This window comes from Schistocerca gregaria, chromosome 3, assembly GCF_023897955.1.
Source record: "Schistocerca gregaria isolate iqSchGreg1 chromosome 3, iqSchGreg1.2, whole genome shotgun sequence".
NCBI lineage: Eukaryota > Metazoa > Arthropoda > Insecta > Orthoptera > Acrididae > Schistocerca > Schistocerca gregaria.
In genome coordinates, this window is record NC_064922.1 from 604,615,404 (window position 1) to 604,759,582 (window position 144,179).

At 39.1% G+C, this 144,179-nt stretch overlaps 2 protein-coding genes, 1 non-coding gene and 1 pseudogene across 3 annotated transcripts; 2 read left to right on the forward strand and 2 right to left on the reverse strand.

The window, feature by feature from the left end:
• Nucleotides 1-36,691: 36,691 nt before the first annotated feature.
• Nucleotides 36,692-86,752, forward strand: LOC126353902 (signal recognition particle receptor subunit beta-like). Its single transcript, XM_050003126.1, has 5 exons — nucleotides 36,692-37,113; nucleotides 37,244-37,410; nucleotides 61,084-61,223; nucleotides 79,679-79,810; nucleotides 86,455-86,752. The coding sequence occupies exons 1-5, from the start codon at nucleotides 36,996-36,998 to the stop codon at nucleotides 86,666-86,668; spliced, it is 771 nt and encodes a 256-aa protein (XP_049859083.1). The 5' UTR covers nucleotides 36,692-36,995; the 3' UTR covers nucleotides 86,669-86,752.
• Nucleotides 40,726-40,800, reverse strand: Trnat-ugu (transfer RNA threonine (anticodon UGU)). The gene has a single exon. It is a non-coding gene; the product is annotated as a tRNA-Thr (tRNA).
• A 2,950-nt stretch (nucleotides 86,753-89,702) lies between the features above and the next one.
• Nucleotides 89,703-89,820, reverse strand: LOC126356736 (5S ribosomal RNA; annotated as a pseudogene).
• A 2,814-nt stretch (nucleotides 89,821-92,634) lies between these two features.
• Nucleotides 92,635-98,225, forward strand: LOC126353903 (pyridoxine/pyridoxamine 5'-phosphate oxidase-like). Its single transcript, XM_050003127.1, has 7 exons — nucleotides 92,635-93,240; nucleotides 93,315-93,471; nucleotides 93,563-93,662; nucleotides 93,754-93,807; nucleotides 95,890-96,095; nucleotides 96,226-96,398; nucleotides 96,598-98,225. The coding sequence occupies exons 1-6, from the start codon at nucleotides 93,138-93,140 to the stop codon at nucleotides 96,389-96,391; spliced, it is 786 nt and encodes a 261-aa protein (XP_049859084.1). The 5' UTR covers nucleotides 92,635-93,137; the 3' UTR covers nucleotides 96,392-96,398; nucleotides 96,598-98,225.
• The last annotated feature ends 45,954 nt before the right edge of the window (nucleotides 98,226-144,179 follow it).

Below are 144,179 nucleotides of genomic sequence, written 5' to 3' on the forward strand. Positions count from 1 at the left end.
AGTTGGATGTCGCATCAGAAGGTGAATTTCCTCTTTTTCCTCCTCCTCCATTCTCATTAACATATAGTTATGCTAATTACCTCCCCGCCCTCCCCCTACTGCATCCCTTAACATATTGTTTTGCTAATTGGCTTATGACCCCTGCAGATAATCCATCCTTCTAAGAAGCCCCCTCTCCTTCCTCCATCCCTCTCGGAAATTCTCAACAGTCCCCCGCCCCCTCACTGATAAAAGCACACTTTTGATATCAAATTAATTGACTAATTAATTAAATTAATCAATTAGTTGCCCCAACCCATCCTGGGATATCCGCCAGCCCTCCCCTCCTCTCCCCCCTCCCTCCTTCCTTTTCCCTCCCCCATATGGAAATTGGCAGGGAAAAGACTGAGTCTTTGATGAGCTGCTGGAGAAGAAGGACATAGAGTAGTTTATTTTTTTATTTTGTTTAGTACCCTGTTGTAAATTGACAAGAAATCTCCAAGTTCTCCCCTTACCTCCCCCACTTTCCCATTGTTGCAAAATTTCGCGTGTTTGCTCACCTTGACATGCAGCCATCGGCTGAGTTAGTGCCCAGTGTCATCACCAGAGGACATCCCCCCCCCCCCCCCCAATCTCAACTCTCGGCTCCTCCTTCCCCACCCCTACCAGAAAAAAATTGAGAGGAGAAACATTCAGTCTGTGCTGTACAGAAAGGAAGGATCTACTGACACGCATTTCAAATCAATGTCAATAAAATATTGATGCATATTCCTGATTTCATCAGTCTGCAAGAAACAGGGATACCCCAATTGGATAGAGTTCATGTCTGAACCCCTCATTCACACTTCCCGGGTACTTGTTTCGACTCAGGTCTTTCAGTGCTCTGTCAAACTCTTCACGCAGTATCGTGTCTCCCATTTCATCTTCATCTACATCCTCTTCCATTTCCATAATATTGTCCTCAAGTACATCGCCCTTGTATAGACCCTCTATATACTCCTTCCACCCTTCTGCTTTCCCTTCTTTGCTTAGAACTGGGTTTCCATCTGAGCTCTTGATATTCATACAAGTGGTTCTCTTTTCTCCAAAGGTCTCTTTAATTTTCCTGTAGGCAGTATCTATCTTACCCCTAGTGAGATAAGCCTCTACATCCTTACATTTGTCCTCTAGCCACCCTGCTTAGCCATTTTGCACTTCCTGTCATTCTCATTTTTGAGACGTTTGTATTCCTTTATGCCTGCTTCATTTACTGCGTTTTTATATTTTCTCCTTTCATCAATTAAATTCAATATTTCTTTTGTTACCCAAGGATTTCTACTAGCCCTCGTCTTTTTACGTACTTGATCCTCTGCCGCCTTCACTACTTCATCCCTTAGAGCTACCCATTCTTCCTCTACTGTATTTCTTTCCCCCATTCCTGTCAATTGTTCCCTTATACTCTCCCTGAAACTCTGTACAACCTCTGTTTTAGTCAGTTTATCCAGGTCCCGTCTCCTTAAATTCCTACCTTTTTGCAGTTTCTTCAGTTTTAATCTACAGTTTATAAGAAATAGATTGTGGTCAGAGTCCACAATTTAAAACCTGGTTCCTAAATTTCTGTCTTACCATTATATAATCTATCTGATACCCAATCTCCAGGATTCTTCCATGTATACAACCGTCCACTAAACATATTTGGCCAAAAAAAGTTCCAATTACAATCGTGAAGCACATGCTATCTGCAGTCCGCCACGTCGCTTCGAGTGCCATCTAGCTCTGGGCTTGCGATCGCAACACACGGCACCACGGAGAAACAACTGTGCCACACACATTGACTGCATTGTCAGTTCAGCACTTATCTCCAGGTATTTCCACACCTGCTGTGCCAGGCGTTTGGGGCAGGAGAGAGTACCACCATGGCAACTCTGCCACCAACCAATAAATGTACATGAGGGGGAGTAATTGTCCAACAAAAAACCTTGCCATATTGAATCTTCTCACGCAATACACACATCCGCATCTGTCGTCTCTCTACCAGCATACTGGCTACTTTACTTTCCAGCCCTCCCGAGGGCGTCACAAGGACTGCCACTGGGACTTGTCCCCATGGCTGTGGGCAAGAGCCAACTAGCCAGTAGCCAGAAGCTTTCCTTTGTAACGGCCAGTCACGCGAAGCTAAGCCGTCACGTCTGGTCGGCCGCTGGCCACAGACATTGCAAGACAAGCAGCAGTGGCTTGGACGTATACAGTAGTTTAAACTAATTTCACCTCAACATAGACCCCATCCCCAGTTTAAAAAATCCACTTTGCCCAATTCGATATGGGTATGTTACTGATCATACACCTCGAATTTCTCATGCGAAATGAGGATTTCCCACTTTCATATGAGTTATTTTCGAACACGAAGAAATCGGGGCATACACGCGTTTTCACATCACTAAAGTATCGTTAATAGTAGTGAAAATCGTGTAACAATATGGCTATACTTCATCTAAGTATTCTCTCATCCGGTAAAAAATATGTTTAAACAGCTTAATATCTATTACTTCCTGCATCACGGGACTGGAATATTAGACTCACTTTTGCCTCATGACAAATACCTAAAAGTTTGCTTTACCTCTGTCATTGAATGTCAATTGGAACTCTCTTAAAGTAACCAAATGCATCCTCGCATATGAAGTCTCTTAAAGCGGAAACACGGAGAAGTTGTAACTACTTATCACATTATAAATTCGGTAATATAGCTGAATTTATTACGATGGTCATCTCTCCCTATGCAGATGGGAGATTGAAATTTTGTCAAAAGATCTCCCTGCAACGAAAAAACGCTAGATTACTGCTCCCACTCCTGAATCATATCAAGGGTACTCTAGCCCTCATTTCTATCTGCCTGGCAGCACATATTGGTGTCAACTTAATAGGCTAATTAATTAAACTGAATATGCTTGGTGAGGAATTTTTTCCTGCTGTCAGATTACATTCACCATGTAGCCCAAATGAGGATTCAAGGGGCGCATATGACGTTCTTTTCAAGGAACACTGCTGGGAACTGTCGTTTGAAGCTGGCCGCAGAAGGATTCTACTGCCACAAACAAACATTTCGCATAAGGATCATGAAGATAAAATATGATGAATTAGTGCTCATAAGGAGGCATAAAGGCAGTCTTTTTCTCTCGCCCTATTTGTTAGTGGAGTAGGAAAGGGAATGACTAGCAGTGGTACAGGGTACCCTCCGCCACACACCGTACGATGGCTTGCCAAGTAAGCATATAGATGTAAACGTGAATTTAGTCTCCCTATTAGGACGTCACTCCATCCTTTTGTAGGTACACAAACCTCACGGAGAATACTGTCTCTTATTTATCAAGAAATCAAAAGATATAACTTCTACTGCTGATTGTCTCTTGGTAAAAATCTTCCTCTTAGCTCCTAATTTTCTGATTGCAGTCACTTCGCGAGACGGATGGGAGAGATTGTAATATGTTTGCCCATAACACTTCGAAGAAGCTAAATAGAGCTCATCTCTTAACTCTTCTTTCATCAGAGTATCGCTTACCTGCCATAGCCGGCCGGAGTGACCGAGTGGTTCTAGGCGCTACAGTCCGGAACCGCGCGTCCGCTACGGTCGCAGGTTCGAATCCTGTGTGTGATGTCCTTAGGTTTAAGTAGTTCTAGGGGACTGATGACCTCAGAAGTTAAGTCCCATAGTGCTCAGAGCCATTCAAACCATTTTTTGAACCTGCCATAATCTCAGGTATCTTCCAGTCTTCGATATGCAACATTTGAATCCCATAATTCAGTAAGTAAGATATGTCCCCTGCCAAGTCACAGACCCCTGACAATACTCTCGAAATCCTACCACATTCCAACAGCACTATTCCATTAGTTAGAAGGCTGTCTAGTCCTCTACTCATCATTGACTAGGTGGAGAGCTATCACAACGAGAAAAATAGCACACTAATGTACCGGAGGAGATTCACAGCCATGCAGAGTATATGTGGACTCCATGAACAAATTCAGAATCACAACAGCTACAATTCATTGATGTCGAATGTCAGGCTATAAATATCACCGTGTACCTGTCGTGATCTCTTTTATCGTATTCCTGTGATTACTACGTTATAAGTACGATTGTAATGGTGTCAGAGACTTCGAGATACTTTAGTGACAGCACAATCTCTCTCTCTCCCTCTCTGTCTCCTCATTATTTTGCCACATGGGGTAGCCACGCAGTCTGAGGTGCCTTGCCACAGTTCGCTCAGCTTCCCCCGTCGGAGGTTCGAGTCCTCCCTCGAGCATGGGTATGTATGTTGTTCTTTGCGTAAGTTAGTTTAAGTTAGATTAAGTAGAGTGTAAAGCCTAGGAACCGATGACTTCCGCTGTTTGTTCCCATAGGAACTTCACACAAATTCCAAATTTCCTCGTTATTTTTATCGCATCGAAAAGAATAAAAAAACTACAGTCCATAAAGTCTTCATCTACCTCACCTTGTAGAGAAATCGATATCATGGTATCCCTCTCTTCCCATACATATCGGAAACAAATCTCTTCTGCATGTTGACATCGACCATATGTGGTGATCCTATTAAATACACACATATTCTTCCACTGGATCAGTGATCGAAGTTGCTTGCAAACGCCTGTGTAAAGTTTTGTCGCCTATACTGTAGAAGGACCATATCCCACAAACCATCAATCACAAGAGAGCGTTCCTGTGTTGTAGTTCATAAGCAGTTTGATACATTGCTTTTCTTTTGTAACATATCCAAGCAGTGTGTGACTACAACTTTGTACACCACCACACGTATTGTTTTTCCACCATGACTCTGAAATCTGTGTCAAGTGCTAAAACGACATTAACACATTTCGACCCATCAGCTCTCGCAGAAAACTGGACATTACATGGTGTAAGTTAACATGCTCCCACAACACACAGGATATATGAACTAAAAGACAGGGGTAATGTTTCTTACTGACAAACGTGTGGAAGACATCGCAACATATAGAAACTGAAAGAGTTTGCAGCATTGTGGAGCGACTTCAAACAGCTCTCTAAAGGTGATGACTTCTACATTTAAATTCATGTTCCACAGTAATGGGATACCAGATATCTGCCGGCCGCGGTCGTCTAGCTGTTCTAGGCGCGCAGTCCGGAACCGCGCGACTGCTACAGTCGCAGGTTCCAATCCTGCCTCGGGCATGGATGTGTGTGATGTCCTTAGGTTAGTTACGTTTAAGTAGTTCTACGTTCTAGAGGACTGATGACCACAGATATTAAGTCCCATAGTGCTCAGAGCCATTTGAACCATTTTTTTGAACCAGATATCTTGGTGTTCCATTCTCGAAGAGACCAAGAGCATAAATTCCTCATATTGGTGGGGGCATTACGTATCCAGGTATATGATCACTGTTTCGATAGCCTAGGTGGTGGTCATCATGAATGCTAGATCTCTGGACACTGCATCATTCAGTTTCATGGCTTACAATGCATAATCACATGTGGACCAAGTGGTATTCTGCAGGACTTAGCCCATACAGCATGGATAGTATGGACTACCAGTTGTCAATTGCATGGGTGGAAGAATGGAATGATTTTCATACATCAGGACAGGCATTTATGTATCCTCATTCAGCCACATTTTTGTTGAATTTACCTCAATTTTACGTATTTTCCATCAATTTTCGTAATTTTACCAGGTTTCCCATAATTTAAACGCTTTTTACCTAATTGCTTGAGTTCCAAACCCTCACTCTTGGCGACTTGTCACACCAACAAAACGTCTCATCATGTCGATGTCGTGATACTATCAGCCAATGAGATTGCAGAATGACTCTCAATTACTGTATCATTGCCAAACCACCACCTCTATTACTTTGCGAGTGCTACATACTTTTGGACACATCGCAAACCCTGCAACACTGCATACACCACATGGCACAAATAATGTTTCTTAGTTAAGGAAATAGCCATCATCAGAGAGGAGGTGCCGAAAAGCTTTATAAATTCGATAAAATTTTATACGATTTGCCATCTCGCTCTATGTAGATGGGAGTCACAAAGTATTCTCACATGCGTAGGATACAGCTGGAGATTCAAAGATCTAGCTCTATTTCGAAAAGAGCTACCCCTTTTTTGAACCTATTGGCTAAGGACCCAGAGCAAAACTCTAGATGGCCTCTCTCCAGGCATCTCATAACTCTTCCTCTGTGTTTAACCAACTCTCCCTGCAACATTTCCTCTGATTTAATTTGTAACTGATGGTACTATACTCACTACATTCGACATCTTGAGAAAGAACAGAATGAGCTAAGTTCCATGTATTCAATACATTGTGGTATTTTGCTTTCACAAAGAGTACAACACATGTTCCAAATCTCTGCTGACTGACACATGTGATATAGACCAGTATCCTCATACCAATACTGTAACTGCAATTCTATGATGACTGTTCCATACCAATCTGACTTACATCACCCATCCAATTACACACAATCTCTCTTGATGCTTGATTGCTGAGGAGTTTAGCACTTCTTATTGGTGTACAGTATATATGAGTATGATATATTGGAGATTACTGTCATGAAATAACACACGATTAAGGAGAAGAAGAAGAAACGTATGGTCTATGCATAATAGCACTACAGATGTAAGGTGTCTGAAACGTTTTACGTAGATCACTTCTGCTATCACTTCTGTAGAATGTTGTAGTGTTTGTATTCCATACCAATAAGCTACAGGGAAGAGAGAAATGATCATAGAACACAAACACACACTCCTAGGGTCACAAAGTTCTGCAGTTAAGAATGCTGTAATGTTAAAGCAGATTGGTTTCCGATATATTAGTAGCGTGCAATGAAACGCCATTAATACTTCGGTGCAGGAAATATGTTTCCAACACATGACATACATTCACCTTGCAAGTTTTCTATTCCACCCACTATGATGAGAAACTTTAAGAAGATAAAAGTACTACCTTCTACACCAAAGGAAAAAAAATATAGATTCTTTGTGATCCATGCACTTTATAGCTTTCTGGGGGCATACAACGCCCGCTTTTCACATCCGATTACAGTTTAGAAATTATGTTATACTCCTATAACATGGTCGTCAGCAATGGGAAAATGCATGAAACAACGACATCTTATGAGGAAATAGACAAACACATAGCAGCAGTGTTTGCCATGTGAAATTACGCGCCTTGCTGCTCTAACTCTGTGACAAGAATACAGTGTCTTCCACAGACATCTATCAAGAAAATCTATACACAGGGATTGCAGTATCTCACAAACCCTTGTCACTAACTTACAATCACTGCACTTATGAAACTGAGGACTCGATTTATTTCCAAGATGTAGCAGGGGAATGGAGTACTTCGCATACATCTTTCTGCATCCAGAGCAGCCTGTCGAAGTAGATTTTCTACCAGTTCGGTGGACATGATTCATCTCACATGCGTTGGAAGCCCTCTGCTGACTGTGGTATGGGAGGTTTTCTGTTAACAATCCAGATGTACTGCTCTAAGTCACACACTGAACTCACAATTGTATACGAGTTGAATGCAGGTTATACCACACAACTTATATACCCTGAGAGAACAACGGAAAAAAGGTAAAATTTGTGATAAATGACCTGCTGCAAAATATTCCTCTCCCTGGAAAGCATCATCAGTCTACCATTAAATCATACCTCGTTACAATTCCTCTCAACCGATTGCTCCATCTACTTTCTGTCATCCTTTAAAGCAGATTCATCTCAGTTTAGAGGCAGATGGTTCTCTTGTCCAGAAGAGCATCAAAGACAGCAGTCAACTTATATGTAGCCCTATTACCCCAATAGACATACAGCACAACGTTGTTAAAAACGATGCAGCAACTTTTCTGTAAGGTATTTGTTAGCTGTGACCACAAGGTTGTAATTGGTAGAGAGTACAGAAAAGCTCTTTGTAAATACTGTTTGTTAGAGTTGACAACACGTAAACAGGATCAAACATGCGGTCCATTCTGCAGCTGTATTCTGCAGCCCCCAACCTCGTAATACAATGCTCTTTAGCTAAGAACACTTTAGAAAAATCTACAAGGTGGCTGCTCATAACTTTAGGGTCACACATGAGCTTTTGTTACGACATACATGAACTTATTGCTCGCCATTTGGTGGTCATCCACGTTAAACATTCTGTTCCTGTCATCTTACCGCTGTCCACGAGAGTGACCGTTTCCCTTTGCTTCCATGTAAACTTTTTCTCATATTCCTCTCGTTGCCACATACTTGTAACGACGTACAAGAATTTTCCTGCACCAAGGAGACAAGTAAGTATTCCCTCATTCTCCCTTAACTTCCCCTCACTTTGGCATATTTTTCCTCAATTCATACATAATTTCCGACAATTTTCATAATTTTACTGATTTAATGTGACTTCTGCTCATGCGTTCATGATGTCGCTTCTCGCCATATGTTCTAAAATTGCTTGTAAATGGAGTAAACTTTTCAACATCTATAGCAACTGTACTAATTTTCTGTATGTGTTTGTGCCAGTATCAGTTTCACATGGCGGCCCCCTTGGCACAGGGTAGGTTCCAGATAGGATCAGGATAGAGCTGGTAGGTGTTTCCACCACACTTCACGTCAGGTATAGGAGTTGAGGGTGGAGTGGATCCACTACGACTTATGGTCGCGATAGGGTTTGAAGGTGGTTATGGCCAGGAATAGAGTTTAGAGGTGGATTCACCATGTGTTATGGTTGGGATAATGTTCGAGTGTGGATCCACCACGAGCTATTAACCAGATATGATTCAGAGGTAGAGCAACCATGCTTTACAGCTGAGACTGGAGTTCGAAGATGAAGGCACTTGCTATGTGTCTGGGACAATGACAGTTTCGAAGTGTGGTCTGGCGGCCCCGACATGAAACTGATACGGGCACGCACACACACACACACACACACACACACACACACACACACACACAGAAACATAGTGCAGATGTGCTAGGTGTTGTGTGGTGTTTCAAAAGTCTAATCAGGAAACATCGCGTTTCTTTACCGCTTGAGCGACGCCAGGTAAGAAATGTTATTATGCATATTTATGTACTTGTAGTATGTTAAGTGGAGACTTGTTATTTAAAAAGATTTTGTGGCAGCACGATGATCCAGTGGGTACACCAGACGCGGCGGACGACGAGTGCTAACCACTATTGCATCGTAGTCGACGGCCGGCGGCTGGAAGAACCGTTGAAACATCATGCTTACCATTATTAAAATATGTTTTATGTTTTTTTAATAAAAGGAAAAGGAGTTCAAAGTTGAATCTGGAAGGATAAAGTTTGTAATTGAATGTCAATTGGTTATCAATTGTTAAATAAACTTCGAGCTGGAAGTTGGAACAGTCAGTTGACTCTGTTGTTACGACAGGCATCGTAAATATTACTTGTGTGTGGGATTTGCAAGTTTTATTAAAATTCAGACTTCTTGAAGAGGTTCTGGCAGCGTTTTGTCGAGGGTGTGGAAGATGTTCAATGGTTGACTGGTTTGAAGTTTTATTGCTGAGAGATCGACAAATATTGATATTTTCAAAATAATCGATACTGTGAAGTGTATAAGGTTTCTGTTTTGAAACTTTATCCGCGACTGTGGTCTGGAGGATCGGTTATAAAATGAAATATTTCGATGAATGGGAACAGGATTGATTCTTTAGTGACATTAATTAATTATTTAAGGAAAAATCAGGAGAATTTCAATTTATTCTGGCCAAAATATCAAGGAGTGTCAGACCGCACAACGAATATATAGAAACTCTGTGACTTTGTTGAACTGCAAAAACATTTTTTACGATAAAACTTGTCTACAACAGGGACTCGTGAATTTTGCTGCGTCTATCCTTATCTTCTATGTTGAATCTGCTACAGCTTAATGTTTTTCTTTATGAATTTTTCAAGTAACTGGATAAAGAACTTATAATTTGATATGCGGCGGACCGTCGATATTGGGTAGACGGCTAGGCTGTTGTGAAGCCTGTTGGTTTGCAGATTGCCTTTCTTTCCCCTGCTGCAGACATCGTTGCTGAGTTGCTACGACAGGATCGGCGGTTCAGCGCAGTTGGCAACTGTATTAAATTTACAAACAATTTTAGAATATGTGGCGGGAAGTGACGTCATGATCACATGAACAGAAGTGTCATAAGATCGGTAAAATTAATAAAATTGTCGGCAAATATGTATAAATTGACGGAAAATATGCCAAAATGTGGGGAAGTTCATGGGGAAAGAAGTGACATAAGATTGGTAAAATTAATAAAATTGTCGGCAAATATGTATAAATTGACGGATAATACGCCAAAATGTGGGGAAATTCATGAGGAATGAGGGAGTACTTACATGTCTGCTCGATGCTGGAAAATCTTTGTACATGGGTACGAGTACGCGACAGCAAGTGCAATATGAGAAAAATGTTACATGTAAGCATAGGGAACCAGGATGGCGATAAGATAGCTGGAACAGAATGTTAAAGGAGGATGACCACCATATGTAGACTGATTTATGTGTGTCTATATGTAGCCCTACTACAGTCCAGAGTTGCAACTGAAGATGGGAGCTTCAAGGAAAATGAAGGCGCTCTCAACGATCATGGGTTAGCACACTGGACTCGCATTCGGGAGGACGACGGTTCAATCCCGTCTCCGGCCTTCCTGATTGAGGTTTTCCGTGATTTCCCAAAATCGCTTCAGGCAAATTCCGGGATGGTTCCTTTGAAAGCGCACGGCCGATTTCCTTTCCCATCCTTCCCTCACCCGAGCTTGCGCTCCGTCTCTAATGACCTCGTTGTCGACGGGACGTTAAACACTAAGATCCTCCTCCTCCTCAACGATCATGAAGCTTTGATGGTAAGGACTACGTAAAATTCTCATCGCCGCCATACAGAGAAAACTGTAAATATCCAGTTCCAGGGTGCTGTAATCGGCTCCAAAGAGAACTTCTGGAATAATTAGTCCCTATTTCACCAGAAGAGGAAACAATGACGTAAGCTGTTGGGCATTCATTGTAGTGGAGTGATGAGTGTTTCTGGGCGGTGTGCTCAGGTCGCCAGCTCAAAAGCAACTGAGCAATTATTTGTAACGAAGCCTCTGAACTCAAAATAATTTAAAGCATTGTGTGCTAGGACAGGACTTTGTAATTAATGTATTTTGCTTTCCTAAATGAAAATTATTTTGAGCTGAACAGGACGATTTACTGGAAAGAAATGATATAAATAATTCAAACTTTGACATGTTATCTCCCTCCTATTGTGGTACTTCGTTTTCTGTTCTGTGGAATACTATGGAAGCCTCTCTGTTCAAAAATTGTGTCTTTATTGTTTTTGTTTATGCCTTGTGTAAGTGTTTTTGGCTGTTTGCCCATACTGCTACATAAGTGCAGCATTCTTAGAAGTATAATAAAGCATCATGTTTAGACACTGAAGCGCCAGAGAAACTGGTATAGGCATGCATATTCAAATACAGAGATATGTAAACAGGCAGAATACGGCGCTGCGATCGAGACTGCCTATATAAGACAACAATTGTCTGGCACAGTGGTTAGATTGGTTACTGCTGCTACAAAGACAGGTTATTAAGATTTAAGCGAGCTTGAACGTGGATGTTATAGTCAGTGCACGAGCGATGACACACAGCATCTCCAATGTAGCGATGAAGTCGGGATCTTCCTGTACGACCATATCAAGAGTGTTGTACCGTGAATATCAGGAATTGGGCAAAACATCGAATCTCCGACAATTCTGTGGCCGGAAAAAGATCCTGCATGAATGGGATCAACAACAACTGAAGAGAATCGTTCAACATGAGAGAAGTGCAACCATTCCAGAAATTGCGACAGGTTTCAATGCTGTGCTATCAACAAGTGTCAGTGTGTGAACCATTCAACGAAAAATCATCGACATGGGCTTTCAGAGCCGAAGGCCCACTCGTATACTCTTGAAGACTGCACAACACAAAGCTTTACGCCTTGCCTTGGCCCATCAACACTGACACTGGACTGTTGATGACTGGAAATATGTTGCCTGGTCAGACAAGACTCGTTTCAAATTGTATCGAGTGGATGGACGTGTACGGGTATGAAGACAACCTCATGAATCCATGGACCCTGCGTGTCAGCAGGAAACTGTTCAAGCTTGTGGAGGCTCTGTAATGTTGTGAGGCGTCTGCAGTTGGAGTGATATGGGAAACTGATAGTCTAAATATGGCTCTGACAGGTGACACATATATAAGCATCCTATCTGATCACCTCCATCCACTCATGTCAATTGTGCATTCAGACAGACTTGGGCAATTCCAGCAGGACAACATGACATATCAAACGTCCAGAATCGCTGCAGAGTGGTTCCAGGAACACTCTTCTGAGTTATACTCTTCCACTGGCCACCAAACTCCCCAGACATGAGCATTATTGAGCATATCTGGGATGCCTTGCAACGTGCTGTTCAGGAGAGATCTCCACCTCGTCGTACTCTTAAGGATTTATGGACAGCCCTACAGGATTCACGGTGTCAGTTCCCTCCAGCACTATTTCAGATATTATTTGAAACCATGACACGTTGTGTTGCGGCACTTCTCCGTGCTCGCAGGGCCCTACATTGTATTAGGCAGGTGTACCAATTTCTTTGGATCTTCAGTGTACTTGCTACCATGTGTTTAGTTCACAACAACAATACTCACTAAGGGTAACTCAGTAGTGGACTGAGCAATGGCATGTACTTCTCAAAGTAATGTAAAATATATATTTTATTTCTTGATATCTGAAGTGATGTGTTAGTTACGATGATTTATATTGTCACTCAGTCTCATAGAGACACATACTACAAATGTGATAATGTATCTCTGTCGACAGGACAATTGATATTGAATCTGTAAAAAGATTATTCACACTTCTGGGTACTACATATGATGTATATTGACAACAAAGATTGATGAACGAGGTGACAAAATGAATTTCAGGTAAGACAAAATCCCTGTCATTACTAGAGTCAAAGGGGCACATTTTTAAGGTGAGAGTCAGATTAAAGACAGACAGCACTGAAAGGAATTAGAGCAGAACAAGACTGTAGTACAACAGACTTAAGAAAAATAAAATAAAATTAATTCGTTTCATCACAACATTACAGTGTTGAAAAACAAGATAGGTGGCTTCTTGTATGCATAGTGGATGTGCAAAATTCTGAAGTGGTAGACGTTTAAATAAAAGCATTCTTTAGTGTCAAAAGTGTTTCCACTGAGCCTACTGCCCTGACACCACAACTCACTCGTCCTCCTGTGTGCAACTGCACCCTTCATACCTTTCAGACAAGAAGAAACACTAAGTACTCTGTGGAGATTTCTATGCAAATTTCTTAACAGATACAGAAGCAAAAACTAAACGTAAGCATTATTTGGCTGTTTAAATCCGATTTCAGTGGTATATTTCCCGTCTCGTCTGCAGCAAGATAGTGGGACCCAGATTGTGTCATTTTTATAAGTTCAAACAAATTTCGGAATTGCAGCCAGTCGTCGTCTAATGCAGCCTACGATATTTGTACTGGGCGCCTGCCAGTCGTCTTTAGGTAAACCATCGAAGACTGTCGGAGACTTGCTTCATTCTGCAATATATAGTGTGCTGCGAGTACCCCACGAATGCGTCAAAATCAATGTGACAGATGAATCACACTTCTCGGAGTCAGCGTCGTTGCTTTTGGAATCACAGAACTCAGCTGTCCTCTTCGTTACCGCCCTCCGCGGCCGTTGGCGCACTTGTCGCCTTCGATTAGAACAAGTCGTGGAAATGATGGGCTTCCATGTACCGCCCAACTGGTAACCACTATCATGATTCATCAAATTTCCGCCAGGCATATTTCCACGGATTCTTTAATAATGGAATCCCAAAACGATGCTGTGGTCAGAACCATAGTTCTATCATACTCCATTGAACATCCAGGAAATACAGTTTTCGGAGACAGTGAACTTGCTTCATTGCAAATGTCAAATGCAAGGTTAATGTGCAATCTAGCCTTGTTTCACAGTGCTTGTGGTCTGTCCTATGTAAGCCATACCACATTAACATGATATTTTTGAATTCTGGCTTTCCGCAATAACACGTCGTTCTTCACTGATCCCAAAAGGTCTGCAGTCTTAGATGGTGGACAGAAGATCACTCTCACTTGAAACTTAACGAGAATTCTTGCTATTTGAAGCAAAATCTTGCCCACGAAAGAAAGATAAACTAAAGATTTTGCCAGTGTGTTCTCCTTTTTTCACTTCCTGACTCTTGGTTTCAACTGACAGTGCCCTGTTATTCTGACAGGTAGAACATCCATTTTTTCTGAACTCTATCTTTAGGAGGGTGATCTCTTTACGGAAATTATCTAGATCTGAGAAAGTGTGAACTCTATGTATGAGTATTTTAAGTACGCTCATCGTTTGTGATGGGTGATGACAACTTGATGCTTGCAGATACAAATCAGTGTGAGTTGCATACAATAAACGGAATGCCCCAGAGAGCTATCATTCTTATGTCGAACCAAGACATCCAAGAAAGGCAGCCAACAGTGTTACTCTACTTCTGTAGTGAACAGAATGTTGTTATGAATGGAGTTGAGGTGTAGAAACTCAACCAACTTATCTTCTCTGTGAGACGACACTATGAAAGGATAATCTAAATCTCTCCTAAATACAGCTGGTTTAAGGGCAGCTGATTCAAACCCGATCTCCTCAAAATTCGCCATAAAAAAGTTGCTATCAAGAGAGACGGAGGGCTGCTCATGGCGACGCCATCGATCTGTTCAAAATAATTTTGGTTGAACATAAAATAGGTTGAGAATAGAGCATCCTGAAATAATGCAATTACGTCCATCTGGAAGTGTTTTGTCAATAAGTGCCTAAGAAACTGTGAGAGGACCTTTATAAAAAGTGATACCACATCACAGCTAACTAAATGGTCAGAACTGCTTCGATGGAGAATACTCAGTCTATTGATAAAATCAGCTGAGTTACAGATGTACTGTGAGCATTTGCCCACCAATGGCTTTGGCAGAGAAGCGAGATTTTGGATGAATCATATGTTGGAGCTCAAATGTTGGTCACTTATCCTTATCAATTTTTGGAACACAATCATGTGGTCTTACAGTCCTGATGCAGGTGCGAGTGCCGGGGCTAGCAGTGTATTTAACACTAAATTCTTCTAGAATCTACATATGCAAATGATGCTCTAAGCCACCCCCCCCCTATTGTAACTCCGACTTTTGCTGTTGCACATGGATTAAAAAGATACGCTAACTGACTGTAATCGACCCTGCAAGTGGAGTAGAAAAGAGTTTGGCACCTGCAATAATTTCATTTGATAAATAAGTTAAATAAAGGAAGGTTTCATTAACATAATGAGAAATGATAGGGTTGTTCTACCGATTAACAGAATGAAAGTTCTGTCCAAAATAACAATATGATTTATTAAGACTAAACACAAAACAATAAACAAAAACACATGAAACATTTACAATACATCAAACTGGATCAAATTGGATACTCAAATAAATGCTGTGAAGGTGAAGTTGTCCATAAACTAGATTATGACGTTTATAACGAAGTGGTATGTGGAGCCAATCCCTTGCAACTCAAATCTTAAGAGAAAAACACTCAACCAACCCAACATTAATTGCTGCTACAGTAGTGAGAACTCAGATAATGAACACCCAAGACAGAACAAAGTTAGAAAAAGACGAACAGGCGCACTCTGCTGAACTCTGATTATCACAGTGCAAATTCCCTAATCTGTCGGTGCTGCGGACATACATTACCAAGCTGTCTTCTTAACTGCAAGGACACGATCTGGCGTACCGGAAGCGATGGCTGGTTGCTTCGGCGCCCCGTCGTGGTGATGATAATGTCGCGAGTATAGCCCGAAACAAATTGTCCTGGCCTGGTTATTCCAGACTAAAGACTTCCTATCAATACAAATGCGCCTCTGAGGGAGACGAAGAAGGCTCGCCACACAATCACTGACGGTACAGTGATTGATTTTAACAAGCTAAGTCACACAGTAACTCCGATACAGTCAACTTTAGCCAAAACTGCCCAAGACAGACAACGTAGGCCGCTTGTACGCAGAACGCTCAATTGCCAACTGTACTCGAAATGAAACTTCCTGGCAGATTAAAACTGTGTGCCCGACCGAGACTCGAACTTGGGCATACAGTTTTAATCTGCCAGGAAGTTTCATATCAGTGCACACTCCGCTGCAGAGTGAAAATCTCATTCTGTACTCGAAATGTTACGTTGAAGTCGAAACTTCAGCAACTTCGTTAAACAGTTACAATCAAATAAAAGTATATTAGACAGCCAATGGAAGGTAGGCTGTCCAGAGCAGCGAGAGCTCAGTCTCGTAACCTACTCCGAGCGAAAGGCGAGAGCCGGCTACTGGAAGAGCACCCGTACAAGCTGAACACAGAACATTCCAGCCCCCACGACAGTGGCCGTGGTTAAACGTTCCAATCAGCAACTCGAAAACCGGCGGAAAATTCCACTCCATTGCCAAAGCACTACCATTCCACCAATGGAGATTCTTGGCGCCAATTTCTGCGCTGATTTTGCTACGTCACGGAGCTATGCCCTGAGCAAGCCAAACATAGTTACGACTTTGCAGAAAACGCGAGATTTGTCCGCCAAGACTGCCTGGGTACACAAGTTATTCCCACGCCTCGCTGGTAGCCCGCCAGAAAGTGTTTTCGCTAAGTTTCTGCGAAGTAACGGAATCTCTAGCCCAGCCGCTCCTTCAGGTCCTTGCGGGCTCGTCTCCGCCGCTATTATGTCAATGTCGGCGTCGACTCCCTCATACCCGTCAGCTTAACCCTTTCAAGATCAGCAGACCTGTGTGGGAAGTCCGCATGTGAAGGAATAGCAACTTTTCACCGCATGCAATTAGAGAGGAAGATCGAATTACTCAAAGACAGAAAGATGAGAGGGGGCTTCTGCCACCTCTCACAGGTTCATATAAAATAGGTGGTACAGGATGAGATATGCGTAGAAAGAGTTAATTATGTTAAATTCAGTTTATTCCATGTTGGAAGCTTGCTTTCCTATAATGTTATTGAAAACTCCCATTACAAAATGTGAGACATGTACACCTAACGAAATTAATATCTCCTGTAAGAGGAAGAGGGAAACTTATGTAAAGGCCAGAATAAGTCAATACCTGACATTACATGTAGATGACCAAAAAACTGTAACATTTTAAGGTCATTAAAATGATAAGAACTATTACATTACAATAGAAATTAATAATGCAGATAATAAGATTAAAACAATGTGGGAAATTGTCAAACAGAAGTGAGGTCCGCCAGTCCATGAACAAGACATTATAGGAATGAAATTGAATGACATTGTTATGAGTGATAAATCACAACCTGTGAGTACTTTCAATAACTACTTCATGAATTTAGCAGCAAAAATAAGATTCGAAGATTCAGTTGACAAAGTAAGAGCAAATGTTAAAAATATTTTCACAAAACATTATGTAACTCAGAGGAACACCATAACCCTTCGCTGAAATTAGCAGAATTCTAAAAAATAAAAGGTCATATAATGTTGACAGAATTTCAGAGAGAATTCTGAATTTCCTTAGTATGATATGTAAAGCATCACTGACACAATGAACTTTTCGAGACAGGTTAAAATACGCAACTGCATAAGAAAGGTAACAAGAAAGACTTAAACAATTATCATCAAATTTCCTTACTGAAGAATTTTTTTAATAAAATGTTCAAAACAGTGTTGTACTCAAGAGTGGTCTCACCCATAAGTAGAAACATAACCACAAGATATTTGGTCCAGATGTACGAATTTTTGAAATGGAATAACTATGGTGTATCTGTGAGCATGTAGTTAGTTAAAGCTAATCCACATGCTATATTATGTCTGAGCAAATGCCTGTGTATGTCACATCTGCACAGACAAATCACAGCATATAGAGTGGTGTTGGGAACCACTATGATTTTCTTCCCTGACATCTTGTAGTAGTTTGTTTTTTATCTTTGTTTTCTCATGTAATTATCACTGAATAAATAGTTTCGATCATATGTGATCCTGTAACAAGAGTATGTATGAATTCAATTCATTACTAAGTCAACTTTATATCCTCTTAAATGACTGATTAGGGTCAATATCCAGTAACTGGAGATCCTTGCAATGTGGTTTGTGGAACGCATTTGAGTATTTCCTGTGTTTGGTGACTGAAATTAATGTCCAAAGAGTACACTGCTGAATTTGTTGAAATATGGATGAGTCATGAATGTTTATGAAAATTAAGTGTGAAGGATAGAGCAAGCAGGACAAGATAAAAGTTACTTATAATTCTGAAAGTCTGTTCTAAAAGGCTATAAGCTATAACAGGTTGCAAGGAGGGAAATGAAGATCTCCAGACACTCAGAAACAAAGGGAAAGATACGTCCTTGTCCACTCATACAATTTATCATGGTATGTAGAGTTCCAGACACATCTACAAATGTAAAAATTTTCGCTACAACTTGTCACAACAGATACATAGGATAACTGAGGTACTTTGCTTGTCTTCATGAATCCCTCCTTCAGAAAAGTTTATGTAGCTTTGTTATTATTTCACTTTGTTGGCCACTTCAGTCAAAAATTCTAATTTCTTCCTTTTGCTAGGAATCATAATGTTGTTATCAGCTGCTCACATAGTGAAATTGCTTTCCTCATACAAGTATGTTGTAGTTGCATGTGAGTAGTAGCAGGCATCAATAGAGATTTGTACAACTCTATATCTATTGGCAAATAACTTCGTCAGTCATTGGGTTCACACTGTAAGTTCAGAAGTATATCTGTCAGAGACAGCAAAGGACTAGAAGGAGTGCGGGAATGGTTAATGCCTCGAAAAGATATTGGAAGATGAATGCTACCAAAAGCAAACCAAGTGTGATGGAATGTGGTTGAATTAAATTAGATGATACTTAGGGAATTAGATTGGGAAATGAGACACTAAAAGTAATAAAGGAATGTCATATTTGGCCAGTAAAATAACTGATGATGGCTGAAACAGAGAGGATATAAAATGCAAACTGGCAATAGCAAATGTTCCTGAAAACCAGGAACTAGTTAATATTTGATACAAATTTAAATGTAAGGAAGCCCTTCTGAAGGTATGCATCTGGAGTGTTTAATTATGTCCATTTGTTTTCTGATTTCTTTAAAATTAAATTATTTAAATTCGTCAGAAGATATTCAGTGACACGCATTGTCATATACTGCATATGATGAAATACAAAGACAATGAGAAAGATTATAATGTTGAAAAAACATACTATTTGGAAATATGTAAGTTATTTAGCTTATCTCTTCAGTGGAGTCTTCTTAGACTTCCTTTTAATTGGCTATTTCATGTCTGCTTGGTTGATTCCTACTTTACAAGGAAATATCTGTTTTTTTCAAATAATGCATTAAATTTTGCTATGAAATGCCTTGGAGCTTTATTCATGCTCATCATTTATTGCTTCACTTAGGATACCACAGGGCATCACACAAGTAATAAATTTATACACTTTTTTAAGCTAAATATCTGCCTGCCTACACTTTAGCAGTCATTGCCCCTGCTAAGCATTGAAAAGTAGGCTACTTATAGAACAAAACCCATTAACACATGTCAGAAAAATAGGTAAAGGTGACTAGTGATGCAAATCTCACAGCAGAAAGATTACAAAATATCAGTCTATACATGCAGAGAATGTTATATTTGGTTAACACTTTACTTTACAAATGTTTTCAAATTATCATAAAATTATAGATATAACAACAATATTAATAACTTTGGAATGTCTTTTTAAAAATCTGGGAAAATTTGTTTATCACAGTTGTTTTGTATTTTAATTTTCAGTGTGAAATAATTTCTTATTACACATGTTTATAAATGAATGTAATGAAAACTATATTTCACTATTTGTTTACTCATAAATAAATAGCCATTGTTTTATAATCTATAAGGAACGATAGTGCATTAGCTAGTATATTTATTTGAATGTATCATTACATAAATTAAAGAAACGATGTATCATTGCCCAGTTCCATTACAACAGCCCTCCAAGAATTTTGTTAGAATGAAGTGTGAGCAACATTATGATATTAATATAATGGAAATGCCCAAAGTTTAATTTTGGCAAACACATAAAAAAATGATTTCTCTGCCAAATTAGTTTCAGAAAGTAATGTTCTTAATATCTGTATGTACTCAGAATGAAATAACATTTAGCTGACAAAAAATACATAAATGTTGAAATAATAAAGTGTGTGTAACATTTGGACCTTGAAAGAAAACTGATTTGTATGATATTGTTCTAACTTTGGAATCAAACACTTTCAAAATTGTTATTTCTTGCCATGAAATGATTCTATTAATATTTATCAACCTCGCAGTAGATAGTACAATCTTTGGTCTACAATATATGAATGTTTAAGACAAAAGAATTAACGACATTAGCTGCCGGTGGGCATTGATTTATATCAATGGAGAAAGTTGAAAATTTGTGCTGACTTTAAAACTGGGGTCTCCAGCTTACTAGGCATATGCACTGACCACTGGTCAGTCCAGTTTCATGTTTGATTGTCAAATAATTAATTTACATATCCCAGATAGCTGTGTATGTTAAAGTATTGCTTCCAGGATGGGTTGGTGTGCTGGCCCTGGATCGAATCCACATAACAGATTGACAACCAGCCTGGATGTGGTTTCCCACATAGCTCAAGGTGAATCCTGGGCTGGTGCGCAAGTCTTGACTCAAGTTCATGATTCACAAAAATTTAGAAAACTTTCGCTCATTTTCACATGAATAACACTACACACTGTTAATTGGTGTACACAGATTCCATCCGAGACGGTAAGTGTGATGGAATCTGGCCATCCCTTAAATTAAGTACACTAAATCAGCTCATAACCATTCTGACCCTGTGCCAATAAGGGACAAAGATACAAGAAAAAGAAGAAGAGCATCAAAGTATTCATTCAAACTATAGTGTTTTTTGGCATAGATCATGCACCTTCTCTCGATATTTCACCAATTCCATGGACTGTATTTCCATATTTAGATGACTTACTGACCACTGCTGAAAAACTGTCCCATGTCATGGAGAGTCGACAGCTTAGCATGTCTGTGTTTTACTTATTGTGTATGTTAATAACTATGGATATCACACCTGCTGCTGAATGTTTCATGATGTTTCTTCACATTCATGAGACAGCTAAAGAGAATTTTCTGAAAATTATGATCACTCCTTGAAATGTAAGGATGGTCTTGCTTTTTTTGGACTAGTAGTTCTTTTTTGTGACATCTACAGTAACACCATAATAACTGGCCATATTTAAAATACTATTAGCACTTAAAGATAAGTTCTCAGATGTTTCAGTCTTCTCAGAATGACAGTTCATCACAGATATGTGGGGTGTGTTCTTGCCAAATTAGTTTAGTGTCCACCATGAAATCCCAAGTTTCACAGGCCATACATAGTTCAGGTATCCTGTGTCGCTAAGCCCACATACCAATTTTTGCGTTTTTTCTTCATTGATTTTCAATTTGTTTCTAAGAAACCATTTCGTTGTCACATAAAAGAAATAAAATCTACTTGTTCTTGAGCCTTTCTGGCATTCATGCCTTTCAAGTACAAAGTTGCAAATGTGAGGGCTTAAATCATTTACAAAAACTGGGAACAGTAGAGGAATCATTGCTGATCGCTGTGGCACGATGTATTCCATCTTCCATTCACTTGATAGTGCTCCTTGCACTGATAAAATCTGCATTTTGTTTTCCAAACAAGATTTGAGGGTTTCCAGAACAGTTTCTTGAACTCCGCATACACTGCTTAGGAGGATGTTGTGAGGAATGTAGTCAAACACCTTACTAATGTCACAATGTGTCAGCGCAAAATAGTCTTTCCCCTCAGAACTGTGCTTTATGCTGGTAACCAGATCTAGTGCTGTTGTTTCTGTATCTGTCTTATCACAAACCATTCTGTGCATTTATATGGAACTCACTAACTTCAAAGTAATTGGAGAAATTGCTTTGTAGCAGTTTCAGTGACTTCAGCTAAGAGATAGGGCTGAAGCTTGCTACCACGCTTGGGTCACCGTTTTTATAAACTGGTACTGTCTGTACAAGTTTTAGAAAGTCCAGAAGTACACCAGCAGAGAAACACTTTTTAATTATCGTACTTAATATTTCAGCAATTTCATTGATAATTTTCCTGAAGCCATTAGGGAACAGCCCTGTATATGCTGACAGTCAGAAGGCTTATAGAACTTTACAGTCTCTGTTAATTCATGTTTTTATAGTTTCCTCCTGTTCATCATGACACTTATAAACGAAAGATAACAATTAAATAAATTCTGCTGGTGCTATTTTAACGACTATAAATGATGAGTACGACAGCAGAAGTACATTTAAAAATGCCCTTTATTATTGTAAAACACTCACTGGTGACGATGGTCCAGCAATTAAATAAAATATAAGTTGAATAACAAGGAAACAATAGATTTTTACTTCACGTAATTAGCTATGAACAACAAGATAGTTCGCGAGATATTCACTTCTAAGTGCGTACTACGTGGTCACTGCAGAAACCATGGGAATCTTACAAGTGCACAAGTCGGCACTACGAAATATTTCCTGCGACCATGCGCAAACTGCTCCACTCTCCCAGTCTCTCCCGCGACTTTCCATCTCTCCTCCTCATGCAGCATCTCTCGTGTCTTGTTTGGAATGGTCACTGTGATTGGCTAGAGCACTCCTGCCCTGTCTCCAAGACAAGGCACACTCACAAACATAAAGAAACACAATCGAAATACTGGATTTACATTTAAATAACTTGAAATTAAATAAATATTCCTATGGCTGGACCATAAACACGTTCTAACACACTTTATGAAATACATAAACAAAATAAATAAACATATATCAAAGGAATAGAACAGAAGTAAGCTAGTAGCCTAATGTCTGTGCTTTTTAAAACACAGTAAATAATTGACCAATTTGTTCATGAATAGTATACATCGGATATGAACAAAAACATAGACAAATAAATATATTGATAAGCATGCTGCTACCATTTATTGTGTAATTGTGAGGCCCTTATGGCCTGCTGCAATTAATAGTAATTCGCCACTTTGACATCCAATAGCTCATGTACTATTCAAGTTACATGCCAGTAATTCATACTAATTTAGGTTTACACTAGCAGCTTTCTAAAGACATGTCGATTGGCAAAATCGGATGAACCGTTTAGATATTGGAAATTCGTTGTTAGGTGTTACTTGTGTAATTTACAGTGAGATACTAAACTTTAAACTAATAAAGATATTGAAAATCTCATTACGCCATCAGAAGCGTCATGCAAAAAATGATAATGTACATTTTTATTTTTGTAGTCTCATGATTCCTCTGGTTATTATTAATTTCTACATAAGCTGTGTATTGTATGCCAGTATGGATTCACAAAGTCTGCCATTTTTGTCACGCCATGGCATACAAATCTCCTTCATCAAATCAAATTCCATTTCGCGACACAGCCTTAACATGGAATTCCCAGCCATGTTGTTGGTCTGGACCATGCGCAGGGGCTATCCCTCTTGCTCCAGCTAATGTACGGCGCCACATGGTCGGTGACAAGCCCTAGCGGTCACGCCAGCTCTGAACTTAGATATTTTCATGGCGCCACAACTCGCCTGTTACCTCACACACCTCCACTTATCAACATTCTGGCTTGTAAGAATGTTCAAAAGTAGCACCCTTCAGTTCATACAAGTATATCTAAAACATTTTTCAAAGAACAGAAATAAATTATTAGAACGTGAGACCAATAGTTTTTACAAGATTTTCGTAGTGGCGTGAGAGCAGCATGAATTTCGAAATAAACTTAAATTAACACAAATTATCAACGTAAATGCATATTAAATAAATGCCTGCATTTCAGTTATGTATAAACAAGCTTGCATTTAGAAATAAACTTAAACTAACACAAATTATGAACGAAACGACATATTAAACAAATGCCTGCATTTCAGTTATGCATAAATACTTTAAGGACAAGAAATAAAATTTTTAATTGCACTTTTATGTATGTGCGATTTTGTAAGCACTTCTTGTAACCACTCACTCAGCGCTAAGGCTCCTTCATGCACTAATTTTTTCCATCGCACTGCACACGTTCACACCGATTTTAGCACGAAGTATTACTTAACACACATCATTCTTTAGACTAAGTGCGTCACAGAAATCGTGTCTGCCTCTGAAATCCGACTTCCCTGTTTATCGTGAAAAATTTGTCTGCAACAAAAACCAAAAGTAGAAAACCCTCAACAAACCGTTTCCCAAAACCAACCATAATCCTCGATAAAGATTTCCTCCAGTGGAAAACGATACTTTAGGAACAAAGTCACAAGGCAAACAACTGAATCAGAGTAAGCTCAAATTCCAATACGTTCTATTAAATAACTTTAATCAATCATTCCTACCTCCATACACCAGAAATTGCGTGCACATACCATTACAATTTTAATACCCTTCAAATTCACCGCTATATTCTTTGCTACACTCTTATACAAAGCATAAATCAATACATATTTTACATAAATCCATGAGGTCACTGACCTCCAAGCACCCACAGTGCCTAAACTTCTCCCTTTTTGCACACGTCCAGTGTCCCAATAAACTAACAAACTACTAATGAATCACCAAATAAACATATAAATTATCCCTCCAAAAATACTACCACTAATTACAGATTAGAATAGCTTTTCAGTTCTGCCCTTTCTCTATATACCCTTAGCAATTTTAAACTTCTCCCGTTTTCACATATGCGGCAGCAACGACCATAACGTTCTACCATACCAACGCAAATCAGTCTCACTAAAATCACACTCCTCATTCATCTACCAATTCGTATGAACTTCATTACACAAACTATGCCCATCCACACTATTTATTTTAACCCTATCTAAATTTTCTGTTAGTTCTTCAACACATTTTGCCGATTCACTACCCACAGCATGCACAACTTTACTGTTTTTCCTGTGCAAAATATCGACACTTGCAGCTTCAACAAAACTACAGATCAATTCACTGTTAAACACTATCTTCCTGAAATAATATATCGATACCTAAGCGACTACAACCAATATTCATCTCAGAAACCTTATCTGCTGATACACCATTAAAATCACTACATAAATTTATATCAGAAACCTTACTTTCCTCCGTCGACAAATTAACTTCACATGAAACGTAAACAACTTTATCCTCCGCCGCTACATTACACAATTTACTCCTTGAATAATTCTAGTGTCTGATACCACTCGTCGGCTTTGACCAATGACGCCATATGTAAGGCAAAGATGCTGCAATGGACAATCTGTGGATGGAACGGATCATACTAGTAAACAAACGAATGTAGCATGCCATTTAACACGACTATTATTTTCACGCATTTAAACAGTTGAAGATGACAGAAATAAATAAGATCATGAGAGCAATTACAAGTGCATATATTATATTATATTTTCCACACGTACTGCAAAAACGATGTAAATAATGAGCTGTCGAATAGCTGTAATCGGTAACTAGAAGCAGCCTATGTAAGAGGTAATTTCTACTTAACGATTTCAATATTATTGTTTGTTGCATAAAAATCTTATAACATATCAGAAACGTCCTTAAAAAACGATCTTGTTTGTGAACTACAGAATACGACTAGACTTTCAAAAAATGAAAATCTTTACACACATTTCTGCACACTCAAAGAAATAAAACGCAAAAACGACCAAATCTTGCATTCGATACTACACGAAAGTTACACCAGCTATAGTAGCTCCTAATAACACCCAGTAAAATCGACACAAAAGCAGTGCCAGTAAAAATTAGAGAAGTGTAGCAGAAACATCGAAAAGGAAAACTTAACAGTGGCTACATAAAAAGAAACTTACTGCGTACGAAATTTCAAAGGAGTCAAGGATCGAGACTGACAAGAACGAAATAAGGACATAACAAGAAATAATAATGTTAGAAACTCAAACTGTAACAAAAGAAGCAAAATCCAGAATAACAAACAAAAAAATAATAAGAAACAGAAACTGCCAGGCACGAATGAGGTACCACTCAAATCAGTTCTTTCCTATCACCCATCCTCAATCAGATGCAAAATTTTAAAATAATAAAAAAATGAAACCATGAGTCAATCACATAAACCCACTGGCAAAGACACAGCATTACCCCTTCGCTCACCATTCTAACCAGAAAATATTAAAACGACAGTAAAACCTCCCTCAAGAGAAACCAAAAAAGTAGCACTCACATGATACAGTAACATAAAAAAATTCAACGTAAAACAAGAGAATAGTATCAGCTGCACCAACACCTAACTAACAAAACGAGGCTTGTACATTCTGATGACTGCTTTCATAAACGGAAGAGATGAACAATAACCTTTAGGAATACGCATCCTCCAACAGCATTCATCTAAATGGCCTTGCAACACTGAAAACCTTCCCTTTCCCCACCTGACAACAGATTTTACAGCCCCCCTCCCCTACAATAACCCTCGATAGTATTAGTACATGCCCCCGCCTGATAATCTTTTTCCTGAATATTGTGATTCACAACAAAATGATGATAACCCCTTTCACTTATCCCCTGTATGAATCAAACCCATCCAACATGACTACAGAATCTTATTCCACATATTCTTCTATTAAAGATATCAAGACTTCCTTTGTCCGATTTGGTACAACCCTAAATACAACATCAGCACAATCTCCTCCAGAAACTACTACTCGAAAACCCAAATCCCAACACTCTCATGGCCCCTTTCGTACTTTCTCTTTCCAAAATGTAACTCATCAACTAAAACCCCTGCACCCCCCCCCCCCCCCCTTGACCCCCTATACTTTATAAATTCCCTGCAGACTTCTTTTACAAAACAAGAAAAAGTCGACTACAGTGCCACACGAAACCCCTTCTTCATATATGACAGATTTGCAAGAATACTCATAGCAAAAATAGTAGGTAAGCATGACAATTACTTCTAAATTCAGCCTCGATCTTTCGAACCACGTCCCCCTGCATATGGATCTCCACATGTTATTTTTTCTGCACCCCCACATGTATTCGTCGGAAGTTCGTGATAACGCAACCTCCGTGAAAACAATATAATTTCCACAGACACTGCACTTGCGAAATTCAACAATGGCGCCCAATGAGTGCAAAAATTTTATAGTTGATTTACAGTCACTCATTTTCTGAAGCAGAATTTTCGCATTCAAAACAACTGACTCATCCATAACGAACAGTGTGAGGAACCAAGACCTTATAAATCACGACTACTTTCGTTAACAAAAGAAGCTGAAGAGAAATTACGAGATGAAAACAAAACAATCTACATCGAATTTTTAATATCTGCACATAATGAGCAAATCCAGGGAAATCATTTAATGTTCATCGACAGCAATCTGGAGGCACAAACAAAATAATATCACACATTATGTCATTGCTCAAAGTCGACGGGTGGTATCGGACACTAGAATTGACCTCTGCTACCTTGTCATACAATTTTGACACTTCCAGACTTGCTACAATCCGCTGTGATCGGACAAAAATCAGCACACATTGCCATTTCTAAACACTTTTGATCCAGATGAACTCCCTATCCTACTTTATACATTCTCACATTCATATTCTGACAAATATTTTAGATCCACACATTCACAATAAGTTTTGTTTCTCCTTCATTGGTGACTAGAAACGCGTAAATTCCTTCCTCTGAAGTATCAATACCAGTAGCTTGTACATTATTACATATATTACCATTTCTCTTTCCCTTTAACCAGAAATCATCTACCTCCGCCGATACATTTTTAAATTTAACTGCTGGCGAGACCAGTATGAAGCCTCCCTTAGTAACATTGACCCTTTCTGCCGAAACACAATCAACCTCACTTGCAGCTGGCGAGATCAAAGCTACGCTGCCTTTACTAACATCGACGCTTTTCGCCGTCTAACAAATACTTCCTTACTGCAATTGCTGCTATCTGCTAATACCTCTTCAGAACTTTACACACAATTTGCTTTCGCAAAATTCATCTCCTCTTTAACTTCTTTTTGAATCACTGAACCTTTCCATTCATCACCATTCACACACTCATTCATTTCACACCCATAACTTACATCATTCTCCACAAATTTGTTCACATTACTTTTACTTAAATCTCTCACAAATCTATGCTTCTGCCGTACACCCTTCTTTTATTGAAAGAGCCACCTACATAGCCTTCGTCCTTAACATACTCCATATTACACATTTGTTGCTTTTATTCAAACCTATCCTATTAATGTTTTAAAAGAATCCATAGAGAATCGTTTATCTGATAATCTTGTTAACAGAGGCAAGGGCTACCTTTTAAGTAAGACTTGGAACCTGGTGTTATCAGACAATAAAAAACAATGGTGTGTGTTTCGATCTTCAGAATAATTTTTAATTTTTGATAGAGATATCTCGATTTCGCCTGTTTCCACCACTGGCGACGCGGTATGTTTACTTGCGCTAGAGGGCAGTTATGGCACCTTCTCGCGCACGCATTGAGGGCCTTCTGAGGCCTATATAGAGGCCGCCGCTTGCGCTGGGAAGGTACTGGTTGACCTTCCACTGCCTTACCGGATCTAGACCCCCTCCCTTCATGACCACCAACCCTTCCCTGACGCCATTAGTAAGGCCAATCACTTTGCCTCCACCTGAGAAGAATATTATCAATTATTACGCCGGGAAAGCCTTCATAACCATAACAGAATAATTAATTGCTAAATCATAGGGATCGCACAGCGTTCGCGCTGTGGGAGGGAATAAGCGCAAGGCAGCGCTCCAAGCGGCAGCCCTGCGAACTCATTGACTTTCAATGGCGATCAGCTGATCGTACATGCCCAGCATGCGAGCTCACATAGTCGCCACACGTTCATTAATTCTCTCTCCTTGGTGGTCACTTTACCAAAGTGTAAATCACCACAAAACGGAGTTTTTGATTTTAAGAGCAGCATCACAGAGAATATTCCATTTGGATGAAAAAATTTTCACAGTTGACATTTGAAGAGTGGTATACTGAGGCAACAGTTATATTAATATCTAGTAACTCCAAAGTAATCGACTCTAAATCTATATTCACACAGAAGCCTTTTATATCAGCTTATTGACACTAAGTTTTCTGTTGGCTTATGTAGATACACCACCAAAGGAGGCAGTTGTGCAGTAGTAGTAGCACTCAGTTTCTTGTACTGATAACCAGTGTTCACCTCTACACAGCACATTTGGCTTCACTTCTATAAAAAATGATAAGATACCAAGTTTAATTCTAAGATATTGTTCATTAGCACTGTTTATAACTGTGGGAGTGACATTTTGAGCTCTGTGTGATAATTTTATACTTAGTTGCTGTAGGTCATTATTTGCCGCTGAAGAGCACATTTCAGAAGAATACAAGTCGTCTCCAGAATAAAAAAAAACGCGTTATCACAATACACTTGGGCCAAATAATGTTATCTATTACTTTATCTGTTAGCTGAAAGTCAACAATATCCTTCGAGCAGTTATTCAGCAGCTTGGCATCAAGCTTTTTGGCTGTAAAGTTGTCGCATTAGGAAAAGTATTTTGCACAAAGTTAATGAAAAATAATAATAATTTGCCTGTACAGATGCCCAAATGGAGACTTACACATTTTCCTGCAGTAACTAGACAGTGCACTCAGCAAACTTAAAGCTAACAAGAAAAAACTAATAGTAAGTGGTGACATCAACATAAATTTACAGGAAAACTCAAAAAAACCAAATCTCATGATTATTCTTTCAACGTATTATATACAGGCCACTATAGTCTCTCCCACTAGACCTACGAAAACTACTTATGCTGCTATTGAACAAATATTCATAAATGCAGGAAAAACGACTTCAAGGCTGGAACCATAAAAACAGGATTTAGTAATCATAATGGGCAGTATATTGTTTTGCATACACTACAGATACCTAAAACCTCAATACAAACAGAATTTGTCAAAGAAGAACGAAAATTCTGAGTGAATAGAATATTGACATCTTTAGACAACTGTTAGCTAACGAAACATGGAATGCAGTATATTAGTGGTGGATACATATGGGGAGGGCTCAAGGCGCCCCCCTCCCACCTTAAGGGACCACCAGCATTACCAATCTCGCCGCCTCCACCAGTCAGCCAGCACGCTATTCTTTCGTTTCTTTCGACAGTCGTCTCGACTGAATCGAGTTATCGAGTAGTTATACTTTCCTATGCAGCACACGTATCCGTGTCATCGTATTTTACGAGGATGAATCAAATAAAAACCTTAAATCTGTACTAAGAAATTGAAATTTCGCGCCGTTATCCTGTAAGTTGGTAAGCGTGCTACAAACAGCGTGCAGAATGGCCTGCAAGTGGCAGCATAGTGTAGATGCACATATGCCGTCGCAGTATCATTATAAAGATGGCCGCCCCACTTGCGACTTACACCAGGGAAGAAAAGCGTTTTATTATTCTGTTTTTGCGTAGTGAAGGTGTGAAACCTGTTGAAATTCATCGACGAATGAAGGTTCAATACGGTGATACATGTTTGTCACAGCAGCAAGTCTATGAATGGAGTAGGAAGTTCGCAAATGGTGTGACTTCAGTGGAAGATGCTCCTCATCCAGGTTAGGTACACCGAGTTGTGATTCCACAGAACATTGCAGCAGTCGAAGCCATAGTGAAGGAAAACCGACATGTGACACTGAATGACATTGCAGCATGTTTACAGTTTCGCCATGAGTCAGCACATCACATTGTGCATGATGTGCTCCAGTTTCACAAAGTTTCTGCAAGATGGGTGCCACGGCAGCTGACTCCTGAAATAAGAGAACGATGTGTTAATGCTTGTGATGAACTTCTTTGGCGCTTTGAACGAGAAGGTGATGGCTTCCTTGTAAGAATCGTTACTGGGGACAAAACCTGGGTTCACTTCCACCAACCAGAAATGAAGATAGCGAGCAAGGAATGGCGCCATTCCCCATCACCTAAAACTGAACAAGTTTAGAACAGAACCATCAGCAGGGGGTTATGCTGACTCTCTTTTGGGACGTCATTTTCGAGCATTACATGCGTAGAGGGACCACTATCATCAGTGAATCATACACAGATCCCCTAAAAAATCATCTGCGACCTGCAATCAAATCAAATCAACGTGCATTGCTGTCAGCAGGTGTCTTTTTGTAACATGACAATGCAAGGCCCCACACATCCCATACAACAGTTGCAACAATCGCAGACCTGCATTTTGAGTGTCTTCCTCATCCACCATACTCACCAGACCTTGTCACAAGTGATTTCTATATGTTTGGACCACTCAAAGATGCAATGGGAGGAAAGAAGTTCGTCCTGATGAAGAGGTACGTCTTGCAGTGCATGAGTGGTTGCACGGACTACCAATTGAACTTTTTTCTAAAGGAAATTATGCACTTTGTAAGCACTGGGGGACATGCATTGAGTGTGAAAGAGATTATGTTGAAAAAGATGTATACAGCTTTGTACCACTTCTGCACAGTAAATAATGTTTTAAAAAATATTTAAGTTTTTCATTTGATTCACCCTCATATATGTTTCTGTCTGGCACATAGATAGGTAACAGATACCTACGAGAAAAGTCTAATCCGTTCCAGAGATCTCTATACGTTATTCTGTCCAGCATTTGTTGGAGAAAAGTTGTGAATATTCTTCTATTTTGTGACTAAAAAGACACTAATGGGAGACATTCTTCAATACAAGCAAACGAACATAAACGCCTTTAACTATCATGACCCTGTTGTGCAAGCGTTGTCTCTTTGTCCTAGATCTGACTATCCTACTTTGCACACACTGTACAAAATATTTGCTTGTCTACCTGCATCTATTGCTACAGTAGAAAGAAGTTTTTCAAGATTGCGGCATACAAAGACAGCTGAGGTAGACAATGAAGGAGGATCGACTTAATGGCTTAGCTCTGTTGAACACTCGCCCTGACATTGAATGTCCTATTGATGATGTAATTAACCAGTTTGCCAGGAAGAATAGGCACATAGAATTAATCATTTAAGGAAGAGTACCACAACTGAAACTTTTTTATATAATAAGATGGCATTGTCCTATATATATGTATAATCAGTTTAAGTAAAACCTTCTTAAACTTTGCATGTGACTTGATTATTTTTTACTATGGTAAAAGTAAAGGTAGCTCAGGTTCCTTAGTGCCCCATCCATGAGGTTTTTCTGTATCCTCCACTGAGTGTATGAGTGTGGAACTACATGTGAAAACTAACAGATTTATGGAAATATTTAGCAACTACTATGAAACTGCACTCCCAATAAAAAAAACATAGACTGGACTCTAATAATAGAAACAAATGTTGGGTAATGACTGGAATAAAGATTTCAAGCAAGAAAAATAGAAAACTATATGATATGAGGTAGATGATGAGTTTCAGGCTTTTTAAAGAAAATACAAGAAAATACTTAAAAATGAAGACATTCAGTCTACTGGAAACAAAACTAAAGGCATATGGACAGTTGTGAAACAACAGACAGGTAATGTCACTACCAGAAATGTCAATATCATGCTGGCAAATACTTTCAACAGCAAATTTACAAACATAAGTGGCCAACTAATCAGTAAGATTACTCCAAGTAACCAAAATACAACAGCATTACCATTTAAGGTCAAGAGCTCTACTTCCGTATTCTATCTGTAACCAATGAATGAAGAAGAAATCCTGACCATCATAAAAAGATTACAAACGAAAAAGTCCTCAGGAGTAGATAGCATGCCTGATAAAATCATAAAAAGATGTAGCTAGTTAACTCATTGTAAAACCACTAACATTTTTATGCAAAGTTGACTGGCATCAGGAACTTCCCTTCTTGTCTAAAAAGTGAAACATATCTACAAGAAAGGAAACACAGCAGAAGCTGACAATTACAGGCCAGTTGCCATATTGTCTGGCTTCTCAAAAATTTTAGAGAAGGTCTTCCACAAAAGTCTTTATGAGAAAAATATCAAATCATATCCACAGCACAACATGGGATTAGGAAGAAGCCCAACCAACAGTGCTGTCTAGAAATTCCTAAGCGAAATTTACCAGCAAGTGGACAGTGGTGAATACATCACTGGTGTATGCCTTGACTTGTGGATGGAAACTCACAGTGGAAATATAACACACTGACAGCAACAAAATCACAAACCATTTCTCAGTTTACCAAGACATGAAATATGGTGTTCCCCAAGGATCGGCACTGGGACCAGTGGTGTTCCTCCAAAATGTAAATAACTTACAAAAAAACATGCAGTGTCAAAATGCTTACCAGCTAGTTGATGACACAAGCTTTATCATTACTGCCCAATCAGAAAACCTACTACAAAAAACATAACAAAGACAACAGATATCATAGCACAATGGTTCACATACGATAAATTAATCAGAAATGAAGTAAAAACCGTAGCAATAAACTTCCATAATGCTAATGAAAAGGTCTTACAAACTATAAATATCCAGTTTCAAACAAAGCTGTAAATCGAGTTGACCTGACAAAGTTTCTTGGGCTCTATATCCAGGGGGATTTCACGTGGGAACTCATACTGATAATCTCAAGTGAACACATCCTGGTATGTGATGACGATCCTTGAAAGCTGGTGTAGCAAAGTCTGCCTAAAACGTGTATGCTAGGCAAGCATCCAGTCATTCCTGAAGTATGGAATCATTTTCTGGGCAGCTTCTCCAAACACTATCAAGTTATTTATAATCCCGAAAAGAATTATAAGAATCATAGAAAGTGTCAAAAACAGAAAATATTACAAGCCAATCTTCAGAAAATTGCAAATCCTCTCACTTCCATGCCTTCACATCTATGGAACCATAGTATTAATACAGCAGTATGCGACTGAAAATCCCACAATCTTCTTCAAAAATGAAAATGTACAAACTCACAACAGAAGGCAAAAAAATGGATCTCTAAATGCGCCATACAAAAACTAAGCTCTGCCAAAGTGGAGTTTGCAGCATGGAAAAAAGATATTCTGGAAACCACCTAGTACCATACAATCAATAAACAACATGTGAGGGTTCAAAGCTGCAGTAAATATGTATTTAATTGATCACTGCCTTCAATAGTCTGAAAGAGTATTTTGATAAATTATAATGTGCCAAAGTGAATAATAAAGTACCTTGCATATCCACTGAAATGATAACAATATTGTAACCGCTGAACAAATACAAATAATGTACCAACAATAACTAGTGTAACCATAAGAGATTAATGATATTAAAAGGATAGGAAATATATTGTATTAAATGATGTCCACCATATAATGTACATTCTATGTACCAACAAGGTCTCACGGGCAAATAAATAAATTTTCAGCAGTTGTGCCACTTAGGACTCCACTCACATACAGCTATGCCTATTTTCACAAAATAGGATTCCTTTCCATCTCCTGTACCAACTACTGTTTTGATTCTGCTTTAAAGTTTGCATTTTCAAATGCAGTATTATTACTGGGTAGTGTGCCTACATTCTCTGTGATATTGTTAAATGAACATAACATCATTTGACTGTATTGTTGTTTGTTGAATTAGGACTGAGGTTGCAGCCTTCATTCCTTTTTACAAGTGATTGAGGTTATGTCATTAACGTATATATTGCAGGACATCAAGCTAAAAATTGGCCATAAATTAAGAAAAAAATGTTGGCTCCCGCAAATTTCCAGGTGTCATATCACTACCTTGTAAAAAGATTAGTTTTTCCACCTTCATGTCCTGCATTATACGTTAATGACAAAACTTCAGTCACGTGAAATGGCATAAAAGGCCGAAACCTAGGTCTTAATTAGATAAACAACAATACAGTCAAATGGTGGTGTTCTCATTTAAAGATCATTGTATGACTGCAGCATCACAAACTGTTCAGTTCCCTCTCACACTTAATAGTGCACTTTTGAAAAACGATCAAATGTGTGTACATTAAATTGCATTAGATTTACTTTTATTCTAATTGATCCATAGCGAGGTGGTCCTCCAGGGTGTGGAACATCTTAGAAAAACAGTAATAGTGATAAATATGTAGAACTGAAACAAATAAGCTAATTTACCTTCCACAGCTCCCAAGTGGAATGATCATCATTTTTTAATGAACACTATGTGAAAGAACCATTTTACAAACACTCATTTACTAAGATCTCATTAATGTACTAAAATAATGATTTTTTATTTATAAGCTAATAAACATATAATAGAACTACTACAGTACTTATTTGCATTGGATACATTAGTGCACTGAAATGGTGCAGAAGTTAGATTTTACTTATGCAGGAGTTGGCCACCAATAAATCATTTAGGCTTCTCTTAAACTGATTTTCATTAGTTGTTAAGCTTCTTATAGCTGCTGGCAAGTTATTGAAAATGTGTGTTCTTGAATAATGCACACCTTTTTGCACAAGAGTAAGTGAGTTTAAATCCTTGTGAAGATTATTCTTATTTCTAGTATTGATTCCATGAATTGAGGTGTTGGTTTGAAAAAGTGAGATATTTTTAATAATAAATTTCATTGAGAAATAAATATGCTGGGAAGCAGTAGTTAGTATCCCTAGTTCCCTAAAAAGCCATCTGCCAGATGTTCTTGAGTTCACACCACATATAACTCTCATTGCATGTTTTTGTGCCCGGAAAACTTTAGGTTGGCTTGATGAATTACACCAAAAAATAATCCCACATGACACTAAGGAATGAAAGTAAGCGTAGTATGCCAGTAGTTTCATTTTTATATCACCTATGTCTGACACAATTCGCATTGCAAATAGAGATTGTTAAACCACTTCAGCACTTCTGTGGTGTGATCCTCCTAGTTGAATTTGTTATGAAGCTGTAATCCCAAGAATTTAACACTGTCCACTTCTTCTATCTGCTTGTCATGGTATGTTAGTCATATACTAGTGGGACACTCCTTGTAAGTTCTGAACGTCATGTAGTGTTTTGTTTTCAAAGTTTAGTGACAAAGAATTAGCTAAGAACCAATTATTAATGTCCAAAAATATTTTACTAGCCGATCTTTCTTATACAACACTTCAGTTGCTATTTATTGCAATGTTTGTATCATCGGCAAACAACAGGAACTTCGTATCTGGTAATGTTACTGATGAAAGGTCATCGATATACACAGGAGAAAGTGAAGGACCTATGATGGAACCTAGTGGAACCCATATGCAATTAGTTCCCAGTTAGATGATGCGTGATAGCTTAATGCATGTCTCTTTCCTAAGGGACCAAACTGATGAGATAATTGGTCGCTAGACTAACACACTACTTAAACTAACCTACGCTTTGGCCAACACACATACCATGACCGAAAGGGGGCTCGAACCCCGGCAGGAGGGGCCGCGCAATTCGTGGCATGGTGCCTCTAACCGCGTCTCACTTTTGAAAGCATACTAAGTATTTGGTACCGTATTTACTTAACACGTGTATATTATAGAATAATACTGTATGAAAATTCTTCTTAAATAATCATTATGTTACTTTAGTCACCAAGCTACATGTATAGCCTTCGCTGTTCGCTCGTTACACGTCCACAGTCCACACAGACCAGTGACCAGTGCATACGGATCAAGAAAAGTCAGAGATAGAACACCGCATTGTAGTGCATGACACAGATGTGCATGTTTCTGGTGTATGAAAAACTTTGAACTTGTATGAGAATGTTTATGAAAAAACTATATTAAATCCAATGCTTCTGTATTTTGTTATACACAACCTCATTGTCGAATTCATACGGAAACCCATATAAGTGAAACAAATTTCAACCACAAACGCATTAACATGCTCCTTGCTGTTGTTTATTTCCACTGAGTCTGTAGATCACACACTTGTTCCAGTCATACTTTGCGTGCTGTTGTCTGCTGCTTCTGTACGTAAATTAGCGTTCGCGAGATGGAACACGATACAGCTAGTAAAGCAGAACCACAACCAGGACCGTCATTAGTAAAAGTAAAAGACTCTCAGTTAATTGGGATTGTAATTGCTGTCCTCGTCATATTTATTACTTTGGGTAAGTGGAAGTACTTTAATTTAGAACAAATTCTGAATATTAGATGCTGTCAGTCGTGTATTAAAATGTTGTGAGCAGAGGAACATAAACTTTGATAAAAGACCATACATTCGTGTTTTATCCCAATTAGTGTTACTTGCCATATGGAGAAGGCAAAGGAGTGCCAGAAGAGGTATACTGCTTGTTGGACTGAGTGATTCCGGCAAGACCCTAATATTTTCAAGGCTTTTGCACTCTAAATACGTGTTAACACATACGTCTATAAAAGAAAATATTGAAGATCTGGTGCTGAACAACGTGAGTAATCTGTCAACATTATTTTATCTTTCACAGTTGAGCTGAAATAGTCTAAGTTAAGTGATTGGAGTAGGAAAGTCAACTGCATTTAAATTGTAGTCTGAGAGACGAGAAAACAATGACAGAAGGGTTAAAAGGTTTTGCACACGGATTTTTACTGATGTTATGCCACTGTACACTAGTCGTGAAGGTAACATATTAATAGTTTGGTGAGGGCTACCATATGTAATTGAAATTTAGCAATATTAGTGGCCAACACATATACATTCCACCATTACTCATAAACTTTTGTGGTTTCAATCTCTGCATTAAATATACACCACCAAGGATCAAATTGTACTTCAAATGTCTTACCAAATATTGTGTGTTTGGTTGTACGTATGGACAGTTCAGATGCTGTGTACGTCATATTCCAGAAGGAAAATGCAGGGATTAATCTTTTGAAAAGGACACAGCTGATTTCCTCCTTAATCTGAATGTGCAGTTCCTCCCCAATCACCAATGATAGCCATAATTTTCCATTCTAGAAGGCATTTAATACAGTTCAACACTGTCACTTAGTGAACAAAATACGAGAATGTACAGTCTCAGACCAGACCAGTCTTGTGACTGGATTCACAACTTCCAACAAATACATCTCAACTTCTAAAGTCGTAAGACGTTAAGGTCATTTTGGTAATACGTCAAGGGAGTGTTACCAAGGTCACAACAGTTCACTACATGTATGTAAATCATCTGAACAAAGTGATATGCTCTGTGAGCCTGTTTGCTGATATGCTGTTGTGTGCAGGAAAGTACCTATTCCAGGAATGTGCTGTGGAAGATCTCCTAAAGGATGACCCTTGTTGCACATGAATGTCACATATATGGGACATAAATGTGCCAAAGATGCATTAATATTCAGTTGTGCTGTTGATGAAAAATTATAAAGTGTGTAATAGTATCCATCTGGTGTCACCTGGAGTGCAACTGTCGCATAAAACTAGTTGCATGAAAATTAGGTGTCAGGTTGAGATTCGTTGCATGAATTCCAAGGAAGTATAACTTATCCACAAAAGAAGTTTTCTATCATTTCATTATATGTTTATCTGGGCAACAATTACTTTATTTATTTTCTGATACATTTTGGCCATTAGCCACCTTCAAAAGGACGTGACACAAATTTATGTAAAGTGTCTCATCAGTGTTGTTGTTACATCTCAAGTGCAAAATAATGAAACTTAGTGCAAGATTTTGCACTTAAACCTCATCATAAGTATATGTAACACATTGCACATAAAACCAGCGTCAACTTACAATTAAAACTAACCACATTGACAAGATACTTTCTATCAATCCATTTCATCTCCCTTTGAAGATGACTAGTAGCCAAAACAAAACTTGACATCATCATCATTTAAGACTGATTATGCTTTTCAGTGTCAGTCTGGATCATAGTCCCCCTTATAAAATTCCTCCATGATCCCCTATTCAGTGCTAACATTGGTGTGTCTTCTGATGTTAAGCCTGTTGCTTCAAAATCATTCTTAACCAAATCGAGGTACCTTCTCTTTGGTCTACCCCGACTCCTACTATCCTCTACTGCTGAACCCATGAGGCTCTTGGGTAACGTTGTTTCTCCCATGCGTGTAACATGACCCCACCATCTAAGCCTGTTCGCCCTGACTACTACATCTATATAGTTCATTCCCAGTTTTTCTTTGATTTCCTCATTGTGGACATGCTCCTGCCATTGTTCCCATCTACTAGTACCTGCAATCATCCTAGCTACTTTCATATCCATAACCTCAACCTTATTGATAAAGTAACCTGAATCCACCCAGCTTTCGCTCCCATACAACAAAGTTGGTCGAAAGATTGATCGGTGCACAGGTAACTAGTCTTGGTACTGACTTCCTTCTTGCAGAAGAGATTAGATCGTAGCTGAGCTCTCATTGCATTAGCTTTGCTACACCTTGCTTCCAGTTCTTTCACGATATTTCCATCATGTGAGAATATGCATCCTAAGTACTTGGAATTGTCCACCTGTTCTAACTTTGTTCCTCATATTTGGCACTCAATCCGTTTATATTTCTTTCCCACTGACATTACCTTTGTTTTGGAGATGCCAATCTTCATACTATAGTCCTTACATTTCTGATCTAGCTCTGAAATATTACTTTGCAAACTTTCAATCAAATCTGTCATCACAACTAAGTCATCTGCATATGCGAGACTGCTTATTTTGTGTTCATGTATCTTAATCTCACCCAGCCAGTCTTTTGTTTTCAACATATGATCCATAAATAATATGAACAACAGTGGACATAGGCTGCAGTCTTGTTTTACCCCTGAAACTACTCTGAACCATGAACTCAATTTACCGTCAACTCTAATTGCTGCCTGACTATCTATGTAAAGAGCTTTAGTTGCTTGCAAAAGTTTCCCTCCTATTCTATAATCTTGTAGAACAGACAATAACTTCCTCCTAGGAACCTGGTCATATGCCTTTTCTAGATCTATAAAGCATAGATACAATTCCCTGTTCCGTTATTTGCCGTAAGCTAAAGATCTGGTCCTGACAACCTCTGAGTCCTAAACCCACACTGATTTTCATCCAATTTGTCCTCAACTAATACTCGACTTTCCTTTCAACAATCCCTGACAAGATTTTACCCACAATGCTGATTAAAGAGATACCCCTGTAGTTGTTACAATCTTTTCTGTTTCCATGTTTAAAGATTGGTGTGATTACTGCTTTTGTCCAGTCTGATGGAACCTGTCCCGACTCCCACGCCATTTCAATTATCCTGTATAGCCATTTAAGACATGACATTCCACTGTATTTGATGAGTTCTTACTTAATCTCATCTACCCCAGCCACTTTATCACACTGCAATCTATTGACAATTTTCTCCACTTCCTCAAATGTGATCCTGTTTCCATCATCATTCCTATCCCATTGCACATCGAAATTTGAAACGTTACTGATCATATTTTCACCTACATTGAGCAACTCTTCAAAATATTCCCTCCATTTGCCCACGGCATCAGCAGGATTCACCAGCGGTTTTCCTGACCTGTCCAAAATACTTGTCATTTCCTTCTTACCTCCCTTTCGAAGACTGCTAATTACACTACAGAATGGTTTTCCAGCAGCTTGACCCAAAGTCTCCAACCTGTTTCCAAAGTCTTCCCAAGATTTCTTCTTGGATGCTGCAATTATCTGTTTCGCTTTGTTTCTTTCTTCAACATAACTCTCTCTTTACAATGAAATGAACACCCTTAGCTGCTTACAGGCATTGACATACGTCAATGGGCACAGACGAAAATGTGTGCCCCAACCGGGACTCGAACCCGGAATCTCCTGCTCACATGGCAGACGCTCTATCCATCTGAGCCACCGAGGGCACAGAGGATGGTATCCCGACTGTCAGGACCACTTACTTGGACACTCACACATTGCCCGTGGTTCATGAACTAGGACATGACAACAGGAACCCACTCCATGAACCACAAAAAAAAAAAAAATAAATAAATAAAATGTTTGTGGTCTACACAGGTACAGAACTAAATTATGTGAGGACTAATATGACTGATGTAAATAAATTTTGCATTCGTTGGATATATTTACATCAAAATTTGCAAAACATTTACTTGACCAGTTCTTGGGTATTGGTTATTTATCCGAGACCCTTACAAGGTAGGATTAACAGAGGATCTAAAGAAGTGGTATGTTTTTGTCACATGTTTTGTTTAGTAAGTGTAGCAGCATTGTGGAAATGCTCGCCAAACTTATCCTGCAGGTACTATAATGCATTATGTTGAAATTTTGAAAATATGCACTCCAAGACCGTGACTGTGGTGGAAAAATCGGTGATATTAGAGTTCAAGAAGAGTCTTACTGACAGTTGTTCACATGAACCATTTGTGAGTGGATGAAAAATGGAGAAGAAGATAGTGCTTCTGAGAGTATGTACACTCTGCCGCACACTGTAATATAAGTAGCAGAGGGAGATGTAGATGCATTAATTGAACTGTTCATATATGCTTATTAAAATCTGGCAATATTTACAAAAAGAAACAATTTTTATTGATATGCTGCTTGTTTTTTCCTTTGCTAACTGATTTTCAACTTCTTGGCTGTCATCGGGTGACAGCTGACTGTCACAACCACATTATTTTGATGACAGAAATACTTGTTCACATAAAAGTTAATACATTCAAAACTGAAAAATTGGTCTCAAACACTGATTTGACCTACATATAGTAATAATAAAATTCATTTTTATCATTATAATTATCTAGGTCTTTCATGTGTGTATAAAATAAGCTCAGTTTAACAGAGGGGAAAGAAATTGAATTTGATCATTTAAAACTAATCTGGAAATATGTGTCATACAAGCATGCCAGTTTATTTACAAACGTGTGATTTCCTTCCTTTCTTAGTTATATAAAGAACACTGTCTAGTACACCACGTGAATAGTTTTCCACAAGAAAATGCCAACAAAGTTTGAATGTGCTTTTTTCCCTACAGCTTCTCTAATGTTCAAAAGACTTGAAAGGCCACAGGTCTTCTAATTTGAAATTTATTTTCTGTTTTCAAGTATTCTATGTATTATTGATGTCACAGTTAATAAGAAGTAAATGATAAACAATACAGCACAGTAATAAAGATAACATTTAAAGCTTACACATGTACATACAGAGTATAAGTTAAATTTTAGTGTCTTATTTTGCACAATCTATGTATTCCTCTATGGTATAAAATGCCTTTTTTTAAGCCACTTTACGGAACATTCCTGGGCTGAGAGGAATGCTTGATACGAATCATATTTGACCACCAACGTAATGTTAATGGTCTCTGTAATGTCACTTTGTGGTACATATATTCACAGTATTGTTGTTAGTTGCCAAAGCCAATGAATTTGATACAAAAAAAACCTTGTTATGGTGACATATTATGGTGACATATTGATCTGTAGCCCAACCTGTTTGAAAAACTCACCGATAACATCCCGTTAAAGTCGCTATATTGTTTACAGTGTTGGTTACATGTTTCCTATGTTACTGGTCAGACCCGATGTCTCATATAGAACATTTCTCTAATCCACATTCCTGAAGGTTGTGAAGGAGATACACAGTGCATTGAACAGTATAACTTGCTGGTATGCACAGTTAGCAGAAGTCTTACTTAGTATGGAAAATAGCTAGTCAGTCTTGCATGTATTATAATGAAACAACTTCCTCAATTTGTGACACTCAGTGTTTTCTTTTGTGTATAGTTGGCCACTCAATATAAATAATATGGGGCCTGTAATGACACTGAGTTTCTTGAATAGTGGCCTTCAGGCTATCTGCTTTACATCCGACTGCCTTTCTCTGACACACACAAGCTCTTTTTGCCCTGGATGAACTGCCCCCAAGGAGTATGTAGTAAGTTATGTTGCTATGACAGAATGCGTAATAGGGGCTAAGCACCATGTTTTCACTTTCACATACTCTAAATTTGTATAACAAATATGACTCTCTCACTCTATAGCACACACAGTGTCTGTGTGATGGTTTAATGTTAATTTAGAATGCAAGTATACACCCAGCAGTTTAACAGACACAAGTCAGTATAAGAGTAATATGAAGATTATTTTTTCACTTTCATTCTGATTTGCGCCTAATTCTTTATCTTTAAATAAAGTACTGGGAATTCTGAGATTGGTTTTTCTTTATTAATGTAGTTATTCTGTCATTTCCAGTTGCATTGAATGTGTAAGGATTTAATTGCAGATTTGATGGCATTATACTAGACAGGTTGTTCGCATAGAATAGGCCTGCGATAATTTCTTGCCTGTTGTAAGACATGAGTAAAAGGAGTCTTATGCCCAGTCATGCTTTTACATTGATGATGTGGCTGTTATTGGGATACCTATCAGTTTCAGCTCATTTCAAACTTTTCTCTCAACTTTTTTGGCTTAGTTAATTATGGTCTTCTTTTAGGGTTTGGCCTCCGCTTTTCTAAATTTCACAGGAATGTGGGCCTTTGAGGAACGACACCCGACATGGTGCATAATGTATCCACCGAGCACTCATTATTGTAGCCCAATGACAGTGCAGGGACCAGAATGCTGATTCCTGAACTGTGACCACCTCATGTAAGTTGAGAGTAAATGCTTGTCCAATATGGGACACGGGGACTTCGGGCAATGGCTACTAGTCTTGTAGCTGAGGTCATGCCAAGATGGCCGTATCAACAGATATAGAACAAGATTTTAAAGCAGAGGCTTACAATCCCATGGCATTGCCTTCTTTTGCCACACCATCTACATCTACATCAATACCCTGAGAAATATCATGAAGTAGATGGCAGAGAGTACATCAGATTCTATCATTATTAGAGTTTCTTCCCCTTCCATTCATGAGCACGATAAGAATGATTATTTGAATGCCTCTGTGTGTGCTGCAATTATTCTAATCTTGTTCTCAAGAGCAATATGTGGGGTTTGTAGTATATTCCTAGAGCCATCACTTAAATCCAGTTCTTGAAAGTTTGTTAGTAGACTTTCTTGGGATAGCATATGTGTATCTTGAAGAATTTGCACATTCACTTTTTTCAGCATCACTGTGCTGCTCTTCTCTCTATACAATTGCTATCTGCTGTTAGCCCCATTTCGTACGAGTCTCACACACTATAGCAATGTTCTGGAATGATTCGCATGAGTGACTTGTAAGCAATCTCCTTTGTAGACTGATTGCACTTCCCTAGTATTCTACCAATAAACTGAAGTTTAGCATCTGCTTTACCCATAACAGAGCCTATATGTGAACATTCCATTTCATATCCGTGCAAAGTATTACACCCAGGTATTTGTATGAGTTTACTAACTCACGCTGTGATTCACTGATATTGTAATTGTAGGATACTATTCTTTTTCATTTTGTGAAATGCACAGTTTTACATTTCTGAACATTTAAAGCAAGTTGACAGTTTTTGCATCAGTTTGAAATTGTATCAAGATCTGACTGAATATTTATGCATCTCCTTAAAAACCTGAGGTTACTGTTAATATTGTCCACAAGGTAATTAATATACGACTTGAGCAGGAAGGGTCCCAACACGCTGCCCTCGGCACAGCTGAAGTTACTTCTACATCAGATGACAACTTCCATCCAAGATAACATGCTGCATCGTCCCTGCCAAAAAGTCAATAATCCATTCACGAATTGCAGTTGATTCCCGTCCATTCAAAATTGCAGTTGATTCCATGGTGATAAAAGTAAACATAGATGTATTACTGAGTCAAACGCTCTTCGGAAATTAAGAAATACGTCTACTGCACCTACCTGCCTACCCTGATCCAAAGCTTTCAATGTTTGACATTGGGTTTCACATGATCTACATCTACATGACTACTCTGCAATTCACATTTAAGTGCTTGGCAGAGGGTTCATCTAACCACAATCATACTATCTCTCTGCTGTTCCACTCCCGAACAGCGCGCGGGAAAATTGAACACCTAAACCTTTCTGTTCGAGCTCTGATTTCTCTTATTTTATTTTGATGATCATTCCTACCTATGTAGGTTGGGCTCAACAAAATATTTTCGCATTCGGAAGAGAAAGTTGGTGACTGAAATTTCGTAAAAAGGTCTCGCCGCGACGAAAAATGTCTTTGCTGTAATGACTTCCATCCCAACTCGCGTATCATGTCTGCCACACTCTCTCCCCTATTACGTGATAATACAAAACGAGCTGCCCTTTTTTGCACCCTTTCGATGTCCTCCGTCAATCCCACCTGGTTAGGATCCCACACCGCGCAGCAATATTCTAACAGAGGACGAACGAGAGTAGTGTAAGTTGTCTCTTTAGTGGACTTCTTGCATCTTCTAAGTGTGCTGCCAATGAAACGCAACCTTTGGCTCGCCTTCCCCACAATATTATCTATGTGGTCCTTCCAACTGAAGTTGTTCGTAATTTTAATACCCAGGTACTTAGTTGAATTGACAGCCTTGAGAATTGTACTATTTATCGAGTAATCAAATTCCAACGGATTTCTTTTGGAACTCATGTGGATCATCTCACACTTTTCGTTATTTAGCGTCAACTGCCACCTGCCACACCATACAGCAATCTTTTCTAAATCGCTTTGCAACTGATACTGGTCTTTGGGTGACCTTACTAGACGGTAAATTACAGCATCATCTGCGAACAATCTAAGAGAACTGCTCAGATTGTCACCCAGGTCATTTATATAGATCGGGAACAGCAGAGGTCCCAGGACGCTTCCCTGGGGAACACCTGATATCACTTCAGTTTTACTCTATGATTTGCCGTATATTACTACGAACTGCGACCTTCCTGACAGGAAATCACGAATCCAGTCACACAACTGAGATGATACCCCATAGGTCTGCAGCTTGATTAGAAGCCGCTTGTGAGGAACGGTGTCAAAAGCTTTCCGGAAATCTAGAAATACGGAATCAACTTGAGATCCCCTGTCGATAGCGGCCATTACTTCGTGCGAATAAAGAGCTAGCTGCGTTGCACAAGAGCAATGTTTTCTGAAGTCATGCTGATTATGTGTCAATAGATCGTTCCCTTCGAGGTGATTCATAATGTTTGAATACAGTATATGCTCCAAACCCCTACTGCAAACCGACGTCAATGATATAGGTCTGTAGTTAGATGGATTACTCCTACTACTCTTCTTAAACACTGGTGCGACCTGCGCAATTTTCCAATCTGTAGGTACAGATCTATCGGTGAGCGAGCAGTTGTATATGAGTGCTAAGTAGGGAGCTATAGTATCAGCGTAATCTGAAAGGAACCTAATCGGTATACAATCTGGACCTGAAGACTAACCCGTATCAAGCGATTTGAGTTGCTTCGCAACCCCTAAGGTATCTACTTCTAAGAAACTCATGCTAGCAGATGTTCGTGTTTCAGATTCTGGAATATTCCATTCGTCTTCCCTGGTGAAGGAATTTCGGAAAACTGCATTCAATAACTCCGCTTTAGCGGCACAGTCGTCGGTAACAATACCATCGGCACTGCGCAGCGAAGGTATTGACTGTGTCTTGCCGCTTTTGTACTTTACATACGACCACAATTTCTTCGGATTTTCTACCAAATTTCGAGACAATGTTTCATTGTGGAACCTATTAAAGGCATCTCGCATCGAAGTACGTGCCAAATTTCGCGCGTCTGTAAATTTTAGCCGATCTTCGGGATTTCGCGTTCTTCTGAACTTCGCATGCTTTTTCCATTGCCTCTGCAACGGCGTTCGGACCTTTTTTGTGTACCACGGGGGATCCGTTCCATCTCTTACCAATTTATGAGGTATGAATCTCTCAATTGCTGTTGATACTGTATCTTTGAATTTGAGCCACATCTCGTCTACATTTGCTTAGTCAGTTCGGAAGGAATGGAGATTGTCTTTTAGGAAGGCTTCTAGTGACACTTTATCCGCTTTTTTAAATAAAATTATTTTGCATTTGTTTCTGATGGATTTGGAAGAAACTGTATTTAACCTAGCTACAACGACCTTGTGATAACTAATCCCTGTATCAGTCATGATGCTCTCTATCAGCTCTGTATTGTTTGTGGCTAAGAGGGCAAGTGTGTTTTCGCAACCATTTACAATTCATGTTTTTGGAATCTATGCAGGTTGGCATGGGGGAGGTCATTCTGTTTGATCTCAGTATATGGTCTAAGATTCTACAACAAATCAGTGGCAAAGGTATTGGATGATAGATCATTTGTACTACCCTTCTTGTAGATGGGTGTTACTCGCGGCTTCTTCCAGCTACTGGGCACAGTCTTTCTTTTAAGGGATCTATGATAGATTACAGTTAAAAGGGTGTCTAACTGAGCAGCAAATTCAATGTAGAATCTGATATTGATTCCGTCAGGCCCTGCGGCTTTGTTTAGTTTTAATGATTTCAAATGTTTCTCAATACCACTGACATTAATGCTGATCTCATTCATCTTTTCAATAGTACAAGAAATAAATTGGGGCAAATCTCTTGGTTTTTCTTTTGCAAGGGAACATTTTAAAACACAGCTTTTGCTTTGCTACCCTCAATTTAAATTCGTCTCATTGGGCAGGCACTGGACACTCACTTTTTTGCCACTAACGACCTTTAAATATGACCAATATTTCTTTGGGCCTTGTGAAAGATTATATGACAGTATTATGCAATGGTAGTCAAGGCTTTGCTCGCTGCTCTCTTTGATAGATAGCCAAGTCTGTTCATTCAGCATCTCTCTATCTATAGTCCTGTACTTCGTTTTGCACATATTATGCAGTAACCTCTGTTTCTTAATAAATTTCCTTGCCATGACTGTATACCATGGAGGGTCCCTCTCATTATGAACCATTCTGCTGGGTACATATATATATATATATATATATATATATATATATATATATATATATATATATATATATATATATATATATATATATAGTGCATGGTCCACCATGCTTTTAAAGAACCATATTTCTTCTACATGCTCTTCCTTTGCTGAAAGTTTAAAAGTTTCTCATTGAAATATGACACTATTGATGTTTTATCTAGCATGCATCATTTGCTCCAAAGTGTGCCACAATCTGCAGGTGTTTACAGCCTGTTCCCTCAGCGGATTCCAGAATAGTCCCTTCAGCATGTTGAATGAAACCCTAGGCATACACACTGAGCACACCCGTGTCCTTTCTTGTCCCTTGCTGCCATTTTCCTAAGGGGTACTATCATTCACCATACAGTTGAACTGCAGATGATTAATAGAACCCTACCCTTTTGCATTTGTCTCCTTTTGAAGTCAGACTAAACAGGTCTCCTCAAGACAAGTGAAGTGAGTCTCACAGGGTAAGTTTCAGTGAAAGACAGCATCTCTAACTTGTTGGTTAAGGGGTCGGTGAAACACACTCGGTGCTCTCTTGTCCCCATTGACAGTGTATAGGACACCTAGATCTGCCATTGAAATACCACTCGCAGTCAAGTGGACGGGTAATGACAGGTCCCCTACTGTCTGCAGAGGAGACTGGATCCACAGGAGAGGATAGTACTTGAGGTACCTTGGGTACCGGTACCACAGGTTCAGGACTCTCTGGAGGTTTTCTAGGACATTGATTTGCAGTAGCTACCAACCATTTGACAGTAGTCGGGGCGATTTCCAGCTGCGTATGAATATCAGCCAACTCATCCTGTGTTAGAGAATGGCATTCACAGTGGGGCTGCACTTTGGCTAGTGCAGTGTATTACAGAACAGTAAACAAATAGCTTTAAGCTAAGCCTCCTTATCATCTTTTGTGTCTGTTAAGCTAAGAAACTAGTATTTCTCTGTAAAAACTGAAGCAAATACACAAAATGAGGTTTCTATCAAGGCAACAGAATCTTTGTTAAAAATTACTAATTTCCTAAATCTTTTTGAGGTTAATTTTAGTTGTAAACAAACTCAAAAATGGAGTTAATCTATCGGAAAGGTATATAATATAGACTCCTCTTTAAGGAAAAACGAGATGTAACACACTATGTTAGTTAGAATACCAGCTACAGTAACTAAATCACAAACATTGATTTGCTACAAATTAGATTATGCACGGCAAGTAACTGAAATAAAAAAAAAGTAAGTTTATTTGCATTCGTATGCAACGAAATTTGGGTTGATCTATTCTTTCGCAGTAACGGTGAATCACAAATGCTGATTTGCTATGAAATAAGTTATTCAGAAACACCCCCACCTGTAATTTAAAAACAAGAGTGTTTTGTAAGTGTCCAAAAATTCTAAAAATAACACATTTCTCAAATAATTATGCAATGAAATTATAGAATGATGGCTTTGAATAAGGGTAGGCCTATTGTTCTCTAAAAAAAACATAGGGTGAAAAGCAAGGCAAAATGTAGCTGTACAATGCGACCAGTTCTTGGTATGCTCCAAAATTCATGGAAGACCTTTTGCATGACAAAACCACTTTCTTTCATTGATGATACTAAGAATGGCTTTGGAGTAGTCACTGCAATAGAGAAAATGAGAAATGAATCTCTATTGATCAAAATTTTGAATGCTAACCAACCACAGAGAGACTTCAGGCCCGTGAAAGGCTCTGGGATACAAGACATCATCTTCCATCAGGACCTTATGCTACAAGCAGTAAACTGCACACTAACCAAGAATGGCACAGAATAAATTTCGTTCATCACATTTAGAGGAGACGTAAGGATAATAGGGTGGACACGGGAGCTTTCATACTAGTCATCAGTAGAAATGTTTTACCTGAGAAAGTTAAAATCATGGTTTATAGGTGTGACGTCATACCCTATTTTCTGCTTCCTATGAGATGTTTTCGATGTGATCAAGATGCTAAGAGAAAGTTGAACAACTCCACTCAATCAGTACAATGTCACACTTTGCAAACATTGTGTCAAAATCCACCTTTAGCCCAATGGAATGGTCCCAAACAGCTGCTACTGGCCCTGGCCACATCTCAGTGCATATTTTTCCAGTCAGAGGAAGGAGACATCAGTTGTCTCAATACACTGATGGTAACCACTCCATCAGCACACCCGTTGGTGCCTCATGTCCCTCTGCTATTAGCAGGGAAGAGGACACATGTCAAAGAACTGATCAGCCGTCTACCACCAACCAGTAGCTGAAAGGTCGTAGAAAAGACCAGTCCTCTTCTGTCTCAGAAGTCAAGACAGGAAAATTCTTGCAGAAACTGAAACCTGATAAGCACAAGAAGGAGAAATTGAATAGAAAACTGATATCTGTTGCTTCAGTTGATCTGGTCCCATGTCCCTCATGAGAATGAGCCTATGAATACTGGTAAAGAATTGCACATTCAGGCGAAGCATGACTCAACAGCAAACAAATTTGTACTCCCATTTCCCGTGTACCACTTTCTCAGATCCAAATGAGATGTTCCTTCAATGAAATTGGTGGAATTGTTACAGCTACCATTGACACTTGGCTGAACTCTCTCAACTAATTGCTACTTACTCCACAGTTGACATGGCACACCAGAAGCCAAAATTTTTAGAAATTCAACTCTGTGCTGTTAAAAATTACAACCCCATCTGTAAAATTCACATTAGCACTGACATGGAATCTGGAGGATACTCTCTCTTCTACATCCTGACATTTACACTGAGCGGGTGACACTAAACACTGAATTACAAGTTATGTCCACTTGTCAGGTAGGGTAACAGTAAGTAATATCTATCTATCTATTCACCTCTTCCCTCCCCCCCCCCCCCCCCCCCAAAAAAACCACAATTCCCCCAGATAAATCTATACCATATCACGAGCTGCTGGACAGTCCTCTGTGTGGCAAAAATAACATCTAGCGAGGTCGAAGTAATACAAAATTTATTTTAGAACACAGTCTGTTTGCTTATTACTACAGCTGTAACACATTTCAGTATGGCCCATATAAAATACTCCACCATATACAGGATGATTCAAAAGTGATGTTTCATAGGACAATGTCTACACTGGTGATTCAGTAGTCTTGGCCCATAGGACACAGTCATATTCAGGGATATGACAGGAACAGTCATTTGAAGCAAAAAAGGTATAGTAAATGTGGGCTCTAAAATGCATACCTTACGACCTATGGGCACCTGCTCAGTAGAAGAGACATTTCACTGTTGCTGCCTGTCAAACATTTATATCACTGGCCAAGTGATCCAAAATTTTAATTGCAGCATTGTGAATCCCTTTTTGTGCTAAAGACAACCCTTATGTGGCGTAATGAATGTCATTGTTCCATTTGGTATTGTAAAAATGTACATCCCCCCCCATGAACCATGGACCTTCCCATTGGTGGGGAGGCTTGCGTGCCTCAGCAATACAGATAGCCGTACCGTAGGTGCAACCACAACGGAGGGGTATCTGTTGAGAGGCCAAACAAATGTGTGGTTCCTGAAGAGGGGCAGCAGCCTTTTCAGTAGTTGCAAGGGCAACAGTCTGGATGATTGACGGATCGGGCCTTGCAACAATAACCAAAATGGCTTTGCTGTGCTGATACTGCGAACGGCTGAAAGCAAGGGGAAACTATGGCCGTAATTTTTCCCGAGGGCATGCAGCTTTACTGTATGATTAAATGATGATGGTGTCCCCTTGGGTAAAATATTCTGGAGGTAAAATAGTCCCCCATTCGGATCTCTGGGGGGGGGGACTACTCAAGAGGATGTCGTTATCAGGAGAAAGAAAACTGGCATTCTACGGATCGGAGCGTGGAATGTCAGATCCCTTAATCGGGCAGGTAGGTTAGAAAATTTAAAAAGGGAAATGGATAGGTTAAACTTAGATATAGTGAGAATTAGTGAAGTTCGGTGGCAGGAGGAACAAGACTTCTGGTCAGGTGACTACAGGGTTATAAACACAAAATCAAATAGGGGTAATGCAGGAGTCGGTTTAATAATGAATAGGAAAATAGGAATGCGGGTAAGCTACCACAAACAGCATAGTGAACACATTATTGTGGCCAAGATAGATACGAAGCCCACACCTACTACAGTAGTACAAGTTTATATGCCAACTAGCTCTGCAGATGACAAAGAAATTGAAGAAATGTATGATGAAATAAAAGAAATTATTCAGATAGTGAAGGGAGACAAAAATTTAATAGTCATGGGTGACTGCAATTAGAGTGTAGGAAAAGGGAGAAAAGGAAACATAGTAGGTGAATATGGATTGGAGTAAGAAATGAAAGAAGATGCCGCCTGGTAGAATTTTGCACAGAGCACAACTTTATCATAGCTAACACTTGGTTTAAGAACTATGAAAGAAGGTTGTATACATGGAAGAACCCTGGAGATACTAAAAGGTATCAGATAGATTATATAATGGTAAGACAGAGATTTAGGAACCAGGTTTTAAATTGGAAGACATTTCCAGGGGCAGACTCTGGACTCTGACCACAATCTATTGGTTATGACCTGTAGATTAAAACTGAAGAAACTGCAAAAATGTGAGAAATTAAGGAGATGGGACCTGGATAAACTGAAAGAACAAGAGGTTGTACAGAGTTTCAGGGAGAGCATAAGGGAACAATTGACAGGAGTGGGGGAAAGAAATACAGTAGAAGAAGAATGGGTAGTTTTGAGGGATGAAGTAGTGAAGGCAGCAGAGGATCAAGTAGGTAAAAAGATGAGGGCTAGTAAAAATCCTTGGGTAGCAGAAGAAATATTGAATTTAATTGATAAAAGGAGAAAATATAAAAACGCAGTAAATGAAGCAGGCAAAAAGGAATACAAACGTCTCAAAAATGAGATCGACAGGAAGTGCAAAATGGCTAAGCAGGGATGGCTAGATGACAAATGTAAGGATGTAGAGGCTTATCTCACTAGGTGTAAGATAGATACTGCCTACAGGAAAATTAAAGAGACCTTTGGAGAAAAGAGAGCCACTTGTACGAACATCAAGAGCTCAGATGGAAACCCAGTTCTAAGCAAAGAAGGGAAAACAGAAAGGTGGACAGAGTATATAGAGGGTCTATACAAGGGCGATGCACTTGAGGACAATATTATGGAAATGGAAGAGGATGTAGATGAAGATGAAATGGGAGATACGATACTGCGTGAAGAGTTTGACAGAGCACTGAAAGACCTGAGTCGAAACGAGGCCCCCGGAGTAGACAACATTCCATTCGAACTACTGACTGCCTAGGGAGAGCCAGTCCTGACAAAACTGTACCATCTGGTGAGCAAGATGTTTGAAACAGGCGAAATACCCTCAGACTTCAAGAAGAATATAATAATTCCAATCCCAAAGAAAGCAGGTGTTGACAGATGTGAAAATTACCTAACTATCAGTTTAATAAGCCACAGCTGCAAAATACTAACACGAATTCTTTAGAGGAATCGAAACACTAGTAGAAGCCGACCTCGGGGAAGATCAGTTTGGATTCCGTAGAAACACTGGAACACGTGAGGCAATATTGACCCTACGACTTATCTTAGAAGAACGATTAAGGAAAGGCAAACCTACATTTCTAGCATTTGTAGACTTACAGAAAGCTTTTGACAATGTTGACTGGAATACTTTTTTTCAAATTCTGAAGGTGGCAGGGGTAAAATACAGGGAGCGAAAGGCTATTTACAATTTGTACAGAAAACAGATGGCAGTTATAAGAGTCGAGGGACATGAAAGGGAAGCAGTGGTCAGGAAGGGAGTGAGACAGGGTTGTAGCCTCTCCCCATTGTTATTCAAACTGTATATTGAGCAAGCAGTAAAGGAAACAAAAGAAAAATTCGGAGTAGGTATCAAAATCCACGGAGAAGAAATAAAAACTTTGAGGTTCGCCGATGACCTTGTAATTCTGTCAGAGACAGCAAAGGACTTGGAAGAGCAGTTGAATGGAATGGACAGTGTCTTGAAAGGAGGATATAAGATGAACATCAACAAAAGCAAAACGAGGATAATGGAATTTAGTTGAATTAAGTCGGGTGATGCTGAGGGAATTAGATTAGGAAATGAGACACCCAAAGTAGTAAAGGAGTTTTGCTATTTGGGGAGCAAAATAACTGATGATGGACGAAGTAGAGAGGATATAAAATGTAGACTGGCAATGGCAAGGAAAGCGTTTCTGAAGAAGAGAAATTTGTTAACATCGAGTATAGATTTAAGTGTCAGGAAGTCGTTTCTGAAAGTATTTCTATGGAGTGTAGCCATGTATGGAAGTGAAACATGGACGATAAATAATTTGGACAAGAAGAGAATAGAAGCTTTCGAAATGTGGTGCTACAGAAGAATGCTGAAGATTATATGGGTAGATCACATAACTAATGAGGAAGTATTGAATAGGATTGGGGAGAAGAGGAGTTTGTGGCACAACTTGACCACAAGAAGGGATCGGTTGGTAGGACATGTTCTGAGGCATCAAGGGATCACCAATTTGGTATTGGAGGGCAGCGTGGAGGGTAAAAATCGTATAGGGAGACCAAGAGATGAGTACACTAAGCAGATTCAGAAGGCTGTAGGTTGCAGTAGGTACTGGGAGATGAAGAAGCTTGCACAAGATAGAGTAGCATGGAGAGCTGCATCAAACCAGTCTCAGGACAGAAGACCACAACAACAACAATTATGTACATCATTGTTCCTCTACAACTGCAGTTTATTATTTACAACAAATTTCATGAGGCATAAATATACTGTGAACCAGTACTCAGAATGTCCAAGTCTGTAAACAGATGTCTACAAGATGACTGCGGGTGAGCACAACATATCATTCTTACAGAATGTTTTTCAGTAATGAAGACTTTATTTTTTGTAGATGAGTTACTCTGCAACGTTATTACATATGACATTATTGAATGAAAATATGCAAAAATGTCAGATTAGTGATTTCTCTCTCCCCCAAAATTTACAATGATTCTAAGTGCAAATGTGGTAGAATTAGGTTGTTTTAGAAATTCCAAAATGTACTTTCTCCAGTTTAAATTCTCATCAATGTGAGCACCTAAAATTTTTGAAGTTTCCTTGGTGTAGTACCCTTAGATGTGCAGAACAGAATATGTTGTGTCTTTTTAAAATTGAGAGTCAGGCCGTTCGCAGAAAACTAGTCAATGACACTGTTAAGAACATTGTTTACCATTTTTTCTGTTCCTGAATATATGCCTGGATTGATTACAATACTACTGTCATGTGCAAAAAGAACTAATTTTACTTATTTCATAGTAGACAGAAGGTCATTTACATGTATGAGGAAGAATGGCAGACCCAATATTGAGCTTTGAGGGACTCCACATTTGATTTCTCTCCATTCCGAGGAATTTCTTGTGATTACATTGGTTGAATTACTAAGTACAACTTTCTGCAATCTTTTGATTAGGTACGATATTATCCATTAGTTAGCTATATCATCAATTTCATAAAAGCTCTTTTAATCTAGAAGGGGCTATTATGGTTCACAGAATCAAAGGCCTTAGATAGCTCACAGAAAGTACCAACTGGTACTATTTTGTTACTTAATGCTTGTAAAATTTCAGAATTGAGTGTGTAAATGGTTTTTCAGTACAGCAACTCTTCTGAAATCCAAACTGTGGATATTGCTGAGGATATTGTTGTTGTTTGGCTGGGATGCTGTTGTAGAATACATAACCTTATCAAAAATTTTGGAAAATGTCGGTAGTGAAACAGGTCATTCATTATTGATGTCTCTTTTTATCACCGTTCTTATAAGGGGGGGATTAACAATGGCATATTTCAATGTGTCTGGAAAAATTCCTTGTCCAAGTTATGCATAACATATTTCAGATAAAACAGAGCTTATTATGTGGGTGCAAATTTTTAATACTTAATTGGAAACACCATCAAATACATATGAGCTTTTATTTTTGAAGGAATAAATAATTTTCTTATTTTCAAAGGGAGAAGTTGGTGATACATTCATTCAATAAGATTTTATATCAGCTGCATTTTTCAACATAGTACTGTGCTTTTTCTCATGAACTTTTTGCCCCTATATTTTCTAATATATTTAAGGTATTTTCTAATATATTTAAGGAATGATTATTAAATGCATTTGCTACCTGTGGCTCATCATTTATAGCCTTCCCATGTAAGTCAATAGTGATGTTTTCCTGTTCTTCAGCCAGTTGTCATGTCTCTTGTTTCACTATATTCCATATAACCTTAAATCTGTTGTCTGATTTACTAGTATGTGACATAATGCATGTGTTGCTTGATTTTTAATGACTTTTCTTAGTAATTTTAGTAGTTTTTGTAGTGTGCGATAGCTGCATGATCTCTACTTGTTCTTACCAACTGATACAATTCCATTTTCCTTTCACATAATTCAATCCATCTTTTACATGGCTAATTGATGTCTTTTCTGGTTAGTTATGCAGAAGCTATTTTCAAATAAAGATATGAATTTATCATGGAATAGATAAAACTCTACATTAGCATTTGTTTTGTTATTAACTTCATACCAGGTTATTTCTTGTAAACTATTCTTAAAAACATTTGTATATAATGATTCATTATTCTGAGTGATTTCCCCTGAGAAGTATCTATACTGTAAAGCACTATCTCATTTACCCTAACTTTGCATCATGATCAGAGGTAGCATTTGTTACTTGATATACACTTGCATCCTTTCTTGGAGGAACATCAGAGAAAACATCTGTGAGAGCATACACCCAATTGTTCAATTGTGGACTAAACTCCACATATCTGCAGCTATCCACTGCCAACAGCAGTTCCGGGCACCGCCCTCATGGGCAGCAATCTGTACTGATCCTGTGGTCATTCTCGAATGTTTCATGGCATGCAGTAACAATCACTCTAATTTACTAACCCAGAAATGCATGGTAAATTTAAACTACTTACCTCCTCCATGCTGAAGGCTTCAAATAATACAATTTTTCATTTAGTGAATGGGAATTCCACAGTGCTTGTTCAGTGTCAAGACACAGTCCCTGGACCTGATATGTCTACAGTCAAATGCCTAAACACCATCAGGTTTTTTAGAAGTATTTGGTGGCAAGGGGAGTTTACCTCTTAGTGGTGGGAGGATGTTATTATTTCTGTTCTGAAACCAGAGAAATTTTGACTAATTGCTGACCAATCTCTCCAACAATGTACTGTGTAGATTATTTGAAGGAAGGTGCTTGGAAGTCAGAGGATGTTTATCACAATTTCAAAGTGAGGTTTTGGTCACAGTGCTCCACCACAGACCAATTGATTCACCTTAAATTTGCAGTGTGCGAAGCTTTCACACATTGTCAACACCTGATTGCTGTGTTCTTTGACCTGCAGAGGGCTTTTGATACTACATGGCACCATCACATCCTGTCTATACTTCAAGACTGGGGCTTCCAGAGCTGCTTAACCATTTTTATTCTGAATTTTCTATTTTGGGTCCAGGTAGGTTCAATCCTGAGCAGGCAATATGTACAGAAAGCTGGGGTCTCTGAGGGATCAGTTCTGAACACTCTCTTGGCGATCGCAGTCATTGGTACTGTAATTGTAGTTGTCCCCATGGCCTCACTAAACAGGACTGCCCCTGCATATTGTGGAGTGTGGGACTGTGAATGGTTCATGAATTATAAAATTAATATTCCAACAGCTGTTAGTTGTATAGCTTTTTATTTAGGCTACCAATTGCAACTCGCCAATAGTCACTTTCAGGCTCTGTAGCATGAATGACAAAAAGCATCCAGTTGTATGTTATATAACAGGGAACCAATACTTGCACATTGTTTCTGTAGAAGACTTCACAAGCCATCTGTGCTATTCACACGCATTAACACATGCTTATCTGACTGCGCACTAGCTCCTGTGGACATTTTGCTCTTGTCATTTCCTGATTGCGTGGAAGTCTTGATTGCTTGCCTTCCATGCAGATGGTGCACAATTCTGGTGTCTTCATATCTTCAGTTTTCATTCCTTCCACATATTTTGGAAGCACCTTTAAATGTGTAATTAAAGGGTCCTAATCTTTGATGCCGCATTTGCAGTGTCTCAGTAAGAGATTCTGTACAGGGGTCTGTGGTGAATTTCAAAGTGTACATTTTTGTCTTATTTTTCTTACCTCTAGAACTATCTTTCCATTGATATAGCTGACAACATTCATCTCAGCGGACTGTGTTGCCTTTGAAACAGATCCAGTTTTTGCAACATTAATCACTACTGGTCTGTCAAACATTTGTACTTTATCAGTGTCTTTTTACATCATTCATAGAGTGTTTGCTCTCACCAGAGTCCCAGTACCATGAAACTGATTCATTAAATGCACCAATTGAAAAACTACATGCATCTAAACTCACAGAAACCCCTTGAGATTCAAAGTTACTGAATTTACAGAGCCTTTCTTGTTTTTGTTTACTTTTGTGTCCAAATTCATGACAGGTAAGTTATTTAAAACTAAACTGTTTCCCTCCACCTGAACTGTGCTTCTCACTTTCACTGACATTTGCAAATTTGTTTTTTTTTCTTTTCAATGAGTTTTTCCCACAACTGAAACTCTTTCTGTATGTAATAAACACTGTAGTCTGTCCCAAGTGTACTGTAGGTTTCTTCTTAGAGTCCACATGTTTACAATACTTTTGTGACTTATGAGCCTATAGTGGATCAATGTGTGGAGTGCAGAAACCCATCACAGGAAACAGCATTCAACTAACTTTCGAGTGTTCGCTCTTCTTCTAGCATTAGCACACATTCTCGCACACAACCACACTGACACTTAAATGCACTTTGGGTGTCTTTGTGTGTGTGTGTTTCAGATGTTGCTAGGAAAAGAGCTAGTGCTCAAAAGCTAGTGTGAATGCTGTTTTCTGTTATGTATTTGTGTGTTCTGTGCATTGATCCACTGTAGGTGACTGGTTGCATTTCCTTTATTTTATGTATTGCTCCATCCAAGAATTTCCATTAATGTTAACTTCTGATTTTCTGTAGACAGCTTCTTGATTGCAGGTACAATGGTGTTGTATCCTCATTGTGACATCGTTAGTAAAAGATTTCACACAGCATTACTTTCTTAAACCGTAGCACCTATTGACTGAAGATCACATATAAACTTCTCAAATTGTAAGAAGTGCTCACTCGGTTTACTTTTTGCTGGACTGAATTTCAATTGCAGTAACTGCTTACATAGAAGTAACTATCTGGTGATGTTTTCTCTTTCAAATGTGTCACAGTAGTATTTCTACTTTTAAAATGCACTGTTAAAGTATTTTATGTATTTCAAATGTTTTGTAAGTTGTTTGTCATTCTCAATTTATTCCTTTGCCATGTCACTGTCCAGAAACTTTACTCTTGTTCTTTGTGTTTTTCTGCAGTGATGACCAACAAATCTAATTTCTGTAGCATACCTCACATTTGAAATTCTGTTTCCGTAATTGTTTCCATCAAAAAGTGGAAATATATTTTCTTTCACATTCTTCTGACTGCTGTCATTCCAAGCTGATGACTCAGAAATACAAAGTTTCTTCCATTTTATACTGTTTTGTAGCATTGTCCCTATGTATTTGAAATGAAGTGTAGGATTCAGAAATTTACCACTATATGACCATTATTTTGCATTTATCCATTTTTAAAGATAGCTGTCATTCAGTATGTAAAGTAAATATATTAAAAACAAAGATTCCAAGACTTACCAAGCGGGAAAGTGCCGGTAGACAGGCACAATAAAAACACACACACACACACACACACACACACACACACACACACACACACACACACACACAAAATTTTGAGCTTTCGCAACCGGCGGCTGCTTCGTCAGGAAAGAGGGAAGGAAAAGGAAAGATGAAAGGATGTGGGTTTTAAGGGAGAGGGTAAGGAGTCATTCCAATCCCGGGAGCGGAAAGACTTACCTTAGGGGGAAAAAAGGATAGGTATAGACTCGCGCGCGCGCACTCACATATATATCCATCCATACATACAGAGACACAAGCAGACATATTTAAAGGCAAAGAGTTTGGGCAGAGATGTCAGTCGAGGCGGAAGTGTGGAGGCAAAGATGATGTTGAATGACAGGTGAGGTATGAGTGGCGGCAACTTGAAATTAGTGGAAATTGAGGCCTGGTGGATAACGAGAAGAGAGGATATATTGAAGGGCAAGTTCCCATCTCCGGAGTTCGGATAGGTTGGTATTGGTGGGAAGTATCCAGATAACCCGGACGGTGTAACACTGTGCCAAGATGTGCTGGCCGTGCACCAAGGCATGTTTAGCCACAGGGCGATCCTCATTACCAACAGACAATGCCTGCCTGTGTCCATTCATGTGAATGGACAGTATGTAAAGTAGAATTACTGTAGAGGTTATTATCTATGTTCATACTATAACTCAATTGTGATGTTTCCCTGTAGATGACATAACCATCAGTGAATGTTCGTAGTATGCTGCAGATCCTGTCTGATAAAGTGTTGGTGTGTTGAATATAGTAGTGTTCCTATACACTTCTTCTAGGCATTTTGGATGTTAAATTTATTTCTGTTGAACATTTGTTGTCTAGTATAATATTTTAAATTCTATCAGTCCAACATTCTTCCAATTAATCGCTTACTTCAGAAGAACCATTGTGCAATTTTATCTTGATTAGCATTCAGCAAGGTGAACAGTGTTGTACACCTTTTAGAAATCAGGAAAAACAGTATCTAACAAACATTTTCCATCCACCAATCGTGCCTAGATCCATGAATATCATTTTGAATCCTTGAAAAGCAATTTTATTATGACTAAATGTGGTATTTATTTACACACTGCTTTATAAAGAAATATTTGGTTTGTAAAAAATAGGTGTCAGTTACACATTTCACTATATTTTTATGTTATTCTTTGCTTCGCTTCAGTGTATAATTTTATTTAATATTGTCCTTAATAAAATTAAAACATTCAACTTTCAATAACATTTTATTTGTACTTGAAGATTTAATTAAAATGTATTACGTGGAAAACTTTTTATGGAGCTGCAGTGGAGTTACAATGTAGTCAGCAGGGACAATGTAGCAGTATAATTGTATGTGGATTTGTGTGTGTTCTCTCAGTTAGTTCTGGAGGAGGACATCTTCCAAATGCTAAACAACATTTTCAGTCTTGCATGTGGTCTTGTCGAATACTCTGATACCGTAGCTATATGGTAAAATGTCACCCTCCTTTCTTCCATTATTTAAAAATGTTGCTGTGATTGATTAGTTTTCAGAAATAAGCAAATATTTATTATGTCACCTTTGTTTTGCAGAGCTCTCTAAGAATTGTCGATATTCCTGGGCATGAAAGACTCAGGGCAAAATTCTTTGAACAGTATAAACCAATAGCAAGGGGAATTGTCTTTGTCATTGATTCTGTGACATTCCAGAAAGACATTAGAGATGTTGCTGAGTAAGTAATAACACACATTCATATTATACTGGTAAATTTGACACAGCCTTTAAGTATTAACTACAAATTGACTTGTAATTGCACGTTTTTCCAGTTGAAAGTGAATGCTGATTTATTTTTCAGTTCCCCCCCCCCCCCCCCCCCCCCAGAATTTACTTGTTATCGTTTCACAGGCTATATATATATATTTTTTTTTATGAGAGTTGTTCCTCCTATAATTGGCATTTCATTGAACTACTAATGTACTTATAGTTGCAGTGTGTGTAATGAAACTTTATTGAATATTAATCAACATAATAATATTACAATGTTGTGAAGTGTACCAGAGGGTTCTGTTGGCCAATTGGACAGCTATATGCAACATTTATGTAATTGACAGAGAAGGAAATGTATTGCTATTGCTTAGCCATACATTCTCAGGGTTGCATACATTCTGTCATCTCACTGAGGTGTGATGGAGGTATATCTCTGTGAACATGTACTGTAACGTGTCTATGGAAGTAGATGCTGCTTAATGAAGATCACTAACACATGCTAGTGCAGTAATGTTCAAACCTATAGTAGCCAATTAGAATGCCAGTTGCAGAAGAAATTTTCATCACCAGTACAAGGCAAACCAGAATTTGTGCATTAACCCTCAAACTTCTTCAAAGTGTTACATGAAGTAAGAGTATCTAACACTGTCAGTGATGCTCCATCTGTCAGATCAGGACATTGACTTTATTATCTTCCTTGATGTTGCTTTAGAGCTGTGGGTCGTGTTGTGGTATCATGTCTCATTGTCTCCCTTCTCTTACCGCCACTACTGCCAGCACAAAAATCAACACTAAAATTCCACATGCCCACATCAGAGGCACCTAGATTCAGCACTTACCATGCAACATTCCCAGATAGTGAAAGGAAAGTGCCAACACAAGGATGGTAAGGAATGCTTTATAATTAGGCAGTTGAATCTACTACATGTGATCTCCTAGCCAACAGTGGCATGTGGCTTGATCTTTATGCAAGACCAAATAATTGATTCCTTCATTACCCATTTATTAGGCATCAGATTTTTCTGTAAATTAGATATTGATGTGGGAGAGTACTTGTTTAATATTCTGTCAGGTACGGTGTTTAACATGGTAAGATCAGGGTATTGTATCACAATGATCACAGATATCATTCATGTGCTTCTTTTAGAATGTATTGCAAAATAATTTATAAGCATTTTTGTTGAAGTACTTTTAGTTGTATTCTGTTTACATCTGAAAACTATCAGGCAACCTTTTACAACAGAATACTGATGGTTTTTCAGTCACTGCATATTTATTGAACTCAACTGGTGAATACAAATAGCAGTTGTGAATGCTTAAGAAATGTCAAGAAACTATAGAAGAGCTACAACAAGAGAGAAGTCACTTATTTTGATACCTCTCTATCATTTTTGGATAACAAGTTTGTTTTTAGAACAGCCATAGGAGAAACTTTCACTATGCAGCAGCTTGGCTTTTGGCACTTAATTCAAAAATATTTCCTCATTCTTTTGTGTCCTCATGAAAGTATGACACCTTCTGCTTTTGATACCCTTTCCATTATTTCTTGTTCTTCTTCCTCCTCGTCCTCCTCCTTCTACTTTAATGTATAACTTTTTATTCTCTGAAGTAGATCCACGTGAATTCCTGAAGTAATTTAATCTGAGAACTGAAGCATATGATAATTATTTCATGAAATTTATTTTGGCAACCATAAGACACTTTAATGTTGATTCAAATAATTTGTGACCACAGCAAAAATTTAAAAAAGAAAGCCATGGGCTAGCCTTGCACATTTTTTAAAAATGCCAGCTCTGCATTTTGATTGGCACCTTCCATTTAAGAAGAATGCAGTGTACCAAAGCACAATCCGTTTGGAAGCTATAAACTGATCTGTGAACATTTCTCTTTATTTGTTGTTGTGAACTCGAACAGAATCTTGCACAGCTTGTATTTGTTATCATAAGAAAAGAATGTTATTTCCTTCATATCTCTCCTGTCCTGCCAGTACTGGTAAATCAGTTATATGTACAGGGTGTCTCATTAATCCTGACCACCCTAAATAACTGTTTGTCCAAATGCAGATTACAAAATGTTTCAAGCAAATGTTCTTTAGCTGTCAGGGGGACATCAGTCAGCATGATTGTCTTCATTGCAGCTTTGTTTTTTTACAAAGATATGAACAGCAGTATGACTTTTTTTAAACGACACCCTGTATTTTTTATTCAGTAATTCATTTCCTCCCCTAAACACCTATTCACAAATGTATCACAGTGTATCATTAACTGAAACACAACATTATTAATTACACAACACAACATTGACTTCGAATCCAGAATCACAAACTCTTCCACTTTCTGGAGTTGCAGAAAACAAATGAAAACCAAGTAAAAACATAACACAAAATTTACTTTGACTCTCCTCTTCTGCACCATTGCCCAGGAGTAGAACATTCAAAGGTGCTCAAAGTGGTGACCCTGGGCACCGATACACTGGTGCACCCATTGAATGGAAGAATTATTTATTGCTTCCAGTGTTGCCTGCTGAAGAGAATTACAAGCAAACACGATACTTTCCTGTGTGTCCTCTAGAGTTGTTGAAATATCGCGATAGACAGTGTCTTTAATTCATCCCCAAAGTAAAAACCCCAGATGATTTAAATCAGGAGACCTAGCAGGCCAAGTAACTGTTCCTCCTCGACCAATCCATCTGGCAGGATACCTATGGTTCAAAACACTATGTGCACGCAAGGCATTATGTGCTGGGCACCCATCATGTTGATAAAACATAAGCATTCTGGTTCTTAGCAGCACTTCATCCAGAAGAGGTGGAAGAATTCATCGGAGGAAGTTGGCATACACTGTACCTTTTAGACTACCATTGATGAAATAAGGGCCAATAATTGTAGTTCCAAGCATCCAACAGCAGACGTTTACTCTCCATTGACACTGATGTTCCACCTGTCCAAGCCATCGTGGGTTGTCGCTGAACCAATAATGCATGTTCCTTGTATTTGCCTGTCCTTTGTTGGAGAAGGAACATTCATCAGTAAATAGAACATTGGAGAAGTAGTTTGGGCTGGCAAGGATTTGCTGCTGTGCCCACTGACAAAACTGTACACGATTCTGGAAATTATTCCCGTGCAATTGTTGATGTAGGTGTACATGGTAAGGATGGAACTGGTGACATGCAAGTCCCCTTTTTGGTGCCTTCCATCTTCTGTCACCTATGATACTAATTTTCAATTTTTCATAAGAACCATGTACCAAGCACAATGAACGGTGAAAAAGTAAAAAGGAATGGTTCCCAAAAAAGAGCAACCACCAGTGAACTGATTACCAAGTGTGAACGATTTTGTCCATCTCTACAATGGAGGCAATCATGCTGATTGGTGTCCCCTTGTCGGCTAAAGATCATTTGCTTCAAACATTTTGTAATTTGCATCTGGACAAACAGTTATTTAGGGTGCTCAAGATAAATGTGACACCCTGTATATTTACATTCTGTACTGGCTGATAATTAGGTTCTCCTAAGCGAAGAATAATTGCTGAGAGTTTCTTGCAGTTGGTTGCCATCTGCCATATTTTTCCTAATTGAACAAGCAAAATATTTGTGAATTATAAGTGGATATTTAGGGCTTGCCTATTCGGCATACATTTTGCTTAAATAGCTTATTGTAGCATGCTCTCCTGATGCCTGCACCCACTATTCAGGCTGGTTGTGCATTTACAGAATTTCTTTTACTGTTCAAAATACACTCCACTGTAGCATATAAATTAACTTCTGATTCTGCTACAAGAATTAATATACTTAATGATAAGAAATGATAAATCCTGTATGTGAACACAGATTTATTGACAGTTACATCAGCCAAATTTGAACTTGATGACTGCCTACAACAAACTTCACTGAAAGTACTACATGATTCACAGTTCTAGTAGCTTTTATTTTTACATGTAATAAAAGCATAATTGTGGTGCTCCTTGCATATTGTTTGGAGGCCTTGTAGATATAACTCAGCAGCCACCCGAAACTATGGTGCATTGCCCATTGTCTAGTGTACTTGTAGCTCACCCAGTTGGTTGCATAATGTCCCCTTTCCAGGAGCCTCTGAATCACATGCAAAATCACAAGTACCATTCTTCTACCATACTTAAATGCTGGTATATTACATCAAGCCACACTTGATTAGGTTGGACTTCAGTTATTTATTATATTTGGCTTTCAACACCATCCCAGAATCAACTAGTACATAGATATTAATGCCATATTTTCTTTTGGTTTACTGGGATTATGTATTTTTCACTTAATCATTCCATCTCCCAGTCTACTGTAACCTTTTTTTGTACTGTGTATGATTTGCCAGGAGACAGTATGGCAGACTAATACTGTTAAGAGACTAAAAGAAAAAAAAAACCTGTTTCTACTTTTCAGAACTGGTTGTTTGTTCATCAGGGAGAAAATGGGGATATGTTTCAGAAGGTTGGGAAGATGAAGCTGATCACCAAGATCCCCAGATGATAGAGACCTATCTGATGTGAGGACAAAAGGAGACAAAGATGAAAGAGGAGGCATGAGAGGGACATTTAGAAACTTGTTCACAAAGTCCAAGGAAAAATTAATTTGAAACAATGTGATTTTTTATTCATCTGTTCTGATTATCTGGATAACCAATTTTGTGAATTTTTGATTGATAACAATGTTCCACCCTGACTATCATTGGTTGGATTAAAAGACACTGCCTGAAAAAAAAAAATAAAAAAAAAATATATATATATATATAAACTGTCCCGGAAGTCATACCTGATGGCTCCTGATACCATGGTGCCAGGGGTAACACTGCCGTGCCTCTCCAAAACATTAGAAGAATGGGACCCCTCTCCAAGTCACTGCCATAATCACTGACGATGATCATCAGTTGTGATGTCCTCCTGTGGATCCAGGGGTTAGAATAGGCCTGAGGTATTCCTGCCTGTCGTAAGAGGCGACTAAAGGAGTCTCTCATGTTTCAGCCTTTGTGATGGTCCACTGTCGGGTTTCACCTCCATCTTTCTAAATTTTCCCGAAGAACGAGCCAATTGGGGAAGGGCACCTTACATGGTGCAGTGTGTCCATTGTGCATTGAGATATCTTTCTCATCATCGCTCATGATGACCTGTGTGGTAGTTAGATTAGATTAGCACTTGTTCCATAGATCATGAATACGACACTTCATAATGATGTGGAACATGTCAGGTTAATAAAAGATGTCTATAAAAGATATTACATGACACTTTTTTTTTTACGGGGGTTGGGAAATTACCCACTTACTATATCCAAAAATTCATCTAATGAGTAGGAGTTAAGAAATTCTTTTAATTTCCTTTTAAATGCTACATTGCTATCTGTCAGACTTTTGATGGTATTGGGTAAGTGACCAAGGCTTTTGTGGCAGCATAATTTACCCCTTTCTGAGCCAAAGTTAGATTTAACCTTGAGTAGTGAAGATCATCCTTTCTCCTTCTGTTGTAGCCATGTACACTGCTATAATTTTTGGATTCATTCGGGTTGTTAATAACAAATTTCATAAATGAATATATGTATTGTGAGGCTACAGTGAAGATCTCTAGCTCTTTAAATAAGTGTCTGCAGGATGATCTTGGATGAGCTCCAGCAATTGATCTGATTACGTGCTTTTGTGCAATGAACACTCCTTTACTCAATGATGAGTTACCCCAGAATATGATGCCATACGAAAGCAGAGAATGAAAATAGGCGTGGTAAGCTAATTTAATGAGATGTATATCACCAAAATTTGCAATGACCGTAATAGCATAAGTAGCTGAACTCAAACGTTTCAGCAGATCTTCAGCGTGTTTTTTCCAGTTCAACTGCTCATCAACGCATACACCTAGAAATCATGAATTTCTGATCAAAGTCTATATGTTTTAATGGTGTCATTCCATTTACTGTGTGGAACTGTATATACTGTGTTTTATCAAAGTTTTCCATTTGCAGAGAACCACTTAATGATTTTTCTGAAAAACATTGTTTACAATTTCATCAGTTAATTCTTGTCTGTTGGGTGTGATAGCTATACTTGTATCATTGGCAAAAAGTACCAGCTTTGTATCTTTGTGAATATAGAATGTCAAGTCATTAATATATATTAAGAACAGCACCCCATTCTTGACTGTTCCCCAGTTTGAGAAATCACCAGTTTTTTTTTTGCGTATTATGTGAACTGCTTATTTCAACTTTCTGCACTCTTCTAGTTAGGTATGATTTAAACTGTTTGAGACAGTCAAAAGCCTTCGAGAGATCACAAAAAATCCCAATGGGTGACTTCTGGTTACTCAGAGCATTTAATATTTCATTAGTGAAAGTATATATAGCATTTTCTGTTGGAAAAACCTTTCTGGAAACCAAAATGACATTTTGTTAAAACTTCATTTTTGTGAAGGTGTGAAACTACTCGACAATACATTGCTTTTTCAAGAATTTTGGATAAGGCAGTCAGAAAAGAGATTGGGCGGTAGTTGTTGACATCAGATGTATTCCCTTTTTTATGCAGTGGTTTAAGAATGGCATACTTCAGTCTGTCTGGGAAAATACCCTGCTTCAGAGAGCTATTACATATGTGGCTAAGAATCCCATTTATCTCTTGGGAACAAGCTTTTATTATTGTGCTTGCAATGCCATCAATTCCATGAGAGATTTTATTTTTGAGAGAGATTATCATCTTCCTAATTTCAGAAGGAGAGGTGGGTGGAATTTCAAATGTATCAAATTGTGTGAGTAAGGCCTCTTCCATTAACTGCCTTGCTGAACATGTAGATCCTATTTTCTCTACAACATTTAAAAAATGATTATTCAAAATGTTTTCGACTTGTGGCTTGTTGTTAGTCAAGTTTCCATTCACTTTGATGGTAATGCCGTCATGCTGTGCTCTTGGTTGCCCTGTCTCCCTTGTAATACTATTCCAAATTGTTTTGATTTTGTTATCAGAGGTATTAATCTCAGACATGATGCACATGCTTCTGGACTTTTTAATAACCTTTCTTAATGTAGCACAGTAGTTTTTATAATATTTGGCTGTTTCTGGGCCATTACTCTTTCTTGTTGTTCGTTACTGCTCCCTTTTGTGGTTACAACATCTTTTTATACCTCTAGTAAGCCAAGGTTTTTTGCATGGTTTATTATAATTGGCTTTAACTACTTTCTTGGGGAACAGTTTTCAAATTCTCTTATAAGTGTATGATTAAATAAGTTATATTTTAAATTAGCATCGAGTTCCTTGTATACCTCATCCCAGTCTAACTGCTGAAGATTTTCCCTGAAATTTCTAATTGTTGAGTCATTAATTGAATGCACAACTTTTGAGGGTAGTTTTGAATTACTGAATAGAGCTATGTCAATACTGTAACTAGCTGTTGCACCATGACCAGGAAGACCATTCTCAACAGGACAAGAATTTATGTTTTTAAACTTATCTTGGTCTATAAAAGTGTTATCTATCAATGTGCTGCTGTCCTTTACTACCCAAGTAGGAAAATTAATGACAGATGTCAAATTGAAAGAACCGAGCAAGACTTCCAGGTCATACTTCCTATTACACTCTTTCAGTGAATCATCATCATCATCATTTAAGACCGATTATGCCTTTCAGCGTTCTGTCTGGAGCATAGCCCCCCTTATAAAATTCCTCCATGGTCCCCTATTCAGTGCTAACATTGGTGCCTCTTCTGATGTTAAACCTATTACTTCAAAATCATTCTTAACCGAATCCAGGTACCTTCTCCTTGGTCTGCCCCGACTCCTCCTACCCTCTACTGCTGAATCAATGAGTCTCTTGGGTAACCTTGCTTCTCCCATGCGTGTAACATGACCCCACCATCTAAGCCTGTTTGCCCTGACTGCTACATCTATAGAGTTCACTCGCAGTTTTTTTTTTAATTTCCTCATTGTGGGCACCCTCCTGCCATTGTTCCTATCTACTAGTACCTGCAATCATCCTAGTTACTTTCATATCCGTAACCTCAACCTTGTTGATAAGGTAACCTGAATCCACCCAGCTTTCACTCCCATACAACAAAGTTGGTCGAAAGATTGAACGGTGCACAGATAACTTAGTCTTGGTACTGACTTCCTTCTTGCAGAAGAGAGTAGATCGTAGCTGAGCGCTCACTGCATTAGCTTTGCTACACCTCGCTTCCAGTTCTTTCACTACGTTGCCATCCTGTGAGAATATGCATTCTAAGTACTTGAAACCATCCACCTGTTCTAACTTTGTTCCTCATATTTGGCACTCAATCCGTTCATATTTCTTTCCCACTGACATTACTTTCGTTTTGGAGATGCTAATCTTCATACCATAGTCCTTACATTTCTGATCTAGCTCTGAAATATTACTTTGCAAACTTTCAATCGAATCTGCCATCACAACTAAGTCATCCGCATATGCAAGACTGCTTATTTTGTGTTCACATACCTTAATCTCACCCAGCCAGTCTATTGTAACATTGAAGTCCCCACAAATAATAATTTGTTCTCCCTATCTGACAGATGGCACAACAAGGCATCCAAGTTTTCCAGGAATAAATGAAAGTTTCCTGAAGGGGACCTATATACTGTTACAATTATAAAAGAGCCCTCCTTCAGTTTAAGTTGACAGGCACATGCTTCTATATGTTGCTGTAGACAAAACTTTTTTGTATCTAAGCTTTTTACACAGTGATAACTTTTGACATATATGGCAACTCTTCCTCTCACCTTATTCTCTCTACTCATATGTGCAGCTAGTTTATAACCACTATTTACCTTTTCCATATCAGACACAATGTGATGCTCAGACTGGTATAGTATATCTATTACATTATCTGATTCAATGTCATCTAAACAAACCAGGAACTCATCTACTTTATTCTTCAATCCCGAAATATTTCGGTGAAAAATGGTAACATTATTATTTACTTTACTGTTATGAGAATCTTGCGAGTTTTGGACCTCTTTAGCACCTACCTGCCTGAACTTCTCATTGGACACTGATATTAGTCTAAAAAGTACATCCATGAGTACTAGTGTCCCCCCCCCCCCCCCCCCCTTATGGATTTTGCCACTTCCCCATCTTCCTGTCAGTGCCCCGTCATCAGGCCCAAGGATGCCTGCAAAACTTTCACATCTGCTGTCAACGTTGAAACTCCCCCATATGGTAACATCAATGTGATGATTGAGCAGGTGACTACAACAATTGTTTTTGTGTCGGAAAACACGATCCCTCGCTCTTTAGGATGTCCTCTGCGAAAGGCAATCCCTTGGTGATTGCCACAAGTCACTGAAGCAGTTAAGGAGCAAGCGAGCTGTACAGCACCATAAATGGCACCCTTCCCTGGAGCACGTCACAGACTTTAAACGGCTCTGTGTCTGCGTTTTGCCAACTTATCAAATGACGGAAGTAGGAGTGTTGGGAGAGATATGTCTTGACCATTGGTTGCCATATGTCACCTTCCTAAGTCTGGGCAAAGATCAAACGTGTTTTCCGGTACCACACTCTAACAGGTGTTCCCGGTGTTAACATAAATGGCATGTTATCTACTGACACAAACGCGATTGTGGAGCACTCTGATGAGCACTATTCTCGAGCCTCTGCATCAGAGAATTACCTTCCCGCCTTTCATACTCTCAAACAGCGGCTGGAAGGAAAAGTCCTCTCTTGTTCACTACACGCCACAGTGAATCCTATAACACCCCACTTACAGAGTGGGAGCTCCTCAGTGCCTTTTCACATTGCCCCAACACAACTCCTGGGCCAGATCGGATCCAGTCAGATGACTAAACATCTCTCATCTGAGTACAAGCGACATCTCCTTGTCATCGTCAACCAAATCTGGTGTGATGGAATCTTTGCGCTGCAATGGCGGGAGAGCACCATCAGTCCGGTGCTCAAACCTGGTAGAAATCCACTTGGTATGGATATCTGTCGGCCCATCAGCCTCACCAACATTCTTTGTAAGCTGCTGTAATGTATGGTGTGTCAGCAGTTGGGTTGGGTCCTGGAGTCACGTGGTCTGCTGGCTCAGTGTCAGTGCGGCTTCCGCCAGTGTCACTCTTCCACTGATAATCTTGTGTCCCTTGAGTCTGCCATCCGAACGGACTTTTCCAGACACCAACACCTGGTTGCCGTCTTTTTGATTTACGAAAAGCGTATGACATGACCTGACGACATCATATCCTTGCCACATTATACGAGTGGGATCTCTGAGGCCCGCTCCCAATTTTTATCCAAAATTTCCTGTCGCTTCATACCTACCATGTCCAAGTTGGTGCCTCCCATAGTTCCGCCCATATCCAAGAGAATGGGATCCCACAGGGCTTTGTATTGAATGTCTCTCTATTATTAGTGGCCATTAATGGTCTATCAACAGCTATAGAGCTGTCCGTCTCACCTTCTCTATATGCAGACGACTTCTGCACTTCGTACAGCTGCACCAGTACTGGTGTTGCTGAGCGGGGCCTACAGGGAGCCATCCACAAGGTGCAGTCATGGGCTCTAGCCCACGGTTTCCAGTTTTTGGCCGCAAGGTCGTGTGTTATGCACTTCTGTCGGCATCGTACTGTTCATCCGGAACCAGAACTTTACCTTAATAATGATCCACTCACTGTAATGGAGACATATCGCTTCTTAGGACTTGTTTTTTTTATGTCTGATTGACTTGACTTCCTCATCTTCATCAGCTTAAGCGTAAGTGCTGGCAGCACCTCAATGCCCTCTGCTGCCTGAGCAACACCAACTGGGGTGCAGATTGCTCTATGCTGGTGCAGCTCTACAGAGCCCTTGTTCAATCCCGCCTTGACTATGGGAGTCAGGTTTGTGGTTCGGCGGTGCCCTCAGCATTGCGTTTACTCTACTCAGTGCACCACTGTGGTGTTTGCCTAGCGACAGGAGCTTTTAGGACGAGTCTGGTGACCAGCGTCATTGTGGAGGCTGGAGTCCCTCCATTGCAGGTTAGGCGTGCACAACTGCTGGCCGGTTATGTTGCACATGTTTGTAGTTCTCCTGCGCATCCAAATCACTGTCTCCTTTTCCCACCCATGGTGGTTCATTTCCCGCATCGGTGGCCCTGGTCAGGGCTTCCAATTGCAGGTCATGTTCGATCCCTTCATTCCGAACAGGAGTCCTTGCCTTTACCACATATACTTGAGGTCCATTTACGCACACTTCCAAGTTGTACTACTGGCCTGCAGCTTCACCTGGACCATTCACGTGGTCCTAAGGACTCAAGTTAACCCTGCAAATCTCCACTGTCACTTCCTCTCAGTTCTTGACATGTCCGAGGACATGAAGTGGATTACACCGACGGCTCGATGGCTGATGCTCACGTCGGCTTCGTGTATGACCATGGAGGACATATTGAACAGTGTTCCTTGCCCAATGGCTGTAGTGTTTTCACTGCCAAGCTGGTGGCTATATCTCGTGCTCTTGAGCACATCTGGTCATGCCCTGGGGAGTCATTTCTTCTGTGTATTGACTCCTTGAGCAGCTTACAAGCTATCGACCAGTGCTACCCTCATCATCCTTTGGTAGCAAATATCCAGGAGTCCATCTATGCCCTGGAACAGTTCATTCATTCTGTGGTGTTTGTCTGGAGCACAGGTCACACCGGAATCATAGGCAATGTACTTGCCAACAGGCTGGCCAAACAGGCTATGCAGAGACAGCTTATGGAGATCGGCTTCTCTGCAACTGACCTGCATTCAGTACTCCGCTGCAAGGTTTTGCAGCTTTAGGAGATGAAATGGCGTAACCTCAGTACGCACAACAAACTGCGTGCCATTAACGAGATTACGAATGTGTGGCAGTTCTCCATGCAGGCCTCTCGCGAGGACTCTGTGATTGTCACTTCTTCTTCCGTGTGTTTTTGCTAATAGTGTTCCATAGATTTCGTGTTTGTTTTGAATACAGTCAGAGAGAGACCCTTTAGTCAGCCACAGTGCCAGTAGTGCTAGTGTTTGTTTTGAATACAGTCCAGAGACAGGTAGTGCTATTTTCATTGTTTTCTACAAGAGGTGTCTAGTACCCACAGTTTAGTCAACTATCAGCCACATTTAACGAATTAGCAGTCTAGTTAAAAGTTGATTAACTCTCTACGGTAAATTGATTTCTTAGGATGGATAGGACGTGTGACTGCTGTGTGCAGATGCAGGAAGAGCTGGCCACTGTTTGCGAACAGCTGAACGTGTTTGAGGCCTCGGTCAGCCGTCTTCAGGCTGCTGCCTCGGAGTGTAGCGGCAGTGGGGAGTCTGGTGCGTCACATGGTACACTCCATGTGTTACGTGCTTCACTCATGGTCCCTGCTGTCGAGACATCGTCGCGGGTACCGGGCACGGTTGGGCCACCCTCTCCCCAAGTGTAGTGGCGGGTTCAGCGACGTTCGCGGCACACAAGGTGAAGGGTCAATGTGGAGGCTGGCCGTGTAGCATCGCCCGCTCTGCCTGAGAGTGGACATGTGGCCGCTCCTTCAGCAAGGTCCAAGCAGGCACACGGGGGAGAGGTTTATTAGTGATTGGGAGCTCCAACATTAGGCAGGTGATGGAGCGCCTTAGGGAAATAGCGGAAAGGTCGGGGAAGAAGGCCAGTGTTCACTATGTCTGCTTGCCGGGGGAACTCATCTGAGATGTGGAGGAGGCCCTGCCGGTGGCGATAGAGAGCACTGGGTGCACCCGATTGCAAATTGTTGCTCATGTCGGCACCAATGACTCCTGCCGCCTGGGTTCAGAGGTCATCCTCAGTTCATACGGGCAGTTGGCGGAGTTGGTGAAGGTGGAAAGCCTCGCTCGCGGGGTGCTTTATCTGAAAACTACCTTGAGCAGTTAAACAGAGAACCGACATGTGGTGATAACATATTAGACCTTCTGGTGAAAAACAGACCCGAACTATTTGAAACAGTTAACGCAGACACCAGGGAATCAGCGATCATAAAGCGGATACTGCATCGATGATTTCAGCCGTAAATAGAAATATTAAAAAAGGTAGGAAGATTTTTCTGTTTAGCAAAAGTGACAAAAAGCAGATTTCAGAGTACCTGATGGCTCAACACAAAAGTTTTGTCTCAAGTACAGATAGTGTTGAGGATCAGTGGACAAAGTTCAAAACCACCGTACAATATGCGTTAGATGAGTATGTGCCAAGCAAGATCGTAAGAGATGGAAAAGAGCCACCGTGGTACAACAACCGAGTTAGAAAACTGCTGCAGAAGCAAAGGGAACTTCACAGCAAACATAAACATAGCCAAAGCCTTGAAGACAAACAAAAATTACGCGAAGTGAAATGTAGTGTGAGGAGGGCTATGCGAGAGGTGTTCAATGAATTTGAAAGTAAAGTTCTATGCGCTGACTTGGCAGAAAATCCTAAGAAATTTTGATCTTATGTCAAAGCGGTTGTTGTTGTTGTTGTTGTTGTTGTCTTCTGTCTTGCGACTGGTTTGATGCAGCTCTCCATGCTACTATATCCAGTGCAAGCTTCTTCATCTCCCAGTACCTACTGCAACCTACATCCTTCTGAATCTGCTTAGTGTATTCATCTCTTGGTCTCCCTCTACGATTTTTACCCTCCACGCTGCCCTCCAATACTAAATTGGTGATCCCTTGATGCCTCAGAACATGTCCTACCAACCGATCCCTTCTTCTGGTCACGTTGTGCCACAAACTTATCTTCTCCCCAATCCTATTCAATACTTCCTCATTAGTTATGTGATCTACCCATCTAATCTTCAGCATTCTTCTGGATAACCACATTTCGAAAGCTTTTATCCTCTTCTTGTCCAAATTATTTATCGTCCATGTTTCACTTCCATACATGGCTACACTCTATAGAAATACTTTCAGAAACGACTTCCTGACACTTAAATCTATACTCAATGTTAACAAATTTCTCTTCTTCAGAAATGCTTTCCTTGCCATTGCCAGTCTACATTTTATATCCTCTCTACTTCGACCATCATCAGTTATTTTGCTTCCCAAATAGCAAAACTCCTTTTCTACTTTGGGTGTCTCATTTCCTAATCTAATTCCCTCAGCATCACCCGACTTAATTCAACTACATTCCATTATCCTCGTTTTGTTTTTGTTGATGTTCATCTTATATCCTCCTTTCAAGACACTGTCCATTGCTGACACGGACAGAATTACAATGTCATTGGCGAACCTCAACGTTTTTATTTCTTCTTCATGGACTTTAATACCTACTCCGAATTTTTTTTTTGTTTCCTTTACTGCTTGCTCAATATACATACTGAATACCATCAGGGAGAGGCTACAACCCTGTCTCACTCCCTTCCCAACCGCTGCTTCCCTTTCATGCCGCTCGACTCTTATAACTGCCATCTGGTTTCTGTACAAATTGTAAATAGCCTTTCGCTCCCTGTATTTTACCCCTGCCACCTTTAGAATTTGAAAGAGAGTATTCCAGTCAACATTGTCAAAAGCTTTCTGGAAGTCTACAAATGCTAGAAATGTAGGTTTGCCTTTCTTTAATCTTTCTTCTAGGATAAGTCGTAGGGTCAGTATTGCCTCACGTGTTCCAACGTTTCAACGGAATCCAAATTGATCTTCCCCGAGGTCAGCTTCTACTAGTTTTTCCATTCGTCTGTAAAGAATTCACATTATTTTTTTGCAACTGTGACTTATTAAACTGATAGTTTGGTAATTTTCACATCTGTCAACACCTGCTTTCCTTGGGATTGGAATTATTATATTCTTCTTGAAGTCTGAGAGTATTTCGCCTGTTTCATACATCTTGCTCACCAGATGGTACAGTTTCGTCAGGACTGGCTCTCCCAAGGCCGTCAGTAGTTCCAATGGAATGTTGTCTACTCCGGGGGCCTTGTTTCGACTTAAGTCTTTCAGTGCTCTGTCAAACTCTTCACGCAGTATCGTATCTCCCATTTTATCTTCATCTACATCCTCTTCCATTTCCATAATATTGTGATGAAGTACGTCGCCCTTGTATGTCAAAGCGGTAGGTGGATAAAAACAAAATGTCCAGACACTCTGTGACCAAAATGGAACTGAAACAGAGGATGACAGACTAAAGGCCAAAATACTTAATGTCTTTTTCCAAAGCCGTTTCACAGAGGAAGGCTGCACTGAAGTTCCTTCTCTAGATTGTCGCACAGATGACAAAATGGTAGATATTGAAATAGATGACAGAGGGATAGAGAAACTATTAAAATCGGTCAAAAGAGGAAAGGCCGCTGGACCTGATGGGATACGAGTTCGGTTTTACACAGAGTATGCAAAGGAACTTGCCCCCATTCTTGCAGCGGTGTACTGTAGGTCTCTAGAAGAGTGTAGCGTTCCAAAGGATTGGAAAAGGGCACAGGTCATCCCCGTTTTTCAAGAAGGGACGTCGAACAGATCTGCAGAACTGTAGACCAATATCTCTAACATCGATCAGTTGTAGGATTTTGGAACACGTATTATGTTCGAGTATAATGACTTTTCTGGAGACTAGAAGTCTATTCTGTAGGAATCAGCATGGGTTTCAAAAAAGACGATCTTGTGAAACCCAGCTCACGCTATTCGTCCACGAGACTCAGAGGGCCATAGACACGGGTTCCCAGGTAGATGCTGTGTTTCTTGACTTCCGCAAGGCGTTCGATACAGTTCCTCACAGTTGTTAAATGAACAAAGTAAGAGCATATGGACTATCAGACCAATTGTGTGATTGGATTGAAGAGGTCCGAGATAACAGAACCCAGCATGTCATTCTCAATGGAGAGAAGTCTTCCGAAGTAAGAGTGATTTCAGGTGTGCCGCAGGGGAGTGTCGTAGGACCGTTGCTATTCACAATATACATAAATGACCTTGTGGATGACATCGGAAGTTCACTGACGCTTTTTGCGGATGATGCTGTGGTATATAGAGAGGATGTAACAATGGAAAATTGTACTGAAATGCAGGAGGATCTGCAACGAATTGACGCATGGTGCAGTGAATGGCAATTGAATCTCAATGTAGACAAGTGTAATGTGCTGCGAATACATAGAAAGAAAGATCCCTTATCATTTAGCTACAATATAGCACGTCAGTAACTGGAAGCAGTTAATTCCATAAATTATTTGGGAGTACTTATTAGGAGTGATTTAAAATGGAATGATCATATAAAGATGATCGTTGGTAAAGCAGATGCCAGACTGAGATTCATTCTAAGAATCCTAAGGAAATGCAATCCGAAAACAAAGGAAGTAGGTTACAGTACGCTTGTTCGCCCACTGCTTGAATACTGCTCAGCAGTGTGGGATCCATACCAGATAGGGTTGATAGAAGAGATAGAGAAGATCCAACGGAGAGCAGTGTGCTTAATTACATGATAGTTTAGTAATCGCGAAAGCGTTACGGAGATGATAGATAAACTCCAGTGGAAGACTCTGCAGGAGAGACGCTCAGTAGCTCGGTACGGGCTTTTGTTGAAGTTCCGAAAACATACCTTCACCGAGGAGTCAAGCAGTATATTGCTCCCTCCTAGGCAAAGAGACCATGAGGATAAAATCAGAGAGATTAGATCCCACACAGAGGCTTATCGACAGTCCTTCTTTCCACGAACAATAAGAGACTGGAATTGAAGGGAGAACCGATAGAGGTACTCAAGGTACCCTCTGCCACACACCGTCAGGTGGCTTGCGGAGTATAGATGTAGATGTAGATGTACTGGCTCCGCATTGGCCACGCTTGGGTTACACACGGCTACTTCCTGCACCGTGATGACCCACCTCAATGTCGGTGTGGCGCCTTGCTGACAGGGACCCATATCTTGGTGAGCTGTCCTTCTTTGGTTGCCCTGCGATGGACTCTTCAGTTATTGGACTCGTTGCCATTAATTTTAGGCTGACAACGCCTCATCAGCTAATTAAGTTTTATGTTTTATACACAACGGTGGGTTTTATCATTCTATATAAGTTTTAGCGCATGTCCTTTGTCCCTTTGTGTTCTCCACTCTAAAGCTTTCAGGGTGGATGTTTTAATGTGTCACGGAGCGGCTGGCTTTTCCTTTTTATTCTTGTGGTCGGCCAGCCACGGTCATCTGCTCTCTTGTTTTTACCCCTTCTACCTGTTTCTTGCCTCTCTCTGTGGTTTTCTTTTCCTGTTTTGTCTCTGGTAGTGTTGGTTGTCCTTTTGTCGTTCTTCTGGTTCTTCCTTCTTCTGTCATTGTGCTGTAGGTCTCCTTTCTTTTCTTCTTCCCTTTGGGTAATTATTTTACTGCCGGGAACAAGGTTCCGATGACCTTGCAGTTTGCGCCCCCCCCCCCCCCCCCCTTTCCTTCTCTTTTAAACCAACTGACCAAACCATCAGTTGTGATGTAGAACTGTGATTCATATCCAAAAACACAGTAACACTATTCACCACCAGTCATAGCTTCCCAGCCATAGCACCACTCCAAATGATGCAGTCATCTGCTAGTCTCTAACCAGTGGTGCAAGCTGATACAGGCTGTTGCAAGGAGTTCATTTCTTGTTCACAGATGGCAGGTGAAAATGTGTAGAAGTTACAGTGTGCATGGTGCACAATATGGCAATCATCCCTTGTGGTGATCAGATGTGCTCGACCCCAACACTGAGGAGCATGCTTGCCCTAACATTCCCATAGAGTTCAACATAAGCCACTGTCACACCTAAAAGCCCCAAAATTCTGGATGTTTCATGATATTACTAGTTGACCAAATGGAGACTGATAATGAGGCCACTTTCAGACTCTGTCAGATGCAGAAAATGCTGTCACATATGAGTATGTGGCATTTCCATGTTCTTCAGTTTACAGTCAACACCTAATCCTATCACGCTGCTTGTGTACCCTACCAGGTCGGGTAACAACACTGAACATGAGCAACACTGATGCACTCTAGCAGTTGTGGAATTACAACTGTAGTGATTTACGTAGCTGCTGATAGTGTACATATATGAAGTTACATTGACATCTGACCATGTCTTCTGGGTGCTTCACTCTGTTTTTTCAGCAGTTTCTTAATTTTATTTCATGATCATGACTACTGTTCAGTTTAGGCTGTGTTCCGTTTTTTCAGGTGAGTGTAGTATAATTTGTGAAATGGACATACTTGGGTTACAATTTGAACGTTCATCACACATTGTTCCACGAGTTGGCCAGAATCTAGAATTAAAATGTGACACCAAGTGTTTCCTGAATAACAGTGATGTAAAATAACAAAATAAAAATGACTACACACCCAAAACTGTGGAGTAGTGATCATCACAAAATAAAAGGAGTTTTTTGTTCAACCAATGTTAGCCTGTACAACATACTGTTATCATTCGAAAAATTTATATTGGCTATGGTTTCTGTTGCAACAAAAATATTTTATCAACTAAATGGTTAAAAGATCTGCTTAGCATGTCTGCGAATGATATTCTGTGCATAAACATTATGTATTAATAGTATGTTTTGTTTCAGATACTTGTACACCTTGTTGTCCGAACCGAGTATCAAATCAAATGTAACACCATTCCTAGTGTTGTGTAACAAACAAGATCAAACAATGGCCAAAGGGAGCAAAGTAATTCAAGCATTGCTGGAGAAAGAAATGTGAGTACTTTATCATTTTACCAATCTTCACTGCTGTATCACCTGTGTTAGAATGACTTGCATCCCTGAAATATGTGCAAAAAATTCTCGAGTAGTGCATCAGTACCACAGATGTGAAAAGTCACCAGTCTCTGAAAAGTACACCTTGTGTATGAAGCATATTAGTATGACTTATTTTGTAGCTTTTGTGGAGTGTCCCTCTGAAAAAATTATTTTCTGCCCTACTTATTAATAGAGTGTCTGCAGGTATTGGTTTTGCAAGTGATGATCATATATGAACTTAGCATGCTATGTTTGTTCGTGAGATACAGAAGCAGCAAGTGTTAACACTGTGTTCCTGGGCATTCAAAGAGTATTGATATATTTTGCTAAACTTGACTAGTTAATAAAATAAGAGAATACTGAAAGACGTTATGGCAAATATAGGTCAGTATGTTGTTATAAATGGGGAGAAATTGTCAGATGTGAAAGTAACTTCGGGCGCACCGCAAAGAATTGTTGTAGAACCATTACAGTTTATGATTTTTTTTTATTTGTATGTAGAATAGCTTCATGGGACTGTTTATGGACAATGATGATCTGTGTGGGGAAGTCACAACTGCAGGGAAGTTCCAGGGAAATGCAGAGAGACCTGAAGAGAATTGATGTTTGGTGTATTGAGTGACAGCTGATCATCAACATAAACAAATATAATGTATTTCACATAAATATGCAGAAGAACTATTATTGTTTCACTCTGCCTTTAGTGACCAATTGCAAATATATAGTGGTGTGCATATTGAGTAATTTGAAGTTGAATGGCCATATAAGACCAGTCGTAGGGAAAAGGGAGATCTCTGGCTAAAATTCTTGGAAGGGTTGTAAAGGAATGTAATTTATCCCTTTTGTTTGACACTCTTTTTTATTGTGCCTATCTGCAAATAGCATCTGCACTTTATGGTAAAGAGCATAATATTGTAAGAGTACACATTGCAAGATATGTTAAGCAGTGTTTTACCTACCACTGTGATCAAATTGGAACAACTTGATATTATACAGAGGCTACCTGACTGTTGTACTTTCTGTGCACCATTTGTGAATTGGAAGGACAAAGAAATGGTATGTGATGTATCTACATTACATGCCGTAAGTGGCTTGTGGAATATAAAAGCAAAGTAGCTGTTCATGCTAAAGATCAGCTTTAGTATCTTGATGAATTTGTCTTACAGATAGGAAACATCAGGAAGCAATGTCAAAAAGATTTCATCTCGTTCATGCAGACTGCTCCTCCCAAAGCATTATTTCCTCTGATAGTTGCAAATTTATTATAATTTATGCCCAAAAAAGTAAAGATTTTGTAATAATAATAATAATAATAACAATAAGTCTTCATACAGAGGAGGAAAAATTAGGAAAAGTTATGATATCATGAGTGAAGTAAAAATTTTGGATATGATACTGACAAAAAATGTATGACAGGGATCATGATCCCTTCTGCCTTTCTAGTGTTAATTGGTCTGTTGACCACGAGAAGCAATGAAACACACAAACACTAAAAATAATATAGTCCTATGGCATGACTGGCTGGCAGTCTCTTGAGGGATGTACTCCACCACTAATCTGGCAGTTGAAACACTTAAGTAATTTTATGGTGACCAGAATTAATTCTTCACCTGGGAAGTGAAGAGGCAAGGATATTGTCTGCCCAGTCTTATACTGTTGATCAACACAATTGAAGTAGTGTGTCTTTTTCCAAAAAGAATAGGCGAAAATTATGTACACATGAAGGTTTTAGTATAGACAATATGTGGTTTTAGTATAGATAATATCTGTGGTTTTAGTGTAGACAATATCTGTGGTTCTTCTTGAGAGAGGGGGTGGGAGGTGTATTTGCTGTGGTCCAAGGCACGTTTTACTGCCTGAACTTTTGTCTAGGTCTGTTGGAACACACACTAAAGATATGGAGACAACTGATTGATTATCCCACAATTTATTTATTTATATAGCATCTGTATTATCACATTCATGATATTGGACTTGTCAAGGTACAGAACAGTACAAAATATTACATATTTGCATCATGTACAAAATCTTATCATTGGTATCAACACAGCTTTATAAAAGAAACATTATTCTGCTTAATAAGATTATAAAATTATACACGTACATACAGATAAAATAATAGCCAGCGAAACACCTTTGTTGATGTTACTAAAACTATTAAATACCAATACTTTAGTTAACTAGGCATAGTTATATATGGCACAAAAGTTAGGTGCATAATTAGATTCATACATGGATAAAAGAAGTTTGGTATTATCTAGGAATGGTTTGATAATTATGAATTTTTGTTTAGAGAGATATGAAGCAGAGCTACAGATTTGAACAAAATTCCAGGTATTCATTAATGCTGTAGAAGCTGTTGTTCATTAGTAGGGTTTTTAGCTCTTTTTTGAATGTATTAATGTTTGGTATTTTCTTTTGATGCTATCTGGCAATGTATTGTATAGACTTTTTGGTTTGTAAAGAGCAGTGTCTTGATATATTGATTTTATGTGCACTTCCCTGTTCCTTGTTTGATAATAGTGGATCTCACTATTCAAAGACGAAACCTGGTGGTTTTTAATGAAGCAGATATTTTCAAATATGGATATAGATAGTAAGGTCAATGATTTTTAATTCCTTGAAGATACTTCTACATAATGTTCTGTAATCAACATCACTTATTAATCTTACAGCTTTCTTTTGGAGTTGAAAGACTGCTTTGCAAAAGAGGTATTTCCCAAGAACACTATACCATACTTCAGTAGACTATGCATCTGTCCATAATAAGCACGTAACACTGTTTCGGTATTGCAACAATCTTCAAGCATTATTAATATGTAACAGTATTTGCTTAATTTTTTGTTAAGCATTTCTACATGTTTTTTCCCATCTTAGATGATCAGCCACCCGTAATCCTAAAAGTTTTATGTGATTCTTTTTCTGAATTTGGCTATTTGATAATGTGAATTTTGCATTGGTCCTATTTCTGTTCCTTAAAAGGTTGAAGTTCATCCACACAGTTTTCTTGTCATTGACAACTAGACAGTTATCTTTAAACCATTTTTATGCCACTTCTGCTGTTTTGTCAATTTTTTGCTGCATCTCATAATCATTTTTCCCTTTTATAATGAAGCTGATATTATCAGCAATGTAGTATCAGCTGTTGAAAACTGTTGTGGTAGGTCATTAATAAAAATCAAGAATAAAAACAATCCCAAAATTGAGCCCTGGGGCACCCCATAATTAACTCTTTTTATATTCAGAATGGTACAACTTACCATCTCGAGAAATTTGTTCTCTTTGTTTGCTATCAGTTAAATATAACTTGAACCACTCGTAAGAAACACCATGGACACCATAATTATATAGTTTTAACAGCGATAGATTATTATTTATAAGATCAAACGCTTTGAAACATCAGTAGCTTTGTAAACAAGTTTAGGAAATTGGAGAGAGCCATTTGTGTATATTTGCCTTTTCTGAAACTAGTCTGTGCATTTACAAGAATTTTCTTTTTGTTTAGGAAGTTTAGCAATCTGTCATACATTATTCTTTCAATTATTTTTGAAAATACAGATCATGATGATAGTGGTCTGAAATTTTTAATGTCTAACTTGTCACCACTTTTATAAACTGGTATTACTGTTGACTGCTTAAGTTTATTTGGAAACACACTAGTCAAAGAAATCATTGATTATATCCACAAGTTGAGGACGACATTATCAGTACTGTATTTAATAATTTTGTCACAGATACCAATAATTTCCACAGGTCAATTTACTCTTTAGTTTGCTGATAGCCGTTTGTGCTTCTTTTGGTGTTGCAGGATATAGGTACAGTGCCCTTTCTTTTATTGGAGCTATTACCTTTGTCTTTGGATTACATTTAGTGGTGACCAGGTTTTGGGGTACATTAATATAATGATTCTTAAATATATTAGCTATTAGAAGTGGATCATCAACAATTTTATTTTTTGTGTTTTATGGTGATTTTATTACTTGAGTTTTCATGTTTGCCTGTATGATTGTTAATAACTTTCCACATAGATTTCATTTTGTTGTTACCCTTTCTGATAGATGAATCATTGTACTTCTTTTTGCAGCAACTATAGCTTCCCTGTGCTTTTTCCTGTAACACTTTACATATGGTTTTAAAGTGGTATTTTGCTTTGCTCACTTATATAGCATTCTAAATCTTTCTGATGACTCTTTGATTTCACTTGTTGTCCATGAATTTGATTATTTACTTTTTTTTGTTTATTTTCATTCTCTTCAGATTAAATGAAATATCATAGCAGTATTTATAATTTGACAAGAAATTGTTGAATTTTATGCCTACAGAAGTATTGGTTTCTATGTTCCAGATTACATTTTTTTTTAAACATGCTGTCATATTAATTAACCCTCTCTCAGTATAGCTTCTGTTGTCACTTTTCTCATAAGATTCCTCTAAAGTCAATTTAATCACATGACGACCAGAGAAATCTGTATTCAATGTCTCAGAGTTAAAGCCACATCTTGATTTGTCAATGGATATTTGGTCTATAGTACTTTCACTTTTGCTGCTGTTTCTGGTGGCATGTTTCAACATACGTGTCCACATTGTATGTTTTTAGTAGAGTAACCAGTTTCTGCCCGCCCCCCTCCCCTTTTTTTTACAGTTGTCCTTGAAATTAACATTCAAATCCCCAAGCACAAATAATGTAATTTGACTGACTATTTAGATAGTTCAGAAGATTTTCCAAATTTTCAGAGAACGACTCAAAATTGCCTGATGGGGATATATATGCAATTATAATTTTACTATCTGTTGGTTCACATAAACAATATTCAAAATCTTTTTCAATATAGCCAACATATTTAAACCTAATTTCCTTTGATTTAATACCTGTTCTTACATTTATTTATCTTCCACACACTCTGTATGTGTATGTTTCCCTGTAAAAGCTGCTGATCAACTGGAAGTCTGAAATCCCAACTGCACATTTTTGTATTTCTTGCAGCTAGTGTTCAGTTACACACAAGATTGATATCTCCTTTAGTGGAGATATTTTCTGCCTGGTGCTTTGTCGTGATCTGTTGTTTTTAACTTCTGTCCACTCTGGTACAGCTTTCTCCTGCCTTCTTACATGGTGATATTGTCTTCTGTTCTGCTTCCCTGCCATTTGTTCATTCCACTGAAGGCATATTTACTGTTAACTTTTTGGTTTCTTCGTCTGTTATTTCCTCATACTGTGGTGATACTGTCTTGTGTGTTGCTTCCTTGTCAATCGTTCGTTCCATAGTTTGCATAGTTACTGTTAATTTCTTTTGTCTTCTGTTATTTTCCCATATTGTAAGCATATAGTTTTGGTGATTGACTGATCTGTCTGTTACAAGCAGTTAACAGAGATCAGTGGCAGGGTGGTGGACTGAATCATGGCTGAATAATGAAGGTTCCTGCAAAGTTTTTCTTTTCCTTTCAGCCCTCCTTAAAAACATATTAACATCCAATATCTTAGCATGACTGTACTGGGCAACATCATCAAGAACATGTTCATTTTGTATATTCTGTGAGTACTGTACACAGAATCACTTTAGTGTTAGTAGTTTTTGTGTGTAGCATGTTCACAGTGTGTTGGTAATCCTTGATATCTGATTCTACATCATTTGTTCCAGCCATAAGAATAACACAGTCAAATTTACTTAAGTCCTTTACATTCTCTTAAATGTTATTAACAACATATTTCAATTGTGCATTTGTCTTGACAACAGATGTCGCAAAATATCTTGGAGGAAGTGTCTGATGTAATAAACTCAGTGTTGTCCATGACTATCAGATAGAAATAAAATCTTGTGTCTTGTATCTGCACGCTTTCCATTACTTAAAACTTTTTTGTAGCTGTCGTTATTTATTTTACAGCAGTCACTAAACTACTACTTGACGTAACAAGAGCACTTTGTTTACTTTTGGAGTTTTCGTAATTTACAGTAGATAACACATCACAGCTGCCATTGTGCACTAAATTTATGCTGCTTTTCCACATTTTTGATTTTTGACACTCTGTGAACTGTTTATACACATAGCTTTCGTCAACTTGTCCAAAAAGTCGAGTTTTCTTTCATCATTTCCTGCTTCAGCATCAACTCATGTTCTTCTAATGTAAGTTTACTAATACCCACTTTCAGTTCACAGGTCATAATTTAGAAACACGGTCATTTAGTATCGGTATTTCATGTTTCAAATTGTACCCCCACTTTCCTTTTACCAGCAGAACTGGCGCTTTTTTGACGAGATACACGATAAACTTTTACACTGGCCGCCATCTTAACTAAATGTGTAAAAAACGGAATACAATTCACATTCAGCTTTCTGAAACATTTCACGCAAAAAATACATCAGACGTGTCTGTAGCCTTTGAGGATGGTACCAGCTTGAGGAGACAGAGCGTAAAGCGAGAAAGGCCCTGGAGTCTAACCCCCCCCCCCCCCTCCCCGCAAAAAATGAATAATTTAATTACTGTAATCAGATGTGCGACTTCTTTTCCTTCAGCCCTTTCAAAAATGTATATGTTGCACCAGAGTAATTCATAATTTTGTTTAGAGAATTTTTTTAAGGCTTCGTATGTCTTTCGCTTACAGGAATTTATTACGACAGACCAAATCGAGCCAGTTGGAAAGCATCAACAGTGCAGAAACCACCACACATTTCTTAGGCAAGAAAGGAAAAGATTTCGAGTTTGCACATTTGCATCCCCAGAGAGTTGAGTTTGCAGAATCAAGTGCTTGTGATAAAGATACTTACAAGCCAGCCGAATTAAATGAATTGAAGACATGGCTGCAAAAGATTGCGTGATAATGATGATGGTTTTGTATTTTGAGGAAGTCTTTTTCTGTTTGTGAAATGTTACGTCATTAAACAATTGTAATAAACCTGTAACTGTGTTATTTATTTTTGTCGTGTCATTAGAGATTAAGTTAAATAAAGATATTTCCGATGCAATACTTTCCCCGCATGCTGTTCTGTTTATAACCGAAGCATGGATTCTTTGGTTAGCAACGAAATAAATAACACTGTTTTTCCGATCACTCTCAAGAATATTGAGAAAGGGTGATTAATTATTAACAGTTCATCTCTAAACTGTGTTGTCTGTAATGAAAAACTTTTTGATGAGTGGGTAATGACAAATTGTTGCTTGCCGAGCTGAGCAGTCGTTTGTGCTTCGTGTGGCAGCCGGCACCGATATCAAGTTTTTTGTTGTGTAATCTACTGGATATTTTACCTACAAGTAGTTAGCAACAAGTGTCAAAGCAGATTTCTCTCAGCGGCTATTTTTAAAATGGAAACTAATGATGAAATCCTAGTCAATACCGGCCAAGGGTCAGCTATCACTTTGCATACGATTCACAACATCGAGACTGTCATGGTGCACCCTCCTTCAACAGTGTTAATTACAAATAGGCATCAACTGGGTACCATCAAAGTGAGCTCTCAAGATCGCTGTCCCCAAAATGATCAGATGGAGATGGCATTCATCAAGTTCAGCTGTATTGTCACAGTGTCTGACAAACACCACTCAGCGTCAAAAGGCAAGACACCAATCACCATCACCCCAACAGGGAGCAGCTCCTGACACAAATGTTCTGAAGAAGGCAAAGCAAGTGAAAAGCACAATAGTAATGTTGAAGGGGATGTAGATATGGTAGATACTGATAATGTTGCATACACTGTGGAAGTTCTGGGAGTAGACAGTAACTTGAGTGTAAATATGGGAGACAGGAATTGCAATGAACAGCCTGCTTTCCAAAAGCCTGTTTGTCATAAAAACTTGGACAATTCAGTGACCACAACGGTACCTCCTACAGGAAATAGCATGTTTCCTACTTACAACAAATATGCTAGTTAATATAATACATATTAATCGACAGGCATGGGTCCCTACGTCATCTTTGTAGAGGGAGAAAATGGTAATGTAGGAAAGTTACATCCGATGGCTCTTAGAAGAATGTTGTTTACAGAAATGGTTGTGGTTGCTTGATGTTTTTCGGCTGAAGAATATGGAGGCTTGTATTTCAGATTTTCTAACAAAGAGAAGTGGAGTTATCCGTGATGTTGATATTGCATTATCCCATCAAGACATCCTTGCAGAAATAAAGTCGGAATTTTTAATAACCGACATACCAAGGTTCACAAAGAAAGTAATAGAAAATGGAAAGTTGAAAGTACTTCCCACACTGAAATGTGTTGTAACATTTAAATCTCAACAACTTCCCCAGTATGTATATTTCAGCAGAATGCGATTCTCTGTTGCACCGTATGTCAAATCAGTTCTGCAATGTCACAATTGCCTTAGATATTTTCATTTAATTTTGCAATGTTGTAGTAGTGCCTGCTGTGCCAAATGCATGGGAGTCCATGAGACCTCACAGTGCTCACATGCTGGAGAGCCCAGGTGTTTAAATTGCAACATAAACCACCTCGCTACTGATCTGTTGCCCAATTTATCAGCAACACATGGAAGCAAAGCACAGCGAAGCCTATGGCGCTTCTTAAACAACTGCCATCTCGTCACCGCTGGTGTTTCTACAACACGAGAGCTCTCTCCTAGTGACTGGCCTAAAATATGCAAGAAACCAAAAGGTTTGAACATGACAGACAAAAAGGCTACAACAGGGATCTAAGTATGCAGTTATGTCTGTTCCAGCTCCCATGTCCTACAAAAATAAACCATTTACTTGCAGTCCATACAAGCAGCGTTATTCTGATATGTTATATGAATTTCAGGGTCCACAGAACTCAATACAAAACAATCCATATCCTCCCACTCGTCTCACATCATCTTATACAAGTCAAGAAACTGCTATTAACAGCCTTTGTGCTTTAATAATGCAGATCTTTCTTTCTCATAAAAATGAAACAGACGTGGTAATGACATAGGCTGTTTTACATAATGCTGTTGAAGTCTTCTGCAAATCTGACAATAGCTTTTAAAGTACTCCAGTGAAATGCACAGTTAGTCAGCAATCTCGAACAGAGAAAGTCTTTATCGGGAGCTTGGCAACAACCATATACCGGTAGCTTGTATTGCAAAACTTTGTTTCAGCCAACCCAACAAATACAGTTCAAAGGATACGCTGTTCTCAGAAATGACAGTGATGATGGAAAATGAGGAGGAGTTGGCAGTTTGATTAGAGAGGCTGTTAGGTTTTAAAAAAAAGTTGGACATCACTATTAGGACAACAGAATGCCAGGTAGTTACTGCTGTAATTTACACTCCTAACAGCGCATTCAGCATCGTCACTATTTACAAACCACCTAAGTGTAAAATACAAGATCTTTCACTGGATCAGATTGTAGCCCAGCTTCAAATGCCATTTCTCCTTTGTGCAGACTTCAACACACACCACTCGCCATGGTGTTGTGAAATAGATGACGCGGATGGCAGAGTGTTAGTTACACTTTTTGAAAAGTTCAATTTGATTCTTCTAAATGATGGTTCTCTTACTATGATATATAACCCAAACAGACGACCATCAGCCGTTGATTTGACATTGTGCTCTGTTGACTTCAACCATGTAACGTAGTGGATGGTCAATCGAGACCCTCTTGGCTCAGATCATTTCCCTCTGAAATCACAATAGACTTACCTATAAATACAGTAGAAATTATCTACCCAAACAAAGCCCAGCACTCTGTCTTCAGGCCACAAGTGGCCCATCGGGACCAACTGACCGCTGTGTCATCCTCAGCTAAGGATGCAGATAGGAGGAGCATGTGGTCAGCACACCGCTCTCCCGGTCGTTACGATGGTTCTCTTTGACCGGAGTTGCCACTATTCAGTCGAGTGGCTCCTCAATTGGCATCACGAGGCTGAATGCACCCCAAAAAATGGCAATAGCGCATGGCAGCCAGGATGGTCACCCATTTAAGTGCCGGTCATGCCCGACAGTGCTTAACTTCGGTGATCTGATGAGAACCGGTGTATCTACTGTGGCAAGGCCATTGCCATCTACCCAAATAGCAGATTGGCAATAAAGTATGCTGACTGGCCACAGTACACTGCAACAGTCCAGGTTAAGTTTCAGTCTTTTAACAATTTGTTAGCTCAGAAAGAGGCTTACCAACAGCTAATTTCAATTATTGAAGACGCTACAACAATTTCCATTCCAAGAAAAAAGTGTTGAAGCAACAGCCCCCAGTCTGGTGGACATCAGAGTGCTCTACAGCCCACGCACAGTGCAAAATTGCGTACAGTAACTTCTGTAAACAACAAAATGTAGAAAGCTTCATTCCATATTGGAAATGAGTAGTGAAAGTTTGAAGTTGGATAAAAGACTTTGTAAAAAGAATAGCTGGTAAAATTTCTGTGAATCTGTAAATAGCAATGTTAGTATCACCGATGTTCGGAAGAAATTAAGATTTTTCAAAAACAAAAACTCCACTATGCATCAGCCATTAAGTGACGCATGGCTTGAAGACTTTGCGAATTTAATCTCACCAGCTTCCGCAGCCGAGCTGCAATATTGTCCCCCAGAGCAACAGGATTACAATCATCTGCTTGTGGTACCGTTCTCGTATGAAGAACTATTGAATGGCATTAAAAAGAGCGTACTTCCATATCTGGTAAGGACGGTATACACTATCAGATGATAGAAAATCTCCCAGACATAGCACTCAGAAAACTGTTACAGATATTTAATCAAATATGGGTGACTGACATGTTAATAGAAGATTGGACGATTCAAGTAGCGATACCCATACTGAAACCACATACGGATGAAGAGCAGGCCAAATCATACAGACCTATTTCTCTTTCTTTCTGTATTGGCAAAACTTGAGAACACCTGGAAAAAAAAAAAATCGTGTGGAATGGTGGTTGAAATCAAATCAGACCCTGTCATCAAGTCAGTATGGGTTTAGAAAAGGCAAGGGAATAGTAGATAATTTAAATACCTTAACCTTAGAGATATCTGATGCAACAACAAGAAAAGATAATGTTAACAGCTATATTACTGCATATAGGTAGAGTGTATGATAATGTTCTAATACTTGTGTTGCTACGGAAGTTGGAAACCATTGGAATCCCGTCACAACTGATTTATGGAATCAGCACTTTCCTCACTGAAAGGCACATATGGGTTCGGTTCCAAAATAAATTAATTGGACCACGTAGGCTTACAACAAGTCTTCCACAAGAAGCTATCCTCAGCCCCCTACTCTTTGCACTATATACTAACGAGCTGGCAAGAATTATCCCTTTGCCAGTTAAAATCCTCCAGTATGCTGATGATATTTGTTTGTATGTGTTGACCAAAGGAATGGATCAGGCTGTGTGTGAGCTATCAAAGGCAACGGGCAGACATAGCTGTGGGTTACAGATCTCGGCAGAAAAATCGGTACTTGTTCCTTTCACGAACCAAACTATGCCAGGCTGCTTGAATAGTGTAAGACTTTCTGGTCATAAAATACCACTAAAATCCCAGGTGAGGTTTCTTGGTGTTCTCTTCGATTCCAGAATGAGTTGGATACCTCATACTCAAACTGTTGTCAATGCGCGTGAAAAAGCATTGAACCTTATCAGATCAGTGACAAGAGTATGATGTGTGTGGGGGGAGGGGGCGGCTCACCCCAATACTCTGTTCACCCTCTACTGCACAGTCTTATCACACTGCTACTAACAAGTACCTAGCACTAATGGATAAACTGCAGTACAGAAGCTTACGCATCTGCCTTGTAGCTATGAATTCCACTCCCACCAACGCCCTTCTCCTGGAAGCATCAGAAATGCCTCTACAAATTTGCAGAACAGTGATGTGTGGTCATTATGTCTTACAGTGGATGGCAGATACTAAACATTCACTGATAAAGTGTGAAATGCTCTCTCAAATTGGAAATAACAGAAATGTCAGGAAACAGCAGTTTTATATCTACAAGCGGTACAAAGACTGGAAATACCTCCGAAGGAAGGTATATCGAAGTGAGGTTCTTCCAATGTTCCTACATGACTATCACAGCTTTTATCACAATATTCCTGTAACATACGTGGACTATCCCAACAAAGGAAAAGGATATGGGCAGTTTTCACCTACATCTCACCTTCCCGGAAGGTGGGCAGGATATCTTAAACTACATACAGATGGCTCAAAAAAATGGGGACTGAAAATCATACCGGATGTGCTTTCTTCTGTCCAGAATCTGCAGAAGAAAGGAAGTTTCAACTACCAGGTGATGCTTCCATATTTCTTGCTGAAACTTTCGCTATTATAGAGGCTATCAAATATGCAAGATCTCTCAAAATACCCAAGGCAGTAATAATCATCGACTCTCAAAGCGTTTTGAAATCCATTAGTTCCAGGAATTGGGACAAAATAACTAGTAAATACACGCTCAACGTACGGGATCATTATGACAAAGCTAAGAAGACTGGCCAAATTATAGAATTTGTATGGGTCAAATCACATTTCGGCATTCTATACAATGACAAAGCAGATCAACTAGCGAGAGATGGGATTAACAGTGGAAGGATCGGACATTAAAATCCCATACACACAATAAAACAACAAGCGATTCTCTCATGGCAGGAAGAATGGAATGAAAGCCAACAAACAAGAGGTAAAAGTTATGCACGTATACAGACATTCATACCAAGGCACACACAGTTTGCAAACTTCAAACAATCAAGGAAACTTATAACGTCCATTGTGAGAATGCGTCTCAATCGTGGATCTTTCCATGCCCACTTATATATAACCGGCGTATCGGAGACATCCTACTGTCAATTTGAAGAGGAAACAATTGGTGATGTCGATCACATTTATTTCAGTGTAGACGCTGTGAGAAAGTCAGAGTAAATGTTTTAAGACTTGGGACAGCCAACCACTTTGCACGATCCCAATTCTCGGAGACAGAACCAGGAGTACATACGATGCCGTATCCCCGTTTCTAGCGAAAGAAGACATAAAAATCTAAAACGAATTGAACTTAACTAAAGAACTTATTTAACAAATAAATTTTTAGCAGTCAACTGTGTTTTGTAATCTGATTACAATAATTTTGATCTGAAAACATATGAATGTATGCTAAAGAAAAATGTTACCTTGTTATGTGTGTCAGTACATTTATTTGCGATGGCTAAAAATTTGTATGCTAGAAGCCAATAAAAAGGGAAAAAAATAACAGAAGCATCTTTGGCTTAAAAGTCGACTGATATCAACTCGCCATGCGTTGTTGGCTGTACAGTGTACACACACTGCTACAGTTTGAGATTAAGGACTAGTCAGCAGTGTTGGAAAGCTGTGATTATTTGGCGGCGGTATAATGTGTGATGATATTTGTTGTCCGAAAATATTGCTCTCCTAAAATTTTCGAGAAGATCATTATGGCTCTCATTGGTGGTGATGGCAGTACTCTCACTGTGAACATAAGTGGTAAGTTACCTGCTTTACTCGACGTGAAATATACATATTGTATTTTAGTTTTTAACCGACAAAGTTGTGTTTAGGGATGAGAAAAAAATACAAGGATAAATCAGATGTCTTCACAGAAAGTGATATCACGGACAAGAATCCGTATAGCCTTTTTAAAATTTGGTTTGACGAGGCGTGCAACAATCCTCAAATATTTGAAGCGAATGCCATGTGCTTAGCAACTGCAAGTAGGTAAGGTGGTGGTTTAGAATTACTGGAGAAAATTCGTCGCTCATAAATGACTCGAGAACGTTTTTGAGGCAAAAAGAAACAACTGTTACAGATCAGGGATGCCGTCGTGCCGTTATGTTCTCCTCAAAGGTTATGGAACTGATGGCTTTAAATTCTATACGAATTATGAAAGCAGAAAAGGAAAAGAACTAGTGGGTATATTTGGAAATTGCATTGAAGTAATTGCTGTCAATAGGATATAAAATAATGTGACACTACTGAGACTAAATTTTCTGTTCATAGGCTGAAAATCCCGTAGCTGCTTTAAATTTCTACTGGGCACCTTTAGTTAGACAGGTAAGGTCACATCATTCATGTGGTATACACGTTGAAAGTTTGTTGTCACCGATTGTAAGAGCCTTAGTATGTAGATTTTGTTGTTCCTCTGTTTATTATCGAGAAAAGATCAGGGTAGTTTGACCAAGCTCTTACTTGTGTGTTAAAAATAATTCCACTTATTTGAATTTCTGTTCCTGTTTCTTCAGGACAGAGCAATTGCAATGTACATTTTATTAGTTGTATTGTTGTAGTTGCTTTGTTTGGAATCTGAAACACCCTCATTTCCAGGTACTGGATATGTTGGAGAAAAAAAATACTGCCTGCTGAAATTATAACCTATACACTCAGTGCTTAATTTTTTAAATTCCATTAAACTTATTAAGAACTGTCATGAAGTGAAAAGCACTGGTTTTTTTTTTTTTTTTTTTGCATGTACATGTTGTGTAAGCCGTATGACAATTCATGCATTTGTTAGGTGCTTCATCTTTTTGTCATTCTCATCTGAAAAACACACAAAATGGCACTCTGAACTTCTCCTAAATCCAATGTAACTGCAAGGTGTACAGATGCTTCTGCCATTTTTTTCCCCAACATTTGAGGCTTTAATGAAACAAATTGGTTACACATGTATCATTCAAAGTGTTTTCCATCTCTGGCCACTACTTTCTCCCACATTTCAGGCATTGTATGAATCCCGCGTCGAAAAAATTGTTTAATCTTTTGAAGCGATCCACAAATCAATCTAATTTGTGACTTCTTCATGAGATCAGAAGTGTTGGTCAGCCAGGCCATGCACCATTGATCTAAATAGGTGATATTCAGAGGGAGCAATGCCTGGAGAATATGGGGGATGGTGTAGGACTTTCCATTTTAACATTTCCAAGTTTGGCTGTGGCTGTGGCTAAGCCATGTCTCCGCAATATCCTTTCTTTCAGGAGTGCTAGTTCTGCATGTTTCGCAGGAGAGCTTCTGTAAAGTTTGGAAGGTAGGAGACGGATACTGGCAGAAGTAAAGCTGTGAGTACCGGTCGTGAGTCGTGCTTCGGTAGCTCAGTTGATAGAGCACTTGCCCGCGAAAGGCAAAGGTCCCGAGTTCGAGTCTCGGTCGGGCACACAGTTTTAATCTGCCAGGAAGTTTCACGTTTTGACCTGTTTGGCAACATGTGGTTGAGCGTTGTTGTGCTGAAAAATCACTTTATTGTGCCTCTTGCTATATGGCGTCCGTTTGTCTCTTAATGTTCTGCTCAAATGCATTAATTGCGTTCAATAATGAGCACCTGTGATTGTTTCACTTTGTTATAACACCTCACAGTACACGATGCTGAGCTGGTCACACCAAAAGCAGAGCATGATCTTGGAGCTGTGAATATTCGGCTAGGCCGTCGACATGGAAGCATGGCTGTGATATCTCCATGATTTTTTTGTGTTTAGGGTTATCGTAATGAACCCATTTTCCGTACCCGGTCACAATGCAAAGCTGAAACGCCTTCCGTTTTTGCCTCTGAAGCAACTGTTCACAAACTCTGTTCGGCGTCTCTTGGTTTCAGCTCACAAGTTCCTTTCTGAACTATGCCCATGGCCTTGAGACGTTTTGAAATGGCTTCCTGTGTCTCTCCCACTAATGGTGCCAATTCTTCTTGAGTTTGACGCGAGTCTTCACTCAGCAATGTCTCCAATTGTGCGTCTTCGAGAACATTAAATCTTCCACCACTATGCCTGTATACGGCGTTAAAATCACCGTTCTTGAAGCGTTGAAACCAGTCACGACACGTTCTTTCACTAATAGCATCCTTACCATATGTACACGTGAGCATTTGATACGACTCAGCCGCAGTTTTCTTCATATTGAAACAAAACATTAAAACCTCCCACAAGAATTAGGCTCGTAAAATGACATTTTCAATCAAGAATAACTTTGTAATGCAGACACAAATCGACTAATGTTTGAATGAGGTTACGTTGACTGAGGTCCAAGCAAGAGAGGGAGAGAGAGAGATCATAATTGGGATAAAGTGTGCCACTTCTACGTTAAGGTTAAAAATTAATTATCACTAAAAATGTTTGGAAAGGTAGTTAAATTTTATCATCATCTTGCCTCAAGGTCCGAATTGAGGGTGTTGTTGAGAAACTCTCAGAACAAGAATCTGATGAATACTTCCATTCAAGGCCAGTTGATAGCCAAATTGGAGCCTGTATCAGCCATCAGAGCACTGTTATTTCAGGCAGAGAGGAACTTATTGAAGCGGGCCATAAGATTCGAGAGGAATACGTCAGTCCTGGGAAAGAAATTCCTCGTCCAAATGAATGGTAGGTTCAATTTTAGAGAAATGACCTAATATGAATTTGTTTAGAAAATAGTAATAACATTCTAATACAAATCACTCAGCATTAATAACATTCTAATACAAATCACTCAGCTAAATTTGTGATTGTGTAGGGGAGGCTTCATTGTGAAACCAACTACTTTTGAATTTTGGCAAGGACAAAGTGATAGAGTTCATGATCGTATTAGATTCAGACGGCTAGAAGAGAATGAAACATCAGATGAAATTCTTATTCATAAAGGAAGAGATGGATGGGTGTATGAAAGACTGGCACCATGAATTGGCAGTAAGTAATAATTCAATATAGGAATATTATATTTATCGTATTGCAATTTAAAATGTCATTTTTGTTATGAATTTGAGAAAACAATTGAATTTGTAAATTTGAATCATTTAAGGTATTAAAATTTTGTTTCTTTGCCTCTTACATGTTTGAAGGCGGTTCAGCTTAATGCAGTGTGGTGCTTTTTCTGTTTATTTTACAGATGTTACGAAGCTGTCTTCCTCAGAGCGTGAACATTGTTATGACTATAATAGGAACCTATTACTTCAGTATTTTTCAACTTTCTTGGGGACCTGTAGTTGAGTGAAGCTGATTTTTTATTTTCTTGTACGTTGTTATGCTCTTCATGTGGAGTTGGGAACAAGAGACTTTATGAGCAATATTAGTATGCTGTGCTTGTCTGAGATCAATAGGAAGAAGATAGGTTCTTACTGTGAAAACCTAATATATATACTAGTGGTATCTTGTAAGCCCAGACAAAATCGTTTGAACACACAAATTATTCAAATATCAGGAACCTTCTTTAATATAGTAAATAATGGTATAGGTAAAATGGGACTTGGGTTTCAGAACACAAATAAAATGTATTATGCCTTGTCTGATACCTTAAAGAACAGTAATATTTCCACGTAGATCAAAATATGCATTATAAATAATTATTCAGTCAGTAATAACACATGTAATGAAACCTGGACTTTGGAAGTAAGGGGCGAAAGTGAGAGAGAAAGGATCACTAGATATCCCAGAACAAAATACTAAATAAATGTTTTTGAACAGGGATTTACCCTGCAATCTGAATCTGAACGAAACTAGAATGAAACCTGACACTGCAACAGCTATGAAAACTGGAAGTATTGGCCATGTAATGAGATAGCAAGAAGACAAGTTTAATCTGGATTGCGGTAGAAGAATCCCTAGAGGGGCCACCAGAATGTCTGGGAATGGGACTTCTAGATTAAATGGAAAGTACCTACATTTTTGGAAAATTGCTAATTGATGTGTATATTACATAAATGGACAGATTTGGCAAAAATTACTGAACCAACACCAGATGCCACTCACGTGGCATGTAACTTCTCTGCAATTACTAAGAACAGAACCCATGTATCACATCTACTTCTATACTCTGCAGAACAGTGTGAAGTGCATGACAAAGGATATGACTCACTGTACCATTTATTAGGACTTTTTCCCATTCCATTCACTTGTGGAGCAAGGGAGGAATGAGTGCTTGAATGCCTTTTAGGTTGGTGTAATTATTCTAATCTTGTCCTTGTGGTCCCTGTGGAAGTGATACAAAGGGGTTTCCAGTATATAATTAGAATCATCATTTAAAGCTGGTTCTTGAAACTTTGTAAGTAGGTTTTTGTAGGGTAGTTTACATCGTATATTCAGGAGTCTGTCAGTTCAGTTTCTCAGCAACTCTGTGACACACTCCCACAGGTCAAACAAACCTGAGACGTTCACACTGCCCTTCTTTGTATATGTTCAGTATCCCCTGTTAATCTTATTGGGGTATAGGTCCCACACACTTGAGTACTATTCTAGGATGGATCACATGAGTGGTTGGTAAGCAGCCTCCTGTATAGGCGGGTGTCATTTCCCTAACATTCTGCCAATAAACTGAAGTCTGCCACCTGCTTTATGTACAATTGAGCCCTTGTGATTGTTCCATTTCATATCCCTACAAAGTGTTACACCCAGGTATTGGTACGAGATAATAGAGTCCAACTGTGAATTGTTGATGATATAGTCACAGGACGCTTTTTTTATTAAGTGCACAGTTATACATCTCTGAACAATTAAAACAAGTTACCAATCTTCACATGACTTTGAAATCTTATTGAAATCTGAATGAATGTTTGCCCAGCTTCTTTCAAATAGTGCTTCATTATGCAAAACTACATCATCTGTGGAAAGTCTTAAGTTACTTTCAATATTGCCCAAAGTGTCATTAATATAAAAAATAAACAGTAAGGACGTCAGTGTATTTCCTTGGGACACATCCGAAATCACTTCTACATCTGTCAGGGATTCTCCATCCAAGATAACTTGCCATGTCCTCCATAGCAAAAAATTCTCTTCCACAAATTTCACTTGAAACCGCATATGATAGTATTTTTGATAATAAGTGCTTAGACAAATGCTTTACAGAAACTGAAAAATGCTGAATTTTTGTGACAACCGTGATCCAGGCATATGAGAAGAGTGCAATTGAGTTTCACAAAACCAGTGTTTTTAGAACCTGTACTGGTTGGCATGGAGGAGGTCATTCTGTTCAAGATACCTCCTTACATTTGAGCTAAGAATATGTGCCAAGCTTCTACAACAAATTGTCAGTTTTATTGGATGGTTGTTTGGTGGATCACTTCTGCTTCAGCTACAAATTCAAAATAGAATCTGATAGGGATCCATCAAGCCCTGAAGCTTTGTTCAGTTTTGACAATTTCAGCTGTTCTCAATGCCACTGACACTAACATCTATTTTACTCATTTTTCTAGTGGTATGGGGATTAATTTGGGGCCATACTCGTGGGTGTTTCTTTGTAAAGGAATGTTCGAAAACTGTGTTATGCAAATTTTCTTTTGCTTTGCTACCCTCTGTTTCATTTCTTGTCTCATCAGTGCGTGTCCGCCCCGACAGCTGAGTGGTCAGTGCAACGGAATACTGTACAAAGGGGCCCGGGTTCGTTCCCGGCTGGGTCGGAGGTTTTCTCTGCTCGGGGATGGGTGTTGTGTTGTCATCATCATCTCCACCGACACACAAGTTGCCGAAGTGTCCTCAACTAAAACGACTTGCACCAGGTGACCAGTCTACCTGACAGTAGGCCCTAGCCACACGACATTCCATCAGTGAGTGACTGAATTCAAACCTTGTTGCCACTAACAGCCTTTACATATGACCTTGATTTCTTTGGGTTTTATGATTGGACATTTAATAAAATTCTGTTGTGGTAGTCACTGAAGGCTTCACATGTTGCTTTTTCGACAGCCAAACTCATTTTATTAAGCATCAGCCCTATACTTCTACACCTACTATGCAGTCGTCTTTGTTTCATTAGAAATTTATTTACAGTGGCTGTATGCCATGGTGAGTTCTTCCCATCATGAACTTTTCTATCAGGTATATTTCCGTCCAGTGCATGGTTAATTATTCTTTTAAATTTTCCACAGTTCCTCTAGATACTCTTGTCATAAGCAGAAAGTTTCAAATTCTTCATTATGATGTGACACTACTGGCTTCTTTATCTAGTTTACTGAAAATATAGATCTTTTTACTTGTTTGAGTTACTGTCAGTACTACGGTAATCATTTTTGCTAAAACTGCATAACCGTCACTGATAGCAGTTTCAGTGTGGACAACCTCAATGAGGCCAGGTCTAATTTGTTGCTGTTGGATACAAAATGTTTCCATCATGAGTGGGATTCTGAACTATCTATTCCAGATCATTTTCAGAGCTTGTGTTTAGTAACGTTTCACAGAATGTCTTGTAACATCCACTGCCAATAAAATTGTGATCATCTCAATTGACTGGATGATTAAAAGAGTCCCCCAGTGGTTACAATGTGATTGGGGAACTTCTGTACAAGCAAACTAACATTTGCTCTTTAGCTTTTTGTTTCTTGAGGAGATGAGTCTGGTTCTTGATAGAAGGATCCAATTACAGTTTTATGCCCACCTGTCATGCTGAGTGTTGCCCAGAAAGTCTCTCATGCAGCTTCTTGTTTTATCTCGGTGGATTTGAGTTTCTTGTTTAAAGTGATAATATACCACCTTACTTTGTACTGGCTTTTAAGCTAGCATTCCAATTCTATGGAATTGTCTGTTCTTAATATGACATAACATTAAAATTGTGTTTGGGCAACTGTCAGTAATAACAAGTCATTAAAATTTTGGGGGAAAATAAACTGAAATATCGTAAGTACAAAAATATTTTCTTTTGTGAGATTAATCTTCTGAAACATTAGTCTGTAGTGTGGCAGTTAACTATATTGTGCGGTCCTTGTGTGACTTACAAAATCACTTATGTATACAAAGTATTTATACAGCCCAACAAATGGTCAAGGTAATAAAAACTACTGTTGGACATAAAGAGGCGTAGAGTAACAGAAAGGCACAGTGAAAAAGACTGCCAAATATAAAATTTCAGACAGTCCTTCTTCCAAAATATTCCATGTCAGGAGGATTCTGCCCAAATGTGTAATATTTTAGCAGTCTTGTTCAGTGTGTATGTTTGGGACTCAACACCTTCTGTATGTGACAAGTAGCAGTCTATACTTTCCATATTGTTATTCCAACCTGGACTTTCCATTGTTTGGTATACTGTATGAACAAGATTACAGAACACACATTGGAAAAAAAGACCCTTCTTACTATCAGTCAACATTCCTTTAAATGTTTGTTGTTGTCTCATTCTTGTGACTGACTTAGTTAACATATCACAAAGCATCTGCTCTGTCAGGATTTGTTCCACTAAACTTGATTTGAGTCTGTCTTTTCTTTAGTAAAATGATGCCTGGTACCAAAATGGTTTGTTCTGCCATTGTAGTCACTTGTTTCGGATCAGTCAGCTGTACCTTTGTTACCACAATAAAGTTTAATGGGGTCACTTTCAGGGCATTGAGAGATTTCCTTTTTTTAACCCGTCTACCCAGAGTGTGTCTTGACATGTCAAGACCAGGGCCATTTATTCAGCTTCAGTAATTGATAAAGTTATTGTGAGTTGTTTCTTACTGCTCTAGGAAATTGCTGCTCCTTGTGGTTTAAACAGAAAACCAGTGACTGACTTCCTGTCTTCTTTGTCTCCTGTCCAGTATACATTGATATGCCCTGTGACATTTTGGTTCTCTTACCTAGAAAATTTCAGGTTCAGTCCTGAGTCCCTTTAAAGTACTTCATGATTCTGCATGCAAGTGAGGCATACCTGAATTATTGTTGAAGTGACTTACAACTGCATTTACATACAGAAGGTTAGTCTCGATCCCAACTGAGCGTGCATTAAATTGCCTATAACTTCTCTTTAGGGAATATTTTTCATTACTTTTCTTTCTTCATCCATTCTGGGAACTCAGATCTTGTGTAATTATTTGAGTGTTGTCTAGAGGTGTCAGCATGGAATTGCAGTTCTTCATATTATATTTACTTAATATTTGTTTTATACAATGAGACTGATTCATCCATAACAGTCCCCTTTTGCAATCTCTTGTTCTAATATCCAAGCATTTTGACACATATTCTAGCTTCTTCAGTTTAAATTGGTCTTTTTGCATTTTTTTAAAATCTTGATACTTTCCTTCTCTTGTTGATAATTGCTGAAAATTAACATATATTCAACACAAAGTGCAACATTTAAAGTTATTTCCAGTAATATTCTGATAAGCACATGGAGCAGCTGTTGTTCAGTAAAGTTCAGGTTTTAAGTGTGATTCATTTAGTTTAATATTCCAGCTGCGACTACCTTGTTTTAATCCAGTAAAATCAGTCTGTTGTATTTTGACATAACTTTTCCCTCTTTTTTTTTTTTTTTTTTTTTTTTTTTTTATAGGACAAAACACTTTTTTGTCAAAATTTGGAAAGTAAGTCTTTTACTGCTTTCCTTACTACTTAGATATGCATGTAATATACTTTGAATTATTTGATGTCAAGTTTCCTTGGAACTGAGATGAAGAAATAGGGGGTTTGAATTACAGATCACTATCCATTTTGGGTCTTTTAAAAGGACCACCTTGTTATATCAGGGATACATATATATAAAAAGAAAACATGCAATTTTGGATGCAAAGGTGATAAAATAAAGTAAATAATCTGCTGAATTACAAAAATGAAACTCATTACAATATTCAGACAAGAAAACAGAACTGAACACAGTGCAATATTTCAAATGATAGTGTTAAACATTTTATTTGGAATGAAATGGGTGAAAACAAGGAAGGCAACGAGCGACTTTTCTTTCCTTGCATGTACTAGTACTACTTTTGAGTTCCTATTTTGTACTACAATGGGCACACTTTCAGATTGTACTGTCGCAAATGTGTCCCTACTGTTATAATCAACTCAGGAAAATTAAATGAAATGAAACACATATTGTTCGTAATTAAGGTGTTCATGTATGAACTTAAAAGATTGCTTATATGATTAAACCATGAAAGAAATGTATTTTCATGGTATTTACACAAAAAAAATTATAAATTTCAGTGCCGATTTGACTGGGCATGGACATGAGTTGGTTATTAAGGGAAAGGAGGAGGGAACGAATAGTATCTCTATCCTTCATTATCGTTCGTCATATACTGCTATCGGCTGTAGGTGCTGCGTCGGTGTGGTGTGTTGCATCGGAGCTATGCTGCACAGGTTGGCTGCCCTCATCAGCAATTGTGGCTTTGTGGTGGGGCACAGGTATGATCTCCGCGTTGTCTCCCATTGTCGGTTGCATGGCCGAAGCTGTGCTGTCACGTTGTCAGAAGGCAGATGTTCACGCTGGGTGGGAGAGCGCCCATGTGCAGTGTCCATGACTCCCCCTTTTCGCTTCTCATCCATCGCTCAGCTCACTTCCTCTTCGAAACATTATTCCTTTCAGCATTGCCATTGGAGAATGAAATTTTCAATGTAGCCCAATGACAGATCGCCCTTTCATTGCCACGCCTCTCCATGCAAGGTGGAAATTTACTATCTGGCATGGGGTGTGGTGTCCCTTGTGAATTGTTATCTTCCTCATGATTTCACTTGCTTAAGATGTTTTCCATCATTTCAAGGCTGTTGGGAGTGCAGCTACACAACACTTCTTTAGAACCACTCTCTCTCTGCGTGAGCCCTGACCAGATTAATGTGTGGACTCCGTCTCGAAATCTGCTGTTGTCCGTCATTTACAAGAAATGTCCTTGCTATCGAGGAAAACATCTTAAGAATGCTGGCTTCTTTCACAAGCCTCTGTGCGCCGATTCCTTGCGCTACTTGCATGCTTTTCCTTGTGCCTGTGGGGGTGCTGGAATTGTCGGCACATTAGAGTTTTCTAAGGCAGGGAAAATGACTGCCGCAAGGCCAGAACAACTCGGATCCTTTCAGGCATGCATTCTTGGTGTTCCGTCCTAACGGCTGCAGGTGTCCATAAGCTCTCTGCACGTTTTTCATTAAATGGGCCGTCGCTTCGTGTCCCTTCTTGAGCGATGTGAGGACTTTGCCCCAGCTTCCTGCTGTGTGCTTGCAGAATGACTGCACTGGGGGCTCCCCCATTCCTCCTCAACGGCCGATCGTGGCGACTTGGCGAAAGTGGCTGCGGTATTACACGGCTTCTTGTCATAACTATTAAGCCATTGATACAGAAGGTTGAAAGACATGGCAAAAAGGCCCATCTATGTTCACTTGGCTCGTCGCACACACACTGCAAAAGAAAACAAAAATCTTCACTCCATAACAGTTACACTAACACTTCATTCACTGATGTGGGATACAGTGGGGATATTAAGTTTTCAGTCCTGCCCTAGTATGTTGACCATTTACATATATAGTTGCACTTAGTAAAGAGGTACAAAAAATGTGCAGATAAATAAATTTCCTTACAAAGAAACTGTTCGTGTAGAATGTCATTGCATTGAACTTGATGATGATGTCGCATATGTTCACAAGACAAGACATGACATGCACAAATAAATAAATATCAAAACAGATAGGAGCAGCACATGAGGAACACAAATAATATTGAACTCAATGAACGTGATGATAACATCACATATGTACATTAGGCAAGACATGTACAAATAAATGAAGATCAAAACAAGTAAACAATACATCAGTAACACAAAAACACTGAACACAATGTGACGATAACATCAGACATACATAAGATGTTGCAAACTAAACATATATTCAAGATGAGTGTAAATCAAAATAAACTGCTCACGATAATACTGTTCATTAAATCGCAGATGGGAATATTATACATCTGCACGACACATAGAGTTAAGACACTGTAGTGCTTTGAGAATTTCCTCGTAAATTCTTGAACCAGTTGGGCATCCTCCATCTCTAACCCACGTATTTTAAATAGAAGTGTGAGAGAGACGAATCTACCCTCCTGCGCATTGCATGTTTGTGTGTGCAGGTCTAAAAACATTCACTAGCAAAATGTGGACACAGTGGCCGACAAGTACCTGCTGCACGATCCATAGAGTTTCAGTGTATATGTAGAGAAGGGCCTGTGCTATTCTTTGCTGGTTTAGTGACTGTGGTGATTGTTAAGAACAAATGAAGAAATGAGATTAGTAATTCATGCTTGGACTTGCTAGAAGCTATACATGTTCATAATTCTGAGTGTTTCTTAAACCAACTTGTTTATAAATGTGAGTAAAAGTGTTTCTAAAGCTCGAAAAGAGTGAAATACAGAAAGACAGAGGTATTCAGATGTGGAATGCGAGAATGTTATTCTGCATAGTCCAAAACATTGTTAATTGGTGAAAACATGAAGTTTATATATTTACTCCACTCATTATATAGTATAAAAAGCATTAGAACATGGCGACCGGTGAAAAAGGAGCCGAAAGAACGGGAATTAGAGACGAAAATGAGAAAAGTGGATGTTGCATGTTGCCATAGCAACTGAATATAACAAAAGGAGAAAACTTACGAGAAACTTGATTTAGCCCAGAAATCAAAGGAAAGAGAAAATCTGTGAAAGCAGCAAAGGGAAAGAAATCAGGAAGTAATAACATTAAAAGAATCGAAAGAAGGCCTTGACGTATTAGACTAAGAAGATATATGATGAGAATATTCAACTAAAAAGATCCAGTGTGGGGAGTATACAGCTCTCTCACACATTGCAGTGATACTGACGCAGAAACCAACAACTGACACCAACACCAGTTGCTGTTCAGAAGTGCAGAATCCACACTCGCTCACCCGCGCAACCTAAAACTATGTCGGGTGAGCGTAAAACCATAATTGTTTAAGTATAAAGTTGAAGAAACTATTCAGTAGGCTGTATTTGTGTATTTATTATACTTAGAATTAGTTTTTTAATGCTTACTGGATCTGAAATTGGTAAAACCATGGAAAACGTACAGTTGGAAAAACTTCAGAACCAACCTTGGCAATGTAAGTGAGTAAACAGGTGTCAGACTATTCTGAATTAGTGAATTTGATGAAAACTTTAAATCATAAAGTAGATGACCAGACAGACGGCAGGTTCAACTGCCTGAAATGCTTCTTTAAGAAAGGAACTAAATACAACTTTAAATGTTCAGTGTCTTAATTTAGCTTCAGTGAATACTCAAATAATAAATTGGATTTTCAGAATGAAACTAGGATTGTTTTGTGCTAAAGTAGATGAACAAAGTAAGGAATTTAACCATTTATGTGAAGGCATGGGAAATCTGAAAACTGAATTTGGTGCTTTAACTGGTAAAGTAGAAAATTTTAAAACAGATTTGAAAGGTGAACTAACTATTCTTTAAGCAGTCACGTAAATCAATTGTTCACTGACTTTAATCAGAGGCAGAATGAGCAATTTCAGGATTTGACAAAGAAGTTAGAATTTGATACTGAAGCCAAACGTTATAGTGTAGGATCAGAACCGATTGAGAACTTAGATCCTTTAGAAGACATGTGCAATAGTGAATACAATAATGTAAGACGGAATGAATACTGTGAAACAGTGTGTAGATCTGCCTTGGGAATTAATGCCAATTATTCAATCGCAAATTACAAGTGTCAGTACACAAGTGGATATTGTTGATACATACTTCAAAAAGATTATATCTAACATTGATATTATAAATGTATGTAGTTTGGAGGAATTATTTGAACAAATTATAGATTGAAAAGTTACTGAGAGTATAATCTCTGTAAACGTTTAGATTGTTGCTTCTTTCAAATTTAATGATACTAGCAAGGTTATAGATGACATGTGGAAAGAATTCAAGCTTATCCAAAACAAAGCAGAAAAAAAACTATTGTCACCTAATGTGTTACCTAGTGAAGTGGTGGTTGTTTTGCAGTGGGGAGACTTTCAAACAAAACTTAACGAGAAGTACTGGTCTGCACTTGCTCAAGTAAAGTTAATATCAGATCCATGGGATCTGGGTAGTCATCTATCTCCCAGGGACGGTAACTTTCTGTGTTAATGGGCAGAGTGACTACTATCGGATCCCGAGTTGTTTTCGGTGTTTCTTCTGTAATAAAATTTTCCTGCATCGAATTCCTCCAACTTCTTACACTACTCTATGATCCCCAATTTAGAGGTTATTAGAGAAACATACCAGTGAGAAATTGTGATTATGTCACCCAGAATTGCTTTTGGTATGTGACTGCGTTGTCCTCAGTAGTTAGAGGGTTGTGCCTCCTAGGAATCTTCATTGCATCTTCCTTGGTTATTCCAGGGGTGCCCCTACCTGTCCTCGTGACTTTTCCCGGCTTGCCCCAACTTATCCTGACTTTACTAGGCGGTGGCAAGAGGTGGAAATTGGTACACACACACACACACACACACACACACACACACACACACACACACACACACACACATATTGTCCCTGAAATAAGATAGATTAAATCTGCCTAGCCAGCCATTCTCTGCCACGGTTTCAATTGTAATGTCAACAGCAGTCAACGCAGTCTCCACGTATTGTTAGGTTTTATTTTTGCCCAATGAACCATGGACCTTGCCATTGGTGGGAGGCTTGCGTGCCTCAGTGATACAGATGGCCGTATCATAGGTGCAACCACAATGGAGGGATATCTGTTGAGAGGCCAGACAAATGTGGTTCCTGAAGAGGCAGCAGCCTTTTCAGTAGTTGCAGGGGCAACAGTCTGGATGATTGACTTACAGGACCTTGTAACACTAACCAAAATGGCCTTACTGTGCTGCTACTGCAAATGGCTGAAAGCAAGGGGAAACTACAGCAGTAATTTTTCCCTAGGGCATGCAGCTTTACTGTATGGTTAACTGATGATGGCATCCCCTTGAGTAAAATATTCCCCCATTCGGATCTGCGGGCAGGGACTACTCAAGAGGATGTCCTTATCAGGAGAAAGAAAACTGGCTTTGTACAGATTGAAGCGTGGAGTGTCAGATCCCTTAATCGGGAAGGTAGGTCAGAAAATTTAAAAATGGAAATGGATAGGTTAAAGTTAGATATAGTGGGAATTAGTGAAGTTCGGTGGCAGGAGGAACAAGACTTCTGGTCAGGTGAATACAGGGTTATAAATACAAAGTCAAATAGTGGTAATGCAGGAGTAGGTTTAATAATGAATAGGAAAATAGGAATTCGGGTAAGCTACTACAAACAGCATAGTGAACGCCTTATTGTGGCCAAGATAGACATGAAGCCCATAGCTACTACAGTAGTACAAGTTTATATGCCAACTAGCTCAGTGGATGATGAAGAAATTGATGAAATGTATGATGAGGTAAAAGAAATCATTCAGGTAGTGGAGGGAGATGAAAATTTAATAGTCATGGGTGACTGGGATTCGAGAGTAGGAAAAGGGAGAAAAGGAAACAGTAGGTGAATATGGATTGGAGGTAAGAAATGAAAGAGGAAGCTGTTTGGTGGAATTTTGTACAGAACATAACTTAATCATAGCTAACACTCGGTTCAAGAATCATGAAGGTTGTATAATGGAAGAAGCCTGTAAATACTGAAAGTTTTCAAATAGATTATATAATGGTAAGACAGAGATTTAGGAACCAGGTTTTAAATTGTAAGACATGTTCAGGGGCAGACGTTGACTCTGACCACAATCTATTGGTTATGAACTGTAGATTAAAGGGCGATGTATTTGAGGACAATATTATGGTAATTAAAGAAGATGTAGATGAAGACAAAATGGGAGATATGATACTGTGTGAAGAGTTTGACAGACCACTGAAAGGCCTGAGTTGAGACAAGGCCCCGGGAGTAGACAACATTCCATTAGAACTATTGACAGCCTTGGGAGAGCCAGTCCTGACAAAACTCTACCATCATGTGTGCAAGATGTGAGACAGGCGAAATACTCTCAGACTTCAAGAAGAATTTAATAATTTCAATCCCCAAGAAAGCAGGTGTTGACAGATGTGAAAATTACCGAACTATCAGTTTAGTAAGTAACAGCCGCAAAATACTAACACAAATTCTTTACAGACGAATGGAACAACTGGTAGAAGCCAACCTTGGGGAAGATCAGTTTGGATTATCTAGAACTGTTTGAACATGTGAGGCAATACTGACCCTACGACTTGTCTTAAAAGCTAGATTAAGGAAAGGCAAACCTACATTTCTAGCATTTGTAGACTTAGAGAAAGCTTTTGACAATGTTGACTGGAATACTCTCTTTCAAATTCTAAAGGTGGCAGGGGTAAAATACAGGGAGCGAAAGGCTATTTACAATTTGTACAGAAAACAGATGGCAGTTATAAGAGTCGAGTGGCATGAAAGGGAAGCAGCGGTTGGGAAGGGAGTGAGACAGGGTTGTAGCCTCTCCTCGATGTTATTCAATCTGTATATTGGCTCAGCAGTAAATGAAACAAAAGGAAACTTTGGAACAGGAATTAAAATCGATGGCGAAGAAATTGAAACTTTGTGGTTTGCCGATGACAATGTAATTCTGTCAGAGACAGCAAAGGACCTGGAAGAGCAGTTGAACGGAATGGACAGTATCTTGAAAGGACGATATAAGATAAACATCAACAAAAGCAAAACGAGGATAATGGAATTTAGTTGAATTAAGTCGGGTGATGCTGAGGGAATTAGATTAGAAAAGGAGACACTCAAAGTAGTAAAGGAGTTTTGCTATTTGGGGAGCAAAATAACTGATGATCATCGAAGTAGAGAGGATATAAAATGTAGATTTGCAATGGCAAGGAAAGTGTTTCTTAAGAAGAGAAATTTGTTAACATTGGGTATAGATTTAAGTGTCAGGAAGTCGTTTTTGAAAGTATTTGTATGGAGTGCAGCCATGTACGGAAGTGAAACATGGACGATAAATAGTTTGGACAAGAAGAGAATAGAAGCTATCAGAATGTGGTGCGAAGATTAGATGGGTATATCACATAACTAATGAGGAGGTATTGAATATAATTGGGGAGAAGATGAATACACCAAGCAGATTCAGAAGGATGTAGGTTGCAGTAGGTACTGGGAGATGAAGGAGCTTGCAAAGGATAGAGTAGCATGGAGAGGTGCATCAAACCAGTCACAGGACTGAAGACAACAACAACAAGTACTCTCTTCAGAAGTTTTCTGTCCTTATCTGTGGACAGAAGTCTGGGTGAAATCAACATCATTAAATTTGTTTGTTCTATTAATATGAATCATAATTTCAATGGTTCCAAAAATGGTTTTCTCAAAAGCTGCTTCAGAAAGGTGGTGGGTAGTGTAGCTAAAAGCATGATTTACACTAATAGATAAATCATGACTAACACAAAACAGATATCACACCTTTCAAACGACCCTTGCAACCAAGTGTGCCTGATTCTTCACATATGCTGTTTCCATATGGTTGCTAAGATGTTTTTCTGGGACCTCAATGGTGAAGGTGGGAATGTCCTGTAGGAGATGATTCAATACCATACCTCCTCTGGCTTCTCACTCAAGAAGAGGCGAGGTAGGGATCCCAGGGAATGGGGTTGGGAACAGTTTCCTGTCTTTGGGGCTGTCTGCTTTCTCTTCTTCAATCTTAGCAACCACATCTACCATTTTTCCTTTCTTACTTCTCGTTAGAGAACCTAGCTATTTTTCCTTCTTCCCATATTCATCTACTTCTATCGCAGGAGCCATTCCTAGTGTCTGTGGTTTCCAGTAACCGACAGCTTATCTTCAGACGAGAAGGCCGAGGAATTAGACTACACGAAAACACTTCTGCATACACACAAAGAAATACGAATACACAAACAATGAAGTTACAGATTAAAAGTATGTAAGAACTGCCAAGGGTTGTAGGGGAATAAGAGAGTAGTGGGACTTGATAATTATGTGTAGACATAGTATGTGCAAAGAGTTGATTAATACATATAGACATAGTATCTAACATGAGTTGAATAATATATGTAGATGCAGTATCTACTAAGATTATAGAAGTTGAGAAGTGGAAGAGGACTCTCGGGTAATGGAGGAGGTACTAAGAAGTGAGAGCAAAGTATAAAATAGATTTTATTTTAATCAGGAAATATTTAATTATAGTGTACATAAAGATGAATACTAGGGCAGAGAACCATGAGCCCTACTCATAAAGGATAAGGGGGACGTACCCAACATTTGCTAAGGATATAGGGCAGGCATACCTACATAGAGATAGAACGAGCTGTGGCCTGATGAATAGGGATGTTTTATAAAGGGGCGTACCAACCAGAACGGAAGGAGGAAGTGCATTCGTATAGTCAACCCACATGTAAGTTATTAAGTTATAGGTACTGATCATAGGGGAAAAGGACAGTATCGTGACAGAAGTCACACATTAAATAGGAAATAATGTGATAAGTTTGAATTCTATATACCACTAGCTTTATTGTGTTTTAACTGAGTTTACAAGGATTGGGAAAAGAACAGTTACATTTGTCCAGAGTCCCTTCAGACTACAAATTACTATAAATAATGATACTAGTACATACTAAAGAAAAATAGTACCAGGAATTAGAATAAAGTACTCAAGTGTCCTGAACACCTGGAATTTACGATTGGGCAAGCTGGCTGGGTGGTTCTAGGCGCTTCATCCTGGAACCATGCTACCGCTATGGTCGCGGGTTCGAATCCTGCCTTGGGCATGGATGTGTGTGATGTCCTTGGGTTAGTTAGGTTTAAATTGTTGTGAGTTCTAGGGAACTGATGACCTCAGCTGCTAAGTCCGATAATGCTCAGAGCCATTTGAACCATTTTTACGATTGTGTAAAGAGCAGGAAAAAAGAAAATTGGTCCTCACAATTTTTAAATATTGAAAGAGCCAACTCCAACATTGAGTGAAATATTCACATTTTATAATTAAAGTGAAATGAAAAAAAAAAAAGGAATAGCTAAATAATAAGGAAAAGGGTATTCACAGTTATTAAAAGAACAAGGTATACTGTTGGAATATGAATTGTTATTCTATGTGATATAAATGTACTTAATCATGATATATAAAATACAATGTAGTACTTTGAGAATTTGCATGCAAATTCTAGAACCATTTGTCCTTCCTCTGCCTCGAACCCACGATATTTTAAATAGAAGTGTGAGAGAGACGAATCCGACCTACTCCGCATTGCATGTTTGTGTGTGCAGGTCTAAAAACAGTCATGAGTAAAATGGGGACGTGGCGGCCGACAACTACTTGCTGTACGATCCATAGAGTTTCAATATGTGTGTAGAGAATAGCCTGTGCTATTCTTTGCTGGTTTAGTGACTGGTGATGGTGGAGAACAAATGAAGAAATGAGATTAGACTTTTAAGTAATTTTTATGTTGGACCTGCTAGTAGCAAGACATGTTCATATTTTCTGGTGGTGATTAAACAAACCCTGTTGTAAATGTATCAGTCTAATGTTTGACAACTTGGTTGACTTGTGCTAGAGTTCAAATATTCATATGAGAAATGATGAATTTGTTTTTTTTGTGGAAATTGAAACATACCATGACTGAGCTAAAAGTATTCTTAGAGTACCAAATTATTGCAAGAGTAGAGTGAGTGTCTGATAGATTCCTTTAACCAGAATTATTCTTCAGAGAAGTAGTTTTTGGAGATCGACATGGCTGGCTACCCAGAGAAGAAGATCTGCTATGCATACCAAGTAAGTCAACCTATGGAAGAGAGGTGGGAAGTTTGCAAACCAGCTCCACATCACTTCTTGTCGTCTAAAGTGTGAGAACATGTGAAACAAAACTACACTTTACACAGCAATAATGTTCATGTTGTTGTTGGTCTCCCTCTACGATTTTTACCCTACACACTGCCCTCCAATACTAAATTGATGATCCCTTGATGCCTCAGAACATGTCCTACCAACTGATCCCTTCTTCTAGGCAAGTTGTGCCACAAACTTCTCCCCAATTCTATTCATTACCTTGTCATTAGTTACTTGATATACACATCTAATCTTCAGCAATCTTCTGTAGCATCACATTTCAAAAGCTTCTATTCTCTTGTCCAAACTAGTTATTGTCCGTTTTTCACTCCCATATATTGCTACACCCATACAAATACTTTGAGAAAAGACTTCCTGACACTTAAATCTATACCTGATGTTAACAAATTTCTCTTCAGAAACGCTGTCCTTGCCATTGCCAGTCTACATTTTGTATCCTCTCTACTCCAACCATCGTCAGAAATTTTGCTCCCCAAATAGCAAAACAAATTTACTACTTTAAGTGTCTCATTTCTTAATCGAATTCCCTCAGCTGCACCTGATTTACTTCCAACTGGTCTTCCAGGTCCTTTGCTGTCTCTGACAGAATTACAATGTCATTGGTGAACCTCACAGTTTTTATTTTTTCTCCACGGATTTTGATTCCTACTCCAAATTTTTCTTTTGTTTCCTTTACTGCTTGCTCAATATACAGATTGAATAACATTGGGGAGAGGGTACAGCCCTGTCTCACTCCCTTCCCGACCACTGCTTGCCTTTCATGTCCCTCGACTCTTATAACTGCCATCTGGTTTCTGTACATACTGCAAATAGCCTTTTACTCCCTGTATTTTACCCCTGCCACCTTCAGAATTTGAAACAGAGTATTTCAGTCAACATGGTCAAAAGCTTTCTCTGTCTACAAATTATAGAAACAGGTTTGCCTTATCTTCTAAGATAAGTTGTTGGCTCAGTATTGACTTCTGATATAATATTCCTCCTTTTGTATTGTGTGTGTTACTATCCTGAAATGTAAAACCAGAGGTAATACTTGCATGTATTTTATTTTGTCTGAATTGGTTTAGAAAACATACTGTCATCCAAAGCCAACTGTAATATTCTTATACTATACTATTAATAATAAGCAATGTAACTAACAGAAACACAGTTAACTGTCTGGACAGCAAAACCACAGAAACAAGTGTAATAACCATGTGTGTTAGCCTAAGGAATAAGCATCAGACTTTAACTCGTTTCTTCAAATAAGTCATTAGTTCAGAGGTATGGCAATAACAGTAGTTAGACTACTATTCTGCATCAATAACAATATATATTGTTGGTGGTACACAATTATTTGCCAGTCTAATTAGGCACATGCAGTGAATTTGAATAGAACAGCAGAAAAGATTCAACTCCCTACTTTTCTAACAGGCTTCGTTTTAGATTTAGGTAAAAGATGGTTCAGCAATACAAGAAAAGTTAAGCCGCTTGAAACAGCACCAAATTGCTTAATCAAACAGACTGATTTCATGAAAACAAAATTAAATTTGGACTGGGGGGGGGGGGGGGTTCTACATCAATATATTTGGTACTCAACATTTCATTGATTCACTATAAACTGTGTAATGTTATATATGTCACCATTAATCATCAACTTAGTATTACCTTTCATTAAAACATAATGTGAAAGCAGCAAACAATTAATATAATGTGGTCTCTGAATCTGGCATAACCTTACATAATCATTTTAACACAGAAAATAATAGTAATGATAATTATGAAATTCTCAGTTATTCTTTCCATCAATTATTTCATTGTTAAATCATTGATTTCCCAACAATATATTAAAGATTTCACAGTCTTGGCTGAATACAGGTCACTCTGAATTTTCATTAACCAGGTTAGGATCTTGCTTGGTTTATGAACTGGATAAATTACCAGGTGGACACAATTGTTAATTTTGTTGATGTTATTATTCTTAAAGCACCTTTCAACTTCCTGGCACACTATAATGCATAGCTAAAATGTTGTACCCTTTAAGCTGTGATCAGTGATGTTGGTGTTGTTGGCAACAACTGCATTAATATCAGAACGGCCAAGAGCAGTTATCCATGTCGGACGTATTTCCTCTTCATAGTGATGATCGATCTGATAATCAATAGCCCATTTTTCTCCCCATACTGGACCGTGATAAAGTGCAGTTTCCAACCGAGGTAAGATGGGACAATATGGAGCACTCCACACTATGCTGGCGCTGTATGTGGTGCCTCTAAGATCACTGGCCACCGACTGACTTTGTTCTCGCCTGCCAAACGTTTCCGCTCCTGACGGAAATTCTCGATCTTTTATACTACACATATTTCATACAGTCCTAAGTGAGTGCCAGTAACTATTACATACATAATTACATTATAACACCTTTCTACATTTGATAATTATAACAAATATATATCTTTACAATATTTGAAAGTAAATATTACACTCGTTTTCTTAATATGTACAGTCTTCGACATAAAAACTGACCGCCGGCCGGCCACCACAGAGACCAAGTCCGAGTCGTTCACTTAAAGTGGCCAATAAAACTAACCGCCCCTGACAACTCTAAAATAAGTCCGGCCATTCACACAATCCGGCAACACTGTAAGGTGGGAAGTGTTAGGAGGAAGTGTTGTCTACTTCCGAGTTAATATGGATGGAGTGAGCCCATTGTGCATTCTAAACTTAGTCACATGTTTGCGTCCAACTATTTCTTTTTTTGTTTGTTTGTTTGTTTTAAATCAAATTTCGGTCTAAAGTTATGAGTCTGATTGAACATCGAAGACAATTCGCTTAACATGCTACCCACCCGCAATAACAAGTATTCCAGAAACAATTCTGCTGGACAGCCTGTGGCTGCATCGCGATCATAACAGCTTACGCTCGAGCGTTTCCTCGCGCTGCAACAGCCACCGGCCAGACGCCACCCACCTCCTGAAATCCGGTGCCGCCCACATGAAGGCGGCGCCACGCTGTCAGTGTGTATCAATGCCATTTTCGAATCTGAAGTTCTAGTTATCATCTTGCAGTTAAGCATTGGATTTTGCATACTTGAAAATCATGAACTACAGTTAAGCATTGTAAAATTGAGTCGCAAGTGGAAAAAGGAGTAACATCTGCAACACAACGTTTACTTTTGTTATAACAGCGGGCTGGATGTAGAGGAGGCTGCTAGAAAGATTTGAACTATGCGTGGAGCGAGTGCCTTTGGGAAAAATACGCCAGAAAAAGATATTCTTGTTTCAACAAAGATCGTTCTGGCATGAATGATTTTCCACATTAAGGAAGTCTCGACTACTGATATACACTCCTGGAATTTGAAATAAGAACACCGTGAATTCATTGTCCCAGGAAGGGGAAACTTTATTGACACATTCCCGGGGTCAGATACATCACATGATCACACTGACAGAACCACAGGCATCAGAGCATGCACAATGTTGGCACTAGTACAATGTATATCCACCTTTCGCAGCAATGCAGGCTGCTATTCTCCCATGGAGACGATCGTAGAGATGCTGGATGTAGTCCTGTGGAATGGCTTGCCATGCCATTTCCAACTGGCGCCTCAGTTGGACCAGCGTTCGTGCTGGACGTGCAGACCATGTTAGACGGCGCTTCATCCAGTCCCAAACATGCTCAATGGGGGACAGATCCGGAGATCTTGCTGGCCAGGGTAGTTGACTTACACCTTCTAGAGCACGTTGGGTGGCACGGGATACATGCGGACGTGCATTGTCCTGTTGGAACAGCAAGCTCCCTTGTCAGTCTAGGAATGGTAGAACGATGGGTTCGATGACGGTTTGGATGTACCATGCACTATTCAGTGTCCCCTCGACGATCACCAGAGGTGTACGGCCAGTGTAGGAGATCGCTCCCCACACCATGATGCCGGTTGTTGGCCCTGTGTTCCTCGGTCGTATGCAGTCCTGATTGTGGCGCTCACCTGCACGGCACCAAACACGCATACGACCATCATTGGCACCAAGACTCTCATCGCTGAAGACGACACGTCTCCATTCGTCCCTCCATTCACACCTGTCGTGACACCACTGGAGGCTTGCTGCACGATGTTGGGGCGTCAGCGGAAGACGGCCTAACGGTGTGCGGGACCGTAGCCCAGATTCATGGAGACGGTTGCGAATGGTCCTCGCCGATACCCCAGGAGCAACAGTGTCCCTAATTTGCTGGGAAGTGACGGTGCGGTCCACTACGGCACTGCGTAGGATCCTACGGTCTTGGCGTGCATCCGTGCGTCGCTGCGGTCCGGTCCCAGGTCGACGGGCACGTGCACCTTCCGCCGACCACTGGCGACAACATCGATGTACTGTGGAGACCTCACGCCCCACGTGTTGTGCAATTCGGCGGTACGTCCACCCGGCCTCCCGCATGCCCACTATATGTCCTCGCTCAAAGTCCGTCAGCTGCACATGCGGTTCACGTCCACGCTGTCGCGGCATGCTACCAGTATTACAGACTGCGATGGAGCTCCGTATACTACGGCAAACTGGCTGACACTGACGGCGGTGGTGCACAAATGCTGCGCAGCTAGCGCCATTCGACGGCCAACACCGCGGTTCTTGGTGTGTCCGCTGTGCCGTGCGTGTGATCATTGCTTGTACAGCCCTCTCGCAGTGTCCGGAGCAAGTATGGTGGGTCTGACACACCGGTGTCAATGTGTTCTTTTTTTGCATTTCCAGGAGTGTATGTGGCAGATTACCATTTTACCATCATGCGACATTTGCATTCAGCAGGCAAAGTTCAGAAGTCTGGTGTAGGAGTACTGCATGCTCTAATTCGAAACAACAAAAATCAACGAGTGACTATTATTGAACGTCATCAGGTCGCTCATTGAGCATTTCTATGCAGTACTGTTACTGATGATGCGTTATGATGCCTTTACCGTTAACTTCCTAAGAAGAAATGAAAGGCTGAGCCCCACCAAAAGACGTAGACTAAAGTGTAGTGTGAACATAATATTTTACATTTGATAACTCCATAAGTGTGTTTTGGACTACGAATTCTGCCACAAGGGGTGTGTGCAACACAGCTGGAATTTGATGTCAACAACTGAGACACCTTTCGGTTGCAGTGTAAGAAAGTCGAGCAACAAAACTTCATCACCTGTGTTACTGCATGATAACTCACTCTGTTGATTTGAGAAACAAAACTATCCAGGAGATTGATAGGAAAGTCCTCTCTCAAGCACTTGTCCCTCTCGTCATATATTCGAAAAATATTACCTTTCCCGCTCTTGATCGATCAACCGTCAAGGCAATTCATTTCTAGACGAAAATACTCTTAAAACTACACTGGTTTAATGACATCGTTAAAACAGGTAGGTTTCTACGGGCGTAGAATTTGTAAATAACTGTTGCATTGTCAGATTGTAGTAGATATTGTGAAAGAAAATTCAGCTGCTGATTAATTACTCCTTGATGATTACTGTTGCGTTTAGTAAACTAATGGAAAATGCAAATAAAATAATCACTTTACTAATACAACTTAAATTCAGCTTACTACAGAAACATCACGACAGCAGTCTATCTTAATAAAGCATTATGTTCAAAAATGGCTCAGAGGACTCTGAGCACTATGGGACTTAACTTCTGAGATCATCAGTCCCCTAGAACTTAGAACTAGTTAAATCTAACTAACCTAAAGACATCACACACATCCATGCCTGAGGCAGCATTCGAACCTGCATCCGTGGTGGTCGCGCGGATCCAGACTGTAGCGAAGCATTAAGTGTCTGTAAGACGATTGATCCTATTTTAACACGAATTAGTAGGATATTACCGACTTTGACTTCGAAAAGATCTGTATTTACTTCATTTCCTGTATCATTCGCAAGGATAATGAAAATGTGGCATTTCATAGATGAGGTTTCCGCTCTGACACTAGGGGTTACTGTAAGTAGCAAGCCGAATTTTGCTCGAGCGTTATCTTACGATTCCCTTATTGAGTTTGTATCTGCCTACTTATAGCTCAGCTACAAAAGAATTAAAAATCTGGCTTACATCAAGTCTCGAAGGGCGAACGAAAGCAGCTTGCACCTGGTAGCCAAGCATGTTAACTGGGAAATGTTTTTTTCTAAAGTGTGAAGACATCCTTTTGTAGTTGAATTGTTGGGAAATGTCAGTAAGACGTGTGCCGTTGGTCTAAGCGTTTCGGTATGTTGAATTTGTACCAATGATTTTTCTACAGGTTTTTTCTGTTCCAAATAGAGAGTTGAAGTCTCCTATTAGTATTTTCACGTCATCTTGGTGAATTTTGCTCATAGTGTTTTCGAGTGTGTTCCAGAATTTTTCGACATTTTTGGTGTTTTTCTTATTTTCGATGTGCATTGATGAGTGTATATTTTTTAGTGGGGCTCTGAATGAGCATAGTCATAAGTCGATTGTCGATGGGTGTGATTTCTTTGACAGAGTTGATGATAGATCTGTGTTCGAGAAAAGCAATGCCGAAGATTAGTACGCCTTTCGCTACCTTTTGTTGTATTTTGCTCTTGAAGATGCAATGGTTTCCGTAATGCAAGGTTTCACTGTCAGTGAGCCGTGGTTCGTGAAGGGCAATAATGAGAATTTTTTGTTGGTCGATTTCTTTTGTGAGATTATTTAGTTTTCGTGCTTGGGTCAATGTACCGATGTTTAGTTTTCAAATGCATGTTTTCTGCTTGTAGGGAAATTTACCAGAGATCTTTGATATTCTCTGCCGTGCTAACCTGGCCTTCCCAGAATCCGAAATTCCAACTGCCGCCTGTCGACAATCTCTACAGTTCATGTTTGCTTGTGTTTCATTGGTTTGGCCTGGGTGATTCCAGGACCGGACAGGACCAGAGGGTGTTGAAGCCTTTGGGAGCAAATATTTTCGCCGAGCTCATTGAACTAACAGACGGTGACCAGAGTAGCGGTGGTTTTCACTCAGACGTACGTGGATTTTGAGTTCAACGGATTGAGTAGTCGTTGAGGATTTTGTTAGTATTTGGTTCACCCCAAGTATTTGATTTCCTCGGTACCACCCATATGGGGGAGGGTTTCCACTATCGGCCCCAGGGGATTATTATTATTATATTATTATTAGTATTATTGTCATTATGTCATCAGCAAATCCGATATGGTGCATCTTCCCACCAGTGAAATAGATGTGCATTGTTCGATCAGTATTTCCGTCGCATAAATATGGGTTATAATTACGTTACATTGCTGCTAGTAGACATATTTCTCACTTTTTCTTGGGCAGTTGCTACCTGTTACTCCATGGCGTTGAAGTCCCGTTACACTGATGGCAAGACATATGTTCGCAAATCACCTGTATTGCCTCAAGAAACAGTTGCGTCTTAAATATCGAAGGCCCGACACTCACACTGTCACAGCGTGTTGAAATACAGCTAAGACAGCAGATGAATATTTGTGACTGACTGGGCTTCAAACCTGGACCTCCTGCTTACTAGACAGACATGCTGATCACTGCACTATTATTTTTTTAAAAGTTTTAGTAGACTTTCAGCACCAGCTAGGCGGAGGCAAAGGGGGGCAGGGGATGAAGATCCAAGGCCTGGCCTCAATGCCTCCCCCATACCTGTCACTGAGCACCTGCGTTATTCCCATGTATTCCTCGTTTGCACCCATATATACCTTTAAATTGTGGAAAAGAATTGAAGTAGTAATTAAGATAAAATAAATTACAGATTGCTGTCTCCAATGGCGTTCGTTCCTTGTAGAACATAACTTATAACAGTGAAAAGGGTGACGGAAAAATACATAACAAACATTCATTCAGAAATATATTCACAGTTTCAGCTATTATGCTCTTAACCACAATCCGAGTTGGAGTCTCTCTTCAGTTACAGCTGACCAGTGCGCACCTATTGAACTATTGTAAGAACCGAGATGCAGTGCTTTGACACTAAGGGTTACTAAAAGAAGCAAGACGAATTTTGTTAGAGCGTTGTCTTACGATTCCCTCATAGAATTTGTATCTGCCTGCTTGTAACTCTGTTACAAAACAATTAAAAATCTAGCATTCGGAGAGGCTCAAAAGGTGAACAGAGGCAGCAGCATCCAAATGACAGGCAAGCACGTTACCTACGAGCTAGCGAATAGGCGCGGTGTCTTCCACTTACTTGTGGACCCAGTAAGCGCTATGCAGATAAACCACACATAAGAGGCGACAGTAGTTGTATTTCCTATGTGGAACGACTTTTGTGGACTCAAAAGGATTAACTGATATCCTTATGTCACGTCTCAAGCGAAAATCACTCCTTATTAAATTGAAATGACACGATAATATCAAGTGAATTTAGCAGGATACTTCTGTGCCATCAAGGAAGTAACTTGTCGGTCACAAAATTGCCAAACACATTCTGCGCTGTTGCCAAGTTTGAGTTATACCGCCAGGAAGGATACCAGCTGATGTGTTCTGTGAGAGACCTCCGAAGTGACAATAACTTCGTTTCAAAGTTGCGGGTGGCAAGGGCCGCAAGATCCTCATTACATGTCAAGGAGTCTCATTCGCATTTCTGTAACTAGGTTTAGGGGCTAGAGTGCAATTACTTGTAATACATCGATGCACTGAATGCACACTAAATGTCATAAATTAATTACTGCAGCAATTATTTGTGTTTTACTGACTTAATCGGACAAAAACCTTGAAAGCGTATTCACCAGACGTGATTCATAGTTTTGGAACTTCTCCAGTGGTTGAGTTGGCAATGTATATCTGCTGTACAATGTTGTTATTGAGATCACTGTCATTGGCACATCCACCAGAAGACAGGCATGGCCTGGCTTTTTGTTGTCAGCTTTCCTGACGGATATTCCGCCTTTGTTCGAAACGTGAAGACTTAGGGAGAATTCGAACATGCCATATGGCGAAAATTTGATGTTTCTGTTCTTCAAGCTCTAACATTCAAATAACAGTTACAATAAGGGACAGAAAAGCGCCTGTGAATCAACAGTTACTAATGCAATCATAATTAGAGGAATCTGACAAACTCCATCTGTCGTCTGATAATTGTGAAAAACTACTTTTTTCATCTTCACAGCACCACAGTATGAACTCAAGGGTTTCATAGGATACCTATACTTAGTTTCACTGTGGTCGTTTTCTATGACAGTATGGGAGGAGCAAAACAATCTGACTTGAAACATACTTTTTCAGAGGGATTTGAATCTTTGGCTACAGTTGCAGTAGCACGTCCAGTGAGGTCTCAAGAATGAGAGCAATCACTCATTGCTATAGTATAGCTTAGGGCAGAGAGAAGCGGGTTTCCAACGAAATAAGCTATGAGAGACACTGTCGCTATCACTTATTAAACATGAATTGTTCAGAAAATTACAACTGTATCTCGTGAAATGAGTAGGTTGATGCAGCTCCAGTCCGGCACTATCACTGAGTTGCCAAACATTTTCCGAATAGCACTTAAGATAAAAATGAATGTGTGTGTGTGTGTGTGTGTGTGTGTGTGTGTGTGTGTGTGTGTGTGTGTGTGTGTGTGTTCCGAAAGAACAGACACTACAAATCGAAATAGACAGCCTTGTTAATCAATTAAAGATTGAAGGACAGATGTCCAGGCTGTCTAGCGCATTAAAATAGAACAACGGCATCAATTGAAAATTTGTGCCTGATCAGGTTCGAACCCGGATTCGTAGTGTTTTTCCTTTCGGACATTTCCGAAAGAGCCACGCATGTGGTATGCGGCAAAGATGGGAATTCGCGTGTGACGCGGAGCGTGTGTACATAGGTGCTGAAAAGGTTGGCTGCTGCGTCCCAACAGTGCCCACCGTCGGAGGTTCGAGCCCTCCCTCCGGCATGGGTGTGTGTGTTGTCCATATCATAAGTTAGTTTTAAGCTAGACTAAGTAGTGTGTTAGCTTAGGGACCGATGACCTAAGCAGCATGGTCTCATAAGTTCTTAAAACGAATGACCTAAGCAGCATGGTCTCATAAGTTTTTAAAACGAATTTTCAAATTTTTAACACACACACACACACACACACACACACACACACACACACACACACACACACATACACACAGTCATTGATTCCAGTGAGGGTGACAACTACTGTGTGTTGGACAACACATGCGCCAGTCAGTTCCTCAGTTGGCGTCGAGTAGATGAGATTTTTCAATTACCTTGCATTGCAAGAATTGTGGGGAGGAGACTTAAAGTAAATGGACTTGTATCTAAAGAGCTGTGACAAAGCAAAGCTTGACCGACTATCAGATAATTGTCCACATGGGTTTTGTGGACGAGTAACCAACCCACCCACGATCATTACGTAAGATTTCTCGAAAGGGTAGGGGCATTGTTTTCATTAAGTCGTCGACAGTGTAGCGTGATGGTTTACTTCCCACCATACGTTTTCTATATTCGTCCAAAGGTCTCTTGCACTTGTAGGTCCACATGGCAATGATCTTGTTACCTCTGCCCACATATTCTCTATCTGATTTGCTGATGATATAATGACAATAATACTAATAATAATCCCCTGGGGCCGATAGGGGAAACCCTCCCCCATATGGGTGGTACCGAGGAAATCAAATACTTGGGGTGAACCAAATACTAACACAATCCTCAACGACTACTCAATCCGTTGAACTCAAAATCCACGCACGTCTGAGTGAAAACCACCGCTACTCTGGTCACCGTCTGTTAGCTCAATGAGCTCGGCGAAAATATTTGCTCCCAAAGGCTTCAACCCCCTCTGGTCCTGTCCGGTCCTGGAATCACCCAGGCCAAACCAATGAAACACAAGCAAACATGAACTGTAGGGATTGTCGACAGGCGGCAGTTGGAATTTCGGATTCTGGGGAGGCCAGGTTAGCACGACAGAGAATATCGAAGATCTCTGGTAAATTTCCCTACAAGCAGAAAACATGCATTTGAAAACTAAACATCGGTACACCCATCAACAATCGACTTATGACTATGCTCATTCAGAGCCCCACTAAAAAATATACACTCATCAATGCACATCGAAAATAAGAAAAACACCAAAAATGTCGAAAAATTCTGGAACACACTCGAAAACACTATGAGCAAAATTCACCAAGATGACGTGAAAATACTAATAGGAGACTTCAACTCTCTATTTGGAACAGAAAAAACCTGTAGAAAAATCATTGGTACAAATTCAACATACCGAAACGCTTAGACCAACGGCACACGTCTTACTGACATTTCCCAACAATTCAACTACAAAAGGATGTCTTCACACTTTAGAAAAAAACATTTCCCAGTTAACACGCTTGGCTACCAGGTGCAAGCTGCTTTCGTTCGCCCTTCGAGACTTGATGTAAGCCAGATTTTTAATTCTTTTGTAGCTGAGCTATAAGTAGGCAGATACAAACTCAATAAGGGAATCGTAAGATAACGCTCGAGCAAAATTCGGCTTGCTACTTACAGTAACCCCTAGTGTCAGAGCGGAAACCTCATCTATGAAATGCCACATTTTCATAATCCTTGCGAATGATACAGGAAATGAAGTAAATACAGATCTTTTAGAAGTCAAAGTCGGTAATATCCTACTAATTCGTGTTAAAATAGGATCAATCGTCTTACAGACACTTAATGCTTCGCTACAGTCTGGATCCGCGCGACCACCACGGATGCAGGTTCGAATGCTGCCTCAGGCATGGATGTGTGTGATGTCTTTAGGTTAGTTAGATTTAACTAGTTCTAAGTTCTAGGGGACTGATGATCTCAGAAGTTAAGTCCCATAGTGCTCAGAGTCCTTTGAGCCATTTTTGAACATAATGCTTTATTAAGATAGACTGCCGTCGTGATGTTTCTGTAGTAAGCTGAATTTAATTTGTATTAGTAAAGTGAATATTTTATTTGCATTTTCCATTAGTTTACTAAACGCAACAGTAATCATCAAAGAGTAATTAATCAGCAGCTGAATTTTCTTTCACAATATCTACAACAATCTGACAATGCAACAGTTGTTTACAAATTCTACGCCCGTAGAAACCTACTTGTTTTAACGATGTCATTAAACCAGTGTAGTTTTAAGAGTATTTTCGTCTAGAAATGAATTGCCTTGACGGTTGATCGATCAAGAGCGGGAAAGGTAATATTTTTCGAATATATGACGAGAGGGACAAGTGCTTGAGAGAGGACTTTCCTATCAATCTCCTGGATAGTTTTGTTTCTCAAATCAACAGAGTGAGTTATCATGCAGTAACACAGGTGATGAAGTTTTGTTGCTCGACTTTCTTACACTGCGACCGAAAGGTGTCTCAGATGTTGACATCAAATTCCAGCTGTGTTGCACACACCCCTTGTGGCAGAATTCGTAGTCCAAAACACACTTATGGAGTTATCAAATATAAAATATTATGTTCACACTACACTTTAGTCTACATCTTTTGGTGGGGCTCAGCCTTTCATTTCTTCTTAGGAAGTTAACGGTAAAGGCATCATAACGCGTCATCAGTAACAGTACTGCATAGAAATGCTCAATGAGCGACCTGATGACGTTCAATAATAGTCACTCCGTTGATTTTTGTTGTTTCGAATTAGAGCATGCAGTACTCCTACACCAGACTTCTGAACTTTGCCTGCTGAATGCAAATTTCGCATGATGGTAAAATGGTAATCTGCCACATATATCAGAAGTGGAGACTTCCTTAATGTGGAAAATCATTCATGCCAGAACGATCTTTCTTGAAACAAGAATATCTTTTTCTGGCGTATTTTTCCCAAAGGCACTCGCTCCACGCATAGTTCAAATTTTTCTAGCAGCCTCCTCTACATCCACCCCGCTGTTATACCAAAAGTAAACGTTGTGTTGCAGATGTTACTCCTTTTTTCCACTTGCGACTCAATTTTACAATGCTTAACTGTAGTTCATGATTTTCAAGTATACAAAATCCAATGCTTAACTGCAAGATGATAACAAGAACTTCAGATTCGAAAATGGCATTGATACACACACTGACAGCGTGGCGCCGCCTTCACGTGGGCGGCACCGGATTTCAGGAGGCGGGTGGCGTCTGGCCGGTGGCTGCTGCAGCGCGAGGAAACGCTTGAGCGTAAGCTGTTATGATCGCGACGCAGCCACGAGCTGTCCAGCGGAATTGTTTCTGGAATACTTGTTATTGCGGGTGGGTAGCATGTTAAGCGAATTGTCTTCGATGTTCAATCAGACTCATAACTTTAGACCGAAATTTGATTTAAAACAAACAAACAAACAAAAAAAGAAATAGTTGGACGCAAACATGTGACTAAGTTTAGAATGCACAATGGGCTCACTCCATCCATATTAACTCGGAAGTAGACAACACTTCCTCCTAACACTTCCCACCTTACAGTGTTGCCGGATTGTGCGAATGGCCGGACTTATTTTAGAGTTGTCAGGGGCGGTTAGTTTTATTGGCCACTTTAAGTGAACGACTCGGACTTGGTCTCTGTGGCAGCCGGCCGGCGGTCAGTTTTTATGTCGAAGACTGTACATATTAAGAAAACGAGTGTAATATTTACTTTCAAATATTGTAAAGAATCCATGTTTCGTTGTCTTCATTTGAATATGCTTCTTTAGGGAAGTCCTACCTTTGAAAGCCACCATTCTTTCATCAATACTGAGAAATTCAGCTCGATCTAAAAAGGAAAGGGAAGAACTGGAAGAATCTTATATAATTTGTCATAGCCACATTTTCCTTTTTTGGCATTTTCGGAATTGTTTACCGCAAAAACCTTAAAATATTCAAAAATATTCTGACCGATGTAACTGCAGCTACACTGTTTCAAAATAAATAAAAAATAATCAGATGACCTCTAATGTCTTATGCTAGGAAGTTTAGGGAAACCCATCATAAGTACTATACAAAGGATGCTTTCAACTCAACTATGATGTACCTAAGGTCAATCCCTTTCTGACTAGCATAGAGAAGAGATTCTCTAACAATAAGTTCTAAGATGAAGTTCGAAAAATGTAGCGAGAATATAGCCAAAGGAGATTCTAAATTAACATCAACATTTGTTCCGATACAATGAGAATAATTCATTGAATTATATATGAATTATATATGAATTATATATTTTGGAATCAAGATGGCGCCTTGTATAGAAGTACTACTGATCCGATGTGCGAAAAGTAAATTCTGTGCGTCTGTAAAGTGTATATTGAGCAGCGGAATTGTTTGTAAAGGGATCACCATTTGTTCTACATTACAAAAATGGTACCATACAGAATGTTTCGGCGTTAGTACGTTTAATAACTATTTGCGAGTGTGGTGTGTTGTCGTGCAACGCTCGTCAGGCGGCAGTCAAAATGTTTACCAAGGGACAAAATGAAAGTGTTTGGACTTCTCTGCAACACGATATGGAAATGTGTGAACGGTATTTAGATATATTATTAAACCCTTCATAGTAATTATGACAATATGAGAGACGATAACAACTGTGAATATGTTAATACAAACGACACCAACGACTGTCACTGTGTTATGTATCGTAAACCGTGTGAAAACACATTCCATACAGTAGTAAACAGTCATCTCGGTGCACTTGAAACAGAAATAAGTGCACGGGAGAGTGAAACATATACTGAAAGCAGTACAAACATACACGCGCAAGTCACCACAATGTTAAGTACGTAGAATGTGAAGAAGACAATAACACCTAAAGGTAATGTGAACTGTGTGCATAAACAGATTCAAATAACTTCCCAAGGTCCCAGATATACAGGGTGTTACAAAAAGGTACGGCCAAACTTTCAGGAAACTCCCCACACACAAATAAAGAAAAGATGTTATGTGGAAATGTGTCCGGAAACGCTTAATTTCCATGTTAGAGCTCATTTTAGTTTCGTCAGTATGTACTGTACTTCCTAGATTCTCCGTCGGTTGGTCCAATTGAAGGAAGGTAACGTTGACTTCGGTGCTTGTGTTGACATGCGACTCATTGGTCTACAGTACTAGCATCAAGCACACCAGTACGTAGCATCAACAGGTTAGTGTTCATCACGAATGTGGTTTTGGAGTCAGTGCAATGTTTACAAACGCGGAGTTGGCAGATGCCCATTTGATGTAAGGATTAGCAGGGGGCAATAGCCGTAGCGCGGTACGTTTGTATCGAGACGGATTTCCAGAACGAAGGTGTCCCGACAGGAAGACGTTCGAAGCAATTGATCGGCGTCCTAGGGAGCACGGAACATTCCAGCCTATGACTCGCGACTGGGGAAAATCTAGAACGACGAGGACACATGCAATGGACGAGGCAATTCTTCGTGCAGTTGACGATAACCCTAAGTTAGCGTCAGAGAAGTTGCTGCTGTACAAGGTAACGTTGACCACGTCACTGTATGGAGAGTGCTACGGGAGAACCAGTTGTTTCCGCACCATGTACAGCGTGTGCAGGCAGTATCAGCAGATGATTGGCCTCCACGGGTACACTTCTGCGAATGGTTCATCCAACAATGTGTCAATCCTCATTACAGTGCAAATGTTCTCTTTACGGATGAGGCTTCATTCCAATGTGATCAAATTGCAAATTATCACAATTAACATATGTGGGCTGACGAGAATCCGCACGCAATTGTGCAGTCACGTGAACATTTGGGCAGGCATTGTTTGCGATGTCTTGATTGGGCCCCATGTTCTTCCACCTACGCTCAATGGAGCACGTTATCATGATTTCATACGGGATACTCTACCTGTGCTGCTAGAACATGTGCCTTTACAAGTACGACACAACGTGTGGTTCATGCACGATGGAGCTCCTGCACATTTCAATCGAAGTGTTCGTACGCTTCTCAACAAGATTCGGTGACCGATGTATAGGTAGAGGCGGACCTATTACATGGCCTTCACGCTCTCCTGACCGCATCCCTCTTGACTTTCATTTATGGGGGCATTTGAAATCTCTTGTCTACGCAACTCCGGTACCAAATGTAGAGACTCTTCGTGCTCGTATTGTGGATGACTGTGATACAATACGCCATTCTCCAGGGCTGCATCAGCGCATCAGGGATTCCATGCGACAGAGGGTGGATGCATGTATATTCGCTAACGGAGGACATTTTGAACATTTCCTGTAACAAAGTGTTTGAAGTCACGCTGGTACGTTCTGTTGCTGTGTGTTTCCATTCCATGGTTAATGTGATTTGAAGAAAAGTAATAAAATGAGCTCTAACGTGGAAAGTAAGCGTTTCCCGACACATGTCCACATAACATATTTTCTTTATTTGTGTGTGAGGAATGTTTCCTGAAAGTTTGGCCGTACCTTTTTGTAACACCCGGTAATGTGACTATACACTCTGATAAGCATGGATATGGGACATGCCCTTGCTGAAACCTTACGCAATGATTATTGTGTAAACGCGTCTTCCATTGTAAAACCAAGGGCACCCATGGCGAAAATCACATGGAACATAAATGTTGAAAAATTCTCCAGCTCGAGTCGATACACAGTCATAATTGGGGACGCTAATGATGTGTACATGAGCGAGTTATCCAAAGCCACTAAAAATTTGAAAAAAACTTTGAGCACTGCAAGAAGGATACCAGCAATTATTGTTGTTGGAATTCCACATTGGCACGGCCTTATGAATGCTTCTATCGTGAATAAAGAGATCACTAAGGCCAATCGACAGTTTGGGAAGATCTGCAAAGCATTCCAGAATTCACATTTTCTGTCTATAGATTCCCTGGAGAGAGAACATTTCACACAGCATGGTCTACATCTTAACAGCAAGGGAAAAACGATACTAGGACGGAAAATTCAAAACTAACTTCACTCATTAAACAGATGCATAAACCGTGAACCTTTTGCTGTTCTGCCTCTGATAGACCAGTCCACAGTATCTTCTACAACACAAAAATTGTCATTAGAAATGGGACAGGCTATACCAGCAACGACAGTATCTACTACACCTCGAGAAGCTTTAGAAACTACCCACCCCTTGAGCAAAAAAGGAGTGTCTCTACCAGGTCATCTGAAGAATTTTTTCATTCAAGACAGACTGCAACCAAACAACAAGGTGAGCAGTGTTATGGATTCGAAAGACAACATGTCATTAGATATATTATATTAAAATGTCCAGGGTCTAATTAGTAAGGCTGAACTAGATGTGCTTTTGATGGATTAATAAAAGGATATTTCAGTTTTATGTATAAGTGAGCACTGGCTAAAAGAACACCAAGCTTGTACAGCCAGAATAACAGGATTCGAAATGATCAGTAGCTCTTGTAGAGAGAATTTTAAAGGGGAAGGAACATGTATATATGTGAAGCAAGGTATTGAATATAAGAAATTAAACTCAGTAAGATAAAACACATTGAACACAGTATGTGCAAACTTATAGAACCCACAATAATTATTGTGAACATATATCATTCCCCATTAGGAAACTTTATGACGTTTTTAGACAGTGTTGAAAGAATTTTTAGTGAATTAAGACATTTTACAGAGAGCATTGTTGTACTTTGCGATTTCAATGTCAACTTTAAAATGAACGGTCAAAAAGTATCAAAACTAAACAATTGGTTATATTCACAAAATTTAACAGCACCTGTTCACGAATGCACTAGATATGGAAAAAACTCTGAAACAATAATAGATCAAATATTTTTTGACTTGAAAAAGCTAGGTCATGTTATTGAAGTAACTGACACAGGGTTCTTGAACCACAAAGCATTAAAACTCTATATAAATAATGTAGTGGGCACAAATTCTAGAATACGTTAGAAATATATCTACAGAAGATGTATCACTTAGTACAATATTAGGGTTTTTAGTTATTTATTAAAAAACTCAGACTGGGATTTAGACAAACTCGACACTGTGGATACGAAATTTGAGTCATTTTTAACTTGTTATAAACATAACTATGAAATTGCATTCCCTCTTAAGAAAATTAAAATAAAAAGAAAGCCTAATTCTTGAGTAACACAGGGGATACGGAAATCTGGAGAGCGACTTAGAAAGTTAAGTAAATCAGCCAGGCTAAATCCAGCTCTGAAACAGTATGTCACAGGAAAGTAATTAATGCAGCAAAAAAGTTACGTAATGACTCATACATCAGCAGATTCAAGTGTAACAAGAAAATGAAATCAGTTTGAAACGTGATAAATACAACTGTAGGCAGAAGTAAAGAGACGCCAGCTTTGTTGTTAAAAGTGAGGACAAAACTATAAGTGATCCTTTACATATTTCCAATATATTCAACCTTCATTGTGCAAGTATTGTACAAAGCCTCATAAAAACCAAAAGACAAACAAAGATTAAACATAACATCTCCACAAGTGCTAAAACTGTGTTCTTATACCCTTTAATTGTACAAGAAATACAGAATGCAATCAACAAACTAGAAAATAAATTGTCTTGTGACACTGATAGCATTCCAGATAAGGTACTTAAACACAGCATAACTACTGCTCGTCCCCTTGTAGAAATAATTAATGCCTTTTTCAACACCGACACTTTCCCTAAAGAAGTAAAACTAAACCATTATATAAAAATGGTGATCCTCATGATGTAAAAAGCTTCAGACCCATATCCTTGATATCCTGCTTCTCAAAATTTATGGAAAGGATAATGCATGAAAGACTCTCCACTTTCCTGAACATAAGTAGAATATTAGTCAGTGAGCAAAATGGCTTCAGAAAAAATAGGTCAACTGAAACAGCTGTATATGATTTCCTAAAACTTCTACTGATCTCTACAGATCATAATAAAGTAAACTGTGGGGTGTTTTTAGATTTATCAAAGGCATTTGATGTTATTGATCATGAATTATTGCTTCAGAAACCATATTGCTATGGTGTACGTGGTACCGTTCACAGTTGGTTTAAATCATACCTGTCAGAGAGATACCAGAAAGTAGAAATAATTCACGAAGGAACCTCTTACTTTTCAGAATATAAGAAAGTCAGTAATGGAGTGCTACAAGGTTCTGTGCTGGGATCCCTCGTTCTTGATTTTCATAAATGACCTACCAAACTGTTTAACACTCGCTAATGCTGTATTGTATGCAGACGATACAAGCCTTTTTATTAAAGCTCAAAATGAGACTGACTTGCAACACAAAGTAGAAATAACAAAAGTAGAAGCAGGAAAATGGTTTAGAGATGACTGTTTATTTGTAAATGAGAAAAAAACAGTATGGATGAATTTGAGCCACATATCGAATAAAGTAAAGCCCAATATAGTTTTGAAACTTGGTGAACAGAAGATTTTACAAACTTCAAACACAAAATTTCTAGGTATCTGGTTAGGCGACCATCTAAAGTGGGATAAACGTATTGAAATGCTCAATAGAAAGGTAAGCAAATGCTGATATATACTCAGAATGCTGAAAAACTGCTGCAGTGAAAAAACAGTAATATGTGCTTATTATGCACAGTCTGTTGCGGTATGGTGTCTTTATTTTGGGGTAATTCAAGTCTGGCAAACCGGTCATTCATTATTCAAAAACGAGTATTAAGAATAACGAAAGGGGCTGCACCAAGAGAGCCCTGCAGGGAAATTTTCAATGAATTTCAAATTATGTCGATTCTGTCTTTATATACATCTACGAAAGTATCTGCTTTTTCAAATCTTACCCCCAATTCTCTTCTTTAAATAGTGAGTGCCATGACTACCCAACAAGACACAGGAATGATATCCACAGAGAAAAACAAAAAAGAGCCCAATATCACAAAAGTGCAATATATCACCCCTAAATCCTTGTTAGTGCTCTCACTTTAAAAATCAAAAAGATAGAAAAGTTTAACATTTTTAAAAACGAACTTAAAAATATTATTAAGAGAATGTTTTTACAGTGTTACAGAGTATATGGATCTTCAGAAGATAGTGGCATAGTGGTAAGTGATAATGATAATTCATATTTGAACAAATGTATGAAAATAGTCTGCCTGTACATACTATAATTAATTAATTATTGTTTGTTCTGTTATTCATAGTGGTCAATGACAATGATAATTCATATTTGAACAAATGTATGTAAATAGTCTGCCCGTACACACTATAATTAATTAATTATTGTTTGTCCTGTTATTCTCTACTATAATGGTCAATTATAATAATAAGTCATACCAGAAAAACAAATGTATGAAAATAGTATGCACTATAAATAATTAATTATTGTTTGTTTTGTTATTCTCCATTATACACTGCACAAGATATATATTTATATATGTTTTACCACCGTAGGCCTATTTTATTAATGTACTGTATAACTACAAACTCTATTTTAGCAAATAGATGCTCAATAAATAACAATAACATAATAATTGTACTGCAAGGTAGACTTAACATGAGCATCAATCACATTCATACTCCTCTTCACTTTTGTCTTCATCCTCATCACTCACAGGGATTACACGTATTTGTTGAAGTGATGCAGAAATGATATCACTACAAGAGTCATGGAATGAATCATCTCCCCTGGTAGTATTGGGACAAGTATTTGGATATATGTCTTCAGCATCTGGATGTCCCCACACAAAGAATCAACTACTTGATCATAGCCTGTTTCGTCTATCAAATATTGGAAATCTTGTGGTGACATCCCTTCCTATTCTCGAAATGAAAGACTGTTCATCATTCTGTGCATCTGGAAAAATGAAATGTGAGGTTATGTCATTTTACATCACTGTATCTCAGTGTTCATTTGCTAATACACTCCTGGAAATTGAAATAAGAACACCGTGAATTCATTGTCCCAGGAAGGGGAAACTTAATTGACACATTCCTGGGGTCAGATACATCACATGATCACACTGACACAACCACAGGCACATAGACACAGGCAACACAGCATGCACAATGTCGGCACTAGTACAGTGCATATCCACCATTCGCAGCAATGCAGGCTGCTATTCTCCCATGGAGACGATCGTAGAGATGCTGGATGTAGTCCTGTGGAATGGCTTGCCATGCCATTTCCACCTGGCGCCTCAGTTGGACCATGTGAGACGATGCTTCATCCAGTCCCAAACATGCTCAATGGGGGACAGATCCGGAGATCTTGCTGGCCAGGGTAGTTGACTTACACCTTCTAGAGCATGTTGGGTGGCACGGGATACATGCGGACTTGCATTGTCCTGTTGGAACAGCAAGTTCCCTTGCCGGTCTAGGAATGGTAGAACGATGGGTTTACCCCAGGAGCAACAGTGTCCCTAATTTGCTGGGAAGTTGCGGTGCGGTCCCCTACGGCACTGCGTAGGATCCTACGGTCTTGGCGTGCATCCGTGCGTCGCTGCGGTCCGGTCCCAGGTCGACGGGCACGTGCACCTTCCGCCGACCACTGGCGACAACATCGATGTACTGTGGAGACCTCACGCCCCACGTGTTGAGCAATTCGGCGGTACGTCCACCCGGCCTCCCGCACGCACACTATACGCCCTCGCTCAAAGTCCGTCAACTGCACATATGGTTCACGTCCACGCTGTCGCGGCATGCTACCAGTGTTAAAGACTGCGATGGAGCTCCGTATGCCACGGCAAACTGGCTGACACTGACGGCGGTGGTGCACAAATGCTGCGCAGCTAGCGCCATTCGACAGCCAACACCGCGGTTCCTGGTGTGTCCGCTGTGCCGTGCGTGTGATCATTGCTTGTACAGCCCTCTCGCAGTGTCCGGAGCAAGTATGGTGGGTCTGACACACCGGTGTCAATGTGTTCTTTTTTCCATTTCCAGGAGTGTAATTCATTAGCCAGACACTAAATCTGGTTGATATGTATTGCAAATTACTTACATGATATCTAGGTACAACCTAAATATTGCATAGTCCCTCATACGTATGTGAGATAAGATCACTTTCACAAAAACATATTTAGCTACTATGCTCTGCTCTCATGTTTCTTTGTGTTATTACTTGCTATCTCTATTTAGGTTATGTAAGACATATATGTAAAGAATTTAAAACACACACCTGTTAATTCAATTATGTCATACATACTTTATTTTTAAGAAACTCTCACATTGATAACTCCAAAACGGCAGCAAAGATACATGTATTAATGTGGTTTGTGATTGGCTAGGCAACCCCAATTTCTATGAGGATGCTTTACCAACCTCAGATAATGATGTGGTCTTTTAAGCATGCACTATCCATTTAGCAATGCCTAACCTCTTTGTAAGGGTCCGTTTTCAATAAAACAGGTACACTGTTTTGCACTTGTGGTTGGTGATCAATATATGTGTTGCTGTGTAGGAATCCTGTTACAATGGTGACCACAACAACAATTGTATTTTTGTATTTTTTAACATTTATGGTACATGAAGTTCACAACTTAAATATCAGTGTGGAAAAGTAGTTTGATGCATCTCAGAAATTCCCTATAAAATTGACTTTGAACTTTTCAGAGTGTCTTTAGTACCTTTAAGCAAGTTTTTTCTTCGAACCATGTGGCTCTTGTGTTGAATGTTCACCTGCTGCATTGGCAGCCGAGTTTTTTCCCGTCACTGGTATATTTTTAGATTAAGGTATTAAGTAGTCTACGAGCATTTCCATGAAGTGCAAAATATACAAGGCTAAAAAAATTAATTCAGTGTTTTTTTTTAATTTAAACAATCTTAATTAACAATATTTTATAAAAAACGGTCATTTTTCCATATTTATGAATTTTGTGCTTCATGGAAATGCTCATAGAGCACTTTGTGTAAAATTTTGCATTACCCAGGTATCAAACCCATTATTCCTATGTGACAGGCAGGCATTACACCACAGAGTCACACTGTCTGCTGAAAAAGTTGATTTTCCTGTGTGATATTAAAGATGTTTAGAAAACTTCAAATTCAATTTTCTTGGCGTTTTTATAGCTGTATTGAAGTGCTTTAGCCGATTCCTATTTGAATTCTGAACTTCATGTAACATAAGTATAAAAAAGTGCAAAAATTCTTTTGCCCTGTGATTTGATAATAAGTGGTCTATATCTAGGTTATATTTAGTAGCTGAGCCAAACAGGTACATAAATGATTTAAAACAGATCAGTGAAGATAAGATAAGATAATTTTATTGTCATTAGGCCATTGCAGCGATAGACAAATTTTTCACAATAGACAAATTTTTGTACAGCACAATCGGTACATTAATAAACAGAATAATAAAGCATTATTGACTTACAATTCAATGTCCCAGTCAAAGATCTTGTACTGTCTGCGGAAGCTCAATAAATAGTTTATGGCCCACTAGCTCATAGCTATTGACTGTCTTTGCTAGTCTACAATATGATGTATATATGGACTTGTTTTTCCTAGTGTTGTGACCATGGATATTATTTCTACATTTTACTTCATGTAGGTTATTTTTTGTATAGATTAACACTTGGTATGTGTACAAATTTATAACAGTCATTATTTTGAGTTCGGCAAATAAGGGCTTACAATGTGCTTTATGCTGCGAACATGTAATGACTCTGATTGCTTTCATCTGCAGAAGTAATATATTTTGAACATGGCGTGAGTTTTCCCAGAGAATAAGTCCATATGACACAATACTTTGGAAGAATGCAAAATACGAAGTCTTAACATAGGCTGCTGGTACATATTTTATAAGACATCTTAATAAATAAATTACTCTAGACAGTTTGATACTAATATATTTTATGTGTTGTTTGCACGACAATTTATTGTCTAAGTAAATCCCCAAGAACTTTATATAGCTGGGATCATTAACAGGGCTTTTGTCCCTTAGGCTAAATAACATTTTTTGTGTCTTGTTCTCATTCAGGAGGAAACCATTTGACTTAAACCAATATTTTGCTTGGGCAAGTGTATTGCCCACAGAATCTTTTAGCTTATTAAGGTCATAATTCTAGTTTAGGAAGGTTGTGTCATCTGCAAATAGGACTGTACTGGAACTTATAAAGGAGCATAAGTCATTTGTCATAACCAAAAACAAAAATGGTCCCAAGACAGAACACTGCGGAACTCCCATCTTAGTATGTTTCTCAGTAGACTTTTCTGAGCCAATACACACAACATGCCTACGGTCTTGGAGATACTATGTTAGTAGTTTTAAGCTGTTTTCCCTGATGCCATATAAATGGAGTTTCGATAGAGTGTATCGTGTCCTACACAGTCAAATGCTTTACTCAGGTCACAAAAAGTGGCCTGAGCAAAGCCTTTCTCCTCAAACACTCTAAGTATATATTTAATTATGGAGTCTATTGCATCAACTGTTGGTAATTTTTTTTCTAAATTCATATTGTGATTCGTTAAATATTCCAAGTTTTTCGAAGTGGCTTGACAACTGATGGTATTTGGTGTACTCCATTATTTTGGCCAAGACTGGAACAATTGATATTGGTCTGAAGCTTGCAGGGTTGTCTTTGTCATCCCGTTTTTTAGACAGGGACCACCCTAGATAGTTTCAGCTCCTCTGGAAAGTAGCCTCCTGATATACATTTATTTATGCAGTGGGTCAATGGATACACAATGGAATCAATTATTTTTTTCAGCAAGTTGCAATACATGTCATAAATATCAACACTATCTAATGACTTGAAGTTCCTAACTATTTTTAAAATAGTAGTTGGTGTAACCTCAGAGAAAGTGAGAATATTGTCAAAGGCTGTTCCATGATAGTTTCTTTCTAATAGTTCAGCTCCACTTACATTCGACTTACTAATACAATTGCTTGATTCCTCCACAGATTTAATAAAATACCGCTTAAAATCTCGTGAAGAGATGCTGAGTTTCACCTTTTGTTGTTCTTTCACAATGCTGTTTATGATATTCCAAGCAGCTTTGCATTTATTGTTAGCACTCTCAATGCATTGGACAGTATGTGCCTTTTTTGCTTCAATAACTGTTTTTTTTTTAAATCATTTCTACATTTTACACATGAGGATTTTGCATTATCAGTCATAGTATTTTTGTATATATCTAGCAGAGTCATTACATGACCCTTCATATCGGACAGCGTTTTTGTGTACCAAGAATTTTTCTTTTTTGACCCCCTTTTTTTTACAGACACTATCTGTTACCTTTCATCGTCTGATGTTAATACTGTCATTGAATACTTGCAAAAATGAATTAAAAAAGTGTTTAAATATTATCTTAGCTGTTGCATTTTTTGGTGCACAAATATTACTATAATTTTTCTGAAAAAAAAACAAGCCATATCTGCAAGAGATTTCTTTCACTCATTGGCCTAGTGGTCACCATTTTTGATTTTGGTGATGCATCACTAGGAGTGACAGAGCTGATCCTATTTGCATATATTAAGTACACTGATTTGTCGTCTGAAAAAGGGAACACTGTTACATCACATTGATCTTGGGCATATTTAAAATTAACAAATATGCTAGTTCCCTGGTAGGTTTATAGTTAGTATACTGTAGGTTGTACTGTTGCAATAGGTTTTTCAGGTCACCAACCCTATGTTTATCAGTCAACATGTTAAAATCCGAATTAAGATCACTACCTATTACAGTGTCATATTTGATAAATTTGTTCTCACTAAGTGTACATAAGAGGATGTCCATTTTTCTAAGAAAACACTAATAATAATAATACCACTGGGAGACCTGTACAATGATACTACTATTAGTTTCATACTATTAATAACTATACTAATTCAGTTCTTCACACAGATAATCTAAAACTAAGGTATCAATTAAGCAGTCCATTGATGTGTCAGCATAGATTGCTACACCACCTCTCTTGTGGACTCTTCTGCAATAACTGTTTAATAGACTATATTTTTCTAATTTACAGAATGGAAGTTAGGCTTCAGTGGCCCAATGTTCACTTAAACACAACAAGTCAAATTTATTCACTGATGAAAAATCATTTAGTATTTAGAAAAGCAATTTTTAGGTCTATATTCTGTCCTTCCACATTTCTTGGATGATGCTTATTTTTGGACGTTTTAGCTACTTTGTCCAGTTTTTCACCCATATCAAGTCTTTTTAGTTTCCCTTGCTTCTTATTATCTTGCAAACATCTGTGAGTGTTTGAGACCCCAATCTATTTACATGCAGACCATCCTTTCCTAAGCAGTTATCATTCAGAAATTTATTTGGATCAATGAACACTGCCCCAAGCATGTCACATTGTTCTTTTATGGCATGGTTTATTTTGCAGATATATTGATCACTTACAGATCTTCGTTTTATTATTCCGCTGATTAGGAGCCGGGAACCTTTATAGACACTTCTGGCTGAGCGAATTAAGTTTCTTGTTTCATTGGCGATTTCTTGCTCACTGCTACTTTTTATCGAGTATGTCCCAATGTGTATTAGCACACTGCAATAGTTTTGTTTGAGTTCGTTTTCTGCAGCATTGTGTTTGAAGTTTTCCATATTTTTAAAACGCTTGTTTAACTGTTAAATTCTAATTCCGGGCCACACGTCAATGTTGCATCCTGGAACAGAGACATTTTTCAGTAACGAATCGCCTAGTAATTGAAATTCGTTTTGTTTTTTTGTAAACTTTAGCCATGTTTAGTGTATGGTACCGATTTATACTTGTATTTGTGTGCTGGATTTTGGGTTACTGAAGTTATCGGTGAATCATTGTGCACAACTTAGGCTTAAAATTTTGATCGTTGTTAGGCCTACTCCTTATACTCGCTCTTGAGTTTTCAGGGTATTGATTTTTTGCAGTTTTTGAGCTTTTACACACAACAGACTGTACTTCTCTCACTAATCCATCATCATCTTTACCTGGAGTCACCGTTTTGTTGTTTATGAGTCCACTACTAATACATGCACACGAATTTTCGCAAAGTTGTTTTGTTTTTATTTCACTGTTTTCGGACACACTGACTTCTTTTTCTCGTAATAATTTATCGGTTTCACGTTTTAAAGTCAAGACTTCACTTTTCAGCACCTTAATATCACCTTGTAATATCTTGATAATTTCGTTTTTTATTTTCTCTGCTTTTTCAAGTTCGGATGTTTCGAAATGTAAACAGCTGAGACATGTCCATGAATAATCGTCACTGATGCTTTTTAAGTTTATTTTGGCGCATCTTTCGTGCAACCAGTAATTGCACCTAACACACAATATTCCTTTCGTCACTTTTTTTATTTAAATTCTTTACACAATGACTGTTTAATTTTTCCATTTTTGACGAGAGCATCACACTATCCTTTTTCCTGGACGCCATCTTAGAATGAAGCATATGTCTCTTCATATTTTAAACCCTTCGTTTGTGCGATCCTTTAACTGCTAGCCATGCATTGTATCCGAAAACGTCCTCTTGGAGAAAGTTTTAGTTCTGTAAATCTGGTGTCGGTCTGTCTTTGTATCTCAAACCATAATGCCCTTCCCCATGTCTGATTTTACAGCATGTGACTTGCACCTTCTTTAAAATCCTGAAGCAAATTGTGTGATTATTTACTTTGTAAAGCTTCTTCTAAAGCCAATGGATATGAATTCTCTGTCGATAGAGTAATAGGTCACCTATCCATCCTTACTGGTTTACAGAATTCTTGATGTTCATTCCTATTGATTTTATTGTGAGGAAGCAGAATATTTGTTTGCGACTGATGAGACAGAATCTTCTGAACTGCTTTGATTCGTAAAATACAACTAGTCGTCATTATTCTAATCAGTAATAGGTTTAGTTCAAAATATTTCTGATTCATCTTGCATAGTTTTGGAAATAATTTCTAAATCCTGAGACTTTCTGGGTGCTTTTATATCATTGTTCTCTGAACAGTTTTTCTTTAAATATTTCATCTCTCGCCTTGATTAATTTTGGTTGGTTGGGTTGAAATAGCTGATATGACTTGCTCTGTTCACAATAACCTAACTGTATGCATTTCTTCTTCTTCTTCCTCTTCCATTAATACCTGATGCTTTACATAGATGAACAAAGCGCTTGGTGCCAAATCTTCTTAAATGCGGAATCTTTCCTCACCCTCACCTGTAGTACCTTTCCTCAGCTCATGGCCATATTGGTTGGGCCCTAGATGAATGGAAAACCATGGGCAGGTCAGATGATTCCTGATTGGTAAGAGTTGATGGTATGGTTTATGTGTGGCACAGACTCCATATAGCCATGAACCCTATTTCTCAACAAGGCACTGTGCAAGCTGGTGGTGGCTCCGTAATTGTGTGGGCTATGTTCACATGAAATGGACTGGGTCCTTTGGTCCAACTGAACCAATCATTGACTGGAAATGGTTACACTTGATCAGTTGGAGACTATTTGCAGCCATCCATGAACTTCATGTTCCCACAAAATGATGGAATTTTATAGATGACTATGTGCCTTGTACTGGGCCACAATTGTTAGAAATTGGTTTAAAGAATGTTCTGGACAATTCAAGTGAATGCTTCAACCAACCAGATATCTTACATGAATCCCATTGAAAATGTATGGGACATAATCGAGAGGGCAGTTAGTGCACAAATCCCGCAGTGACAACACTTTCACAATTATGCGTGACTATAGAGGCAGAATCTATCAATATTTCTGCAGGGGACTTCCAACTTGCTGAGTCCATGCCGCATTGAGATGCTGCACTACACTGGGCAAGAGGAGGTCTGGCAAGATAGTAGGTGGTATCCCATGACTTTTTCACCTCAGTGTGTTAACAAGATAAGCAGATGTAGAGATACTCTCACCACCGCCCCACCCCCTTCCCACCACCATGTTGATGTTCTGTATACTTTTCTGCTACTCTGGTTTGTACCATTGTGTAGGATAGTGCTGTTTGATGAATTATTCTTTGAAAAGTTTGCTGCTTCTTGATTCACGTATTCCTGCCGATAGCGTGTAAAATGCAAATTCTGCTATCAGTTTGTTTTTCCACTAGCTTCTTAAAATTTCTAATAGTTTCTGGTACTTGATTTATGTCACTTAGTGCACACAGAAATATCTTCCAGGACTAAACTATTAGCCAGCAAATATCTGGCACCTTCAGTTGGTCTTGTGTCGTGAATGGGATGCAGATGTTTGAAAGAGTTATAATGTTGGTTGATGTGTGTATCTGAAGGAGTAGCTTAATATCAACAGGGACACTAGGATGTAGGAAGGCCTTTGTATTTGTGGTCAGTGTAGTGTGGGCTACGTGACCAGTCACAGAGAAGCTTCTGGAAGAAACATCTACATCTACATTGATACTCCGCAAGCCACCGCAAAGTGCATGCTGGGGGAGGGGTGGGCACTACTTGTCATTTCCCCTCCTGATCCACTTGCAAATAGAGCAAAGTAAAAATGACTGTATGCCTCTGTATGAGCCCCATTTTCTCGTATCTTATCTTCATGGTCCTTACGTGCAATGTATGTTGGCAGGAGCAGAATCGTTTGGCAGTCAGATTCAAATGCTAGTACTCTAAATTTTATCAATACCTTTCCCCAAAAAGAACACCCACTGCCTGCCCTTCAGGGATTCCCATTTGAATTCCCGAAGCTTCTCCGTAACACTTCAAGTTTTGTTCGAGCCTACAGGTAACAAGTCTAGCACCTTTACAGGTGAACTACTCTTTTCCAAAATTATCCCAACAAATCACAGTTAACCATTTGCCTTTCCTACCACAGATTTCACATGCTCGTCTGACCTCATATCACTTTGCAGCATTATACCCAGACACTTAAACAACTTGACTGTGTCAAGCTGTATATTAGTAAGGCTGTATCCGAACATTACAGGTTTGTTCTTCCTACTCATCTGCATTAACTTACAGTTTTCCACATTTAGGGCTAGCTGCCATTTATCACACCAACAGGAAATTTTGTCTAATTCGCATCTTCCTAAAATCACTCAAATTCGACATCTTACAGTGCACAATGGCATCATCGGCAAACAATTGCAGGCTACTGCCCACGCTGTCCACCAAATCCTCTACGCATATAGAGGGCAACAGCGGTCCTGTCACACTTCCCTGGGGCACTCCTGATGCTGCCCTTATCTCTGATAACACTGTCCATCGAGGACAACAAATGGCTCTGAGCACTATGGGACTTAACTGCTAAGGTCATCAGTCCCCTAGAACTTAGAACTACTTAAACCTAACTAAGCTAAGGACATCACACACATCCGTGCCCAAGGCAGGATTTGAACCTGCGACTGTAGCGGTCGCGCAGTTCCAGACTGTAGCGCCTAGAACTGCTTGGTCACCCCGGCCAGCGATAACAAATGGATTCTATTATTTAAGAAGTTCTTGAGCCACTCACATATCTGTGAACTTATTGCATATGCTTGTGCCTTTGTTAATAGTCTCCAATGGGGCACCACATCAAATGCTTTTCAGAAATCTAGAAATATGGAATCTGTCTGTTGCCCTTCATCCATATCTCTCAGTATATCATACAAGAAAAGGGCAAGCTGAGTTTCGCAGGAGTGATGCTTTCTAAAACCATACTGATTTGTGGGCATAAGTTTTTCAGTCTCAAGAAAGTTTATTATATACAAACTGAAAATATGTTCAAGGATTCTGTAGCAAACAAAAGTTAGGGATATTGGTCTGTAAGTTTGCTGATCTGTTCTTTTACCTTTCTGACATACTGGAGTCACCTGTGCTTTTTTTCAGTCGCTTGAGACTTTGCGCTGGGTGAGAGATTCACAATAAATGCAAGCTAAGTAAGGGGCCACTGTCGTAGAGAACTCTTTGTAAAATCAAACTGGCATTCCATCTGGACCTAGTGATTTGTTTGTTTTCAAATCTTTAAATTGCTTCTCTACAGCAGTTATGCTTATTTCTACGTCATCTGTATGGGAGACTGTTTGATGGTCAAATGATGATATGTTTGTACAGTTCTCCTGTGTGAACGATTTCTTGAATGTGAAATTTAGAACTTAGGCTTTCGTTTTGCTATCTTCAACTGCCATACCAGACTGGTCAACAAGGGACTGAATGGAAGCCTTAGACGAGCTTAGCGATTTTACGTATGACCAGAATTTTGTCGACTTCTTTGCCAGATCTTTTCCTAAGGTGTGATGGTGGTAGTTGTATGCTTCACACATAGATCTATTCACATACACACGAATCTCTACTAATCTTTGCTTGTTGTTGTTTGTGCATTCCCTTTTGAACCTAGAGTGCAATAGCTTCTGCTTCCTCAACATCTTACAAATTTCATTGTTAAGCTGGTACTTGATTTTTGTCTCTTGGTGTTAACAGAAATATCTTCCAGGACGCAAGGGTGCTGCATGATCACATGTGTGACGTGTTAGGAGCTTTTATAAGCAAGGCAGTTTGAGATTCTGAATACGTCCTGCCTCAAATTGTGCAAATAGTTTTTTTGATACTTAGCTGCATAGGATATATGCAGAGTTGCACAACATACGTTCAGTGTGCAAGTGCCTTGTAGGGTTTGTGAATAGTTTTCTATACTTCATTGTTATTCCATATCACTTTTTTATCAAAGTTCCACATCCTTGAGTTTCACTGTCTGTAAATATTTCCAACTTGTATCCTCAGGGATCAGAACTCCAAGTTTGCAGAGCCACCTTACGACTGCAAAAATAGTGCCACTTCCCATCCCGATCCTCTTGGAGTGCACTACAAACATGACAGGTGCACAAATTTTGGTGCCAGGTGTGAGACTGGCTACTTGATCAAGAAGTAGTGGCACTGGTCATGAAAAGTGGCAGCAACTAGGAGAATGCTGTGCTGGCTACATCCCCTCCGTATCTACCTCTGGTGACACTTAAGAGCTGAGGATGACAGAGTAGCCGGTTGGTACCGTTGGGCCATCACAGCCTGTTTGGATGGCATTTGTTTGTTTTTCATTGTCAGGTGTTGACTGTGTGATATCCATGGCCTTACTGTTTCTTCACACACTACTGGGATTGGCCAGGCTACAGATTTGAAAAATAGATGTAGGGTGTTGTTAACTTCTGACAGTATTTAGCTCTCAAAGCTGTCAGCATATTCCCAACTTCAGGCTAAGACTGAGACAAGGTCCTACAAGTGTCCTGAGGTGAAGAAAGTGATGATTCTGATTGGGTTGGAAGTTCTTAATGGTATTAGTTCAAGAAAGCAGGAGGCCTTTGAAGATGAAGCTTGACAGCACACTGCTCCAAAGATTAGGTGGCACAA

What these genes read in the sequence shown, in the direction of transcription:
- LOC126353902 (XM_050003126.1), top strand. Translation starts at nt 36,996, where the DNA reads ATGGAACACGATACAGCTAGTAAAGCAGAACCACAACCAGGACCGTCA. An exon ending in AAGATCTGGTGCTGAACAAC is followed by an intron (nt 37,411 to 61,083) that starts GTGAGTAATCTG and finishes TTTGTTTTGCAG; the next exon opens with AGCTCTCTAAGAATTGTCGA. An exon ending in GACATTAGAGATGTTGCTGA is followed by an intron (nt 61,224 to 79,678) that starts GTAAGTAATAAC and finishes GTTTTGTTTCAG; the next exon opens with ATACTTGTACACCTTGTTGT.
- LOC126353903 (XM_050003127.1), top strand. Translation starts at nt 93,138, where the DNA reads ATGATATTTGTTGTCCGAAAATATTGCTCTCCTAAAATTTTCGAGAAG. An exon ending in TCTCACTGTGAACATAAGTG is followed by an intron (nt 93,241 to 93,314) that starts GTAAGTTACCTG and finishes AGTTGTGTTTAG; the next exon opens with GGATGAGAAAAAAATACAAG. An exon ending in TGCTTAGCAACTGCAAGTAG is followed by an intron (nt 93,472 to 93,562) that starts GTAAGGTGGTGG and finishes CAACTGTTACAG; the next exon opens with ATCAGGGATGCCGTCGTGCC.